Here is a 144,179-nt window from a genome sequence, read left to right as displayed (position 1 = left end):
AATACGTACTCATTACGAAAATCCAACTTATTAACATTTTATCGCATTTAATTTATCATTGTGCTCTCTCTCCCTCTCACTTCCTTCTTCCCCACACACACACACACACACACACACACACACACGCACGTGATGGAGTATGCGTATGGAGAGAGAGAGAGTGTTTGTTTGTTTGTTTTGGTGAGGAAGATTGGCCCTGACCTAACATCTGTGCCCATCTTCCTCTATTTTTGCATGTGGGACACTACCACAGCATGGCTTGATGAGTGGTGCATCAGTCCATGCCTGGGATTCGAAGCCTGGGCCACCAAAGGGGAGTGCACAAACTTAACCACTACGCCACAGGGCTGGCCCCGAGATTGTTTTTATTCTGAACATTTATCCCTAAATACTTCAAAGTGTATTCCCCACAAATAGGGATATTTTCTTTCACAACCATACTACATTTATCAATATTAGTAAACTTAACCTTGATTATAATATTTTTATCTAATCCATCTGTATTCCAATTTATCAAATTGATGATAATGCCCTTTATAACATTTTTCACATTTTTCTAGTTTCTTAAGGGAGAAAGTTAGGTTACTGATTAAGATCATTCTTCTTTTGTGAAGTAAGTGTTTATAGCTATAAATTTCCCTTTGAACACTGTGCTACCTGCATCCCATACATTTGGTATATTGTGTTTTTATTTTTATTCAGCTCAAAATATTTTCTAATTTCCCTTGTTTCTTTTTTGATCCATGAGTTATTCAGATGTGTACTGTTTAATTTCCACATATTTGTGGATTTCCCAAATTTCCTTGTGTTGTTGATTTGTAATTTAATTCCATTGTGGTCAGACACCATTCTTTGTATGGTTTCAATCCTTTTAAATTGAGGCTTGTTTTATGGCCTGTTAAAAAAGAAAATTCAACTGAGTAGATTTGAAGATCTAATTGGGTTTATTATGCAATTCATGTGTCAGGCAACATCTCATCTAGCAAGTAGAAAGATACTCCAAGGAGTTATATGAAACAGAAGGTTTTTACAGGCAGACAGGTGGAATAAGGAAGTTATTAGCAAAAGAAAAGACAGGATTGTTTCAGGGCAGGTCATCTTCTTTTGCAGGGAAAGGGAACGACAGGGTCTTATCATGCAGATTACCTCACTAGTGCTAGTCAGGAAGCCTTGGTTTGCTGTCATGGGGGCAAATGACTCCATTTTGGGCCTGTTATTTCTTTAACAGACCTAACATGTGGTCTATCCTGGGAAATGTTCCATGTGCACTTGAGAAGAATTTGCATTCTGTTGTTGGTGGTGAATGTTATATAGATGTTGGTTAGGTCTAGTTGGTCAATAGTGTTGTTCAAGTTTTTATATCCTTGCTAGTTTTCTGTCTAGTTGTTCTACCCATTATCAAGAGTGGAGTATTGAAGTCTCCAACCACCATTGTTAAATTATGTATTTCTCTCTTCAATTCTGTCAGCCTTTGCTTCACGTATTTTAGAGCTCTGTTGTCAGACAAATATATAGGTTTATTGTTATATCTTCCCAAGGAATCGGCCCTTTATAAAATGTTCCTCTTTGTCTTTACTAATGGTTTTTTTCTTAAAGTCTATTTTGTCTGATATTAGTATGGCCACTCCAGTTCACTTATGCCTACTGTTTACTTGATATATCTTTTTGCATTCCTTTACTTTCAACCTATATGTATTTTTGAATGTGAAGTGCGTCTCTTATAACATCGTATAGGTGGAACCTGTTTGTTCATCCAGTCTGACAATCTCTGCCTTTTCTTTAGTGTTTAACTCATTCATATATAATGCTATTATTGATATAGTTGGATTTATGTCTGCTATTTTATTTGTTTTCTATAGTTCTCATGATTATTGTTCCTCTATCCCTTCTTTATTGCCTTCTTTTGTTTTTTGGGCTTTTTAATTTTTTATTTTTATCTTATTTTTTTGCCTTCTTTTGTATTATGTCGTTATTTTCTAGTGTACCATTTTAATTCCTTTATTTTTAAAATATATCCTAAGTCATTTTCTTAATGGTTGCTCTATGGCTTACAATATATATATTATCAGAATCTACTTCAGATTAAGAGTAACTTAATTCCAGTAAGATACAGAAACTTTGCTCTAATATAACTCCATTCTGTCCCTACTCCTCTAGACTATTATAGTCAGATCTGTTACATCAATATATTATACACACAAAAATACAGTGTTATAAATACTGCCTTATGTAATATGTCTTTTAAAGAAACTAAGAGAAGAAAGGAGAAAAAATATATTTATAAATTCTTTTATATTAATCTATTTTACTTATCATTCTGGTACTCTTCATCTCTTTCCATAGATTCAAGTTACTGTCTGGGGTGATTTCCTTGCTCCAGTATAACTTCGTTCCCTGCCTCCTCCTTTGTGCTATTATCATATATATTATATCTTTTTATAGTGCCAACAAAATAATTTTTTTTTTTGAGGAAGATTGGCCCTACACTAACATCTGTTGCCAATCTTCCTCTTTTTCTTTTTTCTCCCCAAAGACCCAGTACATAGCTGTGTATCATAGTTGCAGAGTTGTAACTCTTCTATATGGGACACTGCCTCAGCATGGCTTGATGAATGGTGAGTAGATCCATGCCCAGGATCCAAACTGGCGAACCCCAGGCCACCAAAGCAGAACGCATGAACTTAACTGCTATGCCACCAGGCCAGCCCCCTAATTATTGTTTTTGTAATTAAAAAAGTGATTAAGAAAAGGAGAGAAAACATAATTATACTGTCTTTTGTAATTACCTTAAAAATTACCTTTATAGGTGTTCTTTGTTTCTTTGTGTAGATTCAAATTACTATCTGCTATCACTTCCTTTCAACCTGAGGAACTGATTTTAATATTTCTTTTTTTTTTTTTCAGAAGTGAAAAATGTTTATTAACCTCAGAGTTGAGTTTAACTTTTTTGGGTTGTTTTTCCCAGGTTTATTGAGATGTAACTGACATACAACATTGTATAAGTTTAAGGTATACAGCGTAATGATTTGACTTACATATTTACATATCGTGAAAATATTAGTTTCACAATAAGCTAAATAAACAATAAGTTTATTTAATATCCATCATCTCATATTGATACAAAAAAAAGAAAAAGGAAAAAAATACTTTTTCCTTGTGATGAGAACTCTTAGGATTTACTCTCTTAACAACTTTCAGTATACCACACAGCAATGTTAACTATAGTCATTATGTTGTACATTACATCTCTAGTACTTATTTACATTATAACTGGAATTGTGCCTTTGACCACCTTGATCCAATTCCCCCAGCCCTGCTTCTGGTAACTACAAATCTGATCTCTTTTTCTATGAGTTTGGTGGAGTTTTTTTTTTAGAATCCACATGTAAGTGAGATCGTACAGTATTTGTCTTACTTTGACTTATTTCACATAGCATAATGCCCTCAAAGTCCACCCTTATTGTTGCAAACAGCAGGATTTCCTCCTTTTTGTGTGTGAATAATATTCCACTGTATATATATTCCACCACTTCTTATCCATTCATCCATCAGTGGACACTTAGGTTGTTTCCATGTCTTGGCTATTGTGAATAATGCTGCTATGAACGTGGGGGTGGAGATATTTCTTCAACATAGCGTTTTCTTTTCTTTTGGATATATTCCCAGAAGTGGAATTGCTGGATCATATGTCATCGTATTTTTAATTTTTTAAGGCAACTCCATACTGTTTTCCATAGTGGCTGTACCTATTTACAGTCCCACCAACAGTGCACGAGGGTTTGCTTTTCTCCTCATTCCTGCCAGCATTTGTCTCTTGTCTTTTTGACTCTACCCATTCCAACAGATGTGGGGTGATATCTCATTGTGGTTTTGATTTGCCTTTCCATAATGATTAGTGATGTTGTGCATCTTTCCACGTACCGGTTGGTCATTTGTATACTTTCTTTGGAAAATATGTCTATTCAGGTCCTTTGCCCATTTTTAATTGGATTATTTGTTTTTTTTGCTATTGAGGTATATGGGTTCTTTATATATTTTGGATATTAACACTTTATCAAATATATGCTTTGCAAATATTTTTTCCAATTCCATAGGTTTTTTCATTTTGCTGATCATTTCTTTTGCTATGCAGAAGCTTTTTAGTTTGCTATAGTCCCACTTGTTTATTTTAGATTTTGTTGCTTGTGCTTTAGGTGTCATATCCAAAAAACCATTGCCAAGACCCATGTCAAGGAGCTTTTTTCCTATGTTTTCTTCTAGGAGTTTTATAGTTTCAGGTCTTAAATTTAAGTCTTAAATCCATTTTGAGTTAATTTTTGTGAGTGGTGTAGGACAGGGGTGTAGTTTAATTCTTTTACGAGCGAATATCCAATTTTTCTGGCACCATTTATTGAAGAGGCTGTCTTTTCTCCATTGAATATTCTTGGCTGCCTTGTCAAATATTATTTGACTGTATATGCGTGGGTTTATTTCTGGGCTGTCAATTCTGTTCCATTAGTCTATGTGTTTGTTTTTATGCCAGTACCATACTATTTTGATTACTATAGCTTTACAATATAGCTTGAAATTAGGAAGTATGATGCCTCTCACTATGTCCTTCTTTCTCAGGATTGCTTTAGCTATTTGAGGTCTTTTGTGGTTCCACGTAAATTTTATGATTGTTTTTTTCTACTTCTGTAAAAAATGCCATTGATCTCTTCATAGGGATTGCATAGAATCTATAGATGGCTTTTGGTAGTACTGACATTTTAACAGTGTTAATTCTTCCAATCCATGAACACAGGATACCTTTCCAATTATTTGTGTCTTCTTCAATTTATTTCATCAATGTCTTGTAGTTTTCAGAGTAGAGATCTTTTACGTCTTTGGTTAAATTTATTGCTAAGTATTTTATTCTTTTTGATGCTATTGTAAATGAGATCATTTTCTCTATTTCTTTTCCAGATAATTCATTGTTAGCATATAGAAATGCTACTGATTTTTGTATCCTGAAACTTTACCGAATTTGTTGATTAGATCTAACAGTTTTTTAGTGGAGTCTTTAGAGTTTTGTATGTATAAAATCATATCATTTGCAAATAGAGACAATTTTACTTCTTTATTTCTGATTCTGATGGCTTTTATTTCTTTTTCTTGTCTGATTGCTCTGGCTAGGACTTCCAATACGATGTTGAATAGGAATGGTGAAAGTGGGCACCCTTGTCTTGTTCCTGATCTTAAAGGAAAAGCTTTCAACCTTTCACCATTGAGTATGATGTTAGCTGTCATATATGACCTTTATTATATTGAGGTATGTTCCTTCTATACTTAATTTGTTAGGAGTTTTTATCATGAATGGATGTTGAATTTTGACAGATGCTTCTTCTGCATCTATTGAAATGATTTTATGATTTTTTTCTTTTGTTTTATTAATGTTATGTATCACATTGATTTGTGTATGTTGAACCATCCTTGCATCTCAGGAATAAATCCCACTTGATCATTGAATGATCCTTTTAATGTGCTGCTGAATTCAGCTTGCTAGAATTTTATTGAGAATTTTTGCATCTATATTTATCAGGGATATTGGCCTGTAATTTTATTTTCTGGTGGTGTCGTTTTCAGACTTTGGTATCAGGATAATACTGGCCTCATAAAATGAGTTTGGGAGTCTTCCCTCTTTGATTTTTTCCAAAGAGTTTTAGAAGGATTGGCATTAATTTTTCTTTAAATGTTTAGCAAAATTGACCGATGAAGCCATCTGGTCCTGGACTTTTCTTCATTGGGAGATTTTTGATTACTGTTTCAACCTCCTTACTAGTAACTGGTCTGTTCAGATTTCCTATTTCTTCCTGATTCAGTCTTGCTAGGTTATATGTCTCTAAGAAATTTCCCATTTCTTCCAGGTTGTCCAGTTTGTTGGCATATAGTTGTTCACAGTAGCCTTTTATGATTCTTTGTATACCTGTGGTATCAGTTGTAATGCCTCCTTTTTCATTTATAATTTTGTTGATTTGAGTCCTCTTTCTTTTTCCCTTGGTTAGTCTAGCTAAAGTTTTGTCAATTTTGTTTATCTTTTCAAAGACACAACACTTAGTTTTGTTAATCTTTTCTGTTGTTTACCTGCGCTATTTCATTTATTTCTGCTCTAAAATTTATTATTTCCTTCCTTCTGCTAACTTTGGGCTTAATTTGTTCCTTACGCCATGCCCAAGAGCATTGCCAAAAACAACAGAGATCAGTGACAAACAAACAGTGAAGGCTAACATCTCTGCGTTATTAGTAAGGGCAAACAAAATGGCAATATAACAAATTTAAGAGGGAGATTCAGGGAAAGAGATAACCGAAGAGAGCCTTGCAAAGATGGCGCTCATCCTTGGTCATATGAAAAGCTGTGCACATGAGCAAGGCTGCACCCATGTAACCAGAGAAGTTACTAGTCCCTGGCTGAACATGGGACAGACTTGTAACTTTGACTCTGAATTTTAAAAGCAGTCGCCACACTACCCAACAGCAAAGAATGGAAGCATTACTGGCTCAGGGGACTTAAGTACAATCTCTGACCAATCACTGATCAATAAGATATACTGATCCAGGAGTCATGCCTAAGTAGCCTAAAAATAAAATAGAAAAACAAATGCGCAATGACATACATCAGAGACTGCACACTGCAGAGGAAACAGACTTCACAAAGTTTGTCCTATCAAGTCACTAAAGGAAGAAACAGACAGAAAAAAGAGCAACAACAAGCCTTGAGTGGGGACACAGAATAAGAACTGAGAGTTGCTATATTATATATCCAAAATGTCTAGTTATCCTCCCAAATTATGAAACATGCAAAGCAACAGGAAAGTGTGCCCAATACACAGGAAAAAAATTAGTCAATAGAAACTGCCTTTGGGGGCACCAAGATGTTGGAGTTAACAAAGACTTCAAAGCAACCATGATAAAGATCTTCAAAGAACAAAAGGAATCCATATTTAATGCATTAAAGGAAAGTATGACCAAAAGGCATACAACAAATTGAGAAGCATTTACTCAAGAGAATCTATGCATCTTCATAAGAAAAGTGGGAATCTGTGTCATTCAAGCCAGAGGCTGCTCCCATCCTCTCCATCTCCGTGTTGCAGAAATTCTATACTGGGTAGGAAGGGCAGCCCATGGGGACTGACATCTCCAATCCTCCCTCACCAGCTCCCAACCTTGGACAGAGGTTCCACTGCAGAAAAGGCTGGCACAGGTTGAGAGAACCACTGGCTCCCATCCCCACCCCCATGGCTCTAGCCTTGTTTTGTAGAGGTTCTGCCCAGGGTGGGCATGGCATGTGGTGAGGACTGGTAGCTGCTTGGCCCTGTCTGAAGGGGCTAACTTCATTTGGAGAAGAAGTCTATTCAAGTCATTTGCTTATTTTTTAATCTGGTTATTTGATTTTGTGTTGTTGAATTGTTTAACTTTTTAGTCATTTCCTTAGAGTTTTCAATATGCATTTTTGCTAATCTAAGTCCACTTTCAACTAACACTATACTGTTTCACATGTAGGACAGATACCTTATAAAAAAAGTATTCACAATTTCTCCCTCCTGTTTCCTTATAACATTGCTGTCAATCATTTCATTCATCCCTATGCCATAATCACCCAGTACATTGTTACTATTATTGCTTTAAACAGTTATCTTTTAGATCAATTAAGAAAAGAAAAATATGAGAATTCATTTTACTTTAATTTATTCCTGCTATGATGCTTTTCTGCTTCTCTGATATTGTATATACTGCAAAATGATCACCACAATAAGTTTAGTTAACATCCATCACCCTACGTAGCTACAAAATTTTTTTTCTTGTGATAAGAACTTTTAAGATCTACTCTTTTATCAACTTTCAAATATGCAATACAACATTATTAACTATAGTCACCATGCTATACATTACATCCCCATAACATTTATTTTATAACTGGAAGTTTGTACCTTTTGATCCCCTTCACCCATTTCGCCCACCCCCACACCCCCTCTGGAAACAACCAATCTGTTCCCTGTATCTATGAGTTCAGTTTTTTTTTAGATTCCACATGTAAGTGAGATCATATGGTATTTGTCTTTTTCTATCTGACTTATTTCACTTAGCACAATGCCCTCAAGGTCCATCCACGTTGTCACAAATGGCAAGATTTTCTTCTTTTTATGGCTGAATAACATTCCATTGTATATATAGATACCACAATGTCTTTATCCATTCATCCATCGATGGACACTTTGGTTGTTTCCATGTCTTGGCTACCGTAAATGATGCTACAATGAACATGAGGGTGCAGACAACTTTTCAAGTTAGTGTTTTTGATTTCTTTAGATAAATCCCAGAAGTGGAATTGCTAGATCATATGGTAGTTTAATTTTTAGTTTTTTGAGGAGCCTCCAAACTGTTTTCTATAGTGGCTGCACAAATCTACATTCCCACCAACAGTGCACCAGGGTTCCCTTTTCTCCACGTCCTCTCCAACACTTGTTATTTCTTGTCTTTTTGATAACAGCCGTTCGAACAGGTGTGAGGTGATATCTCATTGTGGTTTTGATGTTCATTTCCCTGATGATTAGCGATGTTATGCATCTTTTCATGTACCCATGGCCATCTAGATGTCTTCTTTGGAAAAATGTCTATTCAGATCTTCTGCCCATTTTTCAATCAGCTTGTTTGTGGTTTTGCTATTGAGTTTTATGAGTTCTTTATATATTTTGGATATTAACACCATATCAGATATATGATTTGCAAATATTTTCTCCCATTCGGTAGGTTGCCTTTTCTTTTTTTTTTTTTTCCTGAGGAAGATCAGCTCTGAGCTAAAATCCATGCCAATCCTCCTCTTTTTGCTGAGGAAGACCGTCCCTGAGCTAACATCTATTGCCAATCCTCCTCCTTTTTTTTTCCCCCTTTTCTCCCCAAAGACCCAGTAGATAGTTGTACATCATAGTTGCACATCCCTCTAGTTGCTGTATGTGGGATGCCGCCTCAACATGGCTGGACAAGCAGTGCGTCGGTGTGTGCCCAGGATCCGAACTTGGGCCACCAGTAGCGGAGCACGCGCACTTAACCGCTAAGCCAGGGGGCTGGCCCCTGCCTTTTCATTTTGTTGATAGTTTCTGTTGTTGTGTAGAAGCTTTTTAGTATGATGTAGTCCCACTTGTTTATTTTTGCTTTTCTTGCCTTTGCTTTTGGTGGCAGATCCAAAAAGTCACCACCAAGACTGATGTCAAGGAGCTTACCACCTATGTTTTCTTCTAGTTTTATGGTTTCAGATCTCAGGTTCATGTCTTTAATACATTTTGAGTTAATTTTCGTATATAAGATAGTGGTCTAGTTTCATTCTTTTGCATGTGGCTACCCAGTTTTCCCAATATCATTATTTATTTTTTATTTTATTTATTTATTTATTTATTTATTTATTTATTTTTATTGAGGTAACATTAGTTTATAACATTATATAAATTTTGGGTGTACATCATTATATTTTGATTTCTATGTAGATTACATCATGTTCACCACTCAAAGACTAATTACAATCCATCATCATATACATATGCCTAATCACCTCGTTTGCCCTCCTCCCTCCCTCCTTCCCCTCTGGTAACCACCAATCCAATCTCTGTCTCTGTATGTTTGTTTGTTGTTGTTTTAATCTTCTATTTATGGGTGAGATCATGTGGTATTTGACTTTCTCCCGCTGAATTATTTCACTTAGCATAATATCCTCAAGGTCCACCCACATTGTCGCAAATGGCCATATTTCATCCTTTTTTATGGCTGAGTAGTATTCCATTGTGTATATATACCACATCTTCTTTATCCATTCGTCCCTTGATGGGCACCTAGGTTGCTCTTAAGTCTTGGCTATTGTGAATAATGCTGCAATGAACATAGAGGCTCATGTATCTTTACGCATTGGTGTTTTCAAGTTCTTTGGATAAATACCCAGCAGTGGAATAGCTGGATCATATGGTAGTTCTATCCTTGATTTTTTGAGGAATCTCCATACTGTTTTCCATAGTGGCTGCACCAGTTTGCACTCCCACCAGCAGTGTACAAGGGTTCCCATTTCTCCACATCTTCTCCAACACTTGTTATTTCCTGTCTTCTTAGTTATAGCCATTCTGCCTGGCATGAGGTGATATCTAATTGTAGTTTTGATTTGCATTTCCTTGATAATTAGTGCTGTTGAACATCTTTTCATGTGCCTGTTGGACATCTGTATATCTTCTTTGAAGAAATATCTGTTCAGATCTTTTACCCATTTTTAATTGGGTTGTTAGTTTTTTTGTTATTGAGATGTACGAGTTCTTTATATATTTTGGATATTAACTCCTTATCAGATATATGGTTTGCAAATATCTTCTCCAAAAATGTTGTCTTTTCATTTTGCTGATGATTTCCTTTGCTGTGCAGAAGATTTTTAGTTTGATATAGTCTCGTTTGTTTATTTTTTCTATTGTTTCCCTTGCCCGGTCAGACATGGTACTTGAAAATATGCTGCTAAGACCAATGTCGAAGAGCATACTGCCTTTGTTTTCTTCTAGAAGTTCCATGATTTCAGGTCTTACATTGAAGTCTTTAATCCATTTCGAGTTAATTTTTGTGTATGGTGAAAGATAATCTACTTTCATTCTTTTGCATGTGGCTGTCCAGTTTTCCCAACATTATTTATTGTAGACTTTCCTTTCTCCGTTGTATGTTCTTGGCTCCCTTGTCAAAGATTAGCTGTCAATAGATCTGTGGGTTTATTTCTGGGCTCTCAATTCTGTTCCATTGATCTGTGTGTCTGTTTTTGTGCCAGTACCATGCCGTTTTGATTACTATAGATTTGTGGTATATTTTGAAATCAGGGACTATGATACCCCCAGCTTTGTTCTTTTCTCTCAGGATTCCTTTGGCTATTCGGGGTCTTTGTTGTCCTATATAAATTTTAGGATTCTTTGTTGTCTTTCTGTGAAAAATGTCGTTAGAACTTTGATAGGGATTGCATTGAATCTGTAGATTGCTTTAGGAGGTATGGACATTTTAGCTATGTTAATTCTTCCAGTCCAAGAGCACAGAATATCTTTCCATTTCTTTGTGTCTTCTTTAATTTCTTTCAACAATGTTTTATAGTTTTCAGTGTACAGGTCTTTCACCTCTTTGGTTAAGTTTATTCCTAGGTATTTTATTCTTTTTGTTGCCATTGTAAATGGGACTGTATCCTTAATTTCTTTTTCTACTACTTCGTTCTTAGTGTATAGAAACGGAAGTGATTTTTGTATGTTGATTTTGTATACTTCAACTTTACCATATTCATTTATTATTTCCAAAAGTTGTTTGGTGGATTCTTTAGGGTTTTCTATATATAAATCATGTCATTTGCAAATACTGACAGTTTCACTTCTTCCTTTCCAATTTGGATCCCTTTTACATCTTTTTCTTGCCTGATTGGCATCTAGCTAGGACTTCCAATACTGTGTTAAATGAGAGTGGTGAAAGCGGGCATCATTGTCTTGTTCCTGTTCTTAGAGGGATAGCTGTCAGTTTTTCTCCATTGAGAATGATATTAGCAGTGGGCTTGTGATATGTGGCCTTTTTATGTTGACATTCTTTCCTTCTATAACCATTTTATTCAAAGTTTTTATCCCAACATCATTTATTGAAGAGACTGTCCTTTCCCCATTGCATATTCTCGATTCCTTTGTTGTAAATTATTGACCCTATGTGCGTGGGTTTATTTCTGGACTCTCTATTCTGTTCCATTGAGCTATGTGTCTGTTTTTATGCCAAAGCCATATTGCTTTGATTACTATAGCTTTGTAATATAGTTTGAAATCTAGGAACATGATGCCTACAGCTTCATTCTTTTTTCTCAAGATTGCTTTGGCTATTTGGGGGTCTTTTGTCATTCCATAAAAACTTTAGGATTGTTTGTTCTGTTTCTGTGAAAAATGCCTTTGGAATTTTGATAGTGGTTGTGTTGAATCTATAGATTGCTTTAGGTAGTATGGCCATTTTAACAATATTAATTCTTCCAATTTGTGAGCATGGAATATCTTTCCATTTATTTATGTCTCTTTCAATTTATTTCATCAATGTCTTATAGTTTTAAGTATATGGGTCCTTCACCTCCTTGGTTAAATTTATTTCTAGGCCTTTTACTCTTTTTGATGCAATTGTAAATGGGATTGTTTAATTTCTCTCTCTGAGATTTCTTATTAGTGTATAGAAATGTGACAAAATTTTGTATATTGATTTTGTGTCCTGCAAGTTTACTGAATTTGTTTATTCTAATAGTATTTTGGTGGAATCTTTAGGGTTTTCTATGTGTAATATCATATCATCTGCAAATAGTGACAGTTTTACTTCTTCCTTTCTGATTTGCATGCCTTTTATTTCTTTTTCTTGCCTAATTGCTCTGGCTAGGACTTCCAACACTATGTTGAATAAGAGTAGTGCGAATGAGCATTCTTGTCTTTTTCCTGATCTTAGAGAAAAAGCTTTCAGCTTTTCACCATTTTGTATGGTGTTAGCTGTGGGCTTGTCATATATGGCCTTTCTCATGTTGAGATATGTTCCCTCTCTACTCACTTTGTTGAGAGTTTTTATCATAAATGGATGTTGAAGTTTGTCAAATGCTTTTTCTGCATCTATTGAGATAATTATATGATTTTTACTCTTCATTTTGTTAATGTGGTGTATGGCATTGATTGATTTACAGATGTTCAACCATTCCTGCATCCCTGAAATAAATCCCACTTGATCATGTTTGATCCTTTTATGTATTGTTGAGTTCAGTGTGCTAATATTTTGTTAAGGATTTTTACATTTCTGTTCATCAGAGATATTGGTCTTTATTTTCTTCTCTTGTCATCTCTTTGTCTGGTTATGGTATTAAGGTAGTGTTGGTCTTGTAAAATGAATTTGAATGTGTTCCCTCTTCTATTTTTTGAGAGAGTTTGAGAAAAATTGGTAGTAATTTTTTTTCAAATTTTTGGGAGAATTCACCAGTGAAGCCATCTAGTCCTATGCTTTTGTTTGTTGGAGGTTTTTGATTACTGATTCAATCTCCTTACTAGTAATTATTCAGTTCAGATTTTCTAATTCTTCATGATTCAGTTTTGGTAGGTTGTATGTTTCTAGGAATTTATCCATTTCTTCTAGATTGTCCAATTTGTTGGCATATAATTGTTCATAGTATTCTCTTATGACCCCTTTATATTTCTGTGGTATCGGTTGTAACATCTTTATCATTTCTGATTTTATTTGAGTCTGTTCTCTTTTTTTCTTGGTGAATCTAGCTAAAGGTTTGTCAATTTTGTTTATCTTTTCAAAGAACCAGCTTAGTTTCATTGATCTTTTCTATTTTCTCTTTAGTCTCTATTTCATTCATCTCCACTCTGATCTTTTCTATTTCCTTTCCATCTACTAAAATTGGGCTTCATTTTTTCTTTTTCTAGTTCCTTGAGGTATAGAGTTATGTTGTTTCTTTGAGATCTTTCTCATTGTTTGAGATAGGTATTTCTTGCTATGAATTTCCCTCTTAAAACTGCTTTTGCTGCATCTCATACAGTTTGGTATATTGTATTTCCCTTTTTATTTTTCTCAGGATATTTTTTGATTTATCTTTTGATTTCTCCTCTGACTCATTTGTTGTTAAGTAGCATATTGTTTAATCTCCACTGTGAATTTTCCAGTTTTCTTCTTGTAATTATTTTCTAGTTTCATGCCATTGTGGTTGGAAAAGATGCTTAATATGATTGCAATCTTCTTGAAATTATTAAGAATTATTTTGTGGCCTAACATACGATCTATCCTGAAGAATGTTCCATGTGCACTTGAGAAGAATGTGTATTTTGTTGCTTTTGGATGAAATGGTCTGTATACATCTGTTAAATCCATCTGGTCTAATGTGTCATTTAAGGCCAATGTTTCCATATTGACTATCTGTCTATATGATCTATCCATTGATGTCAGTGGGGTATTATATTCCCTCACTATTATTGTATTGCTGTCTATCTCTCCCATAATATCTGTTAGTATTTGCTTATATGTGGTGCTCCTATGTTGGATGCATAAATATTTACAAAAGTTATATCTTCTTGTTGGATTGACCCCTTTATCATTATGTAACGCCCTTCTTTGTCTCTTATTATGGTCTTTGTTTTAAAGTTTATTTTCTCTGGTATAAGTATAGATCCCAAGGCTTTCTTTTTGTTTCCATTTGCATGCAATATCTTTTTCTATCTCTTAACTTTCAGTCTGTGGGTCCTTATATCTAAAGTGAGTCTCTTGCAGACAGCATATAGATGGGTCTTGTTTTTTTATCCATTCAGCCACTCTATGTCTTTTGATTGGAGAATTTAGTCCATTTACATTTAAAGTAATTATTGACAGGTATGTACTTATTGCCATTTTGTTAATTGTTTTCTGGCTGTTTTGTTCTTCCTCTGTTTCTTTCTTCTCATGCTCTCTTCCTTTGTGGTTTGATATCTTCCTTTAGTGGTATCCTTAGATTCCTTTCTCCTTCTCTTTTGTATATCTAATATAGGTTTTTGCTTTGTGGTTACCATGATACTTACCTACAACAACTTATATTTACAACAGTCTTTTTTAAGTTGATAACTTAAGTTTGAATGCATTCTAAAGCTCTATATTTTTACTCTCCCTCCAATGTTTTATGTTTTTGTTGTCACATTTTACATCTTTTTTTAAATGATGTAATATTTTAATGAAAAGTTTATAACATTGTGAAATTTCAGTTGTGCATTATTATTTGTTAGTCACCATATAAATGTTCCCCTTTACCCCTCATGCCCACCCCCCAATCCCCTGCCTCTCTGGTAACCACTAATTAGTTCTCTTTGTCCATGTGTTACTTTGTCTTCCACATATGGGTGAAATCATATGGTGTTTGTCTTTCTCTGTCTGGATTATTTTGCTTAACATAATACCCTCAAGGTCCATCCATGGTGTTGTGAATGGGATGATTTTTGTCTTTTTTTATGGATAAGAAGTATTCCTTTGTATATATATACCACATCTTCTTTATCCATTCATCAGACGATGGGCACTTGGGTTGCTTCCATGTCTTGGCTATTGTGAATAACACTGCAACGAACATGGGGGTGCATAAGTGTCTTTGAATTGTTGATTTCGAGTTCTTTGGATAAATACCCAGTAGTGGGACATCTGAGTCATATGGTATTACTATTTTTAAATTTTTAAGAAATCTCCATACTGTTTTCCATAGTGGCTGCATCAGTTTGCATTCCCACCAGCAGTGTATGAGGGTTCCTTTTTCTCCAACATTTGTTATTTTTTGTCTTGGTGACTATAGCCATTCTAACGGGTGTAAGGTGATATCTCAGTGTAGTTTTGATTTACATTTCCCTGGTGATTAGTGATGTTGAACATCTTTTCATGTGCCTACTGGCCATCTGTATATCTTTGGAAAAATGTCTGTTCAGATGTTCTGCCCATTTTTTGATCAGATTGTTTGTTTTTTTGTTGTTCAATTGTGTGAGTTCTTTATATATTTTGGAGATTAACCCCGTGTCGGATATATGATTTGCAAATATTTTCTCCCAGTTGGTGGGTTGTCTTTTCATTTTGTTCCTGGTTTCCTTTGCCTTGCAGAAGCTTTTTAGTCTGATGAAATCCCATTTGTTTATCTTTTCTTTTGTTTCCCTTGTCCAAGTAGACACAGTATTTGAAAAGGTCCTTCTAAGACCAATGCCAAAGAGTGTACTGCCTATATTTTCTTCTGGGAGTTTTATGGTTTCACGTCTTACCTTCAAGTCTTTAATCCATTTTAAGTTAGTTTTTGCTTATGGTGAAAGAATAATGGTCTACTTTCATTCTTTTGCATGTGGCTATCCAGTTTTCCCAGCACCATTTATTGAAGAGATTTTCCTTCCTCCATGGTATGTTCTTAGCTCCTTTGTTGAAGATTAGCTGTCCCTAGATGTGTGCTTTTTATTTCTGGGATTTCAATTCTGTTCCATTGATCTGTGTGTCTGTTTTTGTACCAGTACCATGCTGTTTTGATTAGTACAACTTTGTAGTATATTTTGAAGTCAGAGATTGTGATGCCTCCAGCTTCGTTCTTTTTTCTCAGGATTGCTTTTGGCTCTTCAGGGTCTTTTGTTGCCCCGTATGAATTTTAGGATTCTTTGTTCTATTTCCATGACAAATGACATTGGGATTCTGATTGGGATTGCATTGAATCTGTAGATTGGTAGTATGGACATTTTAACTATGTTTATTCTTCCAATCCATGTGCATGGAATATCTTTCTATTTCTTTATGTCATCATCAATTTCTTTCACTAGTATCTTATAGTTTTCATTGTATAGGTCTTTCACCTCCTGGGTTAAGTTTATTCCTAGATATTTTATTCTTTTTGTGGCAATTGTAAATGGATTGTATTCTTGAGTGCTCTTTCTGTTAGTTCATTATTATAGTATAGAAATGCCACTGATTTTTGTAAGTTGATTTTGTACCTTGCAACTTTGCAGTAGTTGTTGATTATTTCTAATAGTTTTCTGATCAATTCTTTAGAGTTTTCTGTATATAAAATCATGTTGTCTGCAAACAGCAGAAGTTTCTTTTCTTCATTGCCACTTTGGATACCCTTTATTTCTTCTTCCTGCCTAATTGCTCTGGCCAAAACCTCCAGTACTATATTGAATAAGAGTGGCGAGAGTGGCCCCTTTGTCTTGTTCCTGTTCTCAGAGGTATGGTTTTTAGTTTTTCACCATTAAGTATGATGTTGGCTGTGGGTTTGTCGTATATGACCTTTATCATGTTGAGGTACTTTCCTTCTTTACCCATTTCATTGAGAATTTTTATCATAAATGAGTATTGGATCTTGTCAAATTCTTTCTCTGCATCTAATGAGATGATCATGTGGTTTTTTTATTCCTCATTTTACTAATGTGGTGTATCACATTGATTTATTTGCAGATGTTGAACCATTCTTGCATCTCTGGTATAAATCTCACTTGATCATGGTGTATGATCCTTTTAATGTATTACTGTATTCGGTTTGCAAATATTTTGTTGAGGATTTTTGCATCTATGTTCATCGGTGATATTGGCCTGTAGTTTCCCTTCTTTGTTTTGTCCTTGTCTGGCTTTGGGATCAGGGTGATGTTGGCCTCATAAAATGTGTTAGGAAGTGTTCCATCTTCTTCAATTTTTTGGAATAGTTTGAGAAGGATAGGTATTAATCTTTGAATGTTTGGTAGAATTCTCCAGAGAAGCCATCTGGTCCTGGACTTTTATTTTTGGGGAGGTTTTTTTTTTTTTTTTTTGATGAGGAAGATTAGCCCTGAGCTAGCATCTGTTGCCAATCCTCCTCCTTTTGCTGAGGAAGATTGGCCCTGGGCTAACATCCATGCCCATCCTCCTCTACTTTATATGTGGGATGCCTGCCATAGCATGGTTTGATAAGTGGTGCATAGGTCCGTGCCTGGGATCTGAACCTGTGAACCCTGGGCTGCCAAAGTGGAGCACAAGAACTTAACCACTACACCACTGGGCCAGCCCCAGGAGGTTTTTGATTACTGTTTCAATCTCTTTACTTGTGATTGGTCTACTCAGATTCTCTATTTCTTCTTGATTCCATTTTGGGAGGTTGCATGCATCTAAGAATTTATCCATTTCTTCTAGATTGTCCAATTTGTTGGCATATAGTTTTTCATAGTATTCTCTTATAATCTTTTGTATTTCTGTGGTATCTGTTGTAATTTCTCCTCTTTCATTTCTAATTTTATTTATTTGAGCCCTCTCTCTCTTTTTCTTGGTGAGTCTGGCTAAGTGTTTGTCAATTTTGTTTATCTTCTCAAAGAACAAGCTCTAAGTTTCATTGATCCTTTCTACTGTTTTGGGGGTTTCAATTTCATTTATTTCTGCTCTAATTTTTCTTATTTCTCTCCTGACTTTGGGCATTGTTTGTTCTTCTTTCTCTAGTTCTGTTAGGTGTAGTTTAAGATTGCTTATTTGAGATTTTTCTTTTTTGTTAAGGTGGGCCTATATGGCTATGAATTTCCCTTTTAGGACCACTTTTGTTGCATCCCATATGAGTTGGTATGGTGTAATTTAATTTTCATTTGTCTCCAGATATTTTTTGACTTCTTCTTTAATTTCTTCAATGATCCATTGGTTGTTCAATAGCCTGTTGTTTAGTCTCCACATGTTTGTCATTTTCCCAGCTTTTTTCTTGTAGTTGATTTCTAGTTTCATAGCATTATGGTCAGAAAAGACGCTTGATATGATTTCAATCTTCTTAAATTTATTGAGGCTTGCCTTGTTTCCAAGCATATGGTTATCTTGGAGAATGTTCCATGTGTGCTTGAGAAGAATGTGTGTTCTGCTGTTTTTGGATGGAGTATTCCATATATATCTATTAAGTCCATCTGGTCTAGTTTTTCATTTAATTCCACTATTTCCTTGTTGACTTTCTGTCTGGATGACCTATCCATTGATGTAAGTGGGGTGTTGAGTTCCCCTACTATTACTGTGTTGCTGTTAATTTCTCCTTTTAGATATGTTAATAGTTGCTGTATTTGGTGCTCCTGTGTGAGTGCATATATATTTATAAATTTTATGTCCTCTTGGTGGAGTGTCCCTTTTATCATAATATACTGTCCCTCTTTGTCTCTTTTTTGTGTGTGTGGAATATCAGCCCTGAGCTAACATCCAATGCCAAGCCTCCTCTTTTTTTACCGAGCAAGATTGGCCCTGGTCTAAGATCTGTGCCCATCTTCCTCTACTTTTATATGGGATGCCACCACAGCATGGCTTGACAACTGGTGCATTGGTGCATGCCCAGGATCCGAACCTGTGAACCCTGGGCAGCCGAAGTGGAGTGCGTGGACTTAACCGCTACCCCCCCGGGCCAGCCCCCCTCTTTGTCTTTTATTGCCTTTTTTATCTTGAAGTCTATTTTGTCTGATACAAGTATGGCAACACCTGCTTTCTTTTGTTTGCCATTAGCTTCAAGTATCCTCTTCCATTCCTTTGCTCTGAGCCTGTTTTTGTCTTTAGAGCTGTGTTTCCTGGAGGCAGCATAATGTTGGGTCTTGTTTTTTAATCCACATCCAGCCACTCTGTGTCTTTTGATTGGAGAATTCAATCCATTTACATTTAGAGTGATTGTTGATATATGAGGGCTTAATGCTGTAATTTTATCACTTGTTTTCCAGTTGTTCTATATTTCCTTTGTTTCTCGTCCAGTGTATTACAGAGTGACAATTTAGTTTGTTAGTTCTCTATGATGGTTTTCTCAGTTTTCTCTTTATTTGTCATTTGTATCTCTGTTCTGATTGTTGTTTAGTGGTTACCGTAAGGTTTGTATAAAAAATCTCGTAGAAGAGATAGTCCATTTTCTGATAGACTCTTATTTCCTTAGTCTAAGCAGGTTCCATCCTTTTCCTCTTCCTCTTCTAAGTTGTTTTTGTCACAATTTTTTCCATTTTGTGTTTTGAGTTTGTGGTTACAGTGACGAGATTATATGTATTTTTGATATTTTCCTTCCCTTTATCTTTAAGGTTATAATTGTTTGCTAACTTGTCCTGATAGGTGCGATTTTCTTATTTTCTCTGCCTATTTATCTCCTTGCTCAAGGCTTTGTAAACTCTTTCTTTTTTTTTTTTCTTTCCAGGTATTAGGGCCTTCTTGATCATTTCTTGTAGGGGGGTCTTGTGGCAATGAACTCCTTCAGCTGTTGTTTATCTGGGAAAGTTTTTATTTCTCCATCATATCTGAAGGATAATTTCACTGGATAGAATACTCTTGGCTGAAAGTTTTGTCTTCCAGAATTTTGAATATATCATTCCACTCTCTCCTAGCCTGTAAGGTTTCTGCTGAGAAATTTGCTGCAAGCCTGATAGAGGTTCCTTCGTATGTTATTTTCTTCTGCCTTGCTGCCCGTAATATTTTTTCTTTGTCATTGACTTTTGCCAGTTTTACTTATGTATGCCTTGGAGAAGGTCTTTTTACAGTGATAAAATTAGGAGTTCTGTTAGCTTCTTTTACTTGTAATTCCAGCTCCTTCCCTAGCTTTGGGAAGTTCTCAGATATTGTTTCTTTGAACTAGCTTTCTGCTCCTTTCTCCTTCCCTTCTTCCTCTGGAATACCTATAATCCTTATGTTGCATTTCCTAATTGGGTCAGATATTTGTTGAGGAATTTCCTCATTTCTTTTTAGTCTTAGTTCTCTCTCCTCCTCCATCTGAAGCATTTCTATATTTCTATCCTCCAAGCTGCTAATTTTGTCCTCCATAGTATCAGCTCTGTTATTCAAGGACTCCAGAGTTTTCTTTATCTCATTCATTGTGTATTTCATCTCCAACATTTCTGATTGGTTTTTCTTTATAGTTTCAATCTCTTTTGTGAAGAATTCCCTCTGTTCATTACTTTTGTTCCTGTTTTCATTGAATTGCCTTTCTGAATTTTCTTGTAACTCGTTGAGTGTTTTTTTATGATAACTATTTTGAATTCTCTGTCATTTAGATTAGAAATTTCTGTGCCTGCAGGATTGATTTCTGGGTGCTTGTCATTTTCCTTCTGGTCTGGAGTATTAAAATACCTTTTCATACTATTTGATGGGGTGGATTTTTGCCTTCACATAGTGGAAGTATCTGATCACAAATTCCACCTGCTACCATGGGGGTGGGGCATGAGCTGTGTATTCTGAGCCTACTGCAATCCCTGGCATCTGTGCCTGTCCTTTGGAATCTATGCTGACAGGGGACATCTGCAATTGCCCACTCGAGCTGCTGCTTTACAAACGTATGCACGTGTGCTCCAGCGGGGGTCCCTTGCTCTGGCCAAGCTAGTGCACTGGGCAGGGGGAGGGGTTCTTTGTTTTGCATGCATGATCCCAGGGAATTCTCACTATGCCCTCACTATCTGCTCTCCTGGGATGCTGGCTTGATGAAGACACCCCCACTATTTCTAGTCCTCCCTTATGTGGGGCTTTCCCACGGCTGGGAGGCATTTTGGAGACGGAAGGCATTCCCGCAGAGAGCTGCCCGTCCCCCCTCTCCTCACAGAACTTCACATAGTCTTGTGTCCTAGATTGCTGCTGGGGAGGGAGAGGAGATCCCCTTACCTCCTTCCACTTCCTCCCAGGGGTCCAGCACCTCCACTTTCAGATGTATGGCTGCGTGGGTCTCTCGGACGTCTATTGTGTTGTTTGAATGCTCTCTGTTAGTTTATGAATGTCCTTTTCGTTGTATCTTGGGGGGAAGAGTCCAAGGGCAGAGCTCACTCCCCCAAGATGCTGAAGTCATTCACATTTTACATCTTTTTATCTTGTGTATCCCTTAACTAATTATTGTAGTTATAGTTAATTTTACTACTTGTGTCTTTTAACCTTCATACTAGCTTTATAAATGATTAATCCACTGCCTTTACTATATATTTACCTTTTCTAGTGAGATTTATACTTTCATATGTTTTCCTGTTACTAATTAGTGCCCTTAATTTAAGCATAAAGAAGTCCTTTAACATTTCTTGTTAGGCCAGTTTTAGTGGTGGTGAACTCCTTGAGGTTTTGCTTGTCTGGAAAACTTCTTCTCTCTCCTTCGATTCTGAATGACAACTTTGCTGGGTGGAGTATTCTTGGTTGCAAGTTTTTTTCTTTCAGCACTATGAATATATCACGCTACTCACTTGTGGCCTGCAAAGTTTCTGCTGAAAAATCTGCTGACTGTCTTATGGGGGTTCCCTTATATGTAACAAGTTGTTTTTCTTTTGCTGCTTTTAAGATTCTCTCCTTGTCTTCAATTTTTTCATTTTAATTATAATGTGTCTTGGTGTGAGAATCTTTGGGTTCATCTTACTTGTAACACTCTAGGCTTCTTGGATCTGGATGTTTGTTTCCTTTCCCAGGTTAGGGAAGTTTTCAGCCATTATGTCTTCAAATAAGATTTTGTGTGTGTGTGTGAGGAAGATCAGCCCTGAGCTAACACCCATGCCAATCCTCCTCTTTTTACTGAGGAAGACAGGCCTTGTGCTAACATCTGTGCCCGTCTTCCTCCACTTTATATGGGACGCTGCCACAGCATGGCCTGACAAGTAGTGTGTTGGTGCGCGCCTGGGATCCAAACCTGGGCTGCCAGCAGCGGAGCGCATGCACTTAACTGCTATGCCATGGGGCCAGCCCTGCAAATAAGTTTTTTTACCCCTTTCTCTCTTCTCCGTCTGGGACCCCTATAATGCAAATGTTAGTCCACTTGATGTTGTCCTATAAGTCCCTTAAGCTATCTTCACTTTTTTCATTCTTTTTTCTTTTTGCTGCACTGATTGGGTGAGTTCCACTGCCTTGTCTTTGAGGTCATTGATGCTTTCTTTTGCTTCATCAAGTCTGCTATTGAACCCCTCTAGTATATTTTTAAGTTCAGTTATTGTATTTTTAGCTCTGTGATTCTATTTGGTACTTTCTTATATTTTCTCTTTGTTGAAGTTTTCACTGTGTTCATTCATTCTTCTCCTGAGTTTGGTGAGGATCTTTATAATCATTTATCTTGAACTCTTTATCTGGTGAATCACTTATCTAAGTTTCATTAAGGTTTTTTCCTGAGTTTTTGTTGTGTTCTTTTGTTTGTAATATATTTCTCTGTATCTTCATTTTTCTTGACTCTCTGTGTTTGTTTCTATGCATTAGATAAAACAGTCACCCTTCCCAGTCTTGAAGGAGTGGCCTTGTGTAGATGAACCTTGTTGTTTAACTCTGCCCTAGCTCTTGGTTTTGTCTCACACCTTTGTGATTGTCCAAGCAGCTATTTTATTTTTAATGGCTCAAAGTAGTTGAGGGTGTGCCAATATTTTTTATTTTTATTTTTTATATGTGATCTACCTTTTGGCACTTGGCTATTGTTTTCTTCTCTGAAATTCTCTCTATATATCTCTTTAAGAGGTATAACCTAAAGCAAAATGGAATGTGTATTTGATCCTTTGGAAGTTTAACTGAAGCAATTCTTCATTTATTTCAATTTATCCTTTGTTTAATACACAGTGAAGTTACATTATGTACTCCCCAGGGTCCTTCCATACTGATACATATTTACTTAATTCATATTCATTTTATGGTCCTCTGTGATCCTTCATCTCCTTCTTGTTGCTTGTAAGTTTCTTCTTTCTCATGTCCAGTTCAATAATTCTGTCTTGCATTTGTATAATTTATATTTCCCAAGTGCACTGCACTGTGTGGCCTTAGGTGAATTGCCATTTGCAAGAAAGACTAAAGAGTGCTTTAATTGTGACACACATTACTTTAGACTCACATGAAAGTCCCTTTCTAATAATCATTTGATAGTTTTACATTTTTAAAATGTTTCCCCCTATTTGAGGATTGTAAATTGGTATCAAGAACAATTGTTTGGTTTTCGTATTTGTATGCTTTACTTGAAATAGTGTTAACACTTTTAGATTGGTTGGCTCATGGTTTCGTCAATTACTCACGTAACTATATGAAGATGATCTATTTAGGAAGCCACTGCCGCCACAGGCCCAGAGTGCATGGGCCTGGGAGGCAGGACTGCCTCCACCTCAATTTCAAAGGGCAGTACCAATGCCCAGTGGTACTGTGAGGGTGGGGCCACCTGGCAGAGCCCTGGGGACCTAACCCCCACCCCATGGAGAACTGCAGTATGGCCACGACCACTGTAGAGAGCAGCAGGGTGGGCAGTGCACCTCTGAGCCAGGTAACGTTGCCACTCCAGTGGGTCTAGAAAGTAGGACCTCCACCCCAGTGGGTCCAGAAGGTGGAACATCAGGCCAAAGAGGAACTTCTTGAGACTTAAGGTTTAGTGTCATTTGCCCTTTAGGTTTTGGACCTACTTGGAATCCGTAAGCCCTCTCATCTTTCCCATTTCTCCCTTTTGGAATGAAAATGACTGTCTTGTGCCTGTCCCACCACCGTGTTTTGGAAGCATATAACTTGTTTGGTTTCACGTGTTCACAGCTGGAGAGGAATATGCCTCAGGCTGAATTGTATCTTGAGTCTCATCTATATCTGAATTAGGTATTTGTTGAGACTTTGGACTTTTGAGTCAATGCTGGAACAATTTAAGACTTTGAGGGCTATTGGGTAGGAATGGATGTATTTTGCATACATGAAGGACATGCATTTTGGGGGTCCAGGGCTGGAATGTTATGGATCGAATGTTTGTGTACCCCCAAAATTCATGTGTTGAAATCCTAAACCCCATTATGATGGTATTAGAAGGTAGGACCTTTGGGAGGTGATTAGCTAGTGAGCTGTCATGAATGGGATTAATACTGTTATATAAGAGCCCAGAGAGCTCTCCCATCCCTTCTGCCATGTGTGCACACAGCAAAGATAGCTTTCTATGAACCAGAAAGTGGGCCTTCACCAGAACCCAACCATGCTAGAACCCTGATCTCAGACGTCTAGCCTCCAGAACTGTGAGAAATACAGGCATACCTCGTTTTAATCACATTTTGCTTTATTGCACTTCACAGATAGTGCTTTTTTTTTTTAAATAAATGGAAGGTTTGTGGCAACTCTGCATCGAGCAAGTCTATCAGCACTATTTTTCCAACAGCATTTGCTCACTGTGTGTCTCTGTGTCACATTTTGGTAATTCTCACAATATTTCAAACTTTTTCATTATTATAATTGTTATGGTGATTTGTGATCAGTGATCTTTGATGTTACTATTGTAATTGTTTTGGGGTGCCATGAACCACACCCATATAAGACAGTGAACATAATCAGTAAATGTGTGTGTTCTGACTGCTCTACTGACCAGCCATTCCCCTCTCTCTCTCCCTCTCCTTAGGCCTCCCTATTCCCTGAGAAACAACAATATTGAAATTAGGCCAATTAATAACCTTACAATGGCCTAGAAGTCAAAGGAAGAGTCATACGTCTCTTACTTTAAACCAAAAGCTAGCAATGATAAAGCTTAGTGAGGAAGGCATGTCGAAAGTGTTGACAGGCCAAAAGCTAGATCTCTTGTGCCGGTTAGCCAAGTTGTGAATGCCAAGGAAAAGTTCTTGAAGGAAAGGAAAAGTGCTTCTCCAGTGAACACACAACAGATAAGAAAGCAAAACAGCCTTATTGCTGATATGGAGAAAGTTTTAGTGGTCTGGATAGAAGATCAAACCAGCCACAACATTCCCTTAAGCCAAAACTAATCCAAAGCAAGTCCCTAACTCTCTTCAATTCTATGAAGACTGCGAGAGATGAGGAAGCTGCAGAAGAAAAGTTTGAAGCTAGCAGAGGTTGGTTCATGAGGTTTAAGGAAAGAAACCATCTCCATAACATAAAGGTGCAAAGTGAAGCAGCAATGCTGATGTAGAAGCTGCAGCAAGCTCTCCAGAAGATCTACCGAAGATAATTAATGAAGGTGGCCATACTAAACAACAGATTTTAAATGTTGACAAAATAGCCGTATATTGGAAGAAGGTGCCATCTAGGACTTTCATAGCTAGAGAGGAGAAGTCAATGCCTGCTTTCAAAGCTTCAAAGCTGACCCTGACTTTCTTGTTAGGCGCTAATGCAGCTGGTGACTTTAAGTTGAAGCCAATTCTCATTTATCATTCTGAAAATCCTAGGGCCCTTAAGAATGATGCTAAATCTACTCTGCCTGTGCTCTATAAAGGGAACAACAAAGCCTGGCTGACAGCACATCTGTTCACAATATGGTTGACTAAATGTTTTAAGTCCACTGTTGAACTTACTGCTCAGAAAAAAAAGATTCCTTTCAAAATATTACTGCTCATGGACAATGCACCTGTTCACTCAAGAGCTCTGATGGAGATGTACAACAAGATGAATGTTGTTTTCATGCCTGCTAACACAACATCCATTCTGCAGCCCGTGGATCAAGGCGTAATTTCGACTTTTAAGTCTTATCTAAGAAATACATTTTGTAAGGCTCTAGGTGCCAGAGATAGTGATTCTTCTGATAGATCTGGACAATATAAATCAAAAACCTTCTGGAAAGGATTCACCATTCTAGAAGCCATGAAGAACATTCATGATTCATGAGAAGAGGTCAAAATATCAACATTAACAGGAGTATGGAGGAAGTTGATTCCAACCTTCATGGATGACTTTGAGGGGTTCAAGACTTTAGTGGAGGAAGTAACTGCAGATGTGGTGGAAATAGCAAGAGAAGTAGAATTAGAAGTCAAGCCTAAAGATGTGACTGAATTGCTGCAATCTCATGAAAAAACTTTAGTGGATAAGGAGTTGCTTCTTATGGATGAGCAAAGAAAGTGGTTTTCTTAGATGGAATCTACTCCTGGTGAAGAGGCTGTGAAGATTGTTGAAATGACAACAAAGGATTTAGAATATTACATAAACTTAGGTGATAAAGCAGTGGCAGGGCTTGAGAGGATTGACTCCAATTTTGAAAGAAGTTTACTGTGGGTAAAATGCTATCAAACACCATCACATGCTACAGAGAAAGAGTTCATGAAAGGAAGAGTCTGTCGATGCAGCAAACTTCATTGCTGTCTTATTTTAAGAAATTGCCACAGGCACGCCAAACTTCAGCAACTACCTAAGTCCTACTCACATCTGTAGGCATCCTGCTTTATCTTTCTATCTCGCATTATGAATAAGGTTTAAAAACATTTACTTAAATAGAAATCCTAGCAGGCACATATAATTTAGCCTAATACTTGGCCACAAATAATATTGAATGAATGATGTGAATTTCATGGAGGAGAGTGCCCAACATTTATCAAGTATCTACTAAGTGCTTATTTATTCAATGTCATTTGATAAGGACACTAAGGTGCAGAGAGATCAAGTACAAGTGGCACATGTGACATTTGATCTAAGGGTTGTCAAGAATACTGTACAAATTTAAAAATTATAAAGAATTTTTATGTTATAAAGAATTATTATAAAGAATACTGATAAATTTATTTTAAACTTTTCTTGACTCAAGCAGGCCTAACGTCATCAGAGTCAGGTCAAAATGGGCATGTGACCATTCTAGGGAACTGTTCAAAAGGACAGACAGTATGAAGCCTCATTGTGATTATAAAAAAACCAAAAACAAAAAACTTGGTTTTGTGAACTTGCATAATTACTCCCTGTTCCACAACTTTAAATTAGACCTACTATTAAGTTATCTTTGAAGGTCCTTGTAAAATGTAGTCATTTATGTAAATACTGATAACTATGTACTGCCAAACACACTTGACAGGCAGACTGACGAGTTTAAAGAGTGAGGTAATTCTGGGACATTTTCATGGCTTTATTTTCCCATGTTTTGAATTTTCTGGGTGGGTCGTAAATGTAATCACAAGTGTCCTTATAAGAGAGAGGCATAGAGAAATTTGACCCGAGGGGAAGAAGGTAATGGTAAGACTAATGCAAGATGTTAATGGCTTTGAAAATGGAGGACCAGGCCACAAGGCAAGGAAGGCAAGGCATGCAGCTCGAGAATCCAGAAAAGGCAAGGAAATGGATTTTCCCCTAGAACCTCTGGAAGGAGCGCCCTGCCAACACCTTGACTTTGGCCTGGTGAAACTGGTTTTGGACTTCTGACCTCCAAAACTGTAGAATAAGTGTGTGTTGTTTAAAGCCACTAAGTTTGTGGTAATTTGTTACAGGAACCATAAGAAACTAATACAAAGACTAAACAGCCTTTAAACTTACTAGCAGAACCACATTTTCTTTATGAAATTGCATCTAATTTTATTCAATTTCCATTTCTGATATTCTAGTAATTTTAATCATAAGCACCTAGCAACCTACAAAGAGGTGTGTAGCCTGAAGTTAAAGACAATGCCTTTCATCTTAAAAATCCTTTATTGGCCTCCTCTATTCCTTCTTTACCACCTCTTCCTCTTTGTTTACCAAAAATATTTTCCCCAAAGGCTTGTCCTTGACCTCTCCCCTCTTCTTCATAATCTTGTACTTGTTATTTTATTCATAGCTTTAATTATTATTGTACAGCCAATGCTCTTGGCCTGTCTGCTAAGCTCCAGAGCTGCATTTCCTATGGCCTGTGCATCTTCAGCTGGGTCGCTCATTGGCATTTTGCATTCAATATAACTAGAAATGAATTCATCTTCCCACACATAGATTTATAAACAGAAAAATCACACCAGGAAATGAATGCTTCATCAAATAAGGTATGTTAAGAATTTTGTTTTGTTTTGTTTTACACAATAATGGAAAACTAGAGAAGTATCTAGTTTTTTGGTTTTTGCAGATGTCAATTTTGAGTAATATTTCTTCCAACATTTCTTCACTTTGCCTTGTTCCACATGGACCATCCTAGTCATGGTGTAAATGACTGCAGGAATGGAAAATCTGACTTTCAGACTATTCTGTACATGAATTCTAACAATACAATCTTCTCAATCAAGTATCAACAACTTTATATATGTTTATTTCTCCATTATAAGCCATATTAAATGCTCATAGATCATGCACATCATAAAGTACTGCTCTGACATCACAGGTTTTTTGTAATGTTTAAATCAATTTTATTGAGGTATAATTTATACACCCTAAAATGTACCAATTTTAAGTGCAAAACTGATACAGAGCACTTTCTAAGGTACAGTAAGGAAAAATCAGCAAGGTACAAAAGAGTACATATAGTATGCTTCCTTTTGTGTAAGAAAATTAATACATATATGTATTTTCTTATTATTGCAAAATGATACAGGAAGGATAAATCAGAAAGTAATAAAATTGGTTGAACTACAGTGGGTAAGAAAGGGACTCCTTAGAGTACAACTTTTTAATACAGTGTTGATTTTTGAACCACATTAAAATTTTACATATTTAAAAAATAAAATTAAATCAACAAAAAAGGAAAAAACCCTATAGATGAATACAAAGTAACAAATGAACCTAATTGTATATGAAAATTGATATGTAAAGAATAAATTCAAGTAACTTGGGACACAATACTTGACTGTATCTCCTCTGCAAATTTTTTCTGAAGACAAAAAGAATAGTAAAGAAATCTTGAACCTTACCTTGTAGTTTGTTACTGGTGGTACTAGTGATTTTGAAACCATTTTGTGTGTAGTAGAGGATAGAATAAACGAGCAATACCCTGATTTAGGAAGCAAGATTCTCGTTGTGAGAGGGGTGATAAAATATGAAATGGGGAGAAGCAGAGGAAGAACGCTGAGCTATTGAATTGGAATTGGAGGTTATTGTGATATAAAAGACATGTGTGTGTGTAAACTCTATTCTCTATGTAGGGCTAGATAGTATGCTAGTCTTGATTTCTTTTTTTTTAATTTTTATTTATTTATTTATTTTCCCCCCGAAGCTCCAGTAGATAGTTGTATGTCATAGCTGCACATCCTTCTAGTTGCTGCATGTGGGACGTGGCCTCAGCACAGCTGGAGAAGCGGTGCCTCGGTGGGCGCCTGGGATCCGAACCCGGGCTGCCAGCAGCGGAGCGCACGCACTTAACCGCTAAGCCACGGGGCCGGCCCTAGTCTTGATTTCTAAATATTATTTCCCACTAAAAGGAAACAACAGGTTCCTTGGAGAAATTATTGATTTCAGGTCTGAGGAGGGAATGTACAAGGTAAATCTAAAATATATTGTTTCAGAAATCAAGGAGTGTTAAAAAATGGATGAAGTTATGCCAAATGGACAAAGGAGCCAGCTTGAAGGAGCTCCCATAGGTCAAATCTGGAACATTAAATATAATCACAGTAAAAAAGAAACGAGTCAACAGTAATTAATTAACAACAACAACAACAAAACAGTGGGGCCAGCTAGTAAACGGAGAATTGACAGAACTAGAAAATGACCATTTGCAATCTCCACTGTAATACCTGATTCAGGTGCATGTGTCTCCAGAAGTGATTCTTTGAGAACAACATAAAATCACTAATTATTGGTGATGTTAATTTTGATCACTTGGTTAAGGTGGTACATGCCATACTTCTCCATCATAAAGTACTTTTATGTCTTTTAGTTAGTACATAATCTATGGGTTGATACTGAGACTGCATAAATCCTATTTCCCAACAAAATTTTACCAAATAGTTTTAGCGTTCTTTGGATTGTTACCAGAAATGTTCAACCTAATCTCATCATGAGGAAACAATGAGAAAAATCCAAATTGTGGAACATTCTATGAAACGATTAGCTTGAATTCTTCAAAAAATGCTCATTATCATTAAACAAAAAAGAAGGTGAACTGTTCAAGATAAAAGGAAACTAAATTCAACGCATGATTATTGATTGGATCCCGGATTTTAAAAAACCAGTATAAAGAACAATACTGGGGCAACCTGGCAAAATCTGAATATGAACTATATATTGTTAAACTATCATTATGGTCATTTTTTTTTTTTTTGTGAGGAAGATCAGCCCTGAGCTAACATCTGATGCCAATCTTTTTTTTTTTTTTTTTGCTGAGGAAGATTGGCCCTGAGCTAACAAACACCTGTGCCCATCTTCCTCCACTTTATATGGGACACCACCACAGCATGGTTTGACAAGCGGTGCGTTGGTCCAGGCCTGGGATCTGAACCTGTGAATCCCAGGCCACGAGGCGGAGCGTGTGCACTTAACCACTTGTGCCACCGGGCAGGCCCCTCAAATTTTTTTTATTGTGACAATGTCATTGTGGTATATAGAAGAATAATGCCTTTTTTCTGAACAGATACATCCTGAAGTATTTAGAGATGATATTATGTTTTCTGCACCTTACTTTTAAATCAAGGGAAAATATGTGACAAAATGTTAACTAGTAAATTTGAGTGAAGGGTATATGTGTTCATTTTCCACCTTTTTTTGGGGGGGTTGGGGGGTGAGGAAGATTAGCCCTGAGCTAACATCTGGTGTCAAGCATCCTCTTTTTGCTGAGGAAGACTGGCCATGGGCTAACATCTATGCCCATCTTCCTCTACTTGATATGGGACGCGGCCAGAGCATGGCCTGATAAGCAGTGCGTCGGTCCACGTCCAGGATCCAAACCAGCGAACGCTGGGCCACCGAAGTGGAGCACGTCACCATAACCACTATGCCACCGGGCTAGCCCCTCCACCTTTTTTTTTAATAATAAAAATTTAGAGAAAATTCCAGTGAAAAGATTTTAAAAATATAATCAGTGACCTTTAGATGAGGAAATCTATTAAGTTATAATACATTATTATTACCACATGCCATTGTTGGCAGGCTTTGTTCACAAAATCAAGCATCATGTGCATCTGCCTCCTGAACTACTTCTTGTTAAATTGACAACTGGAGACACTGAAGTTTCTCATCAGTTTCCCAGAGTTGCCATAAATTCCAGCATTCAGTTTCCTCAGCCTAGATCTACCCCCAACTAGAGTCCAAGGCGCAGATGTAATCACTTCTATATTTGTGGGAGATCAATTAAATCACAATTCAGAATCTAATTTTTTTTTCAATTTTGTTATTTAATCTTCATTACCCATTACCCATAACCATGTAGGTTTGATATTTATCTTCCAAAGAAACCCAGTGTAATAATTGTACAATTTTTTCCCCAGTTTTTGAGAATTTATGGGAGATTACTGTAACATTATAAAAATCCATTTAAAAATAACTCTTGAATGCTCAGTGTAATTTTTAGATGAGTGTAAACAACATTAACTCAAGCATCTCTTGAGTAGAGTCCCAGGAAATATCCACTAACGGTTTCAAAGCAAGACATATCAACTGAAAACCAGAAGAGAATGGGACATAACAGCTTTGGTTTGTATTCAGAATCATCTAAACAATCAAACTAACCATTGTTTATTGAGCTTTCCCAGGAGTGAGCCTTTGTGGAAGACACTGAAAAAAGAAATTACAATCCTTACCCTTCTAGTCATTTACAGTCTGGCTGGAGAGGTAACAGTTACATTTGTAAAAATATAAAAGCAAAAAATTGAAAACAATCTAAATGTTTAAAAACTAGAAGGTGAAATTGACCATTAAATATCATGCTATAGAAAAATGTCATGAGAAAACATCATATACTCAGCGAAAAAAAGTGATACCAATACAATTTTGTTTTTTAAAAAAACGTTATTGCAATTTCGTTTTATAACAGCAACATATGTGTATGTAAGGAACAGAAAAAAAATACCAGAAACATACACCCCAATTGTATAACAATAGTTATCCTGCAGTGGTAGAATTTGTGATTATATTCTTCTTTATGATTTCTATATCCAATATTTTTGCAACACTTTTATAATCAGAGCACAAATGTTTTAAATCATTTAAAAACATAATTAAAAATACAAAGCAGTATACGCTAAGCACCAAACTGTCCTAATGGTCAGTTCTATAAGACCTACTTCACAGGGCTGGAGTGCTCAAGGATCTCTTCCTAGAAGAGATGCAATTCCCACAGAATGTATTGCACAGTGCCCTGTCCATGACACGGTAAGTGCTCAATAATCAGTCACTCTGATTATATCATTTAATCTTCACCTATCCTATTAAGTAGATACCTGCATTTTGGAGATGAGGAAACTGAGGCTTAGAGAAATTTAATTTCATAAGGATCACCAAGCTAGTAAGCAGTTGAACCAGAATTCAAGCCCAAGTAGTCTAAGTCAATCTTTACTCATACTAAGTAACTAGCAATTGCTGGCTGTTATCAACTTCCTCTTTAGGTCTACAAGTAACATGAGAGCAGGGATCCAGTCAGTCTTGTTGCACTGTGAACCCAGGGTGTAACAAAGTATATAACAGTACACAGCACATAGTTGCTATCATATAAAAACTTAGTATATGTTAATGAATAGATCACTTTTTTGTCACTATGGTTTACAACCAAAAACTGGATAACTTAAATCTGGGGTTCAGATTCAGTCAACAAAGGCAAGAGCTTGATATATACAATCAAAATGGTGGTACTAAAATTTTTAAATTAAAATATGATAAAAGACTAAGACAAATATGTTAAAAGTCATTAAAACATTTTTGTGTTGATAGTCTATTTCAGGACTATTGGTAGAGTATTTGTTTTTTTGACCTAGAAAATTTCTATCACAGGATCCCTTAGCATAAGACAGATACTATAAAAATGAGAGCCATCTAGGTTATTCTCTTTCTTTTTGGATCTGTCATACTTACCCCAAAAGGCAAAAATTTATTCAAAAACAAATGGGAGCCCCTTTATGCTAGTTTTACAGAAATAACTCAAATTATAAATTATACTAAATATGAACACAAGAGTCACCAAATCAGCAGCACATATAGAATAATGAGAGAGATGGAAATAACCCAGAAACAGTTGGGCATTGATTTATTATGTAAATAAGGGTAAGATATTACAAAAGAAAAGAACAATACTGAATTTTTCAGCCAATGCATGAGGTTGCCTAGGAAGTTAGTTCTACCAGAGTAACAGAAATAAAGAGTGCTATGTTAAAAACCAAAGCTAAGGTGGAATGCTAAAGCATTCTTTGAAGAAAACTCGCTTATACTGCCTTATAGTATGGGATATAAGCAGGTTTTTTTTTTAACTGAAATTTCAACTCATACTAATTGAAATATCTGTGGAACTTCTTAACAGTTATATTTTATCATTTTGCAGAGTTTACCATTTACTTGAATAAAACTCTAAAAATCACTAAGTAAAGCTTAAGATGGCAAGATATTATAGTGTAGAAATATATTTATAATTATACATTTAATTATACAAATAACACATCCATATAGTAATATATTCAAACAGTGTATTCAAAGTTAAAATAAATGTGAAAGACCCCAGACTCCCCTCTCCCACAACCAGTGGTAACCAGTAAAATCACGTTAATAGTTTCTCATATATCTTTCCCAAAATATCCTAGAATAATGTAAGTATCTGCTACATCCCCTAGGGCATCCCCAGATATGTTATTTACTATTCTTGTTTTTTTTCCGCTTAGGAATATGTATTGAACATCATTCAGAATACCTTGTACAGTTATTTCTTGTTCTTTATAATAGCTTCATAATACTCCATTTAACTCCATTCCCCTTTTAATAGACATTTAGATTGTTTCAACTATTAGCTATTAGAAACAATTCTGCAATATCTATCTTTGTACATTCACCACTGTGTATACCCACATGCTATTTGCCTAGAAGTAGATTTTTTTTTTTTTAATTATTTATTTTTCCCCCAAAGCCCCAGCAGATAGTTGTATGTCATAGCTGCACATCCTTCTGGTTGCTGTATGTGGGACGCGGCCTCAGCATGGCCGGAGAAGCAGTGCGTCGGCGCGCACCCGGGATCCGAACCTGGGCTGCCAGCAGCGGAGCGCGCGCACTTAACTGCTAAGCCACGGGACCGGCCCAGAGGTAGATTTTTTTTGAATTAGTGGAATATGCAGTTAACATTTTGAAAAGAGACTGCCAACATGCTCTCCAAAACAAGATTGTACAAATTTATACTCTGATGTTTTCCTTGTTGGGCTAGGTCAATGTGCTATTAGTGTTTTTATGAACTGTAATTGTGAGAGAATGTATATTTAGCATATAACTTTTGAAACATTAAAGAACATATTAGCAATCTGAAGAAATCATCTGCCATTAGGCAATCCTATTTCTTTATAGCTAAAGTAATTAAAGAGTATGGGCTTTGAAGACAAATGTGGGTTCAAGTCCCAGCCTTGGCACCTAAGACCTGTGTGATTTTTTAAGTAGGTTATTTAGTCCTTTTAAGCCTTGATTTATGTTTTTGCAAAATGAGCAACGTAATAGTGCCTACCTAATAGAATTATTATGAAGCTTAGCATACAAAGTGTTTACTGAAGAGCCTGACGAAAGTATGGTGCATGATAACTCATACTGCATGACCTACATGATTAACATATAACAAAAGCCTCATCAACTTATATTTTCTAAAAACAACAGTGAACACTAAAAATCTCCAACAATGAACTGATTTTTATTTTCGCTGAGTCTTTTAATTCATAAGAATATAAAATCTTCACCTGAACCCCCTCACAATCATAAAGTATTGATTTGTGGGCAGAGTTTAGTATGAAACAATTCACTCAGGCTTAAAGAAGCTTAGAAAATATAAAGCTCTAAATAAAGAAGAGAACTTCAATAATAAGGAGATTTGGGTTTAGGTTTATCAGATTGCAATGTAATCATGAATTTCTCTACCTATGATAAAACAGAAGAATTTCTAAGACAGCATTTTAATAATGATGGCTGGTGGTTTCTAAACACTATTAACTTGCGAATGGCTATAAAAAGCAAGCGTAAACTTTAATGTTGCAGCTGATTTCAAGCATTCCTTTTAATAGATTCTAAGTACTGAAATTTCCTAAAGGTATGATCACCTCAAATCTCCTCTATATATAGGAAATTGTAACATGTTCAATTTGAGACATCAAAAAACATTTAAAATAGACACCACAAAACGTATCTGTAGTTTAAAGGTCAAATTTATTAGGAGATTAAGAGATGTATTATACATGGACTATAAATACTGCACAGCTGACTTTATTCACAGTCAAGCACAGAGATATAGTCAGTGCCAACCTATTTTGTGGATACTCTTGTTCTTTTGTTCCAAGAAAAGTTTGCACCATAAGACTTGGACTTGGGTTTCGGAACCTTCCTCTCCTCAACGTCATAGCTCCATCCTAGAAAACAAAAACAAAAACAAATCTACAGGAACAGAATTAAAGAGGATACCTGAAGAACACAGCAAGCAGAGGCTAACTTGCATAAATTTAACATTCATTTATCATCAGGAGTACATGTCAACACATCTGAAATATAACTACTTACTTAGTAATTTGTTCCCTTATAAGCCTTTGTGACAAGAGGGTCCAAAACATTGCCTGAAGATGATTTACTTTATCTCAAATTAAAGGTGTAACCCATGATTCGATTTCTCCTTGTTCAATATTCTTTGTTCAATTACTGATGGTTATGCATTATGTAAAATTTTCCATTCCTCTGTGTCGTTTAATATGTGACTTCTTTAATAACTGCAATGAGGAGCATTGAACAATAGAACCTGTCTCACTGTTTTCTAAAAGCTGGTCCCTTTACGACACTTTGAAGCTCACTCGAGGTGATACAGAAAAACATAAACATGTACATACTTATCTATATAAATCACAAAGTTGAGATTACTTGGTTAAGCTCCCTGGACTTTGACAGGCTACCGATTGAACTCAAAAAGTTTTCCAACGTTTGTTTCAAGGGCTGTCTACATTAGAATCCCATGGAAGTACTAGATCACAATGCAAATTCTTAAGCCTGACCAAAGGCCAGATCAGGATCTCTGGTGGGCACCTGGGAATCTGCACTTTAACTATTGATCCCAGGAGATTTTTATGCATAGGTGTTTGAGAACCACTGGTCTAAACTATCTAATCTCTTCTAAGAGTTTATACCTTCTCTCTAAAACCCTGCTCATGTTTTATAATTTTGAAAACTAGATTTATTTATATCTATGTCTTCTGCTTTAAGTCCAGTTCTTCAGTTCTTCTAAGATATGGAGAACAACCAAGTCAACATCCTCCTCCTTAAAAATATAATTAAGTCACCTTTCTATTCCCTAGTCCAAGCAACCTCTATAATTTTCACTTTTCTTCATAAGATCCATTTTCCATCCCTGTAATTTATCATTCTTCTCTCTCAGAACATTCTTCAAATAACTCATCTTGAAACATTTGATTCATAGCTGAATCATGCAGTGATATATAAAATGTTCAAACTGAGTATTATATAGTTGTTTAAGCTTCTGGATCTTGTGAGTCATCATGAATTCTACTATCTCTTGGTGAGTATAGTATTTGCTGCCACAAAGCTTACATTTCAATTTGTTGTTGTTAGTGCCCTTGAATTGAGTCCGACTCCTAGTGACCCTGTGTACAGCACAGCGGAACCCTGCTTGGTGCCATCCTCTCACCTTCCGGTGCTATATCAGATAATGCTCCATTGCTATTCACAGGGTTTTCATGGCCAATTTTTTCAGAAGTGGGTGGACTCTGGAAGCTCTGGTGAAACCTGTTCACCATGGGTGACCCTTCTGGTACTTGAAATACCAGTGTCATAGCTTTCAGCATCACAGTAACACACAGCCGCCATAGTATGACAGGCGATGTGGTTCCCTGACCAGAAAACAAACCTGGAACACCAAGGATGGCTTTATGTTTCAACAGCCCCTTAATTAATTCAATTTTGCCACAAGAGTGAAGCCTATGAAACTCAAGTCATCAAAATGTACTGCTACTGCTGCCTATTTTAGTGTCCAAAGAGCAGAAATAATTAACAATTCCACTGCTGGAACTCCGTCTTCAAAGAAAGTCCATTTGCTGTAAAAGGAAATGGAGAAGCAGGAAAGCAAATGAAATAAATGGTTTAATAATACAAATGAAACATCAGAATCCAGGAGAGAAAATACTGATTCAATTCACTTGCTTAACACAACCTTACTTTCACAGAGTAGAGAAAATGTTTTGAGAACTTTCCTACCCATTAAAACAAAACAAAAAAAATCACAGAGCTATATCTTACTTTAAGAGGACCTAAAGTTAAAAATAAGTACTTTAACAAGTGGTTATTTGCATTTCAAAACACTTACTAAAGGGTATAAGAATAGTACCTACTTCATAGGTTGTCATGAGGGTTAAATAAGCTGATTCATGTAAAGCGCTGAGAAAGTACCCGACACTTAACAGTCATGTGAGTTCTATAAGAAAGGTCCTTTTGTAAGACCTTTATTTCATTAGTATTATTTCCTTTACGTAAGTGAGGAAACTGAGACAGAGTGGTTAGGTAACTAGCACAAAGTCACTCAGCTAGGAAGGGGCAGAATCAGGATTTGAACAGAGAGCCTGATTATGGAGCCTGTGCCTTAACTATACTTTCTCTTGTGGTTTACAGTCAACACTCGATAAATGTGAGGCTATTATTTCTCCCTCAAGTTTGATTTGCAACTTCCTAGCAATACATCTTCTATATGAAGTATTAGTGTAGATAAAATTTCCATCACATTGGAACTCATTAATTTTGAATCTGTGATGCTTTAGGTCTAGTTAGGTATCATTTGGCCTAGTTATTAACTATAGAATAGAGTTTTGGTAAGCAAATTAACACTGTGAACTGATCATGATAACTTCAACATAAACTTCTCAAGCACTTCCTACATTAGTCAGCAAATGGTACTGATAATTATAAAAATACTCAATTCAATGAAGCAGCTGTAACAATAATTATTTTTTACTGAGCATTTGCTACTCATTTAATAAATATTATTTATTGCCTACTCTGTGTCAGAGACTCTTTAGACACCAGAGGCAAAGCAGTGAATAAAACAAACAAATTCCCAAACTTCCTCAAGTTAGTAGGGGAAGAGAAATTAGTAAGTAAAAGCATAGTATATCAGGTACTAATACAGTCATACCTAAGATTAAAAAAACATGCTAATGAGTACTAAGAGAACATTTTAGAGAGGAGAGACAGACAGGCATTCCCTCCCTGAGAAGGTCACATTTGAGTGAAGACCTGAAGGGAGTCCGAGAGTGGGCCCCGGGGATGTCGGGGAAAAGAGCTTGCAGGCGGAGAACAGCAAGCACAGAGGCCTTGGGGCAGGAGTGTGCCTGGTGTTCTACGTTCTAGGTTCTGTGCTAAGTGCTTTAAGTGTATTTTTATTAAGCTTTAAAATTGAGTTGATATGTTGCTTGGCTTAGGAGGTAGGCATTTTATATACTCTAATTTTATATTTAATTCTGAGGAAAAATAAAGCAAAGAGAAAATAAACAAGCAGCCTAAAGCCACACGGCTTGTAAGTGGCAAAGCCAGGATTTTAACTTGGTTGACTTTAAAGCTATGCAACTGACCACCTTTTAAATAAAACTGCATTTCTTTAAAAATATCCTGTAACTGCAATTTGTATCTATTTCATTCATTGCCTTTCAATCTATGTGATTCTATAACTTTTTTTCCTTTGATTTTTGTAAATGTGTTGAAAAGACTGTTTTAAGAATCCCTAGAAAGTAAGTCTATGTCCCTGATACGTTCCCGCCACCGTTGTGGAGCAAGGAAATGGTTTCTAGTGTACATTCAATGTCTGGTTATAATGAGTGTTGGGAAGTTACCCAAGACCTCCATGACCTTTCCTTGCCAAATGATGGGTGAGAGAACCTATGTTCCCTCCCTGCTCTGCTTCCCAACACACATTCTCCAGTCCAATAAAGACAGTATAAGAGGAACTGAAGAAATGAGAATGCACTTGGAAATATTTAGGAACTGGTATTATACACAAACACATACCCGATAATCACTCTCTCATTTATATGGTTAATCTGTCTTTCAATCACCAGGGAGAAAAAGAATTTTTTTTACTGCATCAGAATGCAGACGTAGCTCTATTATCTGTTCTGTTCATGGAGTCTCAAAATGCTGTCAGGGTCACTGCAATGTGAGAAGACTGGGGTTTTGTACACATAAAAGAACAACTGGTTTGGGTTTTCTCCTGGTAACTAAGGAGTGAGCTGGCTCTTGGGAATTGTGAGCCAGATTATAGTTGCTGTTGATGGTGATAACAACAATAAATAGAAGTATCATTATAGGGATTGGAATGCAGATGGGCAAAGCACCCTGTGAAAACAAACAAAAACACACAAGGAAGAAACCTGCATGTGCTAACAGTATCCATCTCCATATTATTACTCTACCACAGCCACCCATAATTGTTAGGATACACAGGGGAAAAAGTTTCTTCCCCTCACATTTTTCTGTGGAAAACAACTTTGTTCCCAAAGCTGCACATGCAACTGTGCTTCTCTGATTAAGTAAAAGTGAAGAAGGGTATGAGGAAGTCTAATGACAATTCACAAGAGACTGAAACTCAAGTCAGAGGCTACGTATCTCTCCCTTTGGATTTTCTATCTATCTTTCAGAAAACGTTTCTACTATGTAGGACTGATGTTATAATGAAAATTTTCTCTTTTTTGGAACTCTGTTAAGAATCTGACCACATTTCCAAGCATCCCTCTTCAAACTGTTTACCTTACAGTGCCTAGATGAACAAATTACTGGTCCCACTATACTTCATACCACAATCTTCTCCAAATATGTTTTTGTAATACTGTGGCAATATAAAGGCTACTGGAGCAAGCAGTGAGCTTTAGCTAACAAGACAATAATTGCAAGAATAACAACACTTGAAAGGACATTAAACATTTGTACTTCATCGGTAAGTTAGATGAACTGTACACATCTTTTCTACTTCCATTTGCAACTTGTTCTTAAAAAGAAAGAACATAATATGACTTGCAAGAAATAGAATGTAGAAATTTAAGAATGGAATCTTATTTGTGAAATGTTTAAATTTCTATAAGAATTTCTTTTTCAACCCTAAAATAAGGGTATTTTTAAAGAAAAAACTCAAACGAGTTTCTGAGTGAGATCATGGAAGTGAAAAGACTTGCACTCTCTGAAGAATGCTTATATAGAATCAAGGTGTAGTCTACAACAATGGTCCCATACGTTATTCTATTAGGATGCTGAAAACCAGCCTTTGCTCTTCCCAGCTGTGCAAGACAAGAAGATCAAAGCAACTGAGTCCAAGGCAGCTGCCCCAGGGATGGGGTAAAGCTCCTAGGGCTGCCGTCACTTCCCACTGAAGGAGAGCAGCCATATGGCATGGATTAACCACAAATCCAACCACTAGCACCTAAATGATGAGAAGCTGACTCCCTTTGCTGTTTCACACACTGGAATGCTTTCACAAAGATATTTCAAATTTTAAGCCCTAGTATCAGAGAAGTACCTTTGGCAAATGCTCTAGTAAACTTAAAACGTGATCTGTAATATCACATGCTCAACTTCTTTTTCAGAAATATGCCCATTTATTTTGTTGATCTCCAGACTGTAGTTGGGATATTCTACTTCCTATGATATGAATGTTTGATGTAATCTTTTCAAATGCCATCAAAAAAAAAAAAAAAAAACTCTGAAAAATAACAGAACACCACAATTAACCTATGAATTCCATGTATGAGACAGAAAAGGAAAATTAATTCCATTCATTTTTATTTACAGATCCATTTCATTTATGGTTCAGTAATGCAAAAATACAGAGACACATTCATCAGTGCTTTTATTACTTGTGAAATATGTTACTTCTAGTAACCTTGGTTCAAGTCCTGTAAAAGGTCTTTCTCCTCTAATAACCTAATCTCAAACCCTGACATTCGGAAGTGAACAGTTTAATGATTTTTCCTACTGTCCATTTGTGTACAAGCAAGAACCACCACATAATTTGGCACAAACTGACAAAACTGGCAGTCACTGCTAACAGAAGCATGCGATCAGAATAGCAAAGGCTGTGGGAGGCCAAAGTGAGGTATGTTGGTACTTGGAAGGTTTTAAGATTCCCCATCAGGCTATGTACCCATATTATGCCTAAGTGAAAGCAAGCATAAACATAAAATGTAATTTAAAGGGGAAGGAAAAGGAAAAAAAATAGCTTTTCAGGAATTTCACTTTAAAATTCCTCTACTTTGAAATTCTCAAGAATTCTAATATTTCAGGGGGAGGAGGAAGTTTAGAATAATTTAAAAGTATCTTAGATCTTCTTTTAGAAAATATTACGGAGGAGAAATAACAGGGTTTTGGATACACTGGCAAAGCAATTATTTCCACAAAGATTATATAAAATGATATAAGCAAATAAGGTGAAAATGAGAGGCACCTGAAATATTTATTAGATTAGTAACACCCTACACCTGCCACAGCTGCAATACCTCAAAAGACACCCCACCTTTGATGTGACAGTCAATGGCCCCCTTAAATTTGATCTTTTTAAATAATATAATTGCTATACAATATTATTTGCAAAGCAGTAATTGGAACCACATTATTCAGAACTTGACACAAAACAAACGTTCCAAAAGTACATTTGAAAATCCGTCATTAAAAATGTAGAACACATTTTTCTAGAGAAAAAAACTATACAACAATGGTGGATGTCCAAAAATCACTCTCAGAGATTTTGATGTAATTGGTCTGGGGTGTGGGGATTTCCAGAATCCTGCTTAACCCATAATACACTAGGAACCTCACTGAGCCACCATGTATAACACTATCTCTATGAGAAAAATTATTTCAGACTTCCAATAGGGAATCTAAGGAATTCATCTCTCTTGCTCTCTCTCTCAGGAGCCTTAGCAGTCAAGTTGAACATTTCCCTAGCCACAAGACACCCAGTACCTGGGACTGGGGATTAGGAAGAGAGAGTTATGTAGAAATAAAATTTTGTGCCTCAATAGAAAACCACGTAGTGTCTACAGCACACCAGACCTTAGCCCTGTTCACTGTCTTTGAGTTATTTTGCAACTCTGTAAGTTGTAGGTACAAATAATTTGTAGATCCTCTATTTGTGAATTCACCTACTTACTAAAATCTATTTGTAACCCCCAAATCAATACTCACGATGCTTCCATGGTCATTGTGACATGCATAGAGTGGTGAAAATTTAAGTCACCCAACACACACGATCCCAGCTGAGGTCAAGCAAGGTAATGCTCTGCCTTCTTGTTTCAGCTCTCACACTGTAAACAAATGTCCTTTTTGTGGTTTATTTACAGCCACATCTTTTTTCATTTTTGTGCTTCTTGTTGGTGATTTCGCTGTTTAAAATGGCCCCCAAATGTAGTGCTTTAGTATTTTCCAGTGTTCCTAAATGTAAGAAGGCTGTAATATGCCAATGGGTGTTAGATAAGCTTCATTCAGGCATAAATTATTGTGCTGTTGGTCATGAGTTCAATGTTCATGAATCAACAATATACATTACATTAGGTGTTTTTAAACAGAAACATACATAAAAACAGGGTTGTGTATTAATTGGTTAACAAAATTTTGTGATCAGAGGCTTGCAGGTATCTAATCCTATATTTTCCCTAAGAGCAATATTTCAGTATTTGCAAATTTAGTGTTTGAGGTGATTATAGTGACTTTACAGAACATAACTACCATAAATAACGAGAATCAACTGTAATTGATGGATATATAAATTCTGTCCTGTCTAGTGACTCCCCCAGCCCTGAAAACCAGTTTTGTCTCCATTTGCAACGATCTCAACATTCTTTTTACTCTATAGAAATTGTGCTGTATTGACTTTTCCTTTCAATTGGTTATAACATCTGCCTGGCTCCCTTATTTCATGAGTAAAATAAATCCTTCAACATTTATATCCACATTAGAGTCATGATTTTATATTTTTTGGTAAATATCTTTCAACAAATTTGGAGGTCCCACTGAGACACCTATAAGATTCACCAATCAAAGCCAGGCAAACTTCTTCACTAGAAGTGGTACACATTATTTCAAGCCCAAGCACGTCTCTTCTTGGTTCCAAGAAGTGAATACAAGAGAACTTTGCTGACTCTCTGTTTTTCTAATTTTAATTTTGCTGTCTACTAATTTTGGAAATTGGTTTTATGGTCTGATCATTTGATGATTCCTTTAAATGGGTTAATGGTTTTAGAGATCTAGTATCTGTTAGGTGAGAAAAGACAGAAAATCTGGTTAGTCTTTTCTGTCTATCTGAGATCGAATAAATGAAGAATTTATACTCACTGAGAAGAGAACAGCTCTTGAGTATGGACCAGTGCATTCATAATTCTGTTATAATTAACCCATGCCTGAAATTTTAGAATTGAAGTTATAAGCTGTGTGACTATATGTTTGTCTATATGTCTGTTAATTCAGAAAGGCCTTTACCTCTCATTATGCGTATGGATAATGTTTTTCTACCTCGAGATGATATTAATGAATTAGATTACAAAATCTCTTTAAGGGGCTCTGGGCTCTGTTCTGATTGGCTTACAGAGAAAAATAAGCACTTGTATAAGTGGAATATTCCTAAAATTCCCAGAAAACAAAGAAATTGAACTTCTAATACTTTTAATGTGCTAGATTTAAAAAGTATTCTTATAGGACCCAGGAAATACTTAAGAATTCAAGTTCAGATAACATAGGCAAGTTTTTAGCAAACAAGACAAATTTAATACTTTTGGTTTAATAAAAACAGCTATGTTGTCTCTAATTTATCAGTGTTAAATATAACACAAGCATAGATTTTTATTCTACTTGGATATGGTCTTTCTAAACTTATACAAGTTTACTGATCAAATAAACTAGCATTACTTCTTTTTATTTCAACAGTAATTATGTTTTATAGTATGTCAATTTGAAAATTAATTTCCAAGATCTTTGGGTAACTTAAAACCTTAGATGATATTAGTGGATATTTATTAGATACCCAGATTGGTTTTTTTTTTTTTGGCCAAGGAAGATTTGCCCTGAGCTAACATCTGCTGCCAATCTCCTCTTTTTTTTTTGTACGTGAGCCACTGCCACATCATGGCCACTGACAGACAAGTGGTTCAGGTCTGCGCCCAGGAACCGAATGCAGGCCACTGAAGCAGAGTATGCTGAACTTAACCACTAGGCCACCAGGGCTGGCCCTCCTAGATCATTTCTAAGATAGGACCCTGAACCATTGATTACTAAGCAAAAATTTAAGTTTATACACTTTTGCTTCCTATTTTTATATGCTACAGAGAGACTGGATCTTCAGGTTTGTTAATGGACACGTTCATTTTTGCCATCTGGAGAAGCTGGACTATAAAGAACACACAATTGTAGAAAGTTGTGTTATGTGTACTTATGAGTTGTGCTAGTCTACTAAAATGCTGGTATGTAATAGTTTTCAATTATCTATCTCTCAGTTTTCTTTATGAAATCAAAGTAACTTTGGTTAAAAGATATAATTAGTATACATGAATGAAACTCTACGAGGAGCGATAGTGGCAAAGAGGTATAACTTTGTATGCAAGGTAATGAAATGTTTTTGTTTACTAAGGGAAAAAGAGAATATTTAGGTCCTAATGTAAAATGACTGATTATTCCAGAATGAGAAAGAGAATGGTGAAGGACAAAACCTGAATGAATACAGAAAGTTATATAAGATTTGCAAAAAGGAAATTTTATTTGCCTTACAGTATGACTAAAAAATAAGTCTGAAGAGCTATGAAATGTGTAGCAAAGTTTGCTCAATTTTGATGGGCTTGTTTCACAGTTTACTGTTTGTTGCCTTCACCTACAATATGATGAGTTATTTTTTTTGTCTAATCTGCCTAGACTGCAATGGGTTCTGTGGTTTATCTGAATAACCATACATGCTTTATGCTGATTTTAAGTCCTTGGTGCTTATGTAAGAACTCAAGTTTTTAATAATCATGTTACCTTCTATGTTTATAAGTCTTATTGTCACTTTGAAATGAGCAGCCAAATAGTGCTTGTTGGGCATCCATAATCCTGTTGCTATGCGAAGTGTTCGAATCTACTAGCCAAATACTGTTTCTCGGGCACCCATGATCCTATTCCTATCGTAAGTGTTCAAATCTGACAATATTTTATTTTTGCTTCCCCAAAATCAAATAATAAATGTAAAATAAAACATCCAGAATATCTTTCCACCTTAAAACTATCTTTGAGATTCCCCAGGGGGCCTCTGGAAAATCACAAAGATGTATCCTTTCAGAGAGGTGCTAGAAATAATTAGGTTTATTTGATACATTACTATCAATGAGCTGTATTAAGAATTGTCAAGTCAGAAGAGATGCTTAACCATCCTGAGGTTAAATCTTCCTGGTGCTGCTTTGCCTGATATTAGACAACCAGTATAGGTTATCAGTCACAATTTCAGTTATTTTTAAAAATATTAACTTGGTTGCATCTATCCTTCTTTAGTTTGGATCTTGTAACTTCTAGGTCAGTATATGTCAATTGGAAATCCATATCACTTATTTATAGAGTTTTATTAAGATACAGACATTTAGGATCTACCCCAGACTTACTGAATCTCTTTACTTGAAATGCTTGATATATTTTTGGTATATTCTTACTATATGTTTGGCATATTTACGGTATGTCTCAGGATTATTATGTCATATCTCAAGATTTTTTCTCTGTAAAGATTATGTTTATACATTTTTATAAATTAGATGAACATGCACTGTCTTCTTTGAAAATAGGCTTAAATGATTGTTTGCAGATATTTTGTCTATAACATTTTTGGAATGACTTTAAGCTGCATTTTTCTTGTTATGAATTCTTATAATACCTTTCACTTTTGAAATTTATCAGTAATGTTAACTAGAGTCATTTTAAGTCTTTTATCATTTATGGATAGACGTTTTTCACTCTGATGCTTCCCTTAAAGCTCTTGCAGTCAGCTACAGGCCAGAGAGCCTTATCTTCAACAAGAAAAGACTGTCTCAGAGCCCTGTGGAGAAGGACTATGTTAGGCACTTTTGGGTAAAGACTTCTGAAGGTATCACTTAATTATAAGACCATACCAGTGGACTGAGTCAGGATTTCCAGAACTTTAGTTGAGAAGCAGATAAATTTATGATCCAGTGAAACAAGAATTAATTTTACAGACCTGTCTGCTTCCTTCTCTGCTTCTACCTTCTATTACTTCAGAGGCAGGTTTTCCTCAATAGATCCACTATGAACAGAAAGCTGTTTCACAGCTTATTCTCTCTCCTATTCCCGAAAGAAACTCTCCTCCATTTTGAGAATTTCAAAGAGTTTTTACAACTAACAACAATGAGAAAAACACAGGGGGTAAAATGGCATACCAGAGGAAAGTCACAAAGTTTCAAATCAGATCAAACAGGTGGAAAAAAAGCCCTTTCTGGTTTTCATTAGCATGTAAAAGGTAGTAGATCCTAGCCTTCTAGCCACTGAAATTTTCCACAGCTATCTTCCACTTCCTCTATCAGTGATGCAGCTTCCTTCTCCTCCCCACCCACCCTTCGACCCTATCATGAAACACAAGGAAAGACAAAAGCCAGGGGTGAGAGACAAAGAACTAAAGCAAGGTTCATCTACATTTCAGAGGAAACTCCAGATAACCTTTCTTTGTAAAAAGAGAAAGAGTATCTTTAAAGAGTTCCTCCAGAATATATGCTGAGCTCAAAGGGAGACTTTTAGGATGAGGCCCTGGAGTTAAAGCCAAAAGACATAGGGGTATTTGTATTTTCTTTACTTTGTATGTTGGGAGAGAAGTAGGAGCTGGGGAAGTGGAAGGTGGGGAGCAGGGGGAAAAAGAAGCCATGGGAGGGCATTCCGTCTTTTCTTCTTTCCCACTCCCCAGTTTCACAGAACCAGCCTTCCATAGGAAGTGAGGTATGGTGAGGAGAGAGACCTAAGCAAAACAGACAAGCAGGGGAGGGTAGGTGAAGGAATTATTAATAGCTGAAAGAAGAGAACTTCTTTCAGTCTCACAGATGAGGACATTCTTATATAAAAAGATGGACTCACACAATAACTTATTTGGTTTAAAAAATTGAAAATAGGTGATTAATGGGATTTTTGTGATATAATATAGGTCTCTTTAAGCTATTTTATTTCATTATTATATTATGTGCAATATAAGAGTTTCCACTTATCCTTGATTCATCCTGAGTAAGAGTGTCTGAAGAATGGAACTGTATTTCTTAAGTATAAAATGTGAACTTTTCATTGGATAAGGTTTTCCTACTTTCATAGTCACTATAGAATATATATTAATGAAATATTTAGAACATGTATATAATGTATATCCTGTATATTGCTAAGTACTCTAGATCAGTGCTGTTCAACAGAAACATGTGAACCACACAGATAATTTTAAATTTTCTAGTAGCCACACTGAAAAAATGACTAAAAAGTTTTCTAAAACAGGTAAAATTAATCATGTTTTCCTAGCCCAATATATATCCAAAATATTATCATTTCAATATGTAATCAATATAAAAATTATTAGAGATATTGATATGCTTTTTATACTAAGTTGTTGAAATCCAGTGTATATTTTACACTTACAGCACATTTCAATTCGAACTAGACACATTTCAAGTGCTACACAGTCACATGTGGCTACCATATAGGACAGTGCAGACCTAAATGATTAATTTTTAAGATCTACCAGCAGCATAGTATCACAGAGAAAACATTGGACTTGGTATCTAGAAACTCGGGCCCTATCAATTGGGAACATGTGATTGATCTTGGTCTTGTTTTACTACCTTCTGTAGGTCTGAGGTATCCTTAAAAAAGGAAGAGTTTAGAACAAATAATATACAGCTTGGAAACTACTCTAAGGTTATAAAATGACCATCTTAAGTACACTGCACTATACTTCAGGGTACTACCCCTTAATAAACTCAGGATAAGCTCCAAATTAATTTGACAGAAAAATAGTTATTGGTTGTATTTTACAAACACACTAAAATATAAGAAATTGCTAATCATTCTACTTGACAAGAGATTTTCACATATTGAGGTATATGGGGTTACCATTCAGGTTCAAAACTGATTCAGCTCGAACTCAAGAAGCCTGACTTATGCTCTATCAAACATACATTGTACATCCGCTTTACCCATGAAAGTAAAGAATGCACTCTCAAGATAGGAATGCATACCTCCCCTCCTATTCCATATTGGTAACAACCTATTGGTAAGGCCCGTATTAGCTCCTTTCCTGACATCAGGGTTGTGTTGACCTGCTAATTTGCAACTAAATACCTCTTTGAAACTTTGAAAATGTATTCTGGGTGTGTTTAATGTATGTTCTTTATTCTAAAAAGATATAAGACTGTACTGAAAACCATGCTTCTCCAGAACGCTTTCTAAGGCCTTCCCAGGTTATAATCCTCACTCTGGCTCAAGTGAAACTCACCTTATTTCTCTTATCTATAGAATGGTTATTGGTTATTTTACGTCAACATACTATAATTTTCTTTCTTCAGATTTCTAATTAGAGGGAATTAGCAGTTCTTCTAAAAGACAGAACAAGTAGCTAAATTAATTTAAAGTGATTTAAAGAAAAGTTTAAAACATGATCTGGAGAATAATTTATAACATCACTAAGTGTACTGTTCAAATTCACCAATACTTATTGAGCACATTAAAAGATGAAGATGAGTGCGACTGGGTGTTTTCCCTAGTAGGTGCTTATAATCCACCAGGCAGGATAAAGTATTACAGTTTGAGTACGAGAACTATGCCTTATTTACTACTAATCCCCAGAGCCTAGCCACCAGTGCTGGCACGCAACAGGGTGCTCCACATATGTCTGATTGAATGCAGTACAAAAAAGGTAAAACACAAAACCATACTATAAAAGCCGTAAGAAAGGAACAAATTATTGTTTAAGAAAAGGAAGAGAGAGCACATCCAGTTGTGGGTGGGAGACGAAGGTGGGAAACCCGAAAAGGGATCAGCAAGGAGATAACATTTAAAATGTATTTTGACGACTAGGTTGGAGTTCATAGGCCGGGATAAGGATGAGAAAGAGAACAGCATGAATAAGCCTGTAGGTGGAGGAAAGTATATAGCAGGTTTGGGGATAAGGGCAGAAACACAGTTGTGGCATAGTAAGATAAAGCTAGGCTAGTGCTTTAGTGATTAAATTAGTGTTTATATTGAACTACCAGTTGAGGAGTATATCTATTAAGCATTGGCCCTTCAAGATGTCTGAATAAAGAGTAGTTTGGATTTATAAAAATGTCAAAGAAGAAAGGGTTACAGTATTGAGGCAGTGTATATATAATGGTTTAGACCAGGGGTCAGTAAATATTTTCTGTAAATGGCCAAACAGAAAATATTTTTAGACTTTGGGGGCCATATCGTCTCTATTACAACTATTTAATTCCACTAATGTAGCTGAGAAGCAGTCATGGACAATACATAAATGAATGAATATGACTGTCTAAATTCAACTTGCTCACACACTTATAGGTATGCGACCTTGTTAACGTTACTTAATGTTTCTAAAACCTCAGTTTCCTTGAATTATAAAATGGGGATAACTGTTCCTGCTTTACAGACTTGCAGTGTGGATTAAATTAGAACGAATGAAAAGCACTTAGCAGAGTGACTAGCTCATGACTCAGCGCTTATGAACGTTAACTTTTGTGATGATGATACTCATTACCTGAGTCTGAAATATAGTTAGAAGGCATTAAAAGTGTTTTCTAGAAAGCAACCGAATCTGAAAATCTTGTTTCTCATCATACTTATTCTCTACAATACAATCTTTTATGTCAAGGGAAATGATGGTTATAACTTTTTTTTTTTTAACTATTTAAAAGTAAGGGAAATGAGAAAACTAAGAAGGTGATGAAAGGTTGTTCGTTTTCAGAATAGTCCCTGAGTATACAAATTATCTGGTTTTTTTTTTTGTGGCAGTTTTACCCTAACCTCCTATTTCTAGACACTTTTGAAAGGCAAACATTTAATGCTCATAAATGGATAACCTTTGCCAGATTTTACTATCAACACAGAATCATCTATATCAACAAAAACACATTTTTCCCCTAGAGCACATAATGAATAAGGCACTGAGCTAGACAGTAAAGAAATGAAGATATATATGAGCTGGTACATGGGCTTAACATCCTTAAGTCTGTAGTTTTTGAGCATTACCCAATCCAACTTCCCACTTCAAAGATGAAGAAATATGCTTATCAAAGGCTAAGTTATAGTAAAACATGACTTGCTCAAGCTCTCCTGTGAGGTAGACAATTATGGAATAAGAATCCTAGTTACCATCCTCTTAATCCAAAAGTCTTCACGTATCAGTGCTTCTGAAGCATTTCTTTTTAATGCCTTAATTTACCAGAACATTGGTTCACCCAACCTTCAACAGCACTAGCTCACAACAGAATGACGTGAGGTGTCGGGGGGAGAGGGGATTCACTTGGATGTCTCCCACCACTATCCACCTACTTAAGAGAGGCAAATCAGAATGGAGGGGATGCTGGGTAATTTGGAAAAGATCCTCCACCCCATGATTCCGTACCACTTCAATGGTGTTTGTTTAGACTTGCCGCCATAATAGCTAGAGAAACAGGGCTTATCTATTTAAAGATATATAACGCTAAATGTTAAATAAGTGAGGCAGATCGCAAGTAATATAGTGAATCCAAGAGGAATAATCATTGAGGCCTTTCCCAGGAGATAAGAGTGGCTTCAAATTCTAGAGTAGAGGAATATATTTTAGAAAGTCAATAATTTCCCAGATATTGAGTGTCCATTGTGTAGGTTTTGTGCTGGGGACAAAGCAATGACTAAGATGGATATAATTCCTGCTACCTTGTAGGTTAAAATTTCTGATCCACTGTTAGCCTACAGTTTTATAAGGTACTATCCACTAAGCTTTTTCAAGTTGTACCTTCTATTGACCCGGATAATGTTCCTCAATTTTCTTTCCAGGGGAGGTAGAAATCAGATTGGAAAAGCACCTGATTTCAACAGCAGCAGTGGCTAGTTCACACCTGTAATTCACATGGCAACTGTAGTCATGGAGTCCTTGTGACTGCTTAGAGAGACACTAACCAGAGATTTAACAGTTTAATTAGATTTCCTGTTATTAAACTCATGTTACAGACCTCAAATGAATAATTTTCAAGGTGCCAGACATGAAATATGGTAGGCTGCAAACATGGAAAACATTAATAGAACTGTTTTTGATAAGCTATATTATAGTTTAATTAAAAAGAGAGCAATGTTAATTTTAAATCAAAATAATTTTTAAATACTATGACCACTTTGAGAACAATTACATAACTAAGAAATTTGGAAATTACCAAAGAAGTGTTAATGAGGAATTGCACTTAAAAATCTTTTTTTAAAGATTTTAAAAGTCTACTACCAATAAAATAATTGGATAAACTTATATACTATTATACACTTTACTTAACTATGTTCTAAGCACTTTTATTAACCCATTCAATCCTCACAACAATTCTCATTGTACATAAGAGAAAATGGAAGTACAAAGTCACACAAATAGTAAGAGACCCAATATGAATTCAAATCCAGGCACTTTGGCTTCAGACTCTTAATCATAAGCTATATAATACTAACTTCCAGTGAAAAGCAAATATTTTAGATAATAACCTTATGGTGCTTTCACATTTATGTCAAATATGTTAGATAACACTAATAATATTTTATATTTATATACTGCCTTCTAGTAATAATACACTTAAATAGACATTATCTTATTTAAATAGATAACTAAATTAGATTCAAATTCAATATGACCAACTAGAGCAACAGAATACATTAGGTAAAAATGCACAGTAGTGCATTTAAATCCAAGAGAGGCAAAGAGCAGAAATACCAGATGGAGGGAGCTAAGGGTTAGAACTAACAGTTACCAAGTGTCTATAATGTACCAGATATTGGACTAGGTACACCATGAGATAAGTGCTGTTATTTCAACAATGAAAAAACATTAAGTCCATTATGAAATTAATCCAAAATCATGTAGCTTCAAAGTGGCATAATAAGGATTAGAATTCAGACTGGTCTGACTCCAAAGCCTTTTTTCACTACTGTGTTGTATGGCTTAACAGCAGAAAATGAGAAGGGACATTTTGCATTTCTGTTGATAGCAAGATCAACATAAACCAACAGTTTTAGGTGGCAACTTCAAAAGCTAATATACTCTTAGGCTGCATTAATATAATTGTCGAGTTGAGATTATACTTGGTACTAGACCCACTATATTTAGAAAAGTGGCAAATACAGACAGACATTTAGGCTTACATGATATTTTAGAGGGAATATGATAATGATAACTATTTTCAAATAATTGAAGAGCTATTAGGTGGAATAACAGACATGAGATTTTGGCTCAAATTAAAAAGGAAAATAAACAGGTGTCAAAATTGGAACAGCCTGCCTTATAAGATGTTCAATTAGAGTTTAAAAACCAAATGTTAGTGATTTTGCAAAGGGATGCATAAACAAGGTAGGAGTTAGACAAGTAGTTTTATCCCCTGCCTCTACTTCAAATCAGAGCAGTTCAACTTTTACATGTTACGTGGGCATTCCATTTTAGATTTTTCTTTTGGGAGGGGGTGTTCTGATGCTGTAAAAAATCTAAAAACCACTGGATTAGACACATTGAAAGACTTCTTTCAACTCAAATTCTATATCCTTGACTGGTTTTGATTAAAGTTAAGAACATAAAATCATATCTTGATTTTATTTGTCAAAGCAAAACAAAAACGGACCAAACATACCATTTTTTTCTGCAAAGGCAACTGCGTCTTCTTTAGTACTGAAGGTTAGAACCATGTTGGACAAGGGATCAGCCCTGTAAGAAACAATTTTTTTCCAGGATTTAACATTAAGTTTTGGCTGAAAAAAAAAAATCAATATTTAAAGTAAAGTAAAATGTTTAGAAAATAAACAGTCGCTATAATGTCAAATAAGCACACTACTGATGAAATATTTTCAATAATCTCTTTAAAACTGTTAATTGTTTGAAGATCTTTTTCTGTGTTAAATTTGGGAGATTTTCCAACATGAATTGTCAAACAAAAAAATTTATAATTGTGAAGACACTCAGTAATTTTTAGTCTTTAATAAAATTATTTATTCAACAACAAAAAAAGAAAAATTAGAGTTTAATAAAAAAAACCGAAGAGGCTTCTCAAACTGACCTTATAAATTTAATATCAAGAAAATTACTGATGAGTGCAATTGTCAGTACTATCATTACCCCCCAAAAAACAGATGGCAAAAACACCCACTCTTCTTAATGAACCTTCCATCATTATGGACAATACTCTTTTAAGCATATGGCCACTTAAAAAAATAAAGCTCCAAGATCTGACATCTAATTGAGTTTTTCAATCCAGGATAGTGGTAATGTTTACAAATCTACATAGACTCTTTACAAAACACCAAATGACTTCAGAAATGTCACTTTTATTAGTATGTTTATGAAAAGGCAGAGAACACTGTTTGCTACAAATGTTTATTACGAATCTCTCAAAGGCAAATACAGCCACCCCTCCATACCCCTAGGGTCTGCATCCATGGATTCTGCATCCATGGATTCAACCAACTACAGATGGAAAGGCCTACGATGGTTGCATCTGTACTGAACATGTACAGACATTTTTTTCTTGTCATTATTCCCTAAACAATATAGTATAACAACTATTTACATAGTATCTACATTGTATTAAACACTATAAGTAATCTAGAGATGATTTAAAGTATACAGGAGGATGTGCCCAGGTTATATGCAAATACTATGCCATTTTATATAAGGGACTTGAGCATCTGCAGATTTTGGTATCCGTGGGGGTCCTGGAACCAATCCCCCACAGATACCTAAGGACAACTGCATAGCATTCTATGAAACACTGTTTAGAAATGTGGAAGTAAAAAATATAGAAAAGAGGGTTCAGTAAGTAATTTGGATAGTGGAAAGATATGAGATAAACACAGAAGAGAATACATGGGAAGTAGCTCTCATTGAAGTGAAGACCCACAAGTTCTTGCTACTCAAGTTCTGGTCATACACCGTGGTTACTATTCTGGGACTCTTATGAGATCCCTATAATGATCTTACCATGGTATGGTATTCTTACTATAAACCCCACCTTGTAAGCAAAAGAACTTCACATTGGCTGGCTCTATTAGTACTATTAACAAATGATAATTTTATATTGGTTCTTCCTTTTCAAAGCACATATGATTTCTCAGTTGATAGTTAGATAAACTATAGTTAGATAAACTATGCTGAGAATAGAAGTGTCAATATAAACATGATCAAGTAATTTGATGAGTGTTGAGATACACATTAGCTTAGTGGAGAAGAAGAAATAATACAGAAAAAACTTAGGAGCCAGGAGCTCTACTTCCTGCAAAGGTGAAACAGCCTTTATTATTATCCTCATTTTATTTATTAAAAATACATGTATAGGGCCGGTCCCGTGGCTTAGCGGTTAAGTGCGCGCGCTCTGCTATTGGCAGCCCGGGTTCGGATCCCGGGCGCGCACCGACACACCGCTTCTCCTGCCATGCTGAGGCCGCGTCCCACATGCAGCAACTAGAAGGATGTGCAGCTGTGACGTATAACTATCTACTGGGGCTTTGGGGGAAAAAAATAAATAAAAACTTAAAAAAAAAAAACCATGTATAGGCTAAATAGTAACAACTGGTATCAATAAGCTACCATTCACTCAGTTTCTACCCTTCCTATTCTCCCTCATCTCCTGATTTTGCAGTTCTTTTTCTAGTTATGTTACTACCACCAGCTTACAGCCTTTTTTATTTTTCCCCAAACTACCATAATACTTTCCTAACTAATCTTTCTGCCTCCTTTCTTGACTCCAATCCACCCTTTGCCACGTTGCCAGATTAATCTTCCTTAAGTTCAACTCCCAAGCTCGCTGCCCAACTCAAAAACTTTAGTTTCCACTGTCTACCAAATTAATTTCAATCTCCCACCCTGGCATTTAAGCACTTCTACAAAATAATCAGAACCCACTTTCCAGTCTTTTTAATTACTCCTCATGGAAGTAAACAACTAGTCAAATCACATTGCTAACTGTTCCTCTAAACATAGCCCGTATGTTCCCACCAGCTCAATCTGTTCCTTCCGCTTGCAATATAGTGGAAGAACACTATCTCAGCATATGGAAGTCCATCCCAACCACCTCTCATGGTTTACAGCGAATTCCAATCTTTTCCATGAAGGCTTTCATACCCTACCCTCCTCCAATCTCTCTTTTCAATCTTTACTGAATATAATTTGTGCTTATATTTTTAGACTTTATTTGCTCAATTCCCAATTACTGAAGTTCCAATTTGGGTAATGGCAGATTTACCTGCCATTAAAATCAGATTTACTTGCCTAACAATTATATGAGAAGTATAAACTCTGGACAAAACAGAAAAAAACAACTGTTTGAAGGGACCAGAGAGTGACCAAAAGCAGGAAAGAATCTGGACCTCTCTAACTTTTGAAAGAAGGGAACCAAACTGGATTAGATCCAAGTTTATACAGTTTTACCCCTAAAGGTACTCTCTAGTCCAGGCAGCTAGGAACATCAAGAACTCAAGCAGAAAGCCATAGTCTTATCAACACAGGGAGTCTCGAGATGGAGTTTAGGATTGCCAGAGCAGCTGGAAATTTAGGGGGGAAAACAGTGAAAAGGAGGGATCTCCAGAGCAGGGAACTTTTGAACTGCACATGAATGGGTAAGGCTCTAAAACAATAGCTGAGAATGATACGGGCTCAACATAAGGTTGACATAAGGGAAGCCATATTGTAGAAAAGAAACTATATTGTAACTTAGAATGACTCTGACTAACTCTGGATTTTATGGCCCCTCCCAGCTGCTATAAGTTGATCACTTTGTTCTTTTGAGTTCCTTACGAATGTGATGACCCCCGGGCAGAGAGTCTACGCTGATAGCCATCATCAATGACAACTGAAAGATCAGGGTATAGGGCGTTGCTCCAGTCTCTGATGCATATCAAGTAAAACAAAAGACTGCTAGGAACTAAGACCAGATGGATGCCCCCCAACTCGGAGACCAGCCCTCTATATAACTGGCCTGTAGTCTTTGTTCTGTAAGATGGTTTTTTTTGGACATTAGTTGGCCATCTTCCTTCTTGCTAGCAAGCTGTAATAAAAAGTCCTTTTTCTCCTACCACCTTGCTTCTTGACTATTGGCATGTCTTGTGGCAGGCAGACAAACTCCCTTTTTGGGCGGTAACAAGAAGGCTGAAAGAAACGAGCAGAGATTTCAGCAGCTGTCTACTTGCTACAGAGGAGACCTAGTTTGGAGTTCTGTAGCATCAGAAGGACTTGGTAAACACCTTGTGCTTTCCATCACAACTTCATAAAGGCCATGCCTTTTAATTTTTTTAACACTACTTTCCAGGACTAAGGTGAGTAAAATCGAAGCAGACCCACCCAGTAACGCATAAAATATATCCTCTACAAGTTCAAGATGATCTATCAGTAGCTTAACTGTCTGCTAGAATAAAACTCATTACATTGCCACTATCATTAACTAGATAAGCATAAGGGATAGAGAATTAATAGATTATTGATACTTCTTAATATAAGTTGGTTTGATTATTAACTGATAACTAATATTTCAGGGGTTAGCATATCAACAAGAAGTCATACATTCACCAAAAAAGATATGTACAAGAAGCTTCATTTTAGTATTATGCAAAATAAACACAACTGAAAACTACCTAAAGCCATCAATAAATAGTGCAACGGATAAATCTTGTGTATAGATGAACACAAAATTTCATGTAAGTCACATGAAAAAAAAAGAGTAATCATAACATTTCAACCATTGGGTATGGACAAAGCTGTTCCTTATAAATTCCTTTAGTCTCTACAAGCCTGTGATTTACAATACCACTCCATATATTACATGAAACAAAATCTAAAGATATCAAAACACCTAAAAAACTGCCTATATATCATTTTGCCAAATAAAATATAATTCTACTTAAATTGCAACAGGGCAGATGTTTTTAACAAAAATTCTCCCAGGTACATCAATAGGAAAAGATGTTATATATCATACTTTTCTAAAATGAGACATAATTTAAACTGTTAACTACCTCCAACTGGAGACTGGATACACATAATGTTCTAGGAGTCTCAATAAAAATGACAATTTTCTAGCTTATCTGGCTGTTTTCTCTAGAAGCAGCTTCTTTTATTCAACTAGAAGCAGTCTTGCTATTTTAACACTTGGGCCTTATTCCACCGTAGAGATTTAGGTCATTGACTTGACTGGTGCCAGAGAATTTATGACTACTTTATTCCAATGCACCGTAAATTTATTAATCACATGATCTCAGGAACTTACAAGTTTCCCTCAAAATAGCTAATTTCTAAACTCACCCAGTCTCCTCCCCTTACAAACAAAAAAATTTTTTATAAAGAAGTTTTATTTTAATTTAAAAATAAGAAACTGCCACTATTCACATAGTGTATCTTTTAAACTAACATACATAGCTTGGGGACCATGCTAACAGTACTCACAATGTCAGCCATTTTATCCCATAAATAGTATTCTGAAAAAGACTTTCTATGGTTTATTGTGCTGGGCCACACATATATGAATATTAAAATGTATATAATATATGTAAATAAATGTAATATATATGTCTATGCCATCAAACATAGTGATACCTACCCAAATGGTCTCAAAAAGTATTGTCATAAAGCTTACCATACATGAAAGAGTTTAAAAATCAGTATATTTAAAAGGAAAATCTACACAGAAAAAGAGAACTGAAAACAATATTCAAATTCAACCAAAGTACTCACGTTGATGCCCAACCCATCAAAGGATTTTCCCATCGTTCCCTGGTATCAAACTCGAGCTTCCATTTCTTCGTGTTGTTTACTCCAGCCTGCATGTTATTGCGAGCAGGAACAAAGATCCTGACTTTTCTAGTTTTGATATGCTCTTCTGGAACACCAGTTAAAGTAGTGATATCCTATAGAAAAATAAGCAAACAGTTTCTAACAGCCCACCTACCTTCTAATGTACTTTTGTTGCTTTCTATATTCATGCAACTCTATTCAGATTTATTTATAAATTGAGTTTTATTTATAAATTGGGTTTTTTAGCTCTCTGGTTGGTTCACTACTCTGCTAATTTACCATGTAAATTGCTATTTTGATATTTGGAAAAGGTATACTGGGGAGAGGGTTAGGGTATAGTGGGAAAGTGTTCATAAAAAAATTTTAGGTCCCTTTTGTCCAACACAGCATTGGTAATTTCTGAAGAGTTTGCTGGTAGAAGAGCCTGTGTCAATAGACTCTTATTTCATGAGCAGACGTTACTAGTCAGCAGAGAAAGAATGTAAAGGGATATTAAAAATTTGGGGATATAAAAAGAGACTAAATTTTAAATAGAAAAAAATCTATTACCAGTAGTTTCTATGTCAAACAGCTTACAACAAGGCATTCCCTTCAAAGGAAGGCCTGAACCTTTTTTTGTGAACAATTAAAATCAATTAACAACTTCAACCAGCATTTTGATTTATCTCCCTTTGGTGAAACCTACCGAAGAGAAAATGATACATCAAATCTATTTGGCAAAGGTAAGCCAAAAAGTTGCACCAATTTTTGCAGAAATGTAAGAGGAAAACATTGGTAACTTTCCTGACTCTCTTTTTCTATAAATCTATCTAGTAACAAATGCTCAACTGATGAATGCATACAATTTTGATGCCTCAGATTAGATATATTTATCAAATTATAGTAGCAGTCAGGACACAAAATAATAAACTAATTCAGAGTTTGTCTCCATTTAGTTATGGTAAAATACTTTATTCTGTCAAAATAAGATCATATTCAGGTCAACCATACCATTCTTATAAAGAAGCATTTTAAAATCATGGTTCACTTACTAACGTAAATTTTAAATAGCTCGTTACAAACAGCAGAGTAACATGAAAATGAGTATATCAAGCTTGTATAACTAGAAAACTAGAAAATTTAACCCATTTTGTGAATTTTAATTTCATGTAATATATCCCCTAATGAAGGCTAATGTTTATTTGTAGCTCCACTCTAATCAATACTAAGGACCAAAGAATTAGTATAAATACTTAGTGTTTTCCCAGTACATATTGCAGCACTAAGTGTTATTTCTGACTCAACTAGTCTTTCTACCCACAGATTAAAAAAACAATTCTTGAAAGTTATTTTAGCTGGCAGCCAATCCTCTGCTTACCACAATACCCTTACACTCGCACCAATAATTAGGTGTGGTTACTTTGTCACAGCTTGTCTGTTTGGAGAAACTATCAAAATGATCCACATAAATATTTACACAAATACGCAATTCACATATGTGCCAACATTTTTTAAAAAAGTTTCTTTGCATATAGGATAAAATAAAAACAAAATGAGTGCAATTGGTACATAATTTTTAAAGGTATCAATATAAGTTTTAATTGGTAATTTTTGATTGTCAAGTTCAACTTCAAAGAAAAGTTAATTTCAGGTATTATTACATTTAATGACTTTCTAAAGCATATTCTTCTACTCAAGAACCTGAAAGAGACTCAGCTCCAGGGAAATCCTCAATGCTTATTTGCCCCTTTGAATTCACTACAGCATTTCTAATCTGTCATATTAACTTATTATTTAATATATATTTTTATATAATATATCCTATTTCCTCAACTATAGTTGAAGCAGGGTATAAACAAACAATATATTTGTGTTAAAAAATTATGGGGTAAGGCATTTCCAAAGTCCATTTCCAAATTCCATAAAAAGTGGAGCTATAAATTGGCTACTCTTTAAATTAAGACTTATAGGAAAGGAAACATATTAAACTCCTAACACTAGCTACCTCAGGAAGATGGGATAATAGGAAAGAGACTTACTTTTTCTTTATAAACTTCCATAATGTGATGTATATATGCCAAAGTAATTTAAAAACCAATAAAGCTTTTAAAAAATGGAAATTGTATTTCTTGATTTGTATTATCTATTAAAGTAGAAAGATAATTATTTTTTAGGATGGAAAACCCCCTTAAAATAAGTGGCTACAACATGTTGTTAAACTCTTTTATGTTTTGAACTCCTAACTACCAGTGCTTCCATGCATTCTCAAATTTTGGCAATTATTTATTGATATCTTCGCCCAATTTAAAGCTGGCATTCGAACAAATGTGTTTCTGAATTTTGAAACCCAAGTTGTTCTGACATAGAATCCCTGTTTTTGCCTGCAGAACACATGTAGGGCACTGCAGCCCAGTTGAGCTGCTGCCAAAGACAGAATAAAAAGGCTTGGCATCTCTCACATACTTGACACCTAAAGGGCACAGAAGCTCTAAAATTCCTAGTCCCTGTAGCCACACTCTTAGTCTAGACAAACTGATTTCTCACACATTTAAAATGCATTACGACACTCTATTGTTATCATTTCATCCACACAGCTTCAGCGAGTGACAGAAGAACCTGTCCTTTAAGCGACATTTCAATGGGCTAAAGCTCCCACTCCAAGATTCCATTAAAACAATGTAATACTTGAAAAGAACTACGAGGCACTATGTTGAACTCTTTACTTGTGTCTTCAATGCTTTGCTTTCCGTCCAAGTTCTCACTGATCTACCTGTGACTCAACTTTTGCAAAAAGTGAATAAATAAAACATCTGCAAACTACTTTAACTATATTGAACTTATGATATTCTCTCTAGATTGCTACTTCTGTATTGCAATATGAATCACCTGTGATTTTTCAAAAAACCTACTTATAAAAGATAGAAATGCTTTGAAGATGTCAATATTCAAAGTATAGTAAATATGAAAGTATATGCCAGTATATGTAAATAAACTTGATTCTTTCGAATACCCATTTCCATTATAAAATATTAGCTTTCCATATAAAAACTGTATGATTCGGTTATCAACTGTCTCCATTTATCTTATGTGAATTCAACTTTTTTTTTTAACAAAGGAAGCAGGGAACAAGCAATGGGAAGTTGGTGTCAAAATGCAGAAAAACCTCCCAGCAAGCTTCTTGCAACCACCCAGGATTTAGAGTCTTGCTGGCCGCTCTCTTTTCAATACCAGAATTTCACACATTTCAATGACTATTATGACTTCAAAGAATCAAATTTTCATCATTGTCCGTCATCTGCCGGTTGATTTGTATAAAGGAGTTCTTCTGCATGCACTCCAAACAAAAGCCTCCTTACTTTTGTGGCTATATATCAAGTTTAAAAGTTTTGTTTGTGACAGTTGTGTCTTTGGTAAATTAGGGTAACACTGAAGGAGTGCAGCTGCTCTGCAGGAACCTCCTTTTTGGCACCATTTCACTTAAATAAAAACTGAATAATTAGCTTCTGCCTTTATTAAACCACAAAAATGCCACTGGCCTTAGTAATTACTTCCGGTTGCCACACCCACTTAACCTTAATAGTTTACACTTGTCATAAAGAGAAATAAATGAAAATGGTTTTCACCACTTTGGATGAATTTTTGATAGATCTCTCAGTACACCTAGAAGAGCCAAAATTTTTATCAGGCTTTTTGGTAATAAGTTCGCTAAACTGCAAGTTATTACGGATCAATGTTGAAAAGTTTTAATAGAGCACAAATTGGAAAATTAAGTACAAATATTGCTTATAGAAACTTGTTCTACTGCAGGCTAGTAGTTAACCAATTATCTGTTTAAATTTATTTTAGGGCTATAGCTGATCTAAATTTCATGATCGTGTTTATATTCTACTTCAACCATGAAAAATCTTAAAAGGAAAACAATCTTAGATTTGTAATAAAAACTTCCTTTCAAGTACCCTACAGACACTTAATACAAGAAACTCATTAAATGGTCTCATAAATAATGAAGAACACTTTACAAAATAAGTTCCACAGTTTGAAAAACAGAGAGTTGGCAGATAGCATAACCATATGTATTTACTTACCATGGAAGAAATTTAAACACTTTATAAAAAGTTAGTGGCCACAGCCATGCAGATACAATCACAACTGTAAAAATAAATTAGAGGTGTGCCAGTAGACACAATTTTTGTTTGTTAAAGCAACACATTAATGTGGAAGTCCAGCAGGTAATGAAACAAGTGTTGGAATGTGACATCCATTATATTTTGTATACTGGGCAAAGCTATCAGGGAACCAAAAGTTAAGTTTTAAATGGAATGTTGTGAAGATAGAAACAGATCATGCAAATGATGCTGCCAATCATATAATGGGTAAAAAACTAAGAATTAGAGACATGTGTCTCAATCTCAAACTACTTGCATTACTCCTAGATCCTTCTGAGCAGGATAGGGTAGAGCAAAGGCTAAAAGCAAAGGGCTGAGTCAAAACTTGGTTAGAATCCCAACTCACAACTTTGGGCAAATGAATAGACTTCTCCTAATTTGTCATCTATATAATCAATTAAATGAGATAAAATGAGGACTAAATAATGTATTGTAAAGTGCTTACCTTGGGCAATAAAAAGAATGTGTCTTATTTATTCATAGTTTTCAGCACCTACGATATATTAAACATTGGACACAATACTCAACAGTACAGACATGATCCCTATTCACGAAAATTACTATTGAAATTTTTAGAAAGGACAGAGTGAACAAGTAATGGGAAGTTAGTGTCAAGATGCAGAAAATCTCCCATCTTCGTTGAAAAATATGAGTTAGTAATTAAAATACAACAAAGTGTTTTATAATTAGAGTCACTAAGTTGCTTCAAGTCTAGAGGAGAGAAAAACCCAGCTTTTCTTTTTTAATAAGGGCTGAATATTCTGTTTCTTGTATACATCAAAAACAATGAGTACAATATGTGTTAAATAAATTTATTTTATTAAGTATGAAACCACACACTGAAAAGCCTATGACATTCGTGAAAATGAAGGAATAAAGTATAATTTACCTTTGTTCACTGCAGGTCAAATTGAAAGATCCCACTATGCCAAGTTATCTATGCCAGGGGCAACAGAGGATCTAAAGATAAGACATTATTTCTGAATTTAAGAAGTCTATAATCTGTGCACCCATAGCAGGGGGGTGGGGAGATAAATAATCATATTGTGAAACACAATATTGGTTAAAAGCAAAGAATTATGATCCAGATAAATCTGAAGGAACCCCACTTCCATCACTTGCTACCTGTGCATTATTGACAAGTTGCTTAAACACTCTGTACATCAGTTTCCTCTTCTAAAAAATGTACAACAAAATCTACCTCACAGCACTGTTTGGAAGGACTAAATCAGGATGTGAAGGAAAATAGCATAAATGCCACAGGAGTCAAATAAAAGACAGATTGCATTTGGTTTTAAAGGTGAAACGTATCAGAAAATACCTGACCAAAGAGAAACAGACGATGGTTCTTTCAGGATACTTATGACTTTTAAAAGATACTGTTAAAACATTATAGCAATATTAAAGAGGATTTTTAAAAATATATCTATATGCTTAACCAACAATCCATATACATATCTACTTCACACAGTTCCAATAATGTTATTTTGCACTGATTATTTTCAAGTATCACTATCACTAACTTTTTTCCATGTAGTCACCCAGTCTTCATTTTTCTTGTTTAATGGTCTCATTAATAATCTACTAAGTTGATATGCCACAATTTCTTAGCCAATTCCTTATTATTGAAAAATCAAACTGTTTTGTTATTATTGCTTTTTTAAGTATAGATTACTGCAATGAAAATCTCAGGAATCTAATTCCTTTAAGGTTAGTCACTGAGGAGAGAATTAACCGAGTCAAAGGTTACAAGAATTTCCATGGTCCCTGACATGATAAGTTATCAAACTGCTTTCCAAAAAGGTGGTAAAATTTTATATGACCACCAACAAAGTAGGCCAACTTTCCTTTATCATCTCAAGGCACAGAGAAACGGGTATATATTAACTGGCTTGAATTTATTTAGTGTGTGTTCTTCCAAACAAAACTATAAAGGAGAGGATGAGTTTGATTTTTCTCTTGTAAAAACGTACAAAAAAAACTAACAAAATTTCCTCAAAATTAACCCCAATGATGTAATGTTACTTTTTAAGAGCTGCTACCAGAAGGAACAGGTACAAAAAGGTAACACTCACCTAAAATCTAATTAACTGCTCAAAATATAACTCTGGCACATCACACAGATGTATAATCTCTTTATAACGGTGTGGGGATAGCAAATATTTTCCGATCTTTACTGTACGTAGTTATATTTTGCAGTACACGATTTGACATATGGCATAGCCAAATCAAGTCCACTAAGCACCTTTTAAGACAGAATGCTACACTTTTTAAAAATGATTTAGAAATAAACTATTTTCCCCCAAATCAGGAAAATCCATTGGAAGACCTCCCTCAATTTTACAAAGAAACACTTGAATAAACCTTCATTTTCTACTAACTTGGAGACAAATGAAAGTTTCCAAAAAAAATAAAAATCATGCTTAACAAATAAATGAATGATCAATACTGCCTCAGTGAAAACCAGCATGCTTCACTGAAGCATTCTGAAAGTTATTAAGCTAACAATTTTTTTAAACTTATGAGAAAGGTATCCAACATATTAATAATGATCAACTTTTTAATAGCTAAAAAGACTTTTTTTTTGCTTTTTAATCTAATGCTCCAGGATTTTTTGAATTTTTAAAACGCTAAGTCATGTAGCTATATTAGGTCTCGTAGAAGCTTTTTCAGAAGGTGATATAAAAGGGAAAAAAAGTTTGGCCACAAAGCACTTGGAACTTAGATAGCATATTACATTTTGAAAAGATCCAATCTGTTATTTCTTAATCAAACAGTCTTCCTCATACTCTGGTAATAAATTAAAATTAGGCTGACATACATACAACATACATTAAGAATTATTAGAGTAAAAGCCATGGCAACAGAGAACTAAATATGAAATAACTGTTGAATAAACATCAGGGCAAAGGAACAGACGGTAAATAAACCTCCTAAAATCAAGTGATGGTTTAAGTAATAAATGAAGTTAATTAAATCTGGAAAAGAAGCTGGAAATAACAGAAAATAATGGATCCAAAGCTGAATGCTTCTGGCTTAATAAAACAATATTCAACAGGCAATGTGTGAAAGTCAAACTAGATCACAAGGAGGCACATAAAAAGTATAAGACAATCCCTTGTTAATTTAGCCTAAGAATAAAAGTAAAACTATGCAATAAAAGTTTCTTTCCTGACTTAGGAACTGACAGTTGGTCAGTTAACTGAAAATATTAGTGAAAACGGGATCACCAAGTAAGTAAATGCACGTGTGCATACGTGTACACACATACACACGCATACCTTCTAACTCAAAAAGCATACATGTACATTCTTTTAAAAATCTTCTGACATAGGGCCAGTACCTTTTTAGTATATGTCCAGTGATTAGAATTCCAAGTGTTTTTCTTCCATAGACTACCAAGCAAATACATCATCTATAATTTATAGTTGTGGTTTTTTAAATGAGAAGTGAGAATGTAAAGACATTTGTGAAACAATCTGAATCCAAAATCCATCTAGAATTTTATGAGTCCTTTCATATCACAACCTTTTATAACTGCTTCACCTCTACTTAATTTGACAAAAATTATTTGTCAGAAATTCACCATTACTGTCTTTTTGTTCAAAGTATTCAACAGAACTGTCACAGAAAGAACTCCTTGCCCTCCATATAGCATTCAGATTGCAGTATTCAATTAAATTATGTAATTACAATGTCAAATAAAACTGGCATAGAAAGGTGTGGAAACAAGCACAACTGAGTCTTAGTAAGCATATGACTCAATTACTGAGAGCTGAAATCTGGTAGTACACTAAAATAAAACTTAAATTAAGCCATAGTATGTAGTGTGTCAGGTGTTAGTAAGTATGTTTTATAGAAAGAATTGAGAGCATCAATAACTGGACAAATTGTTAAAGGTTGGTTAAAAAAAGTAAAGATTCGTTAACAGGGCCATTATCGTAAAAGAATTGTCACAATGTAGTACATGGACTTTCACTGCCATCCATGATGGCATAACAGGTACCAGACTACTGCTCTTGCCATATAAAACTGCGAAAGTTATTTTATGCAACTATTTTCAGATACTAGACAACTGGATAACAGGCAGTATCACACTGTAATCCCTAAAAGAAGGAAAACTTATGATGTAGTCCTACATTTCTCCCAGCTTTATGCCTGGAGGCACATGCTAGACCATAGTGGAGCCCAAGTGGAACACAGCAGTCTCACTGAGCAGAGAAGGTACAGATCAGAGTTTGGGGCTGTTGAGCTGACTAACATTTGTGAAGCAGAGTTCTGAAGAGCAATTAGGCAAGAAAAACAAATAAAAGGCATCCAAATTGGAAAGTGAGAAGTAAATTCTCTCTCTTCGCAGATTTATATAGGATGCCACACACTCACAAAATGGCAAGATAAAAAAATCAACACAGAAAAATCAATTGTTTCTATATGCTAACAATGAACAATATGAAAGGGAAATTAAGAAAAGCATTCCATTTACAATAGCATCAAAAAGAATAAAACACTTAGAAATAAACTTAACCAAGAAGGTGAAAGATTTGTACACTGAAAACTACAAAACATTGATTAAAGACATTAAAGACATAAATAGATGGAAAGATGTCCCGTGTATATGGATTGGAAGTTAAGGTGACTGTTAAGATGACAATACTACCCAAATCAATCTAAAGATTCAAGGCAATCCCTACCAAAATCCCAATGATGTTTTTTTGCAGAAATAGAAAATTTCACCTTGGGGCCCGCCCGGTGGCATAGTGGTTAAGTTTGCACGCTCTGCTTTGGCAGCCTGGGGTTCACGGGTTTGGATCCCAGGTGCAGACCTACAGACCACTCATCAAGCCATGCTGTGGACACATCCCACATACAAAATAGAGGAAGACTGTCATAGATGTTAGCTCAGGGACAACATTCCTCACCAGAAAAAAAAAAAATTCATCTCAAAATTCATATGGAATTTTTGCTTAAAAACAATCTTGAAAAAGAACAAAGTTGGAGGACTCAAACATCTTGATTTTAAAACTTACCTCAAAGCTATAGTATTTGAAACAGTGTAGTACTGGCATAATGACAGATACATAGACCAATGAAATAGAATAGACAGCCCAACTCTTGCATGTATAGTCAAATGATTTTAAACAAGAGTGTCAAGACTATTCAATGTGGAAAGCACCAACAAACGGTGTTGGGAAAACTGCATATCCAAATGCCAAAGAATGAAACTGAACCCTTCCTTTACACCATATACAAAAATTAACTAAAAATGGACCAAGACCTGAATCTAAGAGTTAAAATTACAAAACTCTTAGAAGAAAACATAGGAGGAAATCTTCCTGACATTGAATTTGGTGAGAATTTCTTGGATATGTCAAAATCAAATGCAACAAAAGAAAAAAATACATAAATTGGACTTCATCAAAATTAAAACTTTTGTGCATCAAAGGACATATAACTGATAAAGGATTAATATCCAGAATATATAAAGAACTCCTACTAGTCAACAAAAACAACCCAAAACTAAAATGTGCAAAGTACTTGAATAGACTTCTCCAAAGAAGAAATACAAATGGCCAATGAGCATGTGAAAAGATGCTCAATATCACTAGTCATTAAGAGAATGCAGATCAAAACTATTAGAAATAATCAACAACTACAGCGAAGTTGCAGGGTACAAAATCAACATAAAATCAGTTGCATTTCTATACACTAACAACGAACTAGCTGAAAGAGAAGTCAAGAATACAATCCCATTTATAATTGCAACAAAAAGAATAAAATATCTAGGAATAAATCTAACCAAGGGGGTGAAAGAGCTATACACTAAAAACTATAAGACAATATTGAAAGAAATCGAAGAAGACATACAGAAATGGAAAGATATTCCATGCTCATGGATTGTAAGGATAAACATAGTTAAAATGTCTATATTACCTAAAGCAATCTACAGATTCAATGCAGTCCCAATCAGAATCCCAATGACATTCTTCACAGAAATAGAACCTAAAATTTACATGGAACAACAAAAGACCCCGAATAGCCAAAACAATCCTGAGAAAAAAGAACAAAGCTGGAGGTATCACACTCCTTGACTTCAAAGTACATGACAAAGCTATAGTAATCAAAACAGTATGGTACTGGCAGAAAAACAGACACACAGATCAATGGAACAGAACTTAAAGCCCAGAAATAAAACCACACATCTATGGACAGCTAATCTTTGACAAAGGATCCAAGAACATACAATGGAGAAAGGAAAGTCTCTTTAATAAATGGTGTTGGGAAAACTGGACAGCCACTTGGAAAAGAATGATAGTAGACCATCTTTTTTCGCCATGCACAAAAATTAACTCAAAATAGATCAAAGACCTGAAGGGGAGACCTGAAACTATAAAACTCCTGGAGGAAAATATAGGCAGTACACTATTCATCATCAGCCATAAAGGGATCTTTTTGAATTCCATGTCTACTCAGACAAGGGAAAGAAAAGAAAAAATAAACAGGTGAGACTTCATCAGATTAAAAAGCTTCTACAAGGCAAACGAAACCAAGATCAAAATGAATAGGCAATCCACCAGCTGGGAAAAAATATTTGCAAACGATATATCTGACAAGGGATTAATCTCCATAAAATATAAAGAACTCACACAACTGAACAACAAAAAACCAAACAACCCAATCAAAAAATGAGCAGAGGAAATGAACAGACACTTCTCCAAAGAAGATATACAGATAGCCAATAGGCACAGAAAAAGATGCTCAACATCACTAATCATCAGGGAAATGCAAATCAAAACCACACTAAGATATCATCTTACACCCATTAGAATGTCTATAATCACCAAGACAAAGAACAACAAATGTTGGAGAGGCTGTGGAGAAATGGGAACCCTAACTCACTGCTGGTGGGAATGCATAGAGGGGTGCAGCCTCTATGGAAAACAGTATGGAGATCCCTCAAAAAATTAAAAATAGAAATACCTTATGATCCAGCTATCCCACTACTGGGTATCTACCCAACAAACCTGAAATCAACAATCCAAAGAGGCTTATGCACCCCTATGTTCACTGCAGCATTATTCACTATAGCGAAGACATGGAAGCAACCCAAGTGTCCCTCGACTGATGACTGGAAAAAAAGAAGATATGGTGTATATATATATACCATGGAATACTACTCAGCCATAAAAAAAGACAAAATCATCCCATTTGCAACAACATGGATGGACCTGGAGGGTATTGCTAAGCGAAATAAGCCAGAAAAAGAAAGACAAACACTGCATGATTTCACTTATATGTGGAAGATAAACCAACACACAGACAGATAGAACTGTTTGGTGGTTACCAGGGGCAAGAGGTGTGGGGGGTGGGCACAAGGGGTGGAGGGATGCACTTACATGGTGACTGACAAACAATAAGGTACAACAAACATTTCACAATTAAAAAAAAAACAGGAGAAAATAATAATAATAAAAAAAAGAATGAAAAAAAAAAAAGAAAGAAATGGTGCTGGGAAAACTGGACAGACCCGTGCAAAAGAATGAAAGTAGACCATTATCTTACATTCTACACAAAAATTAACTCAAAATGGATTAAAGAATTGAATGTAAGACCTGAAAACATAAAACTCCTAGAAGAAAATATAGGCAGTATGCTCTTTGTTATCGGTCTTGGTATCTTTTTGAATACCATGTCTACTCAGGCAAGGGAAACAAAAGAAAAAATAAACAAATGGGACTACATCAGACTAAAAAGCTTCTGCAAAGCAAAGGAAACCATGAACAAAATGAAAAGACAACCTATCAACTGGGAGAAAATATTTGCAAATCACATATCCGACAAGGGATATATATAAATATTACTTTCCAAAATATATAAAGAACTCATACAACTCAATAACAAAAAAATATAGGCAGAGGATATGAACAGACATTTTCCAGAGAAGATATACAGATGGCCAACAGGCACATGAAAAGATGTTCAACATCATTAATTATCAGGGAAATGCAAATCAACACTACAATGAGATATCACCTTACACCCATCAGAATGGCTATAATTAACAAGACAAATAAATAACAAACATTGCAAAGGATGTGGAGAAAAGGGAACCCTCATACACTGCTGGTGGCAATGCAAACTGGTGCAGCCACTATGGAAAACAGTATGGAGATTTCTCAAAAAATTAAAAATAGAAATACCATATGATCCAGCTATCTTACTACTGGATATTTATCCAAAGAACATGAAATCTACAATTCAAAGAGATTTATGCATCCCTATGTTCATCACAGTATTACTCACAATAGCTAAGACGTGAAAGCAACCCAAGTGCCCATCGATGGATGAATTGATAAAGATGTGGTATATATATACAATAGAATACCACTCAGCCATAAAAAAAGACAAAATTGTGCCACTTGCGACAACATGGATGGACCTTGAGGGTAGTATGCTAAGCGAAATAAGACAGACACAGAAAGACAAACATTGTTTGATTTCACTCATATGTGGAAGATAAACACATAGATGAGGAGAACAGATTAGTGGTTACCAGAAGGGAAAGGGGTGGGAGGAGGGTGAAAGGGGTAAACAGGCACTTATACATGGTGACAGATAAAAACCAGACTATTGATATTGGTGTTGAACACAATGCAGTCTATACAGAAACTGAAATATAATAATGTACACCTGAAACTGATACAATGTTATAAGCCAATATGACCTCAATAAAAAAAAATGCAGATCAAAACCACACTGAGATACCACTTCACACTCATTAGGATGGCTATTATCTTAAACATGGAAAGTAAGCCTTGGTGAGGATGTAGGGAAACTGGAACTCTTGTGTGGCACTGTTGGGAACGTGAATATAGTACAGCCACTGTGGAAAACAGTACATTAGTTTCTCAAAAAGTTAACCATAGAGGGGCCTGCCACGTGGCGTAGTAGTTAAGTTCGCGCACTCCGCTTCGGTGGCCCAGGGTTCACAGGTTCGGGTCCCAGGCACGGACTTACACACCACTTATCAAGCCATGCTGTGGCAGGTGTCCCACATATAAAGTAGAGGAAGATGGGTACAGATGTTAGCCTAGGGCCAATCTTCCTCAGCAAAAAGAAGAGGATTGGCAACAGATGTTAGCTCAGGGTTAATCTTCCTCACCAGAAAAAAAAAAGTTAAACATAGAATTATCATATAATCCAATAATTCCACTTCTGGGTATATACCCAAAAAACTGAAAGCAGAGACTGGAAGAGATATTTGTACATCATGTTCACAGCAGCATTATTCACAACAGCCAAAAGGTGGAAACAACCCAAATGTCCATCAATGGATGAATGGATAAACAAAATATGGCATAGACATGCAATGGAATATTATATAACCTTAAAAAGAAACAGGGGCTGGCCTGGTGGCACAGTGGTTAAGTTCGCATGCTCTGCTTCGGCAGCCCAGGGGTTCGCGGGTTCAGATCCTGGGCGCAGACCTACACACTGCTCATCAAACCATGCTGTGAGGGCGTCCCACATACAAAATAGAGGAAGACTGGCACAGATGTTAGCTCAGAGACAATCTTTCTCAAGCAAAAGAGGAAGATTGACAACAGATGTTAGCTCAGGGCCAATCTTCTTCACCAAAAAAAAAAAGAAGAAGAAGAAGAAGAAAATTCTGACATGCTACAACATGGATGAACCTTGAAAACATTATGCTGAATGAATCAAGCCATCACAAAAAAGGAAAGATACAGCATGATTCTGCTTATATGAGGTACCTATAGCAGGCAAATTCATAGAGACAGAAAGTATAACAAAGGTTACCAGGGACTGGGGGAAGGGGTTAATGGGGAATTATTGTTTAATGGGTTCAGAGTTTCTGTAAGGAATCATGAAAAAGTTCTGGAAACAGATAGTGGTGATGGTTGCAAAACACCATCAATGTGCTTAATGCCACTGAACTGCACACTTAAAAATGGTTAAAATGGTGAATTTTGTGTTATGTATATTTATCACAATTAAAAAAAGAAAATGGAATGACATCTTCAAAGTGCTAAAATAAAAACCTACAACCTAGAAACATGTATCCAATGAAAAGGTTGTTACAGACTGAATGTCCATAACATTCAGTATCCTGCTGCCCCCCAAATTAATATATTAAAGCCATAACCACAAATATGATGGGTATTTGGAGAAAAGGCCTTTAGGAAGTAGTTAAGATTAGGTGGGTCATGATGTGGGGTCCTTATGACGCAATTAGTGCCCTTCTACGAAGAGACAGCTGAGTGCTTGCTCTTTCTCTTTCCCTGCCATGTGAGGATGCAGTGAGACGGTGGCCATCTACAAGCCAGGGAGATACTCCTAACCAGAAACCAACCATGCTGGCACCTGGATGTTGGACTTCCAGCCTCCAGAACTATGAGAAAATAAATTTCTGTTGTTTAAGCCACTCAGTCTATGGTATTTTGTTATGGCAGCCTGAGCTAAGACAAGGTCTTTCAAAAGCAGAAGCAAAATCAAGGTATTTCCAGATAAACAAAAGCTCAGAGATATTGTCCCAATAGATCTGCACTACAAGAAATGTTAAATGAAGTTCAGGCTGAAGGAAAGAGAGACCAGATGTAAATCTGTATCTACCTGGAGAAATTAAGAGCACCAGAAACGGTAAATTTGTGGTAAATATAAAAGATTTTTCTTGTTTCCTAATTTCCTTAAAAGATAACTGATTGTCAGGGCTGGCCTCGTGGCCCAGTGGTTAAGTTCGGCATGCTCCACTTTGGCAGCCTGGGTTCGGTTCCTGGGCACAGACCTCCACCACTTGTCGGCAGCCATACTGTGGCGGTGACCCACATACAAAATAAAGGAAGACTGGCATGGATGTTAGCTCAGGGTGAATCTTCCTCAAGCAAAAAGAGAAAGATTGGCAACAGGTATTAGCTCAGGGCAAATCTTCCTCAGCCAAAAAAAAAAAGATAACTGATTGTTTAAACATTAACACAAAGGACTACAGTGATAGATAGAAGCATAGTTTTAAGAGTCTTACGTTACATGAAAAAACTGTTAGAACTAAAAACAAATTTAGTAAAGTTGCAGGATACAAAACCAATACACAAAAATCTGTTCCATTTCTATACACTAAAAACAAACTATTAGAGAAATTAAGAGAAAAATCCCATTTACAACTGCATCAAAAAGAATAAAATAGGAAAAAACTTAACCAAGGAAGTGAAGGACCTGTATATCGAAAACTACAAGACGTTGATGAAAGAAACGGAAGAAGACACGAATAATGGAAAGATATGCCACGCTCATGGATTGGAAGAATCAATATTGTTAAAATGTCCATACTACCCAAATCAATCTACAGATTCAATGCAACCCCTATCAATATCCCAATGGCATTTTTCACAAAAATAGAACAAACAATCCTAAAATTTGTATGGAACCACAAAAGACCCCAAATATCCAAAGAAATCTTGAGAAAGAAGAACAAAGCTGGAGGCATCAAGCTCCTGATTTCAAACTATATTACAAAGCTACAGTAATTAAGACAGCGGTATCGGCACAAAAACAGACATACAGATCAATGGAACAGAATAGAGAGCCTAGATATAACCCACACATACATGGTCAATTAATTTACAACAACGGAGCCAAGAATATACAATGGGGAAAGGACGTCTCTTCAATAAACAGTGTTGGGAAAACTGGACAGCCACATGCGAAAGTATGAAACTCGACCACTATCTTACACCATACACAAAAATTAACTCAAAATGGATTAAAGAATTGAAAATAAGACCCAAAACTATGAAATTCCTAGAAGAAAACATAGGTGATAAGCTCCTTCACATAGGTTTTGATAATGATTTTTTGAATCTGACACCAAAAGCAAAAGCAACAAAAGCAAAAATAAGTGGGACTACATCAAACTGAAAAGCTTCTGCACAGCAAAGGAAACCATCAACGAAATGAAAAGGCAACCTACTGAATGGGAGAAAATATTTGCAAATCATCTATCTGATAAGGAGCTAATATCCAAAATACATAAAGAACTCATAAAACTCAATAGCAAAAAGCACAAACAATCCGATTAAAAAATGGGCAGAAAATCCAAATAGACATTTTTCCAAAGAAGACATACAGATGGCCAACAGATACACGGAAACATGCTCATCACCATTAATCATCAGGGAAATGCACATCCAAACCACAATGAGATATCACCTCATATCTGTTTGAATGGCTGTTATCAAAAAGACAAGAAATAACAAGTGTCGGAGAGGATGTGGAGAAAAAGGAAGCCTTGTGCACTGTTGGTGGGAATGTAAATTAGTGTAGCCACTATGAAAAACAGTTTGGAGGCTCCTCAAAAAATTAAAAATAGAACTACCATATGATCCAGCAATTCCACTTCTGCATATTTATCTGAAGAAAACGAAAACACTAATTCAAAAAGATATATGCAGCCCTATGTTCACTGCAGCATTATTTACAATAGCCAAGATATGAAAACAACCTAAGTATTCATCAATGGATGAATGAAATTTTTGTATGTATATATACAATGGAATATTATTCAGCCATAAAAACGAATGAAATCTTGCCATTTGTGACAACATGGATGGACCTTGAGGGCATTACGCTAAGCAAAATAAGTCAGACAGAGAAAGATGAATACATATGATCAATACGTATGATCTCTCTTATATGTGGAATCTAAAAAAATAATTTAAAAAGCCCCACCAAGCTCACAGATACAAAGAACAGATTGGCAGTTGCCAGAGGTGGGGGGTTTGGGTTGAGGGGATCAAAAAAAGAATCAGAGGGGAATTAAAAGACAGAGATTGTCAAACTAGATAAAATAAAAGCATGAACCAAATATATGTGCAAGGGACAAACTTATTAAATATAAGCTCACAAATACATTAAAAGTAAAAGGGTGAAATAAGATGCACCATGCAAAACTAAGAATAAGAAAAGGGGAGCAGCTGTATTAATGTCATCAAAGCAGATTTCAGAACAAGGATTAGCACCAGTATAAAGAGGGATGTTACATAAGGATAAAAACATGAATTTATCAAGAACACACAACAATCTTCAATGTTTGCACACCTAACAGTAGAGCTTCAAAATAAGTACAGCAAAAAAGTGATCTAACTAATGGAAGAAACAAATTATAGTTTGAGATGTTAATACTTCTCTCTCAGTAACTGACAGAAGATGGAGACAAAATATCAGTAAAGATAAAGAAAATCTGAACAACACTATTAACCAACTTAAAACTTAATTGAAATTTATAGAACACCAAACCCAAAAACTAGAAAATGTACATTGTTTCCAAATGTACATGGAACATTAATCAAGATAGACCATATTCAGGGCCATAAAAAAAAGTCTCAAGAAATTTCAAAACTGAAATCATAAAGACTGTGTTGTTGACTACAATGAAATTAAATTAGAAATCAGTAATAATGTAGTTCACCGAATAAATGATGATGGTAAGTATTACAGATATTTTAGAGAATGATCACTTTGCATCGTTCTGGACAGGCTTTGTAACAAGAAGAAGAATATAAACTGACCTGTAAGATAGGGAGAATGTTTCATAACTTCCTCAGGTACATTCTTTATAATACAAACTCTGTTACAATGCATTATAAAATAACAGTAATAGTAGCAGTAGTACTAATTGCTATGCACTGGCCCAATATTTTACATAGATTTATGATAGAAATCTCATCAACCTGCATATCCATAAATTGATAGTACAATGATAGCTAAGTTCATAATGTTGATCCTCAGGATGTACTTTCTAATTCACTGCTACTTCATCAAAGTATTAAGCGTTTTTATTTTCTAATTCTTAGATGTACGGTATTTATCTATTAGGTAGACTTTCTTACAACCCTGTGTCTGAGTCTGAAAGTCATCCATAGAACTGGACCATGTATACTAGAAAAAAAGCACAGGCTATGAAGAGCTGTATCTCTAAAATTACATAGAGTTAAGCAATAAAAACCTCTCTAGAAGTATTCTGTATCAATTATCTTCGGGTATCAAAAAATATTTAAAATATTAATACTAAGTCCTTTGATTTAGTAATCCCACTTCAAAAAATCAATCCTAAAATAAAGATGTTATCAAAGATTAGACTTAGGTATAAAGATGTTCATTCTAGCATTGTGTATAATTGTGAAAAATTGTAAACAATCTGCAGTATAACAATAGATGATATAGTTCAGCCATACAATGGGAGATTATATATCGATTTACAATTATGCCTTTAAATAATTTTAAAGACAGAAAGATATTCAAAATATAATGCAAATACAGTGAAAAAAACAACATCAAACTATAAAGCTTGATTTGTGTTATATATATATATATACTGGATGTTGATGTGTTTAAACATGCATATAAAAAAGAAGTAAACTCACCAAGACTATGAGATTAAAGGTGATTTTAATTTTTTTTATAGTTTAACATTTCCAAGTTAATGTTTCTACAATGTGCATGTTACTATTAAAATCAATAAAAAATTTTTTTAATTACATACAGTTTAATGACCAAATATAATATAATGTGAATAAGGTCTTCAGAAACTTCTTTGGATTAATACAGTTTATAATTCCCACCATTAAAAACAGGTTACAAATGACTAAAGAAATTTCTCATTGAAATGATAATTATATAGCAATACATCTACACAATTGATTGTCAGAAACTATGTCATGAAAGATAGTAATATCATAGATGATTTAGTAAAATGCCACAGGCTATCCGGAGGGCAAACAAATTACATGACAAAAATTGTTAAATACCAACTATACGTACAGGTACATACACAAATGAACACACTTGACTAATATAAGACCATTGTAATTGAGGCCAATATTTTGCTCCAAGATCCCCTAGAACTCAGCATCTGAACAGCAAATGTGACTCAGAACAGTAATCTTCTCAGTTAATTCAGATTCAATTAAGGATAACAATTATATTTCCAGTTTGCTAACAACTCCAAATATGAAAAAAAGAGAGGAAAAGAACTTTTATTGAATGATATAATAAACAAGACATTGTGTTCTCCTGTTGTTTAAGGTAGGTATTCTCAAATGTTCAAAACAACTCTAAAAAGGGGTTTTCATTTTATAAGATGAGGACACTCACAGAAGTTAAATAACTTGCTCAAGGTTATAGAGCTAAAAGAAGGGATTTTAAGACCTAATGCTAAATCTTTAAGTCCATGGTCTTTCCAGTATCCCAAGTTTCTCACTAGGGTGAAAATTTCAAATAATATAATGTACAAATTATGGCATTTCTTTTCCCAGTTAGTGAATGTCTTCAAAAGTCCTGTATATTCCCAAAGAGGGAAATAAGACAATGGGGAAAAAAAACAATTAGAGGGTAGGGCCATCTCTGTCTCTCCTCTCTAGCTCTGATATAGCTCTCCCACCATTATGGGAGCAGGAAAAGGACAAAGAAGTAAAGGAAGAAGAAAAAGGACAAAAAGAACAGAAGTGTGGAAGAAAGGAGAGAAAGGGACGAAGAACAATAAAGGGAGTAGAAAAGACATAGAGTTGAAAAAAAGAAAAGAATGATGATAGCCAAAGAATTGGCCAGAGAGCCAAAAACCAGATAGAGACAGAGACAAAAGGGGCAGAGGAAGAAAAAGAAATAGCCAGCCACCGGAAGGGAGGACTTAAGGTGATGGGGGGAAACACAAGCAGCTAGAAAGGGAGAGAGACATGACTATCAGCTAAATAGTCAGCAAAAGAGGAACAGAGGGTCACAAAGACAGAGGAAAAAAGCCATACAAACAGTGGAAAGAGAAACAAATTCCAAGAAGCAGAGAGAAAGAAGGAGAAAGCAGAGGCAGAGAGAGAAGCAGAGTCCAAGTTAAGATGAAGACAGACAATCATCACCACCAGCTGAAGCAAGGTGCAGAAGCTTAAACGTATTTGGGGCTTTGTCAGCACCTACCTGGTGGACAGCAGTTTAGTCAATTTCATATCTTCTGCTACCGTGATGACAAGTCTCCATCTTATATTCCTTCACTGTGTTGACTAACTTTTTTCCCCCTTTTTGGGATGGAGGAGGAGGGGGTGCGTTAGGGGTGGTGGTGGTGTGGGAGGGCCATGGAGAGTGGGCAATTAGACGAAGGAGATGAATTTATTATTCCAGGTCTCAATATGACCTTTATCAAAAAGCAATTTGAAATTCAGAAGATTTTTAATAGAAGAATCACTGAATTGTTATACTATACGTAAAATCTAAAATCCAAAGAAAAACACTGAGATCCTTTAAAAAAGTAGTTGTTAAAAATTCAATCACTTGTAGAAAACTTTACATAGAAAACTTCATGAAAACTATAAAAATTATTTCATGAATGTCAAAAAAAGGCATATGAGTAAATAAAAATGGCAACAAATTAAAAATCATCTCCTTTGAGCTTCTGTGAAGTGACCTTTAACCATAATAGCTAAGTAATTCTCAAGCTTTTTTGATCAGTAAATCAGATCAAATCACTTTCCTACTTAAAACCCTACAATGGCTTCTCATTATAATTAAGATAAAATTCAAATTTCTTACCACTGACCTAAAATCGTACCTGATCCAGTCCCTGCCTACCTCTTTGACCTCATTTTATACAACTCTCCCCCTTTCTCATTATGTCATAGCTTTCCTTCTCTTCTTTGACTACTATCAGCTAGTTTACACTCTGGGGCATTAGCTTTTTCCTCTACCTGGTATGCTCCTACCTTGGATTCTCACATAGCTGGCTCCTTCTGATCATTCAGATCTTAGTTCATATATCATACCCTCTCAAGGTGGCTTTCCTTGATTGCACTATAAATAACTCCTCTTTTAACCCAAACCCCCCAGCTACTCTCTATCCCATCATCTTGCTTGATTTTCTTCTATAACATTCATTAATCTATGAAAATATCTTAATTATTTATAAATAAAGTTGGCATATTCTTACAGATGAGAACATAAACTCTAAGGGCAACAATGTTGTTCCTTATTTACTACTATATCCCCAGGACCTAAAATACGGTATATAGCCGGTGCTCAAAATAACTGAATGAACAAATGAAAAAGTACAGTAACATTTTATATTCTAAATAAGAGATGAGTAAAAAAATCCCTTGCAGGATGGTCACAAAAAACTACACATTGTCGTGGTTGATGACTCCTAGCCCTAGAGAAGTTTTAATCTCTAAACACTCTAGGCACAGGCCACACCAGCCATATTTGAATGTTTAATACATTATAATGCTTACTAAACCAGAAACCTTATTTTAATTTTTTGGATGTCAAATTTCAAACTACTCAATTAGGTCTGAAAATTTTTTTAATTGATAGTTTTTAATTATAACAATAAATACTCAGTAGTGAATGTCATAAATGCAAATCAGTATACTAATTATATCCTCAGTTCTTGAATTTAAATCAGCATTCTCAGCCCAACATTTTGGTATATCTGTGGCCTACATGTTGCTTGGAGAAAGCCAAGATCATTTTTTATACCTATTTTATTGGAAGCATTAAAATTAAAAAAAAAAACCTCATTAACTAATATGCAATATATTCAAAGCTGAAAGAGGTAAAGTATTAAACATGAAACAGGAACTGAACAAAAAGCCTATTCACACATTTCTTGAAAAGTATGCCTTATAAAGAGGCAGAGTTCTGTGGAGGCATAGTACATTGCATACATTAAAGCTTCCATATCACTACCCTATTTTTTAAACTCCTCATCTTGTAAAACATGAATGATATTTGCAAGCATGCAAGTCTATTCTGAAGAGTGGAGTCAGAGCACAGACTAAGTCACATAAGATTAGAAAGCCTGAACACAGAAACAATCGAAGTTTGCTAGTCTCAAATTCTGAGGTCTGCTTCTCCTTTTCTTTGCTCCAATTCTATTTCCTGAGATAAATGATATAAAGAGAAAAAATAATTGTCACCAAAAGATGTTACTCTATTTTCTTCACTTCCCCTCACCCCTGCCTTCATTAAGAACTTACTATAAGATGATAGACACGAGGCTTTAACAAGTTTAAGGTGGGTATTTGGATGAATTCTTGAGTTTTGAAATTATCTGGTAAGCTGGCCAATTAAAAAAGCTGTAACTCTGAAAATAAAATACTCTCTACTACCAAAGAAACAAACAACAAAAAAAGCCCCACCTACAAATACAATATAAAATAAAACATCATGTATCTACACACTCTGATATAAACCTTGATGATTAGTTTATAATTATATTCAGTTAAATGAATAAAATTAGACAAGCAATTTCCAAGGAGATAATGTATAGCTTACGTACTTTGAATCATTAAAGAAAAACAGATAATGTATTTCCACATATAAATTATATAATCTCTAAAATACGACAAAAAATCTTAATATAAAATCCAAATAAATAAAATATTATCAATCCTTTACTGAGAGCCAAAGCTCCTACATAATAACATGCAAGAATTTTAAATTCTTGAAAGCAAGTGTCAAGTACTATACACAATTTCCATACACAGCAGGTAGTAAAGCAAGAAAAGAACTGACACAGTTACTCTCCTTAAAAGAGACATACAATGGAGAACTGTTATACAGCCCTGGCATACTACAGATCTATGCATTAAAGATGTTGTGGCTATTAACAGTTTAAACCTTTACTGTATTTTGCTAATTGGTACATAGAACTTTAAAGCTTTTGAAAGATAAAACATTCCAGTCAGTTCAATTCTCCAGCATTGTTCAAGTATTCCAAATAGGAACAAAGAGGAAAATAAATCTGCTTTAATTGCTGAAGAATCACAGATAATAGAGATGGCTGAATACTGTAGAGGAAAGATCTTTTGTTCCTTAAACAATTTTAATATAGAAAGATCATTCTCTATTTTAAGTTTAAATGGTTCCTGTCTGCCATTATATTATGTCCTAGTATAAAAACTATTATTAACATTCATTTCCTCTGTAAGTATTTAATAAGTACAAGTTTTATATAGCTTGATAATATGCGAAAATAATTTATTTTAATTGGGAGTATATTTTAGAAAACAAAGTTCAGTACTTATCAATATAATTTTATTTAAAATAATTGTATATAATAAATGATCTGACTTGTTTTAATCAACGTTAAATGTCAGAGTTAACCGAAGTTGTTTTAAAACTACGTCATTAATGAGTAGAAATATTTCTATTTTAAATGATCAATTAATTCTATTTAGATAAATTTTCAGTAATTTAAGAGCACGTTTTACCCATAAACATAAAAACAAGCTATTTTAATATTAGTTCAAATGCTTAGGTATATATGTCATCTGACAGGAATTTTAAATGCAATTTAATGATGTTCTAAACATATAAGCAATCGTGATTATGTTATTGGTTCGTAATACACTCACTGATTAACCTATCCCAAAAGTGTAGAAAGAACACTTACTTGTTTAGCTATACTGAGTCTTAACATTTTTCATTACTTGAGTTTTTGATATTTTTCAAAATCACTGTCCCCCCACAATGCACACACACAAAACAGTACTTGAAAAAAGGCCAATTAAAGAACAGCCATTTCACTATAAAATTTACACTTCTGAAATCATTAGTCATTACCCCTTCTTTAGAATTTTAAGCAACAGCACTGCTACAACCTTAAAGGCTATTCACCATTTTTTTTTCAGTAGCTTATGGGTAGTATATATAACCAACAGAGAGAAGTACATTGTAAAAAACTACAGTTGTTTTTAAAACATAAAACTATACTGCAAACTAACATTTAGTAATGCTTTTTCTCTTTTTATTTTAATAGTCTCATCTAAACACAAGAATATAAAAAGCATTTGTAGACTGAAATACATGAAGAAACATTATTCCATATTTAGTGAAATTCCTAAAGGAAAAAAAACCCACATGCTAAACTGCCACCATGGAAGGTTCTCAAAGGCTTCAATTCTTTGATGTAAAATGAAATACTACTTAGTGAATAAAACATAAAAAACTCCTGTCTACCCTTCAAAGAGACATATCCTTTGACCCAGTGCTCCAGACTAAAGCCTTGAAATTTTTGCACAAGAATGCTGCATGAGGAAAGTCCAGACAAAACAGACACTTGAGATGCTAGAAGGCTGTATAACCCCAATTGCAGACACTACTCATTCCAATAATCTAGCAGAGATAGCGCTGCCATACACCAAAAGAAAGTAATCTCACCAAAAGAAAACTGACCCCTTGAAAAAAAAAAAAAAAGCAAGCAATCAACGCAAATGTAAGCCTTTAACTTAGGTTTATCTTTTTGTGCAGGTCACCTCTTAATGACCGATTTTTGATTCAAGTTTGCAGACTTATAAAAGTTTTCATCTATAAACTTTTAGTATGTTAGAAAGCAAAAACAGCATAAAACAACTACTTGCATAGCAAATATAACTGTTTTATTTTTGAAGGCTTGCAAAAATGAAAAGGCATTCATTTTTACAAATTTCTTAGACCAAGTTCAAGCAATGAAAAAATTTTAAACCTATTAAAAATCACAAAAAATTTTATTAAATAACTTGTTGCTGCTTGCAGACATTCTAAAGCAGCAATATTATCACCCAGTTGGCCGACTGTGCTACTAATACATGTGTTTAATCAAACAGCAATTACTTATTGCAAATATCAGCAAGTAACAAAGCTTTAAGTGTTGTTATCTCTATTTGGAAAAAATTGTCAAGCAGTAAAACACAACATATTGGCAACATTCAAAACACTGACTCTCTTTATTTTACATGCACACCTAATTTTTAAATAAAGATATCAATACAGACTACTTAAAATGTCCAAAATAGTAGGATTTTACATTAATAGTGTGTACTATAATTTCTCAAAAAAAGCTTAGAAATGATAGCCATCCTTCCCCACCCTTCAGATTTGAGATTTTATAAAGTTTCCTTTTTCATATGCATTTGTGTTGAGGATACATGTATAACCATAATACCTTTGAAAGATGTAAAACAGGTGCTGCTTAATAGGTTTTAAATAAAATAAGCAAGCACCTAAATGAAAACAAACCACTGAAAGTGTCAATATAAACACTGAAGCATAGCACTCGGTACACGTAAATGTTCAATAAGCATTTACTGAACAAATAAATGAATGAAGGAAAGATGGCAGCCAACATAATTTTACAGAATTAATATAGTAATGTCCAAACTATTAAGGCTTATTTCACATTTTTTATTAATAAATATTTTTCAATTTTTTATATAAAATTTTAACTATAGCAGTAGATAGTTAACATAAGGTGATTGTTGACAAATGGGAATTAGTATTTAAAAAATAGGTAATAAAAATGATTTAAAAACAAGTCAAAAATATACCTATGTAGGTCTAATTCATGCTTTGGTTCTTTTGTGGGGGAGCACCTACTCAAAATCTTTAGAGTATTGAAAATTTAACTTCTCTCTTTTGTACAGTCCAAGCGAATATAAAAAGACAATATGTTCATTGGACTTGAGTATTCATCAAATGTACTGAAAGGAGATTGGGGTGGGGCGGCATAAAGGAAAAAAAGTTACTCTCTTAAATAAAGCACAAAGGCAAAGACATTCTTCACCCAACCTCCACAGCAAGGCAACTCCTGCAACAAAAACCAAGGGCCAAGTAGACAACCATTTGTTAGCTTTCCTTATTATCTGTAGGAAGTATCACATATTTGGAAATAACAACGGTGCAACCCACAAAAAGTTCTTTCTTAAACATTGTGCTTCTACATAAATTGACAAGATTATTTTAAGATGCTGTCATCTATTCTCTCTATATTTAAAAATTTATTATTTCTGAGAGTAAATGAAAAGGATAGTTTATACACAACAAATAAGAGAGCAGATAGTCTTTTTTTTTTTTTTTTAATTTTATTTATTTATTTATTTTCCCTCAAAGCCCCAGTAGATAGTTGTATGTCATAGCTGCACAACCTTCCAGTTGCTGTATGTGGGACACGGCCTCAGCATGGCTGGAGAAGTGGTGCATCGGTGCGCGCCCGGGATCCGAACCCGGGCCGCCAGCAGCCGAGTGCGCGCACTCAACCGCTAAGCCATGGGGCCGGCCCGAGAGCAGATAGTCTTAAGATTGACTGATTAGAAATTTACCATGTGCTCTGATATATAATTCATTATTAACAATAATCCAGGAATTACTACAATTTCATTCTCTGAAGATTTGTACTCTAACAATGTTAACATTGTACATAGTTCTAAAATGAGAGGCTAGATTCTTTACACTAGAAAATGCCAGACACACTTTTCCCCTCTACAGTCTATGCCTAATAAAAAGATAGGATACATATTGTCAATATAGAACTGATGCCCAGAATAAAACATTTTTTTCTTTGTACTTATAATGGTACTGACATCCACGAAACACTATAAAAATACCTTTAATTTGTTGTGTTCTATATATTAAATTCTGCCTGTCTGATGTAACAGCAAAAAAAAAGAAAATTAAGCTTCACTTACTAACATGCCCTTTGAGCTAATCTGAGAATGAGAATTAAAAATAATAACAGCATATACTTAAGATGGAAGAAATGAAACATGACTTGATAACAGTACAAATAAAAAAGGATCTGAGGTTTTAGCTCTCCATGAAATCCACATAAGGAAGAAGTATGAGAACCTAAATTTTAAGTTGCCTTACTATAACTGCTGAGATTAAAAGGAATAGAGATAATAATCCCCACCACACCCTGCCCCATACATCTGGAGTATCATGAGAGATCCCGGCAACACCATTTTAAAGGAGATTCAGTCAAACTGGAAGATAATCAAGATGATGAATTAACTGGAACTCGTGTGAAATGAATCAAAGCCCTGGGGACATTTAACCCAGAAAAGAGAAGACTTAGGAGAATAATTATCAGACATTTTGGTCTCAGGACTCCTTTCCATTTTTAAAAATTACTGGGACTCCAATGAAGTTTTTTTACATGAGATATATCTATAGATATTTACCATGTAAGAAATTAAAATGAAGAAAAATTTAAATATATACTTAATTTAAAATAAGAAACTAATTATACATTAACATATTATTATGAAAAATAACTATATTTTCAAAAACTAAAAAATTAAGTGAGAAGAGTGGCACTGATTTGCATTTTTGAAAATCTCTAATGTCTAGCTTAATAGAAGATAGCTGAATTCTAACACCTTGCACTCAAAGTGTTTAGCTAAGTTATCTTGGTTGCAATAAATGAAGAAAATGCATCTTCACACAGATATGTAATTAGAAAATGGAGCAATATTTTAATAGCCTTAATATTTTCATACTCGGTTTCATTAAATCCATTGTTCTCTCTTGTGCTTTAAATTAAATTTTTACCTATGTATGATTTTATAACATCATTCATTGGTCATATGGAAAATACTGGTTCACAGAGGTATGAAGATCTTCCTTAACGTATTTCATTACACAACATTTAAAAAAATCACATTCACTTATACCACCACCAATCCCATTAGAATAGTCTTAACTACTGGGAAGTTGTCAAGCTCAATTAATCAGTGGCAGAAGCCAGTTCTACAAAAATTCTAATTTTCACTCAAAAGCTTGAAGTTTATCATGGACAACACTTTCTTGAAAGTGTTGAATAACTGAAGACTGAATAACCATAGTTTGTCTATCATCTGTTATTGTTCTTTCAATTAAAAGGTGTTCCATGAAAAAAAGTGGCTAGGTTCAGTTTGCAACGGCAACTCAACCATAGAAGTGCTTTTCCTTGAGACAACCGTGGTACTTTGGTATGCAGCAAATGTGTTTTATGCATACTTCTGTTTTGCTACGTGGAACACAGGAAGACGTGTATGCAGGGTTGAGATTTTTAAAAATTAATAATTTTCACTGCTTCATCAAGGATGTTAAGTGAAACTAACTTTTTTTTTTTTTTAACCTCAAATGCAAAGAAATGAAGGATACAATGACCAGTAGCACAGTTTGGGCCCACTGCTTTGATATGTGTCAAGGTGCTAACAGTTTTACCACAACTGCTTTTGTACCATCAGTGTCAATGTCAACACAGTGAAAACGGCAAATAAAGTCTGTGTATAATTATGAAAATAGTTTGACTTTGTGTACCTCCTACCTACAAGGGTCTTGGGCCCCCCTGCCCAGACCACTCTTTGAGAACCACTCATTTAGGACCAAAGAGCTGTTTTCAAATATACTGAAGGCTGTCATGTAGAAAACAGCATGCCCAGGGCTGGGCCCATGCCGTTGCGGTTAAGTGCGTGCGCTCCCCTGCTGGTAGCCCCAGTTCGGATCCTGGGCGTGCACCAACGCACTGCTTCTCAGGCCATGCTGTGGTGGCGTCCCACATAAAGTGGAGAAAGATGGGCACGGATGTTAGTTCAGGGCCAGTCTTCCTCAGCAAAAAGAGGAGGATTAGCATGGATGTTAGTTCAGGGCTGATCTTCCTCACACAAACACAAAAAAACCCAGCATGCCTTATATGTTATTAGGGCAGATCTTGAACCAACGGATGTTAGTTATAAAGAGGTAGATTAGTACCAAATTAAGAAATAATCTTCTAAAAAACTGACACATAATTTGTGAATGGTAAAATTCATCCTTTAAAGCATACAGTTCTATGGGTTTTTTTTTTAACAAATGAATACAAACAAATAGGAGTTTCAACAAAAGAATCAACACCACAATCAAGATATAGAACAGTTACATCACCGCCCAAAATTTCCTAATGTCCTTTATAGTTAATTCCTCCTCTCATATCCAACCCTGACAACCACTGATCAATTTTCCGTCCCTAGAGTTTTGCCTATTCTAAAATGTCAAATAAATGGAATCATACAGTATGTAGCCTTTGAGTCTGGCTTCTTGTACTTAGCATAATGCACTTGAGATTCATTCATGTTTGTTCCTAATTGGTGAGTAGAAATCTATTATATAGATGTAATGAAGAACAGTTGGGTGGTTTCTAGTTATGGGAATTATGAATAAAGCTATTACAAATATTTGCATGTAGGATTCTGTGTGAACATAAGATTTCATTTCAGTTGGGTAAATATTTAGAAGTGGGACTGCTAGGTTATATGGCAAGCATTCTGTTCAACTTTATAAGAAACTGCCACGCCGTTTTCCAAAATGGCTGTACTATTTTGCATTCCCACCGGCACTGTATGAGAGTTCCAGTAGCTCTGCATCCTTGCTAGCACTTGGTGTGGTCACTTTTTTTAAGCCATTCAAATAAATGTGTAATGGTATCTCACTGTAGTTTTAACATGCATTTTCATAATCACTAATGATGTTGAGCATCTTTTCATCTGCTTATCTGCCATCTGAATATCTTCTGGGTAAAGTGTCTACTCATTTTTATTTGAGTCAATATCATATTATTTAGTTATAAGTGTTGTTTATTTTTTGGATATAATTGCTTTATCAGACATGTGTTTTGCAAATATTTTCTCCCAATCTGTGACTTGTCTTTTCATTCTCTTAACAATGTCTTTCAAAAAGCAGAAATTTTTAATTGTGAGGAAATCCAACTTCGTAATTTTTTTAAAAATAGATTATACTTTTGTGTTGTATCTAAAGAATATTTGTCTAACCCAAAGTTACAAAGATTTTCCCCTAGAAGTTTTATAATTTTTAGTTTTACATTTAGGACTATGAGTTTACATTTAGGACTTTGAGTTAATTTTTGAGTATGATGTAAGGTATTATACTCAAGGTTTGGGGTGTTTTTTTGTTTTGCATTTGGATATACAATTGTTTCATCTTCATTTGTTGAAAAGACTATTTTTTTCCCTATAAGACATAGCTTTCTAATAATTATGGCTGATCAATAATATAAAGAGCAGCCTCAAAAGAAAAGAGAACTTAATTGGAAATTTTTAAAACAGAACCAGTTGTTCAGTCTAATAAAAACAGGCAGAAGATTAAATGATCTTTCCAAATCTCACTCTAGGAAGTCCCATGAGAAGGCTGTCTTGGGGAAGGATTACAAGTCTTCCCTCATGCTCCAAATGCTCACCCTCTAGTAGTTCAGCTTTTATCTAGTTTATTACTTTTTGGATTCCCACATAAGATTTCTCTTGAATAAAAGGTTAAACAAGTTTTTAAATGAAAAATAACTGGATTAGTAATATAACTAGGTAACATCTAAAGTTATCTGGTTCTGGGCCGGCCCCGTGGCTTGGCGGTTAAGTGCTCATGCTCCGATGCTGGTGGCCCGAGTTCGGATCCAGGGCGAGCACCGAGGCACCACTTCTCCGGCCATCCTGAGGCCGAGTCCCACATATAGCAACTAGAAGGATGTGCAGCTATGACATACAACTATCTACTGGGGCTTTGGGGGGAAAAAATAGATAAATAAAATCTTTAAAAAAAAATAAAATAAAGTTATCTGGTTTTAAATTCCTACAATCCATTTTCTGAAACTAGAAATAACCATCTAAATTGATCCCCAACTAAGATTAGTCCACGTACTTAAGCTCTGGGCTTAAATAGGCATTACCTATATTCATTTAAAAAATACATTATAAAAGAATATCCAATAGAAATCATGATAATGGCTAATTCCCTTACCTTCAAAGAGTCTAGCTTCTATCCAATTTCAGGTACAAATTTACCAGTAATCTAGTGATGAGTAGTTAATAAAAATGGCATACTAAGTTAATAAATTGGTTTACATTATGTAATAGTGACATTAAAATGCTGTTTCCACAGCTCCTTTTAAAATACTCATAAGGATTTACTTCACATTTTGAAGTTTTTATCATTAAAGTTTTGTTTTGTTTTTTTAATAATTTTATTTATTTATTTTTTCCCCCAAAGCCCCAGTAGATAGTTGTATGTCATAGCTGCACATCCTTCTAGTTGCTGTATGTGGGACGCGGCCTCAGCATGGCTGGAGAAGCGGCGCGTCGGTGCGCACCCTGGATCCGAACCCGGGCTGCCAGCAGCAGAGTGCGCACACTTAACCGCCAAGCCACGGGGCCGGCCCCATTAATGTTGACATATGTTTTTAGAACCATTTTTGTTCAAAATGCAAATATAATCAACTCCAATTGCTCAATATTTCTCAACGTACCCTTCAGCCCCCAGTCTTGTCATTATGCTGCTTACTGAACTCTCCATCTGATAGTGTGTAGGAACATGAAATCCCTATCAGCATTATGTTACCTATTTGCTTATTTAATACTTTCATTTTAATATAAACCTAAATAAATGGCTAAAACTCAGGTATGAAAATTACCTGTGGGTTTCAGTAATCCGTATTAAATATTACTTCAATAACTATGAATAATTATACATAAGACTCCAATTGGGGGCCGGCCCAGTGGTGCAGGCAGTTAAGTGCACGCGCTCCGCTGCAGTGGCCAGAGGTTCGCCAGTTTGGATCCCGGGCGTGCACTGATGCACTGCTTGGCAAGCCATGCTGTGGCGCCATCCCATATAAAGTGGAGGAAGACAGGCACAGATGTTAGCCCAGGGCCAGTCTTCCTCAGCAGAAAAAGAGGAGGATTGGCAGATGTCAGCACAGGGCTGATCTCCTTACCAAAAAAAAAAAAAAAAAAAAAAGAAGAAGACTTGATTTCAACTGGAATGCCATACTGACATTTTGACTAATACACTTCAAGAAAAGACATAACAAAGCTGGGGAAAATCTATACAGGGCAACAAAATTCATTAAAAGTATGCAACTGATTTTATGAGAATTAAAAACACAAAGTTCAAAGCAGTCTGTATACCTCTCTGGTATGCTTCATAGCACCTTATTTAGAGCAATAAATTGCTGTCTGACTTTTCATTCTTCAAACTAGAAAGAAGAGAACTTAGAAACATTACTAATGAACTCTATAAAATTTAAAAATTTTATATAGAGTAAATCCTGTAACACTGAAACAAGACTGCAAGCTCCTGGGGCTTAAAAGAGATGGTCATTGGAAAAATTAAAATAATAGTACTCTCGGGCCGGCCCCGTGCCTTAGCGGTTAGGTACGCGCACTCCGCTACTGGTGGCCCGGGTTCGGATCCCGGGCGTGCACCGATGCACCGCTTCTCTGGCCATGCTGAGGCCGCGTCCCACATACAGCAACTAGAAGGATGTGCAACTATGACATACAACTATCTACTGGGGCTTTGGGGGAAAAAAAAAAAAGGAGGAGGATTGGCAATAGATGTTAGCTCAGAGTCAGTCTTCCTCAGCAAAAAGAGGAGGATTAGCGTGGATGTTAGCTCAGGGCTGATCTTCCTCACAAAAAAAAATAAAAAATAAAAAAATAATAGTACTCTCATTAATTAATGAACACATGGCATGTGTAAATCATCATCCTCTCACACATACCTGCCTCATTTCTTTGATACTTGACTAAGCAAGTGATGTTTGATTAACATTTAAAGAATAAATAGATGGTACCTCGATGAAGAGCTAGAGGACTGGTAAAAGGCATCTAGGCATGGTGAACTGGAATCTGAATGCCCTAAGGCAGGAAAAAGAACAGCAAGTTCCAGGCTTTGTGTGGCTGGAGCACAGAGTATAAAAGACAGTGGTACAAGATAAACCTACAGAGGAAGGCAGGAGTTAAATCATCCAAGACCTCAAAGGCCATGTTAGGATTTTAATGTTTACTCTTAGGTCAGTAAGAAATACCAAAGGATTTTACACAAGAGGATGACAAAACTAGCATTTTAAAAAACACTATTTTGGTTATCCTTTGGAAAATGAATGTGAGGAAGATTAAAGTATCTATAGAGATCAATCAAGACACCACTGCAGCAATCTAGGTAAAAGATGATGGTAGCCTACACTAGGATGATGGCAATGTCAGTAAGTAGATCTAAGAGATAATTTAAAGATAAAACCAACCAGCCTTAAGCATAAGATGTGAGTTTTCCCAATTGTCTGTCTGTTTACTTACTATTTATTCACCTGCTTGTATCTTTAATGGTGCAAATAAAAACTTAAGGGTGACCAACTATTTAAATTATGCTTATGGGCTCAAAATTGAGTGATAAAAGAATGTACAACAATTAGAAGGGGAGTAGTTAAGAAACACACCCATATATTTGATAATGGTAAACCAGATATAAAATGAAAAGCATGCTTATACTATTACACATTTTTATTAGAAGTCTTAGAAACTTTATAAAATTTATGCTATTGTACAATATAAGCATAAACAACAAGTTGCATCTAAACTAACATCACACATTAAAAAATTTTATAAGTGAATGGTTACCAAAATTCTACCTGCTACTGAGTAACAGAAGAATATTATTCATTTGTTGCTAGTTGTAATCTCTCAGGCATAATGTAGAAATGGGTATGTGTGTATACACATACATACACATATACACACACTAACAATAACAATAATTGGTTCCAGAAAAAACCAATATACTTAATTTTAGATAATACTAGCGTCTTACAACTTAATCAAACACGAGAGTGAGAAAATAAAAAATACATTCATTACAAAAATAAAAATGTTCTGACTGCTACTTATAAACACCACAAAAATGGAAGCCTTCCATAATTTTAATTTCTTAATATTTGTATATGACAATATTTGTGTATAATGCTTAACACAAACTATCTTTATCTTTCTGTGACGAGTATTTCTTCTTAATCTATATATGATCTAGAAATTCAAATTCAAATCACTTTCCTAGAAGAACCCAAAACACCATACTGAAAATCTATTGTACAAACTTGTATAACCCTGAAGGCAGAATCACAGCAGTGTGTAACAGAAAATTCTTACCAATTTTTCATCAACTGTTATGAGTTGCGCATCTCGAGTTTGGTCCTGTGCCAGCCTCCATGTGGAAGTGCTCAACGACCTGCAGTGCAAGACTTTAAGTTAAAAAATGATCCATGCAATGAGAAAAGAGGCAGACAAATCTTACATAAACAAACTACCTACTAACAATATCTGTCTTATAAAACAAAGAGAATAGAAAGAAAGAGAAGAGGGCACAAAAATCCTTTTGCTCCCCAATTAGTTCTGTCTGCTGAGTTTTTGGCAGACTCTTACTTGACAGTTCACAACAGGCTGCACTTTATGTCAGTCTATAGGCTCTCTGTCACAGAAAGGCCACCAGTGACAAGCACCGTACTGCTCTCTATGAGTGTACAGTGGCTAGTTTGTCATTACCAGGAAGAAAAATGCAAAGCTATAGCAACTCTTCTGGAATGCTGATTCCTAAATGATGGCATCAGAAAAAGAAAAATCTCAATCATATTCTTAATGGCCTAAATAAAGTAAAAGTTATAGAATTTAATTATATAATGTTAACAAATAAAAAGTTTTTTCACTCTAATTTCAAAACAAGGGTAGTTTAAACAGGAAGGATTTGTATGATCATTTTAACTAATGTTATTAGTTTAGTCCTATATCCCATTCACAGAATTGAAGAAAGTGTGAATAGTTAAAATAGAAATATAAAGTCAAAAATAAAATGCACACAGAATCTAGCTCTCTTATATTTATACGTGGCATCGTGCCACCCTCACCCCCCAAAAATTACTAAAGCTAACAGATGTTTTATTTCAGGTACACATTGTAGTTTATACTAATGAATGCCATAGCTATCACTGATTGTGACAATTTAGCATTTTAGAGTTTTCTAAAATATTAAGCCATCTTATGTGGATTTCTCTTTTAAAAGTAAGTTAGTATATCCAATTATGACTCAAATTTACATACCAAATAAATATATAGTGTTCAGTTCTTCTTTTTTTTAAATGCAATATAATCACCATAATTTTGATGCAACATAATCACTAATAATTGATGCAAAACTTCATGCCAAAGGTTCAACTTTCAAAAGCTACAGTGTACACAGCTTTATAGAAATCTACTTACTAATATAAAGATAGCCCATAATACAAAAGGCTTTTCTACTTTATGAACATATAGTTTTAGAAAATATCTATGTTAATTATTTCCCAAAATTAATATAATTCTTTACCACTGTAAATACCCTGCTCAGAAATACATCTATACAAAATACATCTACATGGAAATTACTTTAAGTTATTTAATTGTTAAAATACACGTTCTGGTTATTATAATATTAAAGTATAATTAAGCACCTTTTGAAATCTATTTACTCTGGAAATCATTAAGACCAATAACATGACACTAAAAACATCTTGAATACTTTTAACCAAATCCATATATTACAAGAAAAAAATTAGGTAATGATAAAGAAACTAAGAGAACTTGAAATATTAGAAAATGTAGCCACATTTTAAGAAAATGAAGCTACATAGTTCCTCTAATGAAGAAAAGTGTTAGATCAAAATAGTGCGAACTATTAGATATATTAGAACGCTACAATCCATGAACTGTACAATTTTGGACTGCACAGATTTGATTTAAACAATTTTCTCTTAAGTTGTATAATAAAATCTTAATGTACATTAGTTCATAACCCAAAGTAAATTTTTAAAAGCATATATACTTTAGAGATAGATATATTTTAATAATTTTAATCTCCAACTAATCATAAGAATGAAACTATCATTTTCTGTAAAGAGATAACTATTATAAACCAATACACAAATGAAAAGTTCTCTCTTATATTTTTATCAGGCTACATGTAAAAGGCAACACAATAAAAAAAGACAAAAGATGTTAAATAAAATAATCCTACCAGAAAGAGTTAAAAATCACAATTAAAATTTTTTGTAAGAAAAAACTTTTAAGATAGGCTAGATTGCAAAGAGATCATAAGAATTTTTATTTATTATTTGAAACAATATATTCATATAATTTATTTAAGAAAAAAAGCACATATAATACGTGTGTATGTATATGTGTATGTGTAGGTTGTATTAGGCCATGTCAAGTAACTATTCCTTAAACATGGAGATAGCAATTATTAAAAAAAATCACATCTTAGATGTGGAGAAAAATTTTCCTCCAATTCTAGATAATGAAGGTAGCAACAGAGGTCCAGAGTCAATTACAAACACAGCATTTAATTAATTACGCCTAAAAAATATAATCTGTAGTTAATTTTAGATTAAATGTGAATTATATAGCAAATATCTATTTACTGATTAGCTGTAAAGAATGTCACATCACTGAAATGGTAGAAGTAAAGAAAATATTTTTAATAATATTAGAATATAAAGATATTACTAAAAGACACAAAACCTCAAAATGAAATAATAATAAATGAAAAAATGAATGAAAATGAAATGAAAAAATGACAGAAGCTACTACATAAAAATTTCTAAACCAAAGTTATGGTAAATGAAGAATAAGAAAACAAACAAGGAGAAAATACTTACAACATAAAACAGTAAAGGATCAATATCCAAAACAGGTAAGAGAGCTCTTACAAATCAGTAACTACGACTAATTCTTAGGTTTCAAAAGAGACAAACAACAAAAAAACAAACTACTCAATTAAAAATGGGAAAAGGACTTGAATCAACATTTATCCAGAGATCTACAAATAGCCAATAAATACATGAAAAGATGCTCAACAATACTAATCATTAGGGAAATACAAATCAAAACCACAATGAGATACCACTTCACACCCAATAGGATGGTTATGAAAAAAATAAGTGTTGGTGGGATATGGAGAGATTGGAACCTTTGTGGGAAGGTAAAATCATGCAGTCACTGTGGAAAACAGTACAGCAGTTGCTAAAAAATTAAACATAGAATTACCATATGATCCAGCAATTCCACTTCTGGATATATACCCAAAAGAATTGAAAGCATGGACTCGAAAAGATATTTGTACACCAAAGTTCATAGTAGCATTATTCACAATGGCCAAAAGCAACAATTACCAAAATATTAATAATCATATTTTACTGGACAATGCATAACACTAGGAAGTTAAGCGTACATGTAGAAATGACTAATATGTAATCATCAGTAAATAAATGCTAATTTTACTTTGCTATTTAGCACCCATTTTCAAGAAACTTAGAAATTGTACTTGCCTCATGAGCTTGCCTTTCTGTCTACCCATTTGTTTTGCTAACTGGCTTGTTCATATATTCAGGTTTCTTAAGTGTCAACCTTAATTCTGAGCCCAAAGGATAAATTCTGAGAGCTGTGACTGTTATTATCAATTATCATTGACTGTAGAAGCCATTTTTATACACTCATAAATATATAAATATTTATATATTTATATTTAGTTTTTCTGTATAAGTTTCCTGTAAGAAAATGAGATATCCTGGAAATGGATATCAAGAGATCTTATTTCTAACTCTGGTTTTACTACTTACTAGTTGTGTCTATGAGCAAATCACTTAACCTCTCTGCATCTCAATTTCATTCTCTGTAAATCTGTAAAATATGGACCTGTTGCTCTAAAGTTTCTTCTAGTGATGAGTCTACGTGATGCTAATAAGTGGAATTGAGTATAATTCTAGTCTGTTTTAAAATTCCCTATGGAAATGCTGTGCAATAATTACTCAACTCATAATCTGTTTTGCTCTAAAAATCTAAGGAGGTACATCTTTCAAAGACATATATATACCACATTTGTTTATCCATTCATCTGTTGATGAACATTTGGGTTGTTTCTGCTGAAGATATTCTAGCGTGGGTTTTTGTTGGGTTACAAGTTTGCAACTCATTTGGGTAAATACATAAGAACAAAATTACTGGATAGTATGTTAAGACTATGTTTAGCTTGTAGGAAACTGCCCAACTGTCCTCCAAAGGGGCTGTACCATTTTGCATTCCCACCAGCAATGAATGAGACTTCCTCTCTCATTCTTGGCAGTTTGGTGTTGTCAGTGTTTTCGATTTTACCTATTTTAATAGGGGTGTAGTGGCATCTCACTGGTTTTCAATTCCCTAATGTGATATGATGTTGAGGCGCCTTTTCACATGCTTATTTGCCATCTATATATTTTCTTTGGTAAGGTATCTGTGAGATATTTTGTCTATTTTTTAATTGAGTTGTTTGTTTTATTGTTGAATTTTAAGAATTCTTTGTATATTGCGGATACAAGCTCTTTGTCAGATATGTGTTTTGCAAATATTTTCCACTGGTCTGTGCTTGTCTTTCATTCTCTTAAAGTCTCTTTCACAGAGCAGAAGCTTTTAATTTTAATGAAGTCCAACTCATCTATTTTTTCTTTCAAGGATTACGCTTTTGATGTTGTATCTAAAAATTTCAGCACCAAACCAAGATACGTAGATTTTCTCTTATGTTATCTTCTAGAAGTTTTGTAGTTTTGCTTCTTACATTTAGGTGTATGATCCATTTTGAGTTAATTTTTGTGAAAGGTGTAAGGTCAGTGTATAGATTCATTTTTTTGCATGTGATATGTTCCAGTTCCACTTAGTGAAAAGATTATCTTTTCTCCACTGGGTTGCCTTTGCTCTTTTCTCAAAGATCCGTTGACTATATTTCAGGAGTCTATTTCTGGGCTATTGATTCTGTCCATTGATCTATTTGTCTATTCCTTTCCCAATTCCACACTACTGTAGCTGTGTACTAAATCTTGAAGTCAGTGTCAGTCTTCTGATTTTGTCATTCTTCTCCACTATTATATCGAATATTTTGGATCTTTTGCCTTTCTATATAAACTTAGAATCAGTTTCTTGATAGCCATGAAGTAGCTTGCTGAGGTTTTGATTGGGATTGTGTTGAATCTACAGATCAAGCTGGGAAGAATTAACATCTTAACAATTGAGTCTTCCTATCCATGTATATTTCTTAGGATCTTCTTTGATTTCTTTCACCAGTTTTGTAGTTTTCCTCATATACATCTTGCAAATACTGTTTTTGATACTTCAAAATATACTCTTCAAGAAGTCTTAATGGTGAAAAGATAAACCATTTGCAATGGAAAACAGTATCTGAGTAAGAATAACATTACTGACTCAAGTACTAACACTATACTCCCTCTGAAGCAAATTAACGTTATCAACTAAGAATAGTAAAATTACCATATCCCTTGTAGCAGTTTGAAAACCTGGCTCCAAATTTCTATGACACTCCTCTAACAAGAGCTAGAGGTCTTTGTTCCCTTGAACCTTGTGACTGCTTGATCAATATAATAAAGAAGTGAGGCTATGCATCTTTCCAGGCTCAGGCCTTAAAAAACTAGTAGTTTTGGGGCTGGTCCGGTGGCGTAGAGGTTAAGTTTAGCATGTTCCCCTTCAGCAGCCCAGGTTCCTGGGTTTGGATCCCGGGCATGGACCACCATCACTCATCAAGCCATGCTGTGGAGGCTTCCACATACAAAATAGAGGGAGACGGGCACAGATGTTAGCTCAGGGCCACTCTTCCTCAAGCAAAAAAAGGAAGATTGGCAACAGGTATTAGCTCAGGGCCAATTTTCCTCACCAAAAAAACACAACATAAACTAGTAGTTTCCATTTCCTGTCTCTTATAGCATTGTTTCATGGGATATTCACTCTTGGAACCCAGCCACGATGCTGTGAGGAAGTCCAAGCTGACCCACAGAAAGACTCATGTGAAGAAGAATCAATAGTCAATATCACTTTGCCAGCCATGTGAGTGAGCTATTTTGGACAGGGACCCTCTAGCCCAAGTTGAGTTATCCCAGTAGACACCACATCGAGCAGAGACAAGCTTCCCTGCCAAATCCTGCCCAAATTGCAGATTTGTAAGCAAAACAAATGACTGTTGTTGTTTTAAGAAACTTAACTGAGTAGTGGGGTAGTCTGTACCTAACCATAGATAATGAAAACATCCCTACAAATAATTAAATATGGTTTTATAAACATTAAAATTGAAACAGTAACTTCAAGGAACCAGAAATGATTTGCTGGACTTGTAGACAAAGTAGAATTCCTAATTCTATAGAAATTATTAAGGAATCAATTAATCCTCAACCTTTTGATTAAAACCAATTACGCTTGTTGTCGATTTATCGCAAATTGAATTAATCCAAATTTACATTAAATCAGAAAGTGTTTAGTTCTATACTAACCCATAAGAAAATATTACTAAGAGTTATAATTGAAATAATAAAATAACAATATATACATATTCTCTATGCCACAATAATTATCTCAGACTTAAAATATGTTGATATTTGGGTCAATCACTTTCAAGTTAATGACCCTGAAGCTTTTCAAGATCATTGACTCAATAGAGAAAATTTAAACTGTCTTTGTCATACTGTACTCACTAGACAGAAACAAGAACGAACTAATTGTTAACGGAAAAAATAAAGATGAGGGGTCAAGGGACCATTTTAATTTTCTGGGAAATTATGTGAGAGTAGGCACATATGTGCCTACACAAATGTAGAGAGGCAAAGATCCTACAAATGTTTTGGTTAACTTCAGTGGAAATAACAGTGAAGACAGTTTAGAATCTATTCATAAATAAGTTCTTTGATTCTAATTCAGATTTATCGCATTAAGTTCTAATCTTTACCTACAGTACTTAATATTATCTTAAAATGTTCAACTGGTCAAGTCAGTAAAAATTAATAATCTCCTGCTCACAGGTGTCCTTTTTCCCATTCTTCTGAGCCAGGTGGAACTTGTAGCAGGAACACAACTCAAGCCAAAAACTTAAAATAATCTTTTGAGAATCATCCAATGGACTAAGGAAAGATTTGTGCAAGAGGGATAAGGGTAATTATGCTCACATACCAGACTTTGGAATGGAACTAAGAAGTACTAAGAAGGAGAATGTGGGCAAGGTTTTAGAGGGTGGTAACAAAGAAATTGGAGGGCGTGATAGAAAATGTAAAGTAAAGGAGAAAGAAATATACCCAAGTTTATAGCAAGAGGTTATCAAAATAAATATAAATGAGGTGAAAATAAAGGGAATAAGAAATATAGATGTCATGGTGATGATAACAGTTACATTACAAAACACAATGAATATATGAAAAGTTCATAGTTAGGAAGGTCACATCATTGAGTTATACTGGCCACTAAAGAGTAACTCTACTAGTTTGGAATGCCTTAAAGGAAGGAACTGAGTTGTACTTTGGCATGTCTTGTAAATAGTTGGAAGCAAATGTACCATAAAGATATCAATTATTAATCTACAAATAAATATAATAATAATAATTCTAACAGAATTTTTATAAAATTAGATGATTCTCACCAGGAAGAAAAAAATTCACAAAAATTTTGAAAAATAACTATAAGGTAGGATGTACCTTGCCAGGTAATATGCTACAGTAATTAAAATATCATGGTATTAGCAGAGACACAGACACATAGATCAAATAAATAGTACAGATCAGAATACAAAAACAGACTATGTAGATCTGTAAATTTATTATATAATAAAAGTGCAACTTCAAATCAGTGGTAAAAGGCTGGACTATTCAATAAATGATACTGAGACATCTGGCTATCCTTTCATGGAAGAAAATGTTTGAATCGTCTTATAAAATAGTCACATCATATACCAAAGAATTCCAGATGGATTAATATACACACACATACACTCACGTTGTGTTGTGTGTGTAAATTATTGGAATAAAATGTTAGAGTTTTTAAAATAACTTTTGGGTGGAGAAGTTTTCTTAATCAAGACACAGTACCACAAACTGTGAAAGAAAAATAACTTGACCAACAAAAGGTACTACAAACTAAATTAAAATAAAGGAAATATCAGAAATACTAAATATAACACACATAGCAGGTAAAAGACTAATATCTAGAATATATAAAGGACTCTTAGAAACCAAGACAAAAATCACCCCAAAAAGGAAGGAGGAGAGCAGAGGATATGAACACGGTAGACATTAACATTAATACTAACTACATAAATAATCACTTTAAATGAAAATAGTCTAAATACACCAATTGGAAGAGAGACTGTGTCAGACTGGATAACAAAAACCAGAATCCAACTATATGTTGCTTAAAGAAACATTTTAAATACAAAGACATAGATAGATTTAAAAGTAAAGAGATGGAGAAAGACATACTATATTAACAACAATCAAATCTTACAGCAGTAGCTACATTAATCTCAAAGTGGGCTTCACAATAAGGAAAATTATCAAGAATAAAGAGGGGCATTACATCATGATAAAGGGGTCAATTCTCCAAGAAGACATTAACAATCCTTAAGGTGTATATGCCAAACAAGAGAATATCAAAATACGTGAGGCAAAAACTGAAGGAACTGCAAGAAGAAACCAACAAATTCATTATTAATAGTTGGAGACTTCAACACTCTTAGTAATTGACAGAGCCAGCAGGCAGAATATCAGTAAGGATATCCTTAGTTGAACTGAACAGCACCATCAATCAACTGGATTTAAATGACATTTATAGAATACTGCAGAATACACATTCTTCTCAAGCTCACATGGAACACTCACCAAGTCAGGCCACATTCTAGGCCATAAAACACACCTTAACAAATTTAAGAGAATAGAAATCACATAACATATGCTCTCAGTCAAAAACGAAATTAAACTAGAAATCAGTAACAGAAAATTGGAAAATCCTCAATTATTTCAAGATTAAACAACACACTTCTAAACAACTTATGGGTCAAAGAAGTCTCAAGAGAAATTTTCAAATATTTTGAACTAAATGAAAATGAAACTACAACTTTTCAAAATTTGTGGGATGCAGCAAATACAGTGTTTAGAAATTTATAGCACTGAATACATATATCAGGAAAGAAGAAAAGTCTAAATTCAGTAATCTAAGTTTCCACCATAAGAAACTGTAGAAAAAAGAGCAATATAAACCTAAGGCAAGCAGAAAAACAAAATAATAAAAATTATAGCAGAATTCAATGAAATTGTAAATAAGAAATTGGTAAAGAAATGTTAACAAAACCAAAAACTCGTCTTTGAAAAGATGAGTAGAATTGATAAACCTCTAGCCAGGCTAACCAAGAAAAAAAAGAGATGCCACAAATTACCGATATCAAAAATGAAAGAGGTGTCATCATTACTGATACCATGGAAATTAAAAGGGTAATAAAGAAATACTATAAACAACTCTGTGCCCACAAATGTGATAACTTAGATGAAATGGACTAATTATCTGAAAAACACAAACCACAAAAACTCACACAAGGAGAAATTATCTAAAGAGGCCCACAACTATTAAAGAAATTGAATCAATAATTAATAACTTTTCAGGACCGGCCCCGTGGCTTAGCGGTTAAGTGCACGCACTCCGCTGCTGGCAGCCCGGGTTCGGATCCCAGGCGCGCACCGCTTCTCCGGCTATGCTGGGGCCGCGTCCCACATACAGCAACTGAAAGGATGTGCAGCTATGACATACAACTATCTACTGGGGCTTTGGGGGTAAAAAATAAATAAATAAAATCTTTAAAATAAATAAATAAATAATTAATTAATAACCTCCCAAAAAAGAAAGCACCAGGCCCAGATGGTTTCCTGGTGAATTTTACCAAACATTTAAGAAGAAATGAAACTAATTCTTTATAATCTCTTATAGGAAATAGAAGGAAGGTAACACGTCCTAACTTATTCTATGAGACCAGCATTACTTTAATACCAAAACTGAATAAATAGAAATTTACAAAAAAGTAAAAGTACAAACTAATATCTCTTATGATCACAGATGCAAAAATCCTCAACAAAACATTAGCACATCGGATCCAACAATGTATAAAAAGATTTATACACCATGACCAAATGGGATTCACTCCAGGTATGCAAGACTGGTTCAGTATTTAAAAATCAATTAATACGATCCAGCATGTCAACAGGCTGAAAAAGAAAAATCACATGATCACACTGTCACATAAAAAGCATTTGACAAAATCCAACACCTATTCATGCTAAAAACTCTCAGCAAACTAGCAATAGAGGGGAACTTTCACAACTGGATAAAGAACATATATATAAAATCTACGACTAACATACTTAATTGTTAGTAAGTAGAAGCTTCCCCTCAGACTAGGAAAAAGGCAAGGATATCCACTTTCACTACTCCTATTTAACTGGAAGACCTAGCTAATGCAGTAAGACAAGAAAATGGAATGAAAAGTATGCATATTGGGAAGGAAGATATAAAACTATCCTAGCTTGCAGATGACATCATTGTCTATAGAGAAAAATCCCAAAGAATCAACAAAAAACTTTCTGGAACTAAAAAGTAATTATAATATCAATTTGCAGGATACAATGTTAATATACAAAAGTCAATTGCTTTCTTATACAACCAGCAATGAATACCTGGAATTTGACATTAAAAACACAATACCATTTACATTAGCACCAAAAAATAAATAAGTATTTAGGGGTAAATCTAACAACATATGTATAAGATCTATATGAGGAAAACTAGAAAACTGTGATGAAAGAAATCACAAAACATATAAATAAATGAAGGGATAGTCCATGTTCATGGATAGGAAAAATCAATATTGTTAAGATGTCAATTCTTCCCCAATTGATCTATAGATGCAACACATCCAAATTGAAATTCCAGCAAGTTATTTTGTTGGATATCAACAAGCTGATTCTAAATTCATAGGGAAATACAAAAGACCCAAAATAGTCAACATAACACTGAAAAAAGAATAACAAAGTCAGAGGACTGACACTAACTGATTTCAGACTCACTACACATATCAGTAATCAAGACAGCACAGTATTGGTGAAAGAACAGACAAATAGATCAACGAAACAGAATCAATAGCCCAGAAACAGACTACTCAAATACAGTCAACTGATCTTTGAGAAAGGAGCAAAGGCAACCCAATGAAGCAAAGATAATCTTACCAATAAGTGGAACTGGAACATATAACATGCAAAAATTAAAAAAACGAATCTACACACTGAGCTTATATTTTTCACAAAAATTAACTCAAAATGGATCATACACCTAAATGTGAGAAGCAAAGTATCATACTGCTAGAAGATAACATAAGAGAAAAGTCTACATGACCTTAGTTTGGTGCTGAATTTTTAGATACAATATCAAAAGTACAATCCATGAAAGAAAAAATAGATGAGTGGGACTTCATTAAAATTAAATGCTCTGCTCTGTGAAAGAGACTTTCAGAGAATGAAAAGACAAGCACAGACTGAGAGAAAATATTTGCAAAACACATATCTGACAAAGAGCTTGTATCCACAATATACAAAGAATTCTTAAAATTAAACAAGAAAATAACCCCTTTAAAAAGTAGGTAAAAGATCTGAATAGACACCTCACCAAAGAAAACATACAGCTGGCAAATAAGCATATGAAAAGGTGCTCAACATCATACATCATTAGGGAATTGAAAATTCAAACAACGAGATGCCACTATACATCTATTAAAATGGCTAAAAATCACCAAAACTGACAATACCAAATACTAGTGAGCATGTGGAGCAACAAGAAGTCTCATTCATACTGGTGGGAATGAAAATGGTACAGCCACTTTGGAAGACAGTTTGGCAGTTTCTCACAAAGCTAAACGTAGTTTTAATATACAATTCAGCAATCGTGCTACTAAGTATTTACCCAATTTAACTGCAATCATATGTCCATACAAAAATCTGCACAAGAATGTTTGACACAGCTTTATTCATAATTGCCAAAAACAAATCCTTCAATTAGTGAATTGATAACCTGTGGTAGAGCTATACAATAGAATGTAATTCAGTGAGAAAAAGAAATGGGCTAGAGAAAATGTTTGCAAATCACATATCTGACAAGGGATTAATATCCAGAATATAGAGGGGAACTACTAAAACTAACAACAAAACAACAATCCAATTCAAAAATGAGCAAAGGACTCAAAGAGACATTTCTCCAAAGCAAATATACAAATGGCCAATAAGCGTATGAAAAGATGTTCAACATCACTAATTATCAGGGAAATGCAAATCAAAACTGAGAGATACCATATTATACTCATTAGAATGGCAAAGGAAGGAAGGAAGGAAGGAGCAAGTGTTGGCAACGATGTGGAGAAACTGGAACTACTGGTGGGAATGTAAAATGGTATAGGTGCTATGGAAAACAGTATGACAATTCCTAAAAAAAATTAAAAACTGAATTACTATCCAGCAATTCTACTTCTGGATATACATCCAAAAGAAGTGAAAGCAATGACTTGACTAGACATTTGTTCACCAATATTTATAGCAGCATTATTCACAGCAGCCAAAAAGTGGAAGAAATCCAAGTGTCCACTAATGGATGGATGGATTAAACATAATGTGGTATATACATACATTGAATTATTGTTCAGCTTTAAAAAGGAAGGAAATTCTGATACACGCTACAATACGGATGAACCCTGAAGAAATGCTAAGTTAAATAAGCCAGTCACAAAAGGACAAACAGTGTATGATTCCACACATGAAGTACAGAGAGTAGTCAAATTCAGAGACAGAAAGTAGAACGGTGGTTGCTAGAGGCTAGGGGAGAGGAGAATAGAGAGTTATTGTTCAATGGGTATAGAGTTTCAGTTTTGGAAAATGAAAAAAGGTCTGGAGATGTATGGTGGTGATGGTTGCACAACAATATGAATGTATTTAATGTCACTGAACTACACTTAAAAATGATTAAAATGTTAAATTTTGTCTACGTATATTTAATCTTACAATTAAAAAAAAAAGAATATGCCTTGTGAGAAAACTGTTGAACCCTGGTTTTCAACCCAATAAAGAGGAACACACACATAAAAGTTTGTCAAAGCTGAAGATTTATAACTTTATCTAGAGAAAGCCTCTTCGTGTATATATGTATGTAGAAGTATGTAGAAGTATGTCTATACACACATATTAATCACTAATCTCTTCACAAATTTTTAGAAGACCAATTGAAGCTACTGAACATCAATAGGATTATTCATTTCTACTGCCTCATTAGCATATTTTCCAACATTATATACTTTTAAAAAATTTCTAGCACATGTCTATGTAAACAGAGAATAAGTGATACTTTGTTACCATACTTAATAACAATTACCACCCTGGTGATTTTTCAGACCGTTGCATTGGCACCATTATTCAACACACGTTTTGCATAAAAATAGTTGATAATTTTGAATCTTTCTTCACTAACAGATTTATGTTACAAATAAGCACTTGAGAGCAAATCCTCTTTAATATATTTACGAAAATGTAAAGGGCAAAACACAAGGAAAAGCAAGCCCACATAAACCAGCTGACTCCTCTAATAAAATAAATAACTGTTGTCATTTATCTATCTAGTTCACCTTTCAGCATCAAGATCATTAATTCAATCACAGCACTTCAGAGGTACTTAGCATCTTTTGAAAAAAATGATTCTACTAATCATGCATAATTCTCTACGTTCCTCACAAGGCTTGCGTGTTGGTCACTACGGCTGTGCACCAATACTCCAGTTCTCCTTTCAAGCATATGGTGAGATTACACTTCACGGCCATCTCTGAAGGTAGGTGTGGACTAGTGACGTACTTCAGCCAATGAAATATGAGAGGAAGTGACACTATCTAGCAGAAGCTTTAAAAGCAAGCGTATAATTGCCTATCTCTTTTCCTCTGCCAGAATAATCAACCATGGTTAGTCTGGGTCCCCAAGTGAGGACAAATGGAGGAGTAGTGCTCCCGGCTATCCCACAAGGTACATGCAGCATGAATTAGAAATAAATCTTTGTCATTTTAAGCCATAGATATTCTGGGGTTTAGTATCCTGACTGATACAGCTTGATAAGCAATTCTCTATTCATTACTTCTCTAGGGAATGCCATATGAGAACTTAAATTGTATGATGTCTGTTTTATACTGATTGTGTGAGGTTGGAAGTGTTATAGACTGAGAGTTTACTATTTTTTTTTTGTGAGGAAGCTCAGCCCTGAGCTAACATCTGCCAATCCTCCCCCTTTTTTCTTGAGGAATACTGGTCCTGAGCTAACACCCGTGCCCATCTTCCTCCACTTTATGTGGGATGCCGCCCCAGCATGGCCTGACAAGCGGTGTGTCGGTGTGCGCCCGGGATCTGAACCGGGGCAGCCAGCAGCGGAGCGCACTTAACCACTTAACCACTACGCTACCGGGCCAGCCAGCGAGTTTACTATTTTCAAGTGAATCAAGATGTTACCTTTAAAAAGCTACATTTTTGGTCTAGAGCGGAACATGATTTATTTTCTCATGCCTCCAAAGCTTAGAAAGCATCAAAAAGCCATTAGATGATTTGCTTCACATGAGCTTTAATGCCCCTGTTTCATCTTGGACAGCTCACCTAATTAAAAAAAAAAAAAAAAAGAGTTATGTATTTTATCTTCACTTTGAAGTATTGCAACTTGTTGCTTATTTGCTTCAGTTTAGGAATCTTTTGGCTTAAAACTGCTGCCATAGGGCCGGCCCCATGGCTTAGCGGTCAAGTGCACGCGGTCAGCTACTGGCGACCCGGGTTCGGATCCCGGGCGCCCACCGACGCACCGCTTCTCCGGCCATGCTGAGGCTGCGTCCCACATACAGCAACTAGAAGAATGTGCAACTATGACATACAACTATCTACTGGGGCTTTGGGGGAAAAAAAAGGAGGAAGACTGGCAATAGATGTTAGCTCAGAGCCGGTCTTCCTCAGCAAAAGAGGAGGATTAGCATGGATGTTAGCTCAGGGCTGATCTTCCTCACAAAAAAAAAAAAAAACTGCTGCCATAAAACCAGTGGAATCATGTTTGTATCATAAAAGTATTTAAAATATATTAAATAATAAATTCAATCACAGAAAATATGCTGAAATTATAAGACATGATAGTTGAACAGACTAGCATTCATTACCCAGTAATGTTACATCAAAGAGAAAGCTAGTTGGTAGGTGTCGTTTATTCTTCAATTCTTTTTTTTTTTTTAAAGATTTTATTTATTTATTTTTCCCCCCCCAAAGCCCCAGCAGACAGCTGTATGTCATAGCTGCACATCTCTCCAGTTGCTGTACGTGGGACACGGCCCCAGCACGGCCGGAGAAGCAGCGCGTCGGTGCGCGCCAGGGATCCGAACCCGGGTCGCCAGCAGCGGAGCGCGCGCGCACCCAACCGCCAAGCCACGGGGCCGGCCCTATTCTTCAATTCTAAGATGAAGTATCTGTCCATCGGCAAATTTGTCACTCTTGGGCACAGTATTTCTTAAAGGCTGATGATTACATGATTAAGAATAATTACAAATACATTTAGAAGGAAAAAAGTCACTAACATTCATAGATTTTTTTTAACTTCATGAAACAATTCAGAAAACAGTCATGAAGTGACTTCAGAGTTAGTCAGACCCATGTTAAAATTCCAGATATGCCACTTAAGAGCAATGTGATCTTGAACAAATTACTTCACAACTCTGCACTCAATTTCCTCATCTGCAAAAATAAGGATAATAATACCTCACAGAATGACTGGCAGAATTAAATAACATGTTAAGTAATTGGCATGGAGTGCCAATTGGTGTAGAGAGAAATAAATGGTGTAGAGAGAAATAAATGTTCATTTCTTTCCCTCTAGTAACAAGCAGGACCAGTTTATTTAGAGGCAAGAGAGGGAAAGAGAACCCTACAAAAGATTAACAAACACATCTTTTCCATTTTCTCTAAAAAATGTAAACAGCTAAATTTTCTTTTTTATCAAATCTACTGTTCTACGTCTGGGCCTCATTCCCTCTCACCTAGACTAATACAACAATCACTTAATTGGCCTCCCTGCCTCTAGTCTCATCTCCCTTAAAGGCATCTTCCACATCACCAAGTAATTATATTCAATCATGCCATTTCTTTGCTTAAAATCCTTCATTGGCTGGTGGTAATGTACCTTAAAAAATGGAAGTATTTAGGGATGGAGTATAATGATGTTTATAATTTACTGTCAAATAGTTTAAGTAAAAAAGAATATATACTCATATCTGCATTTGGCTTATCTATATATATATAATACATACATGTAAAATGAGCAAAAAACAGCAAAATATTAATAATGTTAAATCTAGGTAGTGAGATTAAGGATTCATTGTACACTAACTTTTTTGCCTATGTGAAGATTTTAATAAAAAGTAGTAAAATTGAAAGCAAAATGAAGAATATTATCATTAGTATGCTTCATTTGTGGAAAAATGGAAAAGAATAAAAGTGTATTTGCTTGAATATACAGAGACAAACTCCAAGCATAAGAAACTAGTAACAATGGTTTCTTGGGAGGTGAGGAGAGCAGCGGTCAATGAGCAGATTGGGGAGAGAGATGAGAGGAAGACTCTTAACATATAACTTACTTTGTACACATAGAACTCTATGACTGCATTATCTATTCAAATATTGCACTGAGAAGTAATGTTGATCATATCTTTACATAATGCATATGGTTAGTGAAGATTAAATGAGACAACATATAGAAAGCTTAAGCATAACTTGGTTATGGTTCGATAAATGTTTGCTAGTTTGGCTGTTGAAGTAAGGAAAAAAATCTTCAGTATTAATAGTACTATCTAATGTGTACGAGTTAATTTTAATCTACATCCTAGGGATGGTTAGTCATGCTCTCCAGAAGTGGCTACTTAGAGACATGAATTTCAAATACCATTATCAAAATTAATATCAAAGAATTTTTTTGATTGGCATAAATCAAGATTGAAATTATTTTTCCTTGATGAAATGAGTGGTATTTGAAATATATGACTGGCTAGAAAAACTGCGTGGGCACCAGCGAACAAGGTTTAACAATTCAGCAAGCTCAGCAGCCTAGACTTTTAGAACAATGCTCAAGGTCTACAGCTGCATCTGGGCCGAGGATCGCCCACTTCGAGGAAGACACTGTTGCCTGACCTGATCAGTCCTGCCATCAGACTACTGTTATTGTTTATCTTTAGTGACCCAAAATTCTCATCATAGGGCCCGTGAACCACTACTTCATAGAGAACCCTGTTACCTGAACTAACTAGACAGCAGGCCATTCCTATCATCAGAATTTGTTATTGTCCACCTTTCGTGAACCAAGGTATCACCTCACAGAGCTACTGAGAAGATGAAAAGAGATATAAATGATAAACACTTAGCACAGTTCCTGATATATTCCAAGAAAATTATTAGCAATCATTATTATTTATTTTGAGAAACTAAAGTTGTTAAATTAACAATTAAATTCCACTTAGAAGTTTTTATCAGCTTAACCCTGAAATTCATGCTAATTCTAAGACATGGATTCAACTACAAAAAAATGTTCAGATTAAAAATAACTAAACAATTCATCTCCCTAAGCAGCTACAGCAGATGTTTGCTACCTATGATCTGATTTAAAGCAATCATGTTTTGAAATCCAGCTGAAATCAAGGAAAGATTTAGTAATAAATTACTGTAACTAGAGGTGAGTTGTTAATAAAAGAAAAACTGAAAATATCCTGTACTAGTTAACAAAGCAGTGCTACTTTAAAATACAGTATTTTTTTTTTTAAATAAAGCATGTCTGTAAACTGGACAGACTTTTAATTTGTTTAAACAAATTCAAAGGGAATTTTTTTTAAAATGTGTAAAATACAAGGGGCCAGCCTGGTGGTGTAGTGGTTAACTTTGTGCGTTCTGCTTTGGCCGCCTGGGGTTCGCCAGTTCAGCTCCTGGGTGCAGCCTACTCATCACTCATCAAGCCATGCTGAGGCGGTGCCCCACAGAGAAGAGCTACAACTCTACAACTATAATATACAACTACGTACTGGGGCTTTGGGAAGAAAAAAGAAAAAGAGGAAGATTGGCGACAGACGTTAGCACAGGGCCAAGCTTCCCCCCAAAAAAGTGTAAAATACAATCTAGACTTTATCATCTCATAAATGTAACACAACAAAATATATATGCGCAAAAGCACAAAAGGTCATATAAAAATAAAGACACACACACACTAAATTTCATAGTGGTTAGCTTAATAGCCTGCCTGTTATTCAATTAATAATTTTATGGATCTTCATACCAATTATGAAAAACAATCACTATAAAATTTATCCAAATCCAGTCAGTAAAACTGCAGACTACTAGACCTGAAAAGAGTAATTAAAATTCCCACTGACTTCCCTAAGTAAATTACTTAACTAAATACCTGTCTATGACTTTTAAATAACAAGTATTGTCAGAATTGTATAAGCAATTTGATTTCAATCACAAAACTAATATAATCAATAAGAAAATGAGACATGAAACCAGTACTTTCCCCACTCACTTTTCATAATAACATTCTATCTTTTAAAAATATTCACCTAGACAACATCCATTTATGATAAAAACTCTCAATGAAACGGGAATAGAAGGAAAGTACCTCAACATAACAAAGGCTATTTATGACAAACCCACAGCCAACATCATACTCAACGGGGAAAGACTGAAAGCCATTCCTCTGAGAACAGGAACAAGGCAGGGTTGCCCACTCTCACCACTCCTGTTCAACATAGTACTGTAGGTTTTGGCCAGAGCAATTAGGCAAGAAAAAGGAACAAAAGGAATCCAAATAGGTAATGAAGAAGTGAAACTCTCACTATTTGCAGATGACATGATTTTATATATAGAAAACCCTAAAGAATCCATTGGAAAACTATTAGAAATAATCAACAACTACAGCAAAGTTGCAGGGTACAAAATCAATCTACAAAAATCAGTTGTACTTCTGTATGCTAATAATGAACAGAAAGAGAACTCAAAAAGATAATACCATTTACAATTGCATCAAAAAGAATAAAATACTTAGGAATAAATCTTACCAAGGAGGTGAATGACCTATACAATGAGAACTACAAGACATTATTGAAAGAAATCGATGATGACATAAAGAAATGGAAAGATATTCCATGCACGTGGATTGGAAGAATAAACATAGTTAAAATGTCTGTATTACCTAAGCAATCTACAGATTCAATGCAATCCCAATCAGAATCCCAATGACATTCTTCACAGAAATAGAAAAAAGAACACTAAAATTTATATGGGGCAACAAAAGACCCGGAATAGCTAAAGCAATCCTAAGAAAAAAGAACAAAGCTGGAGGCATCACAATCCCTGACTTCAAAACATACTACAAAGCAATAGTAATCAAAACAGCATGGTACTGGTACAAAAACAGACACACAGATCAATGGAACAGAATTGAAAGCCCAGAAATAAAACCACACATACGGACAGCTAATTTTCGACAAAGGTGCTAAGAACATACAATGGAGAAAGGAAAGTCTCTTCAATAAATGGTGTTGAGACAACTGGACAGCCACATGCAAAAGAATGAAAGTGGACCATCTGCTAACGCCATTCACAAAAATTAACTCAAAATGGATCAAAGACCTGAAGGTGAGACCTGAAACTATAAAACTCACAGAAGAAAATATAGGCAACACACTATTTGACATTGGTCATAAAGGAATCTTTTCAGATGACATGCCTACCCAGACTAGGGAAACTAAAGAAAAAATAAACAAGTGGGACTTTATCAGATTAAAGAGCTTCTATAAGACAAACGAAACCAGAATCAAGATGAACAGATAACCCACCAGCTGGGAGAGAATATTTGCAACACATACATCTGACAAGGGGTTGATCTCCATAATATATAAAGAACTCACACAACTGAACAACAAAAAAACAAACAACCCGATCAAAAAATGGGCAGAGGAAACGAACAGACACTTCTCCAAAGAAGATATACAGATGGCCAATAGGCACATGAAAAGATGTTCAACATCACTAATCATCAGGGAAATGCAAATCAAAACAACACTAAAATATCACCTCACACCCGTTAGAATGGCTATAATCACCAAGACAAAAAACAACAAATGTTGGAGAGGATGTGGAGAAACAGGAACCCTCATACACAGCTGGTGGGAATGCAAACTGGTGCAGCCTCTATGGAAAACCGTCTGGAGATTCCTCAAAGAATTAAAAATAGAGATGCCCTATGACCCAGCCATCCCACTACTGGGAATCTATCCAACGAACAGGAAATCAACAATCCAAAGAGGCTTATGCACCCCTATGTTCATTGCAGCATTATTCACCATAGCCAAGAAGTGGAAGCAACCTAAGTGTCCCTTGACTGACAAGTGGATTAAGAAAATGTGGTATATATATACAATGGAATACTACTTAGCCATAAAAAAAAGACAAAATCGTCCCATTTGCAACAACATGGATGGGCCTGGAGGGTATTATGTTAAGTGAAGTAAGCCAGAAGGAGAAAGACAAACACTGTATGATCTCATTCATATGTGGAATATAAACCAACTCATGGTCAGAGAAAACTGTATTGTGGTTACCAGGGGCAATGGGGGTGGGGGTAGGCACAAGGGGTGAAGGGAGACATATATATGGTGATGGACAAACAAAAATGTACAACCCAAAATTTCACAATGTTAAAAACTATTAAAACATCAATAAAAAAATAAAAAATAAAAAATTCACCTAGGGCCAGCCCCATGGCTTAGTGGTTAAGTGCATGCACTCCGCTACTGGCAGCCTGGGTTCGGATCCCGGGCGCACACTGACGCACCGCTTCTCCGGCCATGCTGAGGCTGCGTCCCACACAGAGCAACTAGAAGGATGTGCAACTATGACATACAACTATCTACTGGGGCTTTGGGGGGAAAAAAAAAGGAGGAGGATTGGCAATAGATGTTAGCTCAGAGCCGGTCTTCCTCAGCAAAAAGAGGAGGATTAGCATGGATGTTAGCTCAGGGCTGATATTCCTCACAAAAATAAATAAATAAATAAATTAATTAATTAATTAAAACTGTTTAAAAAAAAATTCACCTAAAGATTTTTTTGTTTTTTTGAGGAAGATTGGCCCTGAGCTAATATTTTTTGCCAATCTTCCTCTTTGTCTTTTTACTTCCCACCGCCCCAGTACATAGTTGTATATCCTAGCAGTAGGCTGTTCTAGTTCTTCTATGTGGGACGCCGCCTCAGCATGGCTTGATGAGCAGTGAGTAAGTCCACAACCAGGATCTGAACTGGCGAACCCCAGGCCGCCAAAGCAGAATGGGCGAACTTAACCACTACGCCACCGGGCCAGGCCCTAAAGAAGATTTTTTAATTGAAGTATAATTGACATACAACAGTATATTAGTTTCAAGTGTACAACAAAATTATTCAATATTTGTATATATTGTGAAATGATCACCACAATAGGTCTAGTTAACATCCATTACCATACATAGCTACAAAAGTTTCTTCTTATGATGAGAATTTTTAAGATCTACTCTTTTAGCAACTTTCAAATACGTACTACAGTATTATTAACTACAGTCACTATGCTATACCTAAAGAAGATGTTTTAACTTTAAAATATTTTTTGGGGCCGGCTCCGTGGTTTAGCAGTTAAGTGCGTGCGCTCCGCTGCTGGCGGCCCGGTTCAGGTGCGCACCGACGCACCACTTCTCCGGCCACGCTGAGGCCGCGTCCCACATACAGCAACTAGAAGGATGTGCAGCTATGACACACAACTATCTACTGGGGCTTTGGGGGAAAAATAAATAAATTAATTAATTAAAAACAAAACAAAACATTTTTTGTTACGGTGACAAATATCCAGGCAATAAAATACTCTCTGAAAAGAAGTTTGAAAGATCTGGCAAGAGTTAATACTTATCAACTAAAAGACAGTGTATGTATGTTCAAAAAGCCCAGCTGACTCTGTTGACCACATATACTTAAGACGGTATACTAAGATTCTAATTCCTATTCTTAGTTCATCAAATATCCATTGAAATATCTACTATGTCTTATGCATAATGCTACACCCTAGCATAATGCCACTGGCTTTACAGATTTTATTGGAGGAAGGCAGACATATAAACAATAATTTCAATGTCACTACTTTAAATGCTAGTGGTAATTTCTATGATATGTTATATAAAAGGTGCTTTCTATACACAGAGGAACAACTGTTTCTTCTTCAACTGCGTCTTCACAGCACAACGCAGTGCTCAGCATATAATAAATACTCAGTAAACATGTTTAGAGAAATGAATTGTTGTTTAGTTTTTTTAATCTGAACATTTTTTTTGTAGTTAAATCCACTCTGAGAATTGGCATGAATCAGGATTAAGCTAATAAAAACTTAAAACTTCTAAATGGAATTTAACTGTTAATTTAACTTTAGTTTCTCAAAATAAATAATTATTAAATGATTGTTAGTACTTTTCTTGGAATATATTAGGGACTGTGCTAAGTGCTTATCATTTATATCTCTTTTAATCTTCTCAGTAGCTCTATGAGGTGATACCTTGGTTCACTAAATGAATAGGACTTACATAGGCAACGGGTGTTGAAGTGGGTAGAGGCAGGGAGAACAGAGGGGAAAGCAGAAGATTGAGAAGATAATTAAAAAACATTTAACATATTACTTTGATTCATTCACATATTTAGTGCCTATTATGTGTGGCAGTTTTATTTTTAAATTAAGACATAGTACCACAAAACCAGTAGTTTCAATTTTGGTCATGAATTCTTTATTTTCTCCAAAATGCTTATTTTTCCACCAATACTTCTTATTTTGCCTCCTCCCAACTCCCTTCCAGTAAATAAAATGGTAAAATTTAACAGTTTCCAAAATATTCCAAATGTCTTAAACCCTAATAGATTCCATTTTTTATCTGCTTTTATTCTAAATTAAATAGAACCGCACAAATTTAACTAAGTAAAATCATGTGGTTTGTTTAATGTGGACTATAACAGCAGAATGTGTAATTCTCAATCTCAAAGGTCAGGGTTTATTCTGTATATTAAGCACTCTGCCATCCTAATATCTATAGTATAATAGCCACAGAGCTCTTTATTACAGAAAAAAATTACATTACTATTGGCAATTACTTAAATTTGCAATACATTTCCATCTTTTCCATTCTTTCTTTGATGGAAAACTCTGGAGTCCTAGTAAAAACCCAAATCACACAAAAAGCTATCTTTCTGACAGAATTCCACTCACACATTTTAGCAAATATTTATCTCAGTCAAATATTATCAAATATTTATCTTGCCTTAAGATATAGTCTGCAATACTATTATTCAATATATGGAAGAAGCAGGACTCACCATAAAACTATAAAAGTCATCATTTTCCAGTAATCTATAACACCATTGTCCATGACGGTTACCTTTAAAATCCAAATAGTTATTTCATAAGGAAAACAAAAATCTAAAATGTTATCCTGCGTAAGGAGACGCTACGAAATATTTTTAAATTTCCATACTATTCCATAATCAGATGATCCCACACATGTTTACTAAGTATTTATTATATGCTAAGCACTGTGTTATGCTCTGAAAACACAAAGGTGAAGAAGAAACAGTTCCTGCTCCCAAAGAACTTAAGTCTATGAGGAAACACAGACAAGGAAATAGGCAATCAAAATAGGCAATATAATTTCTAGTATAAGTACTAGAAAGAGTAAGAGGTAAGAACAGGGGGCTCCAAGACCACACAGGATTAGTATTTAATCTAAGCTTGTGAATTCAAATAATGCTCCTTAGAGAAAGTGATGTATCAAGTGCCACCTGAAGGACGAAGAGGACCTAAATAGGCAAAGGGTGTTGAAGTGGGGTAAAGGAAGGGAGAACAGAGCAGAAAGCAGAAGAAACAGAAACTTAATTATAGGAGAGGGTGGGAGGGAGAGAGAGAGAGAGAACATGAGTGTGAGTAGTCAGAGATTGCAAGTAGTTCCGAATCATTAAAATACAGTTTGAGTATAGCTAGAGATTGGGCCAGAAGGAAACAGATGAGAAAGTGGATGTCAAGGAGTAAACAGAAGATGTGAGCAGAGAATATGAAGAACTCTGTGGCATGCTGAGAAGTTTGGACATTATCCTATAGGCAACATAGAGAATAAATTAAGACTGATGACATGGAGACCAGTTATGAGGCAGGATGATAGTAACTACAGTTTCAGTAAGGATGGAAATTGAATGAGAGTTAGGAAAATAAATACTAGGATTGAATAACTAAATGATAGGAGGCTTAAGAGAGGGAGGAGACAAGAAGGATACACAGGTTTCTGGCTTAGATAACTGGCTGGGTGTTGGTGACAGTAATTAAGAGAGAAAATGAGTGGAGTGGTGGAGGAGACAATCATCACCAAATTGTTTCAGATATGCTGTGACTGAGACAGATGCCTGTGGAAAAGCCAAGTGGAGATGTCCTGGTTAGAGCTAAAGGTCTAGAATCAAGAAAAAAGATACAGAGTCACTTCTTACCCGGAGAGTAGGTCCTAAAGTCAGTGTGTTAGGCAAAAATTTCAAATAGTAAAAATTATCTTTGGAAATCCTTTAGGAAGCCCCCACGTCCCTCAGTGGAGACTCACATACCATCTCTTAATAAGCCAGTCCTCTAGCACTGGAACCAACTGCTGTTTCTTTGGTTGGGTATGAAACGATCAGTAAGTAGAATAATGAGAGAATTAACTCAAATTTTTTAATGTTTCTAAAACATTTTCTACACTTGTTTAGTTGCCACATGTGTTGACTTTCTTGAGTGAAAAATGTATATGATGCTAATGAACTGTGTCCATTTAAGCTTTAGTGTTAACAGATAGTAATCGAAGTCATGGTAGATAAGATACAGGGAGAGTGTATTAGCTTCCTATTGCTGCTGTAACAAATTATCACAAAGTAAGTGGATTAAAACAACACAAATTTATTGTCTTATGCTTCTGAAAGTCAGAAGTACAAAATGAGTCTCACAGGGCTAATATCATGTGTCAGTAAGGCTGATTCCTTCTGGAGGCTCCAAGGGACAATCTGTTCCTTGTCTTTCCCAGCTTTTAGAGACTGCTGGCATTCCTTAGCATGTGGTCACATCACTCCAGTCTCTGCTTCCATAGTGACATTTCCTTCTCCTCTGACTCCTCCTGCATCCTTCTCATAAGAACCATTGTGATTACACTGAGCCCACCACGATAATCTCCAAACTCAAGATCCATTATCATATCTGCAAAGTCCCTTTTGCCATCTAAGGTAACATTCACCGTTCCGGGGATTAGGACATAGACGTACTGGAGGGGGGACATTATGCAGCCTAACACAGAGAGTGTGCAAAGAATAAAGGTATTGGTAATTCTCTCATTTTTAATTTGGATGGTGGGTCCACACAAATGCATTTTGCCATTATGCTTCCTAACATATACATGTTACATACATTCATGTGTATATAAAATATTGTATAATATAAAACATTTTAAAAAGAGTAAAGAACTATACATCAAACTCTGAGAAACACTGACAGATCAAGGAGTGGGCAGAAGATGATGGGCCTCCAAAGGGAACTGAGAAGGAGGAAAGCCAAAAAAGTAGTCAAAGGGAGAATCTTTCAAGAATGACAAAGTCATTTTTTTGGATTGCAAAGATCAAGTAAGATAAGGACTGAGAAGAGTCTATTCATTTTGCAACAGGGTCACTGGCGACCTTGATGAAAGCTATTTCCATGGAATGGTGGATGCCAAAAATAGATTGTGTTGAGCTGAGGAGTGCATGAGAGGTCACAATCTGGAAAAAGCCAGGTGCAGATAATTCTTTTACATACTCATGAATAAAACACTGTAAATAGACAAAATCCAAGATGCTCTGATAATCCAGGAAAAGGAACTAGAACCTAGGTAAGATTTACAAAAAGGAAAAAAAAAATGTGGAGAAGGAAGAAAGGAACAAAAAGGAAAAGAAAGAAGTCACCAAAGAAAGAATAATGATGATGTTGATGACGATGTAATGTTGTTGTTACAATTTATTAGGCACTTAGCATATGCCAAGCACTGCCCTAAACACTTTATATACTTTATGAAACAAAGATTATTATGTCCATTTGATGGAACAGAAAACAGGCACAAAGTAGGCACAGAGCTAGGGAGTGTTGGATCTGGGACTCAAATGTAGGTAAAGCTGACTCCAAAACGTGTCCTCCTAACTACTATTTTAGACTGATGTAATTGATCCAATAGAGTAGTTCAAGTAGTGAGAAAGCTAAGAATACAGCCTGGCACCATGGCTAATACCAGGAGTTAATAGAAAATCTCTGGAAAGCAGTTTTTCCCAAAGCTAGAGTTAAGGATGCTAGTACGAGATTATTAAGTGAATCAGAATGGTTTGAACTCAAAGCCAAAAGATGAAATCTGAGACCAAAATAAAAACTTGAGCCCTAATGAGGAGCCACTTACAAGTAGTAACTAAGAGGTACTTAAATCATGAAATTCATCAGCAACAGAATAACAATTTTTTAAGTCTCAACTAAAGGAAGAGGAAACTGAAATTTGTGAAATAACCTTGGATGCATGTTGTATCCATCCCAGTGTTAACCATGCACTAAAATGATATGCTGAAACACAATAAGACGGAAGAGAAGGCTACCACCATAGTAATCAGTCAGAGATGACTTCCATGCATGAAATAACAAAGCGATTACCTCAGCACGGAAATGCTCAATAAATGATAGCTATTCTTATAGATATAATTCTTATTCTAGTATAGAATTCTTATCATTAATAATTCTTATTAATGACAGAATTCTTATTATTAGCACCCCCCCCCCCCAAAAAAAAATAGGTTACAGAGACTCTCGAGTTGTAAGGAAACCTGTAACCGACACCTTTGGTACTCACATCACATTCCCTTGGCCCATTTGTCATTTCAGCCACAGCTATAGTAGCTCAGACTTAGATCATCCTCCAGCATCCCACCTCAAGTGATCCCATTATGCCTCAGGGCCTTCAGGAGCACAAGTATGGCTCAAAGTACAGAACAGCTAACACCTTCAACCAAAGGGAAATCAGAATCAGTGGATAAATGTTCAAGCCTTCTATCTTTCAAATGGGCAATACTGAAAGGCAATCTGTATGCTTCTCAGGAGGTGTCAGTGGAACTGAGCTTCTATTGCTCACAGCAGCAATCTCAATATCACACTTTTTTCTTTCACCCCTGTCTCACTCCGGGACTCTTCACTTCTAGTTCCTAGGTCAACTCTCAAATAAACCACCTACACCCATGTTCTTGTCTCAGACTCAACTTTAGGAAATGCCAATCTAAGACAAAGCCTGTCCACAAGACTCTCGAGAAATGATCATCTAGCCTTTGCCTGAATACTTCTTCCCTACACATTCATCCTCAAAGCAGACGTTCCAAGGCATATATCCTAGTAAAGTCTGTAGAAATGCAGTTTTTGAGACTAGAAAAGAAATACAAATACTTGTTGAATGACTGAACAAACTTTAGCAAAGACCCAGAGTTCATTAGGAAAAAAGTTAAGAGGTCAGCCTCCACAATATATATAAACATTATTTGTTCCCTAAAGATATCTCAATATAAAATATCGCTAGGCCAGCCTTGGCCTAGTGCTTAAGTTCGGCACACTCCACTTCGGCAGCCCGGGTTTGGATCCTGGGTATGGACCTATACCACTCGTCTGTTAGTGGCCATACTGTGGCAGTGGCCCACATAAAAAAAGAAAAAAAGAGGAAGACTGGCAATGGATGTTAGCTCAGGGTGAATCTTCCTCAGCAAAAAAAAAAAAAAAAAAAAAAAAAAAAATCCTGTCGTTAATTTTTGTTCAGGGAGCCCAGCTTTCATTACATCTGACTTCCAGGGTTCCTATGATCTACATGCATATGATACAGCATTATAAGTAGAATTACAAACAATGACTATGTTATAGTAAACTCTTAGTCTCTTTAATCTGACTCAATTGAGTATCTCCCCCAATTTTTTTAAACTTGGTACCAAAGATGGGGATTTTCAGTTCCTCTCTAGTGATAAAGCTATAAGACATAAGAACGAAAAAATTTCCTTCAGCTATGATATCTGCCGTGTAGGAAAAAACAATCTGAAATAGTAGCTGTCATTCAGAGAATGACAGAGACAAACTAGAAAGAGAGCCTCCGAGCTTTCTAGCTCTGGTCTCTGAGACCGGTTAGCTGTACCCCTGCCCTTTCCATTGCTTGGTAACATAAACCAATTCCCTCTTCTTGCCTAAGCCAGTCATTTGAGTTTTTAGGATTCTGTGACTTGTAACTCAGAAAGGTCTAACACAAGAGCTAGTATAAACAAAACTTATAAGATCTAATACTCTCTATGGAAGGGCTACAAAGCCTGGGATCCTTGAATCCCCTAGAAATGTAACTCTGATTTTATATATATGAGTGTACAGGTTTCTAGAGAGAAGTCACCAAAACTTTCATCAGTTACTCAAAATAAATCCACATCCTCACAGAGAAGTTAAGATTTATTGGTTGATGGTCTAAACCAGTGTCTCAATGTATTTTTCTGCCCACTTACAGGGACAACAAACTTCCATCTTTTATTAAATGTCATGATTTTCAATCAAGGGCACACGTATTTCGAAACCCTTTCTCTGCCCCATTTCTAAGATTCTGGTAGGTTAACTCCTTCCTTCCTCCCATTACAGTTGTGAATCAATGATTTAGAATCTGAAGGCATGAAGACCTTTTTGAGTCATTTTTAGACCTTTTAAATCTATTCAGATGTGCTAAAATATAACAAATATTAGAATTTAGCTTTAAAAATAATCCATCTTAGGATGGCTGGCCCTGGTAAGATGTAGTAAGCACACTCTTCCCTGTCTCTCCCATTGAATGCAACCATAAACTCTGGACAGGATGCACGGAACAGCTACTGAAGACTCTGCAAAGTAAATAGCAGGCAGATCAGGGAAGATCACCAGAATTCAAAGTACCACTCAACCAGCAGTGAGTTTACCATATTTTTTCCCACCAGTATCTGCTGCCTGAACTTAATGCAACTAGAAACCTGGAAGTGAGCACTGCTCCAGAAGAAGCACTCTGCCCCAAGGAACTAGAAAGGGAAGTAATGGAAATGAGCAAGAGTGGAAATCAACCATTTTTTTCTCTTTTCTCTGTTCTCTCATCACCAAACATTAGCCAGAGGCAATCCTGTGGCCATGCGGAAACCTGCAAGAGCCAAAACTCTGAGAGAAGGAAATCTTTCTCTGCATTCATTGAGGTTTTTTGTTTTTTCTTTCCTTTTTTTTTTTTTTTTTGTTTTTTCTTTCTGTCCTCTTGTCCCTTAGCCCCTGATGCGAGTGCAACTGTAAGACTGCACTACAGAGCAGGGTAACAAGAGCCACAAGTTTCTAGATAGAAGCTGAAAAGGGAAACCCCAGGGAACTGGGTTTTCAGAACATATAGGAAAATCTCCAAATACTTGGAAATTAAACAAAACATCTCTAAATAATCCATGCATCGAAGAGGAAGTGTCAAGGGAAATAAGAAAATATTTTGAACCAAATGAAAATAAAACACAACATATCAAAATTTGTGGGATGAAACTAAAGCAATTCAAAAAAAAAACAGAAGATGAGGAAACACTTCCCAGCTCATTTTATGAGTCCAGCATTACCGTGATACCAAGTCTAAACAAAAACAATACAAAAAAAGAAAACCACAGACCAATATCCTTCATGAACACAGACGTAAAAATCCTCAACAAAATATTAGCAAAACAAATATGGCAACGTATAAAAAGAATTAAACAACACAACCAAGTGGGGTTTATCCTGAGAATGCAAGGCTGGTTCAATATTTGAAAATCAATCAATATAATCTACCATAGTTAACAGTCTAAATAAGAAAAACCACAAGAATATATGAATTGATGCAGAAAAGGCATTAAACAAAATATAACACCGATTCTTGATAGAAACTATTAGCAAACTAGAAGGAAACTTCCTTAATCTGATAAAAGGCATTTCTACAAAAAAAAATCTTTAGCTAACATTTTACTTAACGATGAAAAAACTGAATGCTTTTCCCTAAGACTGGCAAATGGCAAGAATGTTTACTGTCACCACTCTTTAACATCCTTCTGGAAACCAAAAAGAAACAAAAGGTGTAGAGATTGGAACAGAAAAAATAAATGGTCCCTATTCACAGTCTGCATGATTACCTATTTTAAAAATCCCAAAGAATCTACAAAATACTTATAGAAATAACAAGTGAATTTAGCAAGGTCACAGGATATAAAGTCAACACACAAAAATCAACCCTATTTCTTTTTTTTTTTTTTTGTGAGTGAGATCAGCCCTGAGCTAACATCTGTGCTAATCCTCCTCTTTTTGCTGAGGAAGACCGGCTCTGAGCTAACATCTATTGCCAATCCTCCTCCTTTTTTCTCCCCAAAGCCCCAGTAGATAGTTGTATGTCATAGCTGCACATCCTTCTAGTTGCTGTATGTGGGATGCAGCCTCAGCGTGGCCGGAGAAGCGGTGCGTCGGTGCGCACCCGGGATCCGAACCCAGGCCGCCAGTAGCGGAGCACGCGCACTTAACTGCTAAGCCACCGGGGAGGCCCCAGTCCTATTTCTATATACAGCAATATACAATTAGAAACTGATATTCTAAAAACAATGCTATTTACCATAGTCCCCCAAAACTGAGATACTTAGGCATAAATCTGACAAATCATATATAGGATCTGCACATTCAAAACCACAAAACAGTGATGAAAGAAATCAATAAATAAATGAAGAGAAATACCATATTTATGTGTTGGAAGACTCAACATAGTAAAAAAGACAACTCTCCTAAAATTGATCTATAGATTTAAAACAATACCAATCAAAATCCCAGATGAATTTTTCATAGATATAGATAAACTGATTCTAAACTTTAGATGGAAAGGCAAAAGAACTAGAATAGCTTAAAAATTTTTTGAAAAAAGAATGAAACTGGAAGAATCACAACTACTTAATTATAATACACATTTATTATAAAGCTATAGTAATCAAGATGGTGTGATATTCGCAAAGGGATTTAGAGCAATGGAACAGAATAGAGAATACAAAAACAGACCTAGACAAATATAACCAATTGATAGCTGACAAAGTTGCAAAAGCAATTCAATGGAAAAAGAATAGTCTTTACAATAAATGGTGTTGGAACAAGTGTACATCCATACACAAAAAACTTAACTTCAACCTAAATTTCATACTCTATACAAAAATTCACTCAGAATGGATCATAGATATGAATGTAAAACATAAAACTTCAAAACTTCATGAAGGAAACATAGGAAAAAAATCTTCATGGCCTTGGGTTAGGCCATGATATGACATGTTCTTAAATATGACAACAGGGCTGGTCCCGTGGCTTAGTGGTTAAGTGTGCGTGCTCTGATACTGGTGGCTTGGGTTTGGATCCCGGGCACGCACCGACACACAGCTGCTCCAGCCATGCTGAGGCCACATTCCACATACAGCAACTAGAAGGATGTGCAATTATGACATACAACTATCTACTGGGGCTTTGGGGAAGAAAAAAAAAGGAGGAGGATTGGCAATAGATGTTAGCTCAGAGCCGGTCTTCCTCAGCAAAAAGAGGAGGATTAGCATGGATGTTAGCTCAGGGCTGATCTTCCTCACACACATACACACAAAAATATGACAACAAAAGTACAATCCATAAAAGAAAACTGGTAAACTGGACTTTATCAAAATTAAGAAAATTTACTCTATGAAAAATACCATTAAAAGAATGAAAAGAAAAGCTACAGATTGGGAGAAAATATTTGCAAACCACATATCTGACAAAGGATTATATCCAGAATATTTTAAGAACTCAAAGCTCAACAATAAGAAAATAAACAACCCAATTAAAAAATGGGTAAAAGACATGAACAGACACTTCACCAAAATCCAACATCATTCGCCACTGGGGAAATGCATATTAAAACCACAATGAGTTAGCCATCATGGAAATGCAAAATCAAAACCACCAGATACCACTTCATACTCACTAGGACAGTTATAATAAAGAAGATAATAACAAGCACTGATAAGGCTGTGAAGACACTGGAACCTTCATTACTTACTGCTGGTGGGAACATAAAATGGTGCAGCCACCTTGGAAAGAGTCTGGCAGTTAACTCAAAAGACTAAACACAGCGTTAGCACATTATCCAGCAATTCAACTCCTCTGTATATATCCAAAAGAATGAAACCATATGTCCATGCAAAAACTTGTACACAAATGTTCATAGGACATTATTCATAATAGCCAAAAGGTGGAAACAAACCCAATGTCCACCAACTAATGGATAAATAAAATATGGTATGTCCATTCAGTAAAACACTATTCATCAGTAAAAAGGAATAAAGTACTAATAGATGCTACAACTTGGATAAACCTTGAAAATATTATGCTAAGAAAAAGAAGCATCACAAAAGATCACATGATTCCATTTGTATGAAATATGCAGAATAGACAAACCTATAGACAGAAAGTAGATGAGTGGTTGCCTAGGGCTGGGGGGAAGGGAGAGTGTCTGCTAGTGGGCATGGGGTTTCGTTTTGGGATAATGAAAATGTTCTAAAATTGACTGTGAATAGTTGCATAAGTCTGTGAATATACTAAAAACCATCAAATCATATACTTAGATGAGTGAATTTTATGGTATGTTAATTACATCTCAATAAAGTTGTTATAAAAAATCCACAATGAAATACCATTATACACCTACTAAAATGGCTAAATTTAAAAATACTGACAATACCAATGTTAATGAGGATAAAGAGCAACTAAACTTTCATACACTGCTGGTGGAAAAGCAAAATGGTACGACCATTCTGGAACATGGTTTGGTAGTATCATATAAAGTTTAAACATATATTACCTATGACCCAGGAATCTCCCTCCTGGGTATCTACTCCAGAGAAATGAAATCATGTTTACACAAAACCCAGTACACAAGTGTTTATAGGGGCTCTAATTATAATTGCCAAAAAGTGGAAATAATCCAAATGTCCTTCAAGGAGTGAATGGATAAATAAACTGTGGTATATCTACACAATGGAATACTACTTAGCGATAAAAAGGAATGAACCACTGATACATACAACAACTTGGATGAATCTCAAAGGCATTATGCTGAGTGAAAAAAATCAGTCTTCATAAGGTTGCATACTATATGGTTCCACTTATACTACAGCCTCAAAATTACAAAACTATGGAGATGAAGAAAAGATAACCTGTTGCCAGAGATTAGAGGAGATGGGAGGGATAACATGAGGGAGTCTTTTCGGGTGAAGTCTTTTGGTATTCTATACCCTGATTATTGTGGTGGTTACACAAATCTATACATGTGTTAAAACTCTAAAAACTGTTCACCAAAAAGAAAAAGGTGAATTTTTCTTTATAATTTTAAAACTAAAAAGTTTTTAAATCCAACTTAGAGTCAACTCTTCTCTTTAATTTCGACTCACTAAGCTAACACTACTAATAATCTCATTTAGTTAAAAGTACAGTATATAGTTCAAAGAAAGACATTGGCAAGGAGTGGTACTAAGGAGTACCAGGAGGTAGTAAAGCATTAGGAACTTTGGTCATTTATAATAAAGGGTAAACAAACTGGACATGCTAAGCCTGGAGCACAGACTTGAAGGGACAATGAGTGACGACAAATGTCTTCAATTATCTGAAGGGCTGACGTATGCATGGGGGTTAGAATTTTTCTATATAGCATTAAAGGGAAACATCATTTACTGAGTCTAAAAATATAGAGGGTTTTCTAGGGCTACCAGAAATTCACCATATATTCCTCAACTGCTAGATAATCAAGAAGCAGAAAGTTCTAGAGATTCTTGCATTAAATAAAGGGTCAGACAGGATGATCCTAGAGTTTTCTAACTCAAACATTATATGAATCTATGAACTATAACTTCTAGAGTTAACCTACCAAAGTAGAAGACACTGAACATCTAAAAAGTTATCCCTTCCTGCCAAATTATCACCTTTCATTGTATGAAAGTAAATATTATAAAGCACTTTAAGTTCCAAATTTTTAAAAAGAATAAATACAAAATCTTAACAAAAGCCATATTGAGACCTATTTTATTTCTCCAAATCTCATTTGTACTGAGGATATTAAAATTAAATTCAAATTAATAATGTCTAATTAAATCTAATTTCATTAGACTTAAAAGACAAAAGTTATAAATTTAATGCAAATTTCTATAAGTATATTGAAGAAATCTCTTGGAAAAAAAGTACTCTTTCTACACAAAGAGTGGTAGTCCTCAAAAGAGCCAAAACATCTGTATTCACTTTAAAGCTCATCAAGACAGACTGACATTTTTAGGAGAAGCATATGGCTTGCTGAACAGTCACCTAGAACAGGATCTTTTGTCTAGTAAACTCTATTCAAGGACCATTTACTTATGTATGGAGTGGCTGAATAAAGGAAAGAACATATTTTTGAGTCCTAGAAAACACAAAGAAAGAAACTCTTGATCTAGCTTTGTTAAGGATATAACAAAACATATAACAAAGCAGCCAGATCTCTACTCTAAGAGGCAGTGTTCAACATCTGAAACAATTCTAAGAAATCATTGAAACAAAATAACTCTAGAAAAGCATGAAACTTTCTTAGAGAACTACATCCAGCCAAAGACCACCTCCCTAAAAAAAGTATTTTCATTTTAAAGGATAAAACACTTCTTTTTAAAACTTTGAAGGGCAGAGTTCAACAGCTGTGCTATATTAAACCTGAGCCCTTCCAAAAGGAAGAACAAGGGTCTCTAGAGAGCAAGTAACATGGCCTGCTTTCTCCAAAATTATCAAAATGCTTGCTTTGCCTCAAAGGGAAGTTTCTCCAAGAAAAAACCTCTATACAGTGCATGGGTGAAAAACATAAAACTTAGATTAGGAAAATATACAAAAAGGGAAGCATTTTTGTTTGTTTCTGGAAATCTCCTCCATCTCTCCTGCAACGAAAAATGCACTTTGAATTTTTTCAAGATATAGCATGGAAACTATCAAAAAATAAAATAAAACAGTAGTTCTCAGCCCAAGCTTCCCATCAGAATGACCATGGAGCTAAGCCTTAACCTAAACTTACTGAAACAACATATATCGGGGCCAAGGCATCTGAACTTTTTATGTACACAACAGGTGATTTTGATGCACAGCAAGGGTTTAAAAACCACTGAACAGTGGCCAGCCCCGTGGCTTAGCGGTTGGGCGCGCACGCTCCGCTGCTGGCTGCCTGAGTTCGGATCCCAGGCACGCACCGACGCACCACTTCTCCGGCCATGCTGAGGCCGCGTCCCACATACAGCAACTAGTTGGATGAGCAACTATGACATACAACTATCTACTGGGGCTTTGGGGGAGAAAAAAGGAGGACAATTGGCAATAGATGTTGGCTCAGGGCCAGTCTTCCTCAGCAAAGGGAGGAGGATTGGCATGGATGTTAGCTCAGGGCTGATCTTCCTCACAAAAAAAATAATAATAATAAAAAAATAAAAACCACTGAACAGGAACATGATCGTATAAAGAAAAATTAAGTCTAGTGAGTAAAGACAAGAAGAAAATGTCACATTTGAGCAACTAATTAGTTCTAAAGAAACTAAGGTTGTATTCACCTATCAAAATACTCAATAACAGACAACAGGAAAAGAATTTGAAACAGAAATTCTGAATTGCTCTCATGCCATTACTTAAAGGACAAAAGACTTAGAATAGTTTGCCAAAATATCCAAATATTTAGATGAAAGTCTTTATGAAGAATGTGGCCACTGCATAATTCAGGTACAATAAGGTTCCATCCAGGTCTTTGGACACTGCAAACTAAAAAAGAAAAGTTACAATAAGAGCTCACGGGGGCCGGCCCCGTGGCTTAGCGGTTAAGTGCTCGCGCTCCGGTGCTGGCGGTCCCAGCTTCGGATCCCGGGCACGCACCAACACACTGCTTCTCCGGCCATGCGGAGGCCGCGTCCCACATACAGCAACTAGAAGGATGTGCAACTATGACATACAACTATCCACGGGGGCTTTGGGGGGAAAATAAATAAATAAATAAAATCTTTAAAAAAAAAAAAAAAAGCCTCTCACCAAAAATAATTACAAAACTTAGGGGAAAAAAATCCACACTATAAAAAAACAAAACAAAAGAAACCTAACTCCTCAATTGGAGACTCTCAATTTACAAAAGGAACAGTGGAGTGCAAGTACAGAGCATCAGTCTCTCAAATAAAGAACATACCTTGCTAAAAGGAAAACAGAGGAGACACTAGCGTTTTAATTTACTATTACCAGACATAATATTTCTCACTGCAAAAGTCAACATATTCCTTTAGACTGCTAAATCAGACTATTTCCTAGCAAACTTAAAAATCTGTTTCCTCATTTATATCTGTTTCCTCATCTGAAAAATGAGAATGAGAACACCTGACTTCATAGGATTACTGTGAAAAATACATGAGATAATGTAGGGAAAATCCTGGACACAGCCACTAACACACAGTGAGAATTAAATGTTAGCTGCTATTATTAATTTGTGCTCAGAACAAATACAATAAAAATGACTCTCAACTTTCACCAAGAGATATATTTTAGAAGCTTTCCCATTTGAAACTGTCTTATTCTGTATTCACCCCAGAGCCAGAGACCTCTTCCAACATGCATTACAAAGGAACCAAGTTGCTCCATCTTTCTCCATTAAGCCTCACGTATTATTAATTTTTAAAAACTTCATGTAAAGTAGCTTGCAGAGAGTAAGTCTAATAATCACATTAAGTTACTATCATTCCAAAAAAGCTCTCATATTTCATGAGTACCCTTTCCCAAATAAATTCATTTCCCCCTCTTTTTTTAATTTGAATACAGGAGGATCAGGACACTTGTCAAGGAAATATGTGAGTATAAAAAAATCTATCTATAAGACAACTTCAGTCCAGAAATTAACAGAGGTTTAGGTGAATATCCTAAACTCAGACCATTGCAAATAATTCGAAAAGAATGTGTTATAGATATCTTATATTCACATTTATGTAGGTTAGTGCCTGCTTGGCTTTAACTGATGAGGCTATTAATAGACATACTGCCTATGGTTTCCTGCTTTTCCTCACAATCATGTATCTCTAAATATGCATTTACTCATCTATGTGATAAGCATTTACCTTTTATGTGTAAGCCATTCACTAGGTGCTGTGAAGTAAACAAAAATAAATAAAATTTTTTCCAGCCCTTCAAAAGCCTGTGAGCTCACTGGACCATCAGTCCATGTGCTAAGACCTGCTCATTTGCAAATGTGTGTGTGTAAAAAAGGGTCAGTATAGGTTGTTACGCTGAGGTAACCAACAATCTAAACATCTTTGTGGCTTAAAACAAAGGTTTATTTCTTAGTTTATATTTTATATAACCTACGAGAATAAGCTTCTGCTTTGCTCCACGTTATCTTCATTCCAGGAGCAAAGCGACATGGCAAAACGTTCATTTCCAAGGGAAAAAGGACATGGCAAAACATGGGACAGTTCTTAAAGCTTCTGCTTGACATGGCATATCATTTACGGTAATATTTCATTGGCCAAAACAAGTCACTTAGCCAATGGGGCAGTGATGCATAATCTTGTCACAGGGAATGGAAGAAAATATTTTAAACAATAATACCATCTATCACCAAGATTAAAGAAAAGAAATATATTAAGGCTATTCAAACTAATAATAAAATTAGCACTTATTAGGTAAGGTTTACTATGTGCCAGACACTATTCTAACATTTATTAGTAGTAAAATATTTAATTCTCCTAAGAATAATTCAACAAAGATGTCTGCTACTGATGAAAACAGATCAACTAATGATAGGTATTTTTTTAATGAGGAAAATAAGCAAAACAATGAAACCTATTAGAAGACACTAGAAACATTTCACACTCACAAAACTTGGCTTTGATATGTTCAAAGACAGCAAAAGTAGCTGCCCTTCAGAGAGGAATTTGTTTATCCAGCCTATCTGAAGTAGAAGTTAATCTACAGATTTTAAATGTCCTAAATGTTTCTCAAATTTGGGCTGAGACAGTTTCCCGGGCAAAGTGTAATATACATAGAACGTTTGTCAACCTTAGAACCTCTTAATCATTGGAGGTTGCCGCAGACTGGTAATTTCATACTGGCTTATCTAATGCTGAAAAAGGAAACAGAGTAACAGAATAGAGCCAGAGACTGGAGCACAAAATAGGCCTCACAAAAAGGTCCCACACACTTAGTCCCCACTACAGTCATTAATTAACACCCTCTGCGGACCCTAAGGAGCTATGTTTGAGGTAAACACAAGACTCAGTCCAAATTGAGAAGTGATGAAACAAGGCTAGGTGAGATGAGTATAAATGAATAGGTAAAAAACAAAACAAAAACAAAAACCTCTGCATCAGATGTCCTGAGTCCTAAGTATTGCTATTTTGAAATAAGAGTGCTATTTTATCTGGCTTTCAGATTAATATCCTAAATAGTTAAACCTACCCTGGACAATCCCTTAGAAAAGTCAGGGAAAGTGAGGACAAATGTAGGCCATTTATCCTCCTCTCATTGAGTTCAGGGAAATGAGAAGGACGTGGAAACTTAAGACTTATTCTAGAGCGTGAGTTCAGTAACTAGATGAACTGAATTATCTACACTGTTTAAATAATTGTTTTCTCTCTCTTTCTGCGTATATGTTGTTGGACTTCTAGGTCTGCTTGTTTTTACTAATATATTATAGTTAAATTCATATAAGTTAATGTAGCAGTTAACTGCTTCTTTCCTTCTACGGATAGTTCCTTTTCTTCAATATTTGTATTTGTTTACTTCCCCCCCTTACCAAGTGCCTTACTGATTTTACTCTCCCTCATTTTACTCAAATGATCTGAAATGTTACATCGTTTGCAAATGTTTTCTAAGAATTACAATAAAATGAATTTTAGATGTAGATTTCACCATTAACTGTTCTCTTTCCACACTCAACCTTTTTGGATCCTCTTGACTTTCAAATCATAATGGAAAGAGTGCTTAAAGAGGACAAGCAAATAATATGTAAAGGAAAAGGGCCATAAACTTCCTTCAAGGTGAGAAGAGCATCGTAAGTTCTTTGGGTAAAAAGTGGTATAAAAAGCAAATAAATGTGTCATTTGATTTGTGTTCAAAATTTGTTTTCTTTGGCTTCTAAGTTTTTAAAAGAGTGAAACAGGGAGCTGGCCCCATGGGGTAGTTCTAAGCTTGGAGCACTCAGCTTTAGCAACTCAGGTTCACAGGTTCGGATGCCAGGTGCGGACTTAGACCACTCTCAGCCATGCTGTGTCAGCAACCCACATACAAAGTGGAGGAAGACTGGCAACAGATGTTAGCTCAGGGTGAAGCTTCCTCAAGAAAAAAAAAATTTTTTAAGTGTGAAACAAAGGTCATTTTACATGACTTAAAATTTTATTTTATTTTCAAATCTCTTCTAACAAATTTTCAAGCAAAAACTCTTTAAATTTGCATAGGTAGTACAAATTATCATCAAAGTTTCCAAATTCTGGGGCCGGCCCAGTGGCCCAAGCGGTTAAGTGCGCATGCTCCCCTGCAGCGGCCCGGGGTTCGCCGGTTCGGATCCCGGGCGCGCACCCAGACACACCGCTTGTCAAGCCATGCTGTGGCGGCGTCCCATATAAAGTGGAGGAAGATGGGCACAGATGTTAGCCCAGGGCCAGTCTTCCTCAGAAAAAAAACAAAAAGAGGAGGATTGGCAGATGTTAGCACAGGGCTGATCTTCCTCACAAGAAAAAAAAAGAAGTTTCCAAATTCTAGTATCTTAACTTCAACTACTGTAATTGCTGACAAAATATCTGTGACATAAGCTTAGATTTACAATCACGTTTTGATTAGCCATGCACCAGCGGAACCTTCAAATTTGTTCGCAGTTCTAGGGCTACTGTGAATACATTATTATTTGGGAATGCAAAATTAATCTCCATAATGTCTAGTGGAACAAGAATTAACCTGGCTACCTCGATTCTATCCCTAAGTCAACCAGTGGAGTATTTTACCTTAGAGAAACACTTTCCATTCGTCAAGTTGCCCATATGTAGAACAGTTAACTATAAACTTTTTACCTTCCTCCAATCTTAGCATCCTTATTTTTCAATGACTATATTATGTATATATCTCTCTACTATTGCCTTCAAGCCTTTTCATAAGCCATTGACCTTACCCAGGACATCCTCTTCTTTCCTACCCAACAACAACTATTTAAAACTTTAATAAAACTTACCTTCAGAAATCCTTTCTAATTAACTCTAGTTCTAAGTCTCTGCATTCCCTTTATATTTATTTAATAAAACACTAAATTAATTAGCATTTGACCAGATCTTTTTTTCCAATTTTTAACCACCCCCATTCCTCCCACCTCCTTCACAACTGTTCATCCAGTCTTTCCATCGTTGTTCTAAGCACTTAATGTAATCTTCACAGCATGCAGAAGACACTCAGTATTAAGCGCTGGTTTATATTTATACTAAGAAGCTGTGAAAATAGCGATAAAAAAAATGCTTCACAGATAAAAGCGCTAGTGTGTGCATGTATGCCGTTGTGGTAGTGTTATAACGCAGTCGGGAAAATTCAGAGAAATAGGGAAATGGAGGATTAAGTAAAGCAGTCAGGAAAAAAGAAATCACCAGCACAAAAATGCTTCAAGGCAAAACAATAACAATCTCTGAATCATTGCGAGGCTTTAATAAAACTTTGGATAAGAAACCTCCTAGCATTACCACTAGCCTTTTAAAAACTACCTTCCCATGTTAGTAGCAGTGAGATTTTTACTACCACTGAATTCCAACCAAGTTTTCCTTCCAAGCAGACTGATGAATAAAACATCTTTCTGTTCAGAACCCAATCGATACCACTTGAAGCCGCGGAAAGAAGAGAGGGATTTACCCCTCCAGCAAGGATTGGAGTATGGGCAAACAGGTGAAGAACGGAGGGGTGCGGAAGGTGGGGAGGAAATCAGTGAGACTCCTCCCCTTCTCTGGGGCTGGGGCCCGGCTCGCAGCTCCGGAGACAACCCCACCCCACAGACCCTCTCCCATAGTAACAGCCCCTAAGTTTCCAAGAAACCAAAGGTCCTCCTCGCCCCTGCCCGCATTCATGCCCCCACCCGCCAGGCCAGCGCCCCTCGATCGCAGCTAGTCCCAAATCCGCCCGCCCTCTCCCGGGCAAAGGGTCAGGAGAGAACGCTTTCCCCGAGGTCCGGGACCTGGCCAGCAGAGACCTCCGCAAAAGTGGAGAGACCTGAGAAGCTAGAAGCAGCAGCCTGACAATCCTGTTACCTGGTCGGAACCCTGGAAACGGAAATGGCAGCTACAGCAACTGCCCTTCTCCTCCACAACGCTTGCCTCAGCGCCACTGACATTGAGACGGCCGCCATCTTGCTGCAGGCAAACACCAGGACGGATCACCGCAAGGGACAAACTTCCTTCGTTCTCAAGCCAGTGTAACCACAATGTAATGGAGTGGTTTTTTTGTGTATTTTATTTTTGTTTGCCGTTTTGTTAAATACTGGAGTTTAGAAAAGAGGTGAAAGGTTTGGTTGAAAGAGATAAGAAGGAAAATGGATGGGAGAGAAATGCAGAAGTACATTAAGTGTAAATATTACCACCAAAAAGTGTAATCCTTGTTTGTTGTTAGGACTGGTTGTTTAATGAAAAGACCAAAAGAAAATACTTGAAAATTTAAACACCTGCAACTCATAATTGTTTCAAAGGACTCAGAATATTTGGGGCTGAGCCCACTGGAAGAGCCAGAGGGCTCTTTGGGTTCTTGAGAACCTAAAGTAGTACTTTTCCAAAGTGTTGCCAGATTCAGTTTGCAAGCCCTCAGGAAAGGGCTGTATTCAGTTTGATGTTTTGTCGTTGTAATGATCATATTTTCCAAACGACAAGCCTGGACACATGGCCTGAAAAAGGATTATTTTTTTGACATGTGGATTTATATTAAAAACGAATGGAACATAGTATTTGATATCACTGTTTTCCCAGTAAATCCTGAATGTGTGGTCATAGTCCGTAAACACCAGGAATATTATTAATGCTCCATACATATAAAACAAAAATTATCTTCTGAGACAAGTGTTGGAAACATGTTTGTATTGTGGGCTGCTGACCTTAAGAGCAATGATTAACTGTGGATTATATAAAATAAAAAGCAGGTTGGTTTGTGGGATTTGTTTTTTAAGAGATTTTTTAAAAAGTTAGAACGTTGCTGCTTTTAAAATTAAGCACATGGAACCATAACCTTTGTTAAAAGAATAGGATTAACAGGAGGATGGGAAATAACTTGGTTCTGCATATGGCCAGTTAAAGGAAAACTCAATACACAAGGCAAAGGGGGCAAGAAAGAGATTTAGCACCGTAGCACCTAGCACCAAAGGAAAAGAAAGCCATGTCCAGAGAGAGAGGAAATGCACAGAAAGATGAAGGAAAGCTAAGGAGAGATGTCTCAGAGGGAATTTTCTTTTAAACTTTTTTTTTAATTTTTCTTTTTTCTTTCTTTTTTTTTTTTTTGTGAGGAAGATCAGCCCTGAGCTAACATCCATGCTAATCCTCCTCTTTTTGCTGAGGAAGACCAGCCCTGAGCTAACATCTATTGCCAATCCTCCTCCTTTTTTCCTGAAGGCCCCACTAGATAGTTGTATGTCATAGTTGCACATCCTTCTAGTTGCTGTATGTGGGACGCCGCCTCAGCATGACCTGACAAGCGGTGCGTAGGTGCAGGTGCGTGCCCAGGATCTGAACCTGGGCTGCCAGTAGCGGAGCATGCGCACTTAACCGCTAAGCCATGGGGCTGGCCCTCTTTTAAATGTTTTATTTTGAAATAATTATAGATTTCACAGGAAGTTGCAAAAATAGTACAGACAGGTCTTGTGTACCCTTCACACAGTTTCCCCCATTGATGACATCTTATATAACTGTAGTACGATATCAAAGCCAGGAAACTGACACTGATATAAAGTGTTTGTGTAGTCCTATGTCATTCTATCACGTGTCAATTCATGAAACCACTACCACAATCAAGATACAGAACTAGTCCCTCACCACAAAGATGTCCCCCATGCTACTCTTTTATAGCAACACCCACCCACCCCTAACTCCTGACCACCACTACTCTGTTTCCATTTTTATAATTTTGACATTTCAAGAATATTCTATAAATGGACATATGCAGTATATGACTTTTTGAGATTGGCTTCTTTCACTCAGCATGATGTCCTTGAGATCCATCCAAGTTATTGCACATATCAATAGCTCGTTCCTTTTTATTGCTGAGTATTCCATGGTATATTAGTCAGGATTCTCCAGAGAAACAAAACCAATAGGATATATATATGGATATACCACAGTTGGTTCAATCATTCACCTATTGCAGAACATTTTGGTTATTTCCCATTTTTGGCTATTACCACAAGTAAAACTGCTGTGAACAATCATGTACAGGTTTTTGTGTCAACATAAATTTTGATTTCTCTGGAACAAATGCTCAAAAGTGCAATACTGGGTCGTGTGATACATGTATGTTTAATGTTTTAAGAAATTGCTGAACTATTTTCCAGAGTAGCTGTACCGTTTCACATTCCTACCAGCAATGGATGAGATCCAATTTTCCATATCCTCACCAGCGTTTGGTATTGTCACTATTTTTAGTTTCAGCTCAGCTAACATAAATAATTGGGGTGTAGTGACATCTCATCATGGTCTTAATTTGCAATCCCCTAATGGCTAATGATGTTGAATATCTATTCATGTGCCTATTTGCCTTATGTATAGTCTATTTGGTTAAATATCTCGTCTCTTTTGCCCATTTTCTTTCTTTTTTTTTTTTTAATAATTTTATTCTATTTTTTTCCCCCAAAGCCCCAGTAGATAGTTGTATGTCATAGCTGCACATCCTTCTAGTTGCTGTATGTGGGACACGGCCTCAGCATGGGTGGAGAAGCGGTGCGTCAGTGCGTGCCCAGGATCCAAACCTGAGTCGCCAGCAGTGGAGCGCACGCACTTAACCGCTAAGCCACGGGGCCAGCCCAACTTTTTTTTGCCCATTTTCTAATTGCAATATTTGTGTTACACCTTGAGAGGAGTTTTTTTTTTTTTTGTGAGGAAGATCAGCCCTGAGCTAACATCTGTGCTAATCCTCCTCTTTTTGCTGAGGAAGACCGGCTCTGAGCTAACATCTATTGCCAATCCTCCTTGTTTTTTTTCCCCAAAACCCCAGTTGCACATCCTTCTAGTTGCTGTATGTGGGATGCGGCCTCAGCATGGCCGGAGAAGTGGTGCGTCAGTGCGCGCCCGGATCCGAACCCCAGGCCGCCAGTAGCAGAGCCCGCGCACTTAACCGCTAAGCCACGGGGCCGGCCCTTGAGAGGTTTTTATATATTCCAGATACAAGTCTTTTATCGGATATGTTGTTAGAAGATATTTTCTCCTATCTGTAGCTTGTCTTTTCATCCTTTTAACAGGGTCTGTTGCTCAGTAAATGTTTTTAATTTTGATAAAGTCCACTTTAGTCATTTTTTAATTTATGGATTGTACTTTTGGTGTCATGTCCAAGTACTGGTCACCAACCTAGGTCCTAAAGATTTTCTCCTATGTTTTCTTCTAAAGGTTTTTTAGTTTTACCTTTTACATTTAAGTCCCTCATCCATTTTGGGTTAGTTTTTGAGTTAAGTTTTTAGTTAATAAGTTGTGAGGTTTAGGTTGAGATTCAGTTTTTAACCTGTGGATATCCGCTTGCTCCAGCACTATATGTTGAGAAGACTATCCTTCTTCCATTGAATTGTGTTCATACCTTTGTCAGAAAATCAGTTGGCTGTACTTATTTGTGGCTACTTCTGGGTTCTCTATTTCAGAGGGAATTTTAAGTCCAAGGGTGGCTTTGATGTTTGAGTTAAATTTTAATAAAGAATTTTTTCTTTATTAAGGTAACTTATGATCTGTCCCAGTGTTCATAAAGGCAACTTACTGTAGCCCTGTTCCTGGTCCTATCGACGAAAACCCAACCTCTCCACCTATTCTAGTCCCTCCTTCTGTGAATTTGGAATCCCCAGGGAAGCCTCCACTCTCTGGTCTTTTTGCCTTTCTACACAACCCATGATCCAAAAGCAGTATTGCCAACAATATACTCCTGAGAGGATCTCTGGTTCTCTTGATGGTTTCTGCTGGATTCCCTCAGCCGCCCATGCCTGAGGTCCTTCCTGACCTCACATACAGGCTATAGGCTTAAGAACAGAACAGAAATAACTTGCTGTGTGCATTTTTCTTTTTTTTACAATTTCACCTCAACTATAGATTCTACCACTAAGCTTAACAGAATATCTAGGTCCAAGTACCATTTTCTTATTTCAGTAGGAGTGTTAAAATATGAATTGACTTTACCTTTTGCTTGCATTTCAAGCATGGTGACCAGAATCCTCCTTCTGAGCTCATCATTGCTGAACAAAACAGCAACCTAAGACACTTTATTTACTACCAATGTGTACTGGCTATCTCACCTTATCTGACCTCTCAGTAGTTTAGCATAGCTTTTAATTCACTTAGTAAGTATCTTTAACCTCATTTCCCAAATGATATTCTGCAGAACACTTCTGCAGAGACATTAACAGATGCGCCTAAAACTTGATTCCATATTATTACTATTACTATTTCAGACCTGGATATTCACAATATCCTTGGAGTCATTTTTTTTCTCCAGCTTCACTGAGATATAACGGACAAATAACAAGGTGTGCAACATGATGATTTGATATATGCATATATTGTAAAATGATTACCACAATAAGGTTAGTTAATACAACCATCACCTTACATAGGTACCTTTGTGTGTGTGTGTGTATGGTGAGAATTTTTAAGATTTGCTCTCTTAGCTACTTTCAAGCATACAATACAATATTGTTAACTATAGTCACCATGCTGTCCTTTAGATCCCAGAAACTTCTTCATTTTATAACTGGAAGTTTGTGCCCTTTGACTACCTTCATCCATTCCCTCCCCCCCACCAACACTTCCCCACTCCTACCACCTCCACCTCACTCCTGGAAACCACCTGTCTACTCTGTTTCTGTGAGTTTGGTTTTCTTAGATTCCACATATAAGTGATATCAAACTGTATTTATCTTTCTCTGGGTGACTTATTTCACTTAACATAATGCCCTCAAGTTTCACCCATGTCACAAATGGCAGGATTTCCATCTTTTTTCAGGCTGAATGATATTCCATCGTGTATACATACACCACAGTTTCTTTATCCATTCATCAGTCAATGAACACTTAGGTTGTTTCCATATCTTGGCTATTGTAAATAATCCTGCAATGAACATAAGGGTGCAGATATCTCTCAAAGATAGTGATTTCATTTCCTTTGGATATACGCCCAGAAGTAGGATTGCTGGATTATATGGTAACTTTGGAGTCATTCTTAATTCCTCTCTTTCTTTTACCTTCCACCTCGGTCTTCAAAATGTATTCAAAATTTGACTGTTTTCCTTACTTCTGCTATTACTACTCTGTTGCTAGCCACCATCACCTCTTGCATGGATTCTTGCCATAGGCTTCTAACTGTTTCCACATAGCAATCGAGCTATTGAAAAAAAGTCAGGTCATGCCATTCCTCTGTTTGGAACCCTGGAGGGACTTCCTATCTCATTCAGAGCAAAAGCCAAAGACCTTATTATAGCATATAAAGCCCTGGACGATAGGCACCCTAAAGGCACTTTGACCTTATTTCCTACTGCTGTCCCTTCATTCAACTGTATTCTAGATTCAATGGCCTCCTTGATATTCCCAAAATACACAGGCCCACTCCTATCTCAAGGCCTTTATGCTTGCTGTCTCCGGTGCCTAGAATGCTGTTCCCTGTCTGGAATACTCTTCCTGTGTCCCCCTCTCTCTCTCATGTCTTTGCTCACATGTCACCTTCTCAGTGAGGTCCTTCCTGACCACCCTATCTAAAATTTTCAACCCCACTCCAACATGTTCTATACATCTTCCCCACTTTATTTTTCCTCCTTAGAGTTTTTGTAAGTTTCAGTACATTATGAACTTTCTATGATAAATATGAATTATGAAATAAGGGGTGGTGTAGTGGTTGGGTTTGCGCACTCTGCTTCCGCAGGCCAGGGTTCACAGGTTCAAATATCAGGCGCAGACTGACCTACCGCTCATCAAGCCATGCTATGGTGGTGTCCCACATACAAGATAGAGGAAGATGGGCACAGATGTTAGCTCGGGGCCAATCTTCTTCAGCAAAAAGAGGAAGATTGGCAACAGATGTTATCTCAGGGCCAGTCTGAGATAACTGACAGTCTTCCTCACCAAAAAATAAAAATAAAATAAAACAAAAAATAAGGGGGAAAAACCCCTCAGTAAATAAGGTCATTCTCCCTCCAGCTATGGACATAAACTTTTCCTTACCTTCACAGTAATGCTTCCAGGAACAATTATTGTAATTCTGCAATAAATATTGATTGAATGAGAAAACTTTTACTTCACTTACAGTAATTAGTAAACTATATAATTTTACTCTCACTTGTATCTGGAGATCTGCAATGACTCCTACTGGGTTACCAAATTCATTCTGGCCTCCAATTTATATTCCACTCTGGAAATGAACATATGATCATGGCACCTATATAAATCCCTCCAATGTCTTACCATTGCCCTCAGAATAAAGACAAAATCCCTTAGCCCTACCTGATGGGTTCCACATGGTCTGTCCCCCACCTTCCTCTGTGGCCCACTGGCTGTCTTTCTGTCCTGCCCCAGAGCCTTTCACAAGCTTTTGCCTATTGGAGTGCTCTTCCTTGCCTCTTCTCAATCATCCTCCTTGCCCTTCAGATCACGGCTGGAGTATCTTATAGGCATTTCCCGCCCCCCGCCCTTCCTTGCTGACAAAGCCTGACTCCTGCTATAGAAACTAAAAAATGTCATATACTTCCCATCAGCTCTTGCAGCTAGCATATGGATATGCTCAAGGCCAAGGGGATCTAAAATCCTTCTGGGAAAAAAAACTTCTGAAAAAAAGAGACACACAAGGAAAAATGCCTCTTTTCCTGCCTTTGGATGCAGTTGTATGACGACATAATGCCTAGAGCTGTGACAGCTTCTCGGCACGAGGGGACAAGCATAAGAACCTAGCCAACAAGGAAGGATGCAAGAGCAGAGAGAGGGAAAGACCCTAGGGCTCTAACGGCATTGTCGAGCTTCTGAATCAACTCTGATCAAAATACCTCCAGAATTTGTTATATGAAATAACAATTGGCTTAATTGTTTAAGCCTCCATTTATTATGTATCCCGCAGCCAAAAATATCTTTACCAATGCTCTCACACAAGGACTACTTCTCTGACTTCCCTGACCACGTCAGCTCCTCTCTTTGTAGACCCACCTAGCGCTGTATCTTTCTCCTTCAGAGCACCTCCCATGCTACAGTTATCATGCAGTGTGCTCATGTCTTTCTCCAGAAGGTAAAGTGAGTTCTGAGGACAGGGATCGTATCTGGTTTCGCTCATCATTTTCCCATTACCTAGCCTCATTCCTGACATATAATAGACCCCAAAAAAGTTGTAGAATAAATGAAGCTAATTGGAACTTAGAAATGTCAAAAATAGGAAGGGAGTGCCTTTCATTTTGTTTTGTTTTTGCTTAGAAAACGCTTGTACAAATTATTTTTAATGTGATCGTTCTCTCAGGTGTACAGATCTTATTGGTTTCTAATATTTCATCTTTGATCAACTGCCATTTCCTGAAGACCTTGGTGGGATGTTGAGGGTAGGGGCCCAGTGTTTCTGGCAAGAGACCTGAAACCACAAATCTACTTTTTACTTGGCTTACATTAAAAAAAAATTTAATAACCCCTTTCATTTCCTTATTTCTCACATTTCAAATACAGGATATAGGCCTGAAAATGGAACAGTAATAATTGGCTGTGTGCATTTATTTTTTTCACAATTTCACCCAAACTATAGATACTACCACTATGCTTAATAGTTGTCTAGGTCCAACTACCATTTTATTATTTCAAATAAGAGTATTAAAATGTGAATTGATTTTACTTTTTGCTTGTATTTCAAGCATGGTGGCCAAAAGAAACATTTAGTTTAGTCTTTCTGATGGCATGTGAAATTTGCAGTGGATCTAAAGTTGTCTGGTTTTAATTTTTTCCCGTTGCACATGGGTCTTCAATAAAGCATCCAGAAGAAAATAAATTAAAATCAGATGTTTCTATCATAAGTTTCACATGCAATCGCTATAGACATGAGAAAATTCCACCATCACTTATTGGCTACAAACCATTATTTTAAATCACATCTTATTTTTCACTGCTAATTTAATTGAAAATCTTGAATTAATACCTTATCATCTTATAAAATTATCATGACATCAGTCAGGGCTGCTGAGGTTTTGGCAACAAATGAAATAATTTCTACCTATAGTGAAGAACTGCCCCTGAAATTATTTTTGGAAAACAAAGGGTACAAGCAATCAAAATTCCTAAGAACTCAGGAAAGTTCACATATCAGTTTGATCACATGCCCTATCACAATCTGGAGTTCCAATCCTAAATTTTCAACTGCTTATAGAATATTCTCAAACTTAACATGTAGAAAACCAAACTAATTATATTCCATCCTTTTCTCTTACCCGAAGCAAATCTGTTCCTCCCATCCAGTATTCTCAGCCTTGGCAAAATACTATCATCTTTCTTCCAATATAAGATGTCATCAACTATAAAATGCATCGTTATTTTCTGTACTATTAAGCACAAAAAAATGCACTAATTAAACCATGACACACTACCAACTATATTATATATCCTGATTTCAGAGAAGTAAAATTGGGACAATGTACATTTTAGAAGCAAAGAAATATAGTAATTGCCTAACCCAACATATTTCCTGCCCTTTGTCCTTAGTAATAGAAGTCTCTGGAATAAAGACTGTTTTTCTTTAGCCTCTCTATTTTCCTAGCCTCTCTATTGCTAGGAGTAGCCATGTAACAATTTCTAGCCATTGACATGTAAGAAAAAAGCATCATGTAACAACTTCTGGGAAACTTTCTTTAAACATAGATAGCAGTTGCACCTCCTTTCCCTTGCCTTTTCTTTATTTCTTCTATCATCCTGCTATCTAGATGTAAATGTCAAGACTCAGATCATGAAGACAAGATCTCTATGATGAGCAAATAATGAGGTGGAAGGAGCTTGGATACTCCAATCATCATTTGATTCCACAAGAACTGCCAACCCATAGGTCCTACCGCTATTTCTCTGTTCTTCTCTCCCTTGATGAGGACTCGCTCTCCTCATCCAGATTACATTCCACGGCCAATTACTATGATCGTTTTCTTGCCTACACTCACAATTCCCCTTGCCCCTCTCTCACTTCCTTGTACTCAGCGTAACTGCCACCTAAGTTAAATCCAACTCTCTTTCTATCCTGTACCTGCACCCATGCAACTGAACATGAATGGGGAAAAGTGCCAAACCATACTGATTTGCCTCACTTGCCACGTACCTCAAGGTGGCCCTTAACGTTACTTGGCAATCATATTAAACTTTCCTATATTCTATATTTGTATATTCTTATACCCCATTCATTTTCTCACTTTATTAGATGACTCCCACCTTCTTCTCTCTCCTCAAACCTCTGTTACTTCTTCTCCTATCCTCACTTCTTGCTGATGACTCTCCTACTTCACTGAGAAAATTGAATTAATCAGAAGAACGCTTCTTCAGATACCCACCAGCATGTCACTTACCAGCAGCGGCACTTACATACTTTGCCTTCTGTTGGTTTTCATAGATGATCTCTTCATGCCCCTGTCTAAAGCTAATTCCTCCACTTGTGCCCTAGGTCTCATCCTAAACCACCTACCTGAGAACATTGTTCCGGTAGTTCCGCCCCTTCTCTTCTACACCGTAAATATTTCACTATTTCCTGGAACATTCTCCTTAGGTCACAAGCACGCTGTCATTTCTCCCATTTTAAGAAACAAAACTTCTCTTGACTTAACTTATTCCACCAACTTCTGCCCCATCTCTTTGCCACAACAATCCTCTGAGGAGTTGTCTGTACACACTATCTCCAATTCTTCTCCCATGCTCTCTGCAACCCACCCAGTCATGCTTTCTCTCCCACCACTTCACTGAAACTGCTCTTTCAAGGTCACCAATTGCCTTCGTGTTGCTAAAGACTTCATGTTATTTGAACCGTCATTTGACACAATTGATTACTCAGTCCTCGATCCACTTGCTTCACTTGGTTTCCAGGACACCATACTGTCCTGGTTTTCCTCCCACATCTTTTACATGCTCCTTCTCAGACTCCAGTGCTGGTTCTTCCTTCTCTCCCAAACTTGTTAATGTTGGAGTGTCCCAAGATTCAATCCTTGGTCTTTTCTTCTCCCTTGGCAACCTTATTAAATGTCATCAATTTTCCAACAGATCCCAAAACTTTATCTCCGGCTCAGTCTTTTCCATGAATTGTATTTCTACTCCTTTACTTGATTTCCTCACTTGCATATTTAATAGATATCACACACTTAACGTGTCAAAAACCGAATTCCTGATCTCCCCAAAATCTGTTCAACCCACATCCTTATCCCTCTTAACTATTGGCAACTTTATCCTTTCACTAGTTCAGCCTAAAAACTTTGGAATGATCCTTGACTTCTCTCTCTCTCTTTGGAACACTAGTTCTAAAACACGTTGGGATGTTTCTGAAAAATGATTCTATACTACAGAGTGGCCACAAAGTCCTTATAAGTGAGATTTGACAACCGTCAGTTGAAGACCTAAAGACAGTTACCAGAAACTGCTTAGTGACTTTTGACCATTAACATTGAAGATGGGGACCGGCCTCATGGCCTAGTGGTTAAGTTCAGTGCACTCTGCTTGGCGGCCCATGTTCAGTTCCCAGGCATGGACCTATACCACTCATCAATGGCTGTGCTGTGGCAGTGACCCACATACAAAATAGAGGAAAACTGTCACAGATGTTAGCTCAGGGTGAATCTTCCTCAGCAAAAAAAAAAAAAAAAAAAAAAAATCTGGAAGATGTCCAGAAGAACATAGGAAAAAAAACAAAATTTGTGCAGATATTAGAGAAGCACATGCAGGTAACTTCTCACTACCATGCTTAAAGACTTTTGGC

The 144,179-nt window shown here is 35.8% G+C and overlaps 1 protein-coding gene across 1 annotated transcript; it reads right to left on the bottom strand.

The window, feature by feature from the left end:
- Positions 1–35,354: 35,354 nt before the first annotated feature.
- On the bottom strand, positions 35,355–133,441 carry NDUFS4 (NADH:ubiquinone oxidoreductase subunit S4). Its single transcript, XM_004422803.3, has 5 exons — positions 133,310–133,441; positions 92,091–92,169; positions 58,127–58,299; positions 53,043–53,116; positions 35,355–35,573 (listed from the first exon to the last, which is right to left on the bottom strand). Exons 1-5 carry the CDS (start codon positions 133,405–133,407, stop codon positions 35,470–35,472), a joined length of 528 nt encoding a protein of 175 aa, XP_004422860.1. The 5' UTR covers positions 133,408–133,441; the 3' UTR covers positions 35,355–35,469.
- Positions 133,442–144,179: the final 10,738 nt, after the last annotated feature.

This window comes from Ceratotherium simum, chromosome 18, assembly GCF_057802395.1.
Source record: "Ceratotherium simum simum isolate JZ-2026a chromosome 18, ASM5780239v1, whole genome shotgun sequence".
NCBI classification, from domain to species: domain Eukaryota; kingdom Metazoa; phylum Chordata; class Mammalia; order Perissodactyla; family Rhinocerotidae; genus Ceratotherium; species Ceratotherium simum.
The sequence above is the reverse complement of the archived record's forward strand: the minus strand, read 5'-3'. Positions and strand labels throughout refer to the sequence as shown.

Bases quoted from the DNA above. Each gene is read 5' to 3' on its own strand.
- NDUFS4 (XM_004422803.3), bottom strand. From the start codon at position 133,407: ATGGCGGCCGTCTCAATGTCAGTGGCGCTGAGGCAAGCGTTGTGGAGG. The intron at 92,170-133,309 runs GTAACAGGATTG...CTTGCACTGCAG, and splicing joins GTTTCCAGGGTTCCGACCAG to GTCGTTGAGCACTTCCACAT. The intron at 53,117-58,126 runs GTGAGTACTTTG...TGTTTCTTACAG, and splicing joins TTGATGGGTTGGGCATCAAC to GGCTGATCCCTTGTCCAACA.